We start from the raw sequence: 144179 nt of genomic DNA on the forward strand, positions 1-144179 counted from the left end.
TTGTTACAGTAGCTTCGGTTTTAGTGCAATAAAGAATGTTAATGTCATGAGATACTTTAGCAATGCTTTTATAAATTACACTAGTAGAAGTGGTGTATGGAGCAAACATAATAGAAGTTGCCACCATAATGTAGGGTATTCTGGGTGGTTGCTAGGTTGTTGCTATAGGATGTTTCTAGTGGTTGCTTACTGGCCCAAGTCAAAAGAGAACACCCTCATGCGAGCATCCCTATGCTCTATTTCGAAGGGATGAACTCTTGAAGTGAGTACTCCGAAGGGAGTATGGCATTTCTGTATGAATGTACCCTTCGCTGACATTCTTGTGGAAGGGTCCATTTTCTCACTTTCATTTGAAATGACCCTTCGAGTTGTGTCCCTGTCACACAGTGCCCTTCAACGGCACAAAACTGGCATTTAGAATTCATACCATTTTATTTTTAAATCCGTTTTATTGCAAATATTTAGTCAGGTTGCTTAGAAAAGTAATATCACACCCCATTCACTATTCCATAATCATAAAAATAATATTACAATTAAGAGCAGTCATTTGGCAAATTATTTATACACAATCTATTATTAAACCACTATGATATTATATTGCAATATGATATGATAATATGATAGGCCTAATAGTTTTGAAAAATGGGCTAGTTAGCTGTAGGAAGATGAAAAATATGACTATCCACTCTCACTGAGGATTTGCAAACATCTCACATCCAACCACTCAGTAAAAGATTACCTAGAGTCCTGTTTATCTTCTTTATGTAGTCGGAAGGTAAAATTCCCTCACCACAAATGTGTCAATTGTTTCCCTTATGTGATACATTTAGTTGACAGGGTTTATATTATATTACTGCTATGAGCTGTCGAGATAAGCACAATCTAAACAAAATACAAAAGAGGGTCGCAAACTGACTGAATGAGTGATGATTGTACATTTACCAGAACTGTTTCTCTTGGACTAAATCCCTTCAATTGGCTTCTTAATGATGCATAAAATCTGTTAATAGTTTATTCTCAGACTACTTTATTTCAGATACACTGATTTTCAAGGATCTTGGGTAGTGCTTGAGCAAATGAGTTTGTAATGTTGTGCATGGAAAATTAAATGTGGTAAATCAATAGAGGATCACAATGAGCCACAATGAGCCTCATCCAGGTTGGCAGCTGCTCTTTTAAAAAGCTTATTTGTTTCTTATTTGAAACTGAAAGGGTTTGTGAGCTCACAGCAGTGTCATTGTTTGGGGAATGGTGGTGTCAGGGGTCAAAAGGTTACATGGAGACAGTGCTGACCATGTTGTTGCTCAGTGCAAGGAGGTAATTGCGCTATTGATGGGTTTGAGACCTTTTTTTAGTCCATATGTGCTATTTTAGGTCAAAATAAATGCAGGTTGCATGCACGTTGGTGTATGAGCAGGCATGGGCAAACATAGTAACACTCAAACACATTCACACAAACACATGTTTTGTAGTCTTATCACACCCTGCCTTGACCTAGATTTGGTCACTGAGAACATAATCCACGTTGACAAGATGTAAGGCCCTAACACACTCACGACCAAGTGCTTCTTCCTTCTTTGCTCAGAGCCAAAACAAATTTCGAAACAGCTGAGTAATGGCATACTGTTTGCGAACATAATAAGGTGTCCAGCTCCTACAAAAATCCCCTGTATGCAGGCTGTAGCCCATGCTCGGGTGGAAGCACTCACAAGAAACGCTCAGTTCCCTGGAACTTCTCTTGTAGTGACTTGCAGTGGGACAAGGAGCTCTCTGCACCTTTAGAGCAGCTTCATGATCTCTCATGAATTGAGTTAGATTGTCACACAACTTAAAATAAAATACTTACAAATATTGTTTTCAATATATTATTGTGTTGTGGCTTAATTTAGCTGTAATGTGGTTTATTTCCATTGTGCTGCAGCAATTATTTCCATTGTGTCACAAAAGAAAGCCACTTCAGACAACCCGGCTGGCGATGAAGGCGATTTGGGGATGACAACGGGCTCAGTTTCGCCGTGTAAATCCCCGTGAACCACCCGCTTGCTTGCTTCCGTCCGAGCTCGGGATGAGTGCGGCTCACCTCGCGGCTAGCCGTCATTCTCCCTTGAGCCCCCAGAATTGGATGACGACATCGCTGCTGCTTCGGAGAGCATCACAGCGGCGTCTGATGCTGATGACTTGTCTGGGCTGCCACCTTTGGGTCTGCTCGACCAGTCTGAGGCTGCTGCGTGAATCTCCGCTATGCTTTCCCGGGCTGCCTCCTGGAAACTTCCCCCACCCTCACGGCTACTTGAGCGGTTCCTCGAGTCAGGGTGCCACTCATAGCCAAGCACGTGGTTCAGCAGCATCACCTCTGGCTGAATATAGTCGAGATGCGTGACGTTGACAAGACACACTTCTCAACATCCCCGTCTCCCAGCTTGGCCTCTTCGGCGACACCATCGACGACTTCACCCAGAAGTTTTCGGCGGTGAAGTAGCAGACAGAGGCGATAACCCACATCGTGCTACAGGCAGTCAGACGTTTACACCGGAGCTGGTACCAAGACCACTCCGTCCCCCGGTGGATGGCCAGGAGGAGAATCCTTGTTTCATTGTCCGCAACGCTTTCAGGCTGCGGTACCCACATTCTCAATAAAAGAGCAATTCCCTCACTCCCTGGGTCATCCAGCCGGTGCGCGCTATTCTCACGGCACACCAGCTCCAAATCTCGAAAGTCCCAGCTCCCCGGACGCATCTTCCTTCCGCGACTGCTCAGTCCCGGCAACCCAGCGCTGACGAGTTCCAAAGATGCCTTTCAAGGACCTCTTCCTCAGTCTCTAACCCTGAGGGAGGGAACGAGACGTTGTGTGCCACAGCACTAGACCTACCACTGTAAACGGACGTGCCTTATTCTTGGCTCCTCAGTGCAAAATCCTGACTGACAGACGCACGCCCGCTTCCCTTTATACCCGTATGTCCGGGGGCGGGGCATGCAAATTTTGTCTGCCAATTTCACATTGGCCTTTTCTCAAGTTCAGAGGTATGCGAAACTCCCAAGGAAGACCCCTTGTGCCACTTCATTCAACACAACGTCTCGTTCCCTCCCTCAGGGAATGGAGGTTACGACAGTAACCATGACATTTTCAGCTTTTATCTGCTTTGCAAATTTGGTTGTGTTGTGCACTTCTCACTACCTCCCTACCAAACTTTCTTTGAGATCTGGCTCAGATTTAGATAGCAAATATTTTTTTATTTCAGAATCAGTTAAGCAAGCAAATATGTTTGGAGCATTCCGTTGCAGTGGCTTATTGATTTCCTTTGAAGTTCTGAAAATCCTACAGTAGATGTTCCTTATCAAAGCATTTACAGCAGCCTATAAAAGACCTGCCACTAAATTCATATTTATATTCCAACACAGTATAAACTTTGTCAGGTTAAGAAGTTTTACTGCTTCAGGAATAAAGATAGAAACTTCTTAACACAACAGGCGTTTTTGAGATTATGGTGTTAAGTTGAATGATAAGACTTGTTTATTAGTATTTTTGCAGATGATTAAATTAAAGGCATAGGTCATGTTGCAGCCCCAAATAAAATAAAAAAAATATATGTTTTGCATTAAGAAAATGAAGTCTATTTTTCATACCATTAAGGAGTTTTGGATTGTGATTATTTTTATAGCAACTATGTACAGTACATGCATTTCCTCCTGATTCTCATTATTGTAATGCCAGAAGAAACTGTAGAGTGTTTATGCATGTTTTTTTAATTTTATTTACTTTTTTCCGTCATCTACTACAGCATACACTGCACATAAAATAGACCTTTTTCACAGACTGTGATGATGTGTTTCTGTGAAATTCCGCATATTTATTAGCGTAAATATAAAAAAACATTTGTATTATACATTTTTTAAATGTTGAGTGTAAATGTATAACATTATGCTTTCTGTTATATTACCCTGGAATTAGTTTTAAAAATTAAGTACCACAGCTGCGAGGGGGTTTCGATTACAGCTGCTGAGAGAGTGACAGTAAATTTGGCCACTGCTCTCTATTTTTTTTCCTCTTCTGGAAAGTCATTCAAACGTAATAGTGGATTTTTTTCCTTTGGTCTCGGAGCAAGTGAAAATAATATTTGCTGTATTCTCTCATTCACTCCCATTTACTAGTGTCGAAGTTTACCCTGCAAACGTTTTATTCCACATTCTAAAACCCAGAGTGAAAAAGGTCTATGCTCATAAAATGTATGTTGAAGCACACAGTACATGCAAACTGTATTTATTTAATTAAATCAGCAATTTAATGATTACATGGTTTAATAATCACACTAAGACCTAACACTATTTTAATTTGATTAATTGCCCATTTCAGTACAAAAGGAGAAACAACACATGCTCATAAGTGTGTGAGCATTTGAAAGCAACTGTCAAAACAGTGCGCGGGGATTGAATTGAGTCGGTGGTCAGTATCGTATCATTGTATTTTATGAAATACTTGGTAAAGAACCATTATTTTTTCATCACTAGTTGAAATGCACATTTTGTTAAGCCTGCCTACCTGCTAACCCAAACCCTAACCGTACAACTAACCATCAGTGAAGTGAAAATTACATTTTAGAGTGAAAATGCTGGAAACTCACCATTTTTATTTTTTGAGAACGCAATAACTACATAGATTTCACAGGACAAGAACCTGTGTCTCAGAGGTTGCTCACGTGACATGATATATGAACATTCGGAAGCAGCATTTCGTATGATCATGTTGGCTTAATTACAGTATGTGATGCATGAAAATAAGGTCACAATGCCAAAAAAGTTAACAGTACAAAATAAGCTATATTTTATGAATGCAAAATATAATTTCTCATTATATATTTATTTATATTTTAAATAAATATATAATGGTGTGGGTGTGGAGATATATATATATATATATATAAAATATAAATAAATATATAATGAGAAATTATATTTTGCATTCATAAAATATAGCTTATTTTGTACTGTTAACTTTTTTGGCATTGTGACCTTATTTTCATGCATCACATACTGTAATTAAGCCAACATGATCATACGAAATGCTGCTTCCAAATGTTCATATATCATGTCACGTGAGCAACCTCTGAGACACAGGTTCTTGTCCTGTGAAATCTATGTAGTTATTGCGTTCTCAAAAAATAAAAATGGTGAGTTTCCAGCATTTTATATATATATATATATATATATATATATATATATATATATATATATATATATATATATATATATATATATATTTATTTAGTGTTTTAGTGGGGTTTCTATTGTACAACTCATTTACATTACATTTCCATTGTGACTTTTCACTCTGAATGGAAACAAATAGATGAAAAGCAAATACTCCATTGAAGTGCTATTATTTCTTTCATCTTTCAATTGATGGTGTATGGGTTTCTGCCATCTGTTTGGTGAGCTTGTCCTTTCTTTCTTCTAAATGATTCTGTTTCTCTTGAACACCCTTTATTGTAATTGTCTACCTTTGCAGGCAACAGATCCCACAATCCAAAATAACTGTAACAGAAAAGGTAGAGTCCCCTGCCTTTAAATCAGGCATTGTTCGTGCTGTAAAGCATGAGACCTGCAGGAGACTGAGTGGCAGCATGTCTGGCAGATTTACAAGGGGCCTAGAGGGCTGTTTAAAGACGGATGTGTGTGGCCCTATACACTCTGGGTGTGAAGGAGTCCAGAGGTGGATAAAATCACAATGCTCATCCATATCGAGAAGGAGGGTGAAACACATAAAGGAAGACATAAACATTGCAGATGGCCTCTGGAACTTTGTCTCCATGGGCTGCAGACAGAATGAAGCTTTAATGAGTTATAACTCACTTCCTGAAAAACAAACTGACCTTCTGTGAAAATAGGAAAAATAAACTCAGAAAATAAATGTATGAAATATTAGCTTCCTTGTAGCAATGGTAAAATGAAACATTATTCTTGGCCGAAAATCTCCTAAAAGACCTTGAATTAGTTTGCCGTTTGCACAAATAAGTACAATAAATAATACAAAGATAAAACAGTTCATTCCAATTGTGGTTGGGTTTCCCCAAGAATGGCTCTGATACACTCACTACAAAGTTTTTCTTCGTTCTTCTCTCTGAGCTAGAAAGAAGTTAAAAACAGATGAAGAAAGATGTACTTTTGCAAACATTAAAACCAATGTGACATTAAAATGTATTATCAGTAATGACACATGCCTCATTCTATGAATAGAACCCACATGAGATCAGTATAAGAAGCTATTTTAACCACTTGGTGATGGTTTAAAGTAATATAAATGCAGTAGAAAATGTCATAAAAAATCTAAAGTTCTGACAAACTTGCTCCAAATTTGCTGCAAACTTGCCTCAAATTCCCCACTCATTATTTTCACTTGCAAATAAGCTTGTGATTCACCGCATATGTTTGCCAGAATTTTGAAGATCTTCACCTGCAGCAAACCTTTGGCGACAATGAAGAGTTTGCCGCAAAGCTCAGTGGCATGTGAAAATCACGTGTTGTGAATATGTGGCAAGTTTTCAGCAAGTTTGCCAGAACTCTCTATTTTTATAAGGAATATATTATTTGTCATGTTTCATTCTGCATTCATGGCATTTATGCTAATGCTAGCACACTATATGCAGCTTTAATATGCATTGGTTACCCCTTGTAATTGTATTGTTAAGACATTAGAGGGAAAAAAAATGCATGATATGGTTTTAGAAAATGTATGTGAACAATCTGTAGTTAAACGTAGTTAACTGCACTAGCTTGGCAACTGTGTACTCCAGTGTTAATGTTGACTGATCTCGACTGACTGAAGAAATCAACCAGAATTATTTTTTTTAATTTTTTTTATTTATTTTTTTTTGCATAATTGTGGCACCCATGAAGCAAATTCGCCACTCATTAATTTTCACATGCAAATGAGATTTGCGGCAAACTCTTTATTGTCGCCAAATATTTGCTGCAGGTTCACCACTACCAGTGAAGAGCTGCAAACTTCTGGCAAACATTAGCAGAGAATAGCAAGCTCATTTGCACGTGAAAATAATGAGTGTTGAATTTGCGTCAAGTTTGCAGCTATTTTGCAGCAACTCTAGATTTTTCTAGAGTAAGATGGTGCAGCCAGAACGAAGTTTTCCCCCTTAATAAAATTGAGAGTTCATGGCGAATTTGCGGCAAATTCACCACTGATAGTTTTTACATGCAAATAAGCTTTCTGCCGAACTTGCGGCAAATTGTCCATTGTTCCCAAAGGTTTGCCAGGGGTTCACCACTACCAGCAAAGAGCTGGAAACTTCTGGCAAACATTTGTAGCGAATCACAAGCTAATTTGTATATGGAAATAACGAGCTGCAAATTTGCGGCAAGTTTGTGGTTAGTTAAGATTTTTTGTAAGGGAGTTTGCACTGAAAAGCTGTTTCAAACCACTGCAACGAACTTAAAAACACTTATTTTTGGCCAGATTTTGTTAGAAAAGACATTAAACCAATTCTTTCTTCAGTTTTGCTAGAATTATATTGGGGTCTTTATGGTTTAAGAGAATCTTTACTAACGTTGTATGTTATTTCATGATGAGTATTGCCTGTAAGGTTTCTTTTTCTTTTTTTAAACCCACTTGAATATTTTGTGGTTGTCAAATGTTAGTGAAATATGTTCATATTTAATGTGATGTACTCCACCTGTGATTACTCTGCTAGAACACCTGTGTGAAATTGAAAATTGTTCAGAGAAAAGGTCCAGCAACCTGCATGTGTTTGTGGACATACTGTAGAGAGAGAGAAAATGCATGTAAATATATGTGAACTAAGTAAAGAGCATATGTATGCATGAATATGTGTGCATGAAAAAGAGAAGTCAGGGTAAACTGTAGTGCACAAGAAATTGTCAACATGAACTTTGAAAGGGTAATTTGTCTTGGGTGTGGAGATCTTTTTGTGTCACCAGGAAAGAATAACCCTTTTATAGTCGAACGAACAGGTAATTCACTGTGTGTTCAGCATTTCAAAAGCACAGTTGGAGGGCAAACATTTCTTCAATTCCTTGGTATTGAAGAAATCACTCTTGCAGCAACTTATGCACTAACTATCGCAACAAGTTCTCATTTTCCAGGACACACTGATAGGCGAGACGACCAACCCCCTCAGAACAATCATTCAACATTCAACAACATTCCAGTCTTCAGGAACAATCAAGGATCCCTAACTATAGAGGAAATAGTAGACAGAGACATGTATCTGCAAGTGTGTGTGTGTGTGTGTGTGTGTGTGTGTGCGCGTGCGTGTGTGTGTGCTCACTTGTTTGTGTGTGTGTATGTGTGTGTGTGTGTGTGTGTGTGTGTGTGTGTGTGTGTGTACAGTGGCCCACTTACGTACATGCTTAGTGAAACATAAATCTTAATATATGATGCCTAGATAGATTGTTTCCTTTTAGACATTAGACATGTCAAATTAATTTTGATGCACTCAACAGTATTTTTTCTGACTATAACAGAATAGTTACAATAGTGACAAGTGAGAACATATTTAAGATGCTTTTTGGTTTTCATTCACTTTCTTCAATGCATTTGGAAAATTATTAATCTATGCCACAAGGAAATAAATTAAAATTAGAAAGTTACAAACTACTTATTGGCATAAGTAGCAAATTTGGAAAAATGAGAATGTGGGACGGGGTGAATCATCCATACCTTTTGTTTTATATATAAAAATATAATGTCTGCAGGGACTGTCACAACTAGGGCTTTGTTACGAATAGCATACTATCATTATATTCTTACTAAAGTGTATATAATAGGCTTATTTCGAGAAGTATGCATATTTTATTTACGTACGCATGCAATACCTGGATAACCTCCTACAGTCATTTTCTCAAAATTCCTATATCTTTCATAACTCACATTCAGTGTCAGAAATGAACTTTTACAAAATGAGTTACATTTTTTTCAACCATTTTAAATGTAATCTTTTTTATCCGATTAAGTCAAATACATCAATTTAATGAATTAATTCATACAAATTCTCAAGATTAAGAATTTACTTCTTAACCTAAGAATTAAATTACAAGTCATTCATATTTTATGCCACAATGTGTATAAATATGACTACAAAAGTTAGTTATACAAATTAACAATTATAACAGATGCTACATATAATAATCAGAAGAATTAATTATGAGGGCCCTACATTTTGAATTTCGGGGAAAATGTTGTCATTTTGGGTGGCATTATTCTAGAGTCAGCTTCAGTTTCTGACATTGCTCATTATTTGACTTGCATTTAAAATGAATGGGATGATAACTGGAACCACTTGTTGAATTAAACATGAGGAGGTCATGTGACAATGATGTATCACAATACTGAAACATTTAACCTTGCATACTGTATAGTGTTTCAAATTCATATTGGCCTACTACACAGTATGCGGTATGCGGTATGCTATGCAATCTGAGCAAAGCATACTAAATAGGGACCTCTCATTGAAGATGTTCAAATAGGTGTGAATACAACTAAAGGGAGACATAGTGACTGAATGTTGCAAACAACACCCTTAGGGACACTTACAGTACACACACTTATAGGTGCAGAGTACTGTTTAACCATGGTATATGAATATAGCCTTTCATTCAAAACCATGGTATTTTACAAAGTGCCATACCATAATTACCATCTGATACCATCACTATGCTACTACAGTACTTTTTACATCATATGTGCAATGTAAATATGAAGTGTTCCAATTCAGTTTGGAGAAATGTTATGCAGTGGACAATGTGCATATTAGGCTTTTAACATGATAAAAATGCAGATGGAAAATCACCTATTTTGACATGCTTAAAGAAGTGTGTGTCCAAACTAATGGCAGATTTACTGTACTAGTGTGTCATTATTGTTGCATCTAATGCATCGTTATCTTTTTATCAGAACTAAACATTTTCAGGCTGCTTAGTAGTGATTCACTAAGGCTACCACTTTAATTCATTCACGAAGGCCCAAGTAATTTATACATGCCATTGTGCCCTCTAGCGGCTCAAGACTCCTATGCCAACCTATCCGTGGCATTCTATGAAAGTTAAAATATTATGAGTTTTACTGTGGTGTATATTAACAGATTAGATAACATTGATATAATCTGTTCATAGCATACACACTCACGTATGTTAAAGTTTGTAATAAATATGTAACCCTTTGTACCCTGTGCCCACAGCTCTTTAGTATTCCTAAATCTATTTGTTTAAATACTGTAACACAAAAAGTCAAAATTGCAAAAAAATAAATAAATTATATGGTTTAAGTAAAGTAATAGGGGGTTACGGTATGAAGAATTTACATGTTTCCATTCATAATTCGGATGCAAGATCCTATGGACACTCCCTTAAACACAGCTAAGCAAGTAAGATATATTATTATTGAATAAAATGAAAAACAAATTTTAAAATGCAAGGGTCACAACTGTCCCCTTGAGGAAGACACTTAAAACAAGTTTAAATTTAGGAAGCGCCTTGTACTTCAAAGAATAAAATTGAATTAATATGGAATATGTACAATAGCTATATTAACTGTACATTTGTATCTCCAGAGCCTTTTGCAAATTAGCTGCACGTAATGTGCAAAACAAATGAACAACTTAAAAAAATTATAATAATTAATATATTAACTAAAACGTTTAATTAGACTAAATACAACAAGAAATTGCAACGGTGATAAGAGGCAAGCAAGACGGATTATTCTCTCGCTCTCAGACCGTGAATTTATGAATCCTATTATGTCGAAGGCTTCTATTAATATTCATAAACCAAGCCTTCAACATTGGACGGCTTCCAATAACGTCAGCATTGCCTAATCAATATGAATAAGCAGATGCTTCGGCATAGGCAGGTTGCCAAGCAACGTCAATCTTATCTCATTAATATTCACGAGCTCTTCCGCTATCGGACGATTTCATGTGGGCGGTGTCTGTGGAAGGAAGAAGCGCTGTTATTTTCGAAGCGAGATGACAGAAACCAACGGCGCCGGTGTGTATGAGCCGCACATCTCTTCTCAGCACACACCAAAACCGATCTGGACAATCAGTGCATGTGCTAATAAAATATTGTAATACTCCCAAATACTTGATATACAACATTAATACTTATATAGAAAGAAACTTTAATGTCGGGCATTAATAGGCAAATAAACCATATGATGGAGACGGAAATCCACGTGCCGATTGGGTCGCCGACTATTAGAAAATTCCCGATATTCGTGGATGAACATAATGTGACGAAAGGTGCGATGAAACTGATTAAAGAGCTCAGACCGGGTTGGGACCCGAACCTGATCCAGACTAAGGTATGTGTGACTGTCTTTAGCTTGAGCTAATCCACCCACGGCGTGTTTAGGGCCTTTAAACACCTAATTGCTGCGCATTTTTTATTCCAGTCACTTAATGTCGCCTAGATTACGTTAAAGGGTTTGTGCTTAATGATGTCAGATAGCAGAATTATGACGACATGAGTGACGTTTGAAAACTAGCCTTGCTAACTTAACCATATTCTGGTGATTACACCCAGTAAGCCGCTCATAATCGTATCCCCTTGTTTGCTAAAACACTTTAAAGAAGCTATTTAGTTATTTAAATTTGGCATAAGTAGCATAGTGGTTGAAATTAGCCAGATAAAATAAGGTTTAAAATGATATGACTTGAGCTCATGGCTCCTGTCTACTGTAGGCAACGTCACTGGCCAGCTGGCAATGATGTCATAAGATGTAGATCATAATGAACTAATAAAGAAATAAATCTGCTAACCAGTTTAGTGTAATATTGTATATATCATTTTAAATTGTAAATAAAGTGTTACTATTTAAAGCAAAAATATAGAGCATTACAACATATCAAGCTAAAATTAATAATTGAGCAAACCAAATATTTGTGTGTGTATGTGTGTATATATATATATATATATATATATATATATATATATATATATTATATATATATATATATATATAAATACACACACATTTATTTATATAGTTTATATATACAAATATATATAAGTATATAAAGCCTATATATATATATATATATATATATATATATATATATATATATATATATATAGCCTATATTTAAATATACTGTATATTATAGTACCTCACCCTTAACATGCCATCATAACCTTAACTCTTTAAACACCCTAACATTTTTAATTAATTAAAATATACAGTATGAATTTTATATGTAATATACTGTAGATGTATGTCATTTTATTTTCATAAATAATTTGAAAATGTTTGGGTGTTAAGAGTTGTTATGATGGTGTGTACCATAACAACACAGTTGTGTTTGCATATCCCAGTTCAACCTCATGCTGACACTTTAATGAATCTATTTAAGTATGAAGAAATGAGTTGGCTTAGTGAGGTGCATACTTGCCATCATACTTGTCTGGGATTTGCATTAATATATACACACAACTGATTTAAATAAAACCAGAGACCTTTTGCTGCACATGTGGTGTCATTGCATTTTACTGCAGGTGATTGTTTATCTATTAATATTGTACTTTTATTTTTGTTGTTGTTGAAAATCCTTTATTCAGTGGCCCCTAGCGTTATTTGGACAATAAGCCACACTTAAAATTTTATGAATTCTGTTGCTTTAGAAAACAAAATATCAAACCATGTGGCATTAATTTAAAAGAAAGGGAGCCCAAACTCTTTTTCTATTGAAAAATGTCACAAAAGATGTTAGTTTTAAATTAGAAAACAATTGCAATATGGTTAATCTTCAATATTAATATATTTTTAAGTGCAATGTATCTTAAGTGTCCAATTAGTCTTTGGGGCCACTGTATGCACATAATTAAAGTAATGCCTGTTTTGCTTTGAACTGGCTCAATAATTTTCTTGTTTTGTCCTTGGCACAGGTCAGTTGTTTCTAATCGCCTGTGAAATAAGATAATTTTGTGTTTTATCTTGCAATTAGGGCAGCTCTCTTCTGGCATTCCGGTTTGAAACTAATTTATCTGATTAGATTTACTTAGGCTAATCCAAAACTAGGTTTGATACAAAATGCATCAGCCTGAACCATTAACATAATAACAGATGAATGTCTTGATGAGTTAATTGGAAAAAGAATGTTCTTTTTTCACTCATTTATTAATTTGTTACGCATTTTATCAGGGGTTCACTTCCCTACCTTAAAGGAATAGTTCACCCAAAAACGAAATTTCTCTGATCGTTTACACCCTCTCATGCAATCCCAAATGTGTACAACTTTCTTTCAGCTCTTTATGTCCATTCAATGCAAATCAACAGGATCCAAAACTTTGAAACTCAAAAGAGCACATTAAGGCAGCATAAAAGTAATCCATACGACTCCAGTGGTTTAATCCATATCTTCAGAAGCGATATGATGGGTGTGCTTGAGAAACAGATCAATATTTAAATGAATATTCTGGGTTCAATACAAGTTAAGCTCAATCGACACCATTTTTGATGTTTTAATGTTGATTACCAAAAAATATATATATTTTGACTCTTCCCTCTTTTGCTTAAAAAAAAAAGAAGCTAAAATCAAGGTTACAGTGAGGCACTTGCAATGGGAGTGAATGGGGCCCATTTCTGGAGGATTTAAAGGGAGATATAGTATTCATTAAATCACTTAAATGCATTCTTCTGTTAAAACTCATGTTTTATTTGAGCTGTAAAGCGGTTTAAATGGTTGTTTTTACAGTAATTTTAGGGTTTATTGACATTACATCGTCATGGTAACAAAGTTGTAAAATTGGCTATAACTTAACACAGAAAAGGTTAGTAAGTGATTTGATCACACTAAATTCATGTTTACACGCATATTGTTTACATCTTGTGGCTATACTTTTGAAACAGTGAGAATTTTAACATTCAAAAATTGGCCCCCCCATTCACTTCCATTTTAAATGCCTTACTGTCACCTCAATTTGAGTCAAAATAATCTTTTGTGGTAATCAACATTGTCACATATGCTGTCGATTGAGCTTAACTTGTGTTGTACCTGGAATGTTCCTTTAAGTCATTTTTTACTATAAATTCTCCTCCCTGCTCAGTAGGTGGTTATATGCACTAAGAATGTGAATTGTCAAAAACAGAAGAAGAAAGTTCTTGTCTCCATTCACTTGCATTGTATGGACCTAAAGAGCTGAGATATTCTTCTAAAAATCTTTGTGTTCTGCAGAAGAAAGTAAGTCACACTTTTGGGATCAAAGGAGTGTAAGTAAATGATGAGGGAATATTCATCTTTTAATGAAATATCCCTTTAATAACATTTAATTATAGTTAGATAGTGAGCCTTCCCCCCTGGGGCCCAAGTAATAATTTGTCCTGATGTAGGTACCTGGTCAGACTCGGTGAGTCACATGAACTGACCTGAATTGCACTGGGCTGACGTCCCCGGCCTCCGCCACACAAGTTCTATTTAGAGCACAATTCTAAACATTGTTTTATTGCACCGATTATCAGCCTCACATGCTGCATTGCTCGTATCTGTCTCTGTGTTATCAGTTGTATGGCTGGGCATGAAGGTTACTAAAGAACACTGTGTGTTATTATTGTTAATGTTTGTCTTATAGCAGAGACAGTGTGTCCTAGTGTCTGTCCATACCAGATGAAACTCGCAAAACCTGTGAAAAAAGAAAGAAAATGAGAAATTATATCTGCTTAAAGAAAATTAAGCCTTTTTTAGGACCCTTTTTTAGAAGTTTTTTTTTTGTGTGTGTTATTATGTTCATAACAACTAAGCAAATTTCTCATTTCAATAATGCAACAAATTCTTGTTCTTATTACTGTAAAGCAAAAAAAAAAAAGATATGACATTTAAATGGTAAAATATTTATACATCACGGTAGTAGATGTTGTACTGTCATTGTATTACAATAATATAAAAAAAATATATATATAAAAAAAAACTTTTCTAATTTTTAATGTCCAGAAGCTCAGTGAGTAAAGACGCTGATTACCTCCAGCCAGGTCTCCTAAGCAACCAAATTTGCCCGATTGCTAGGGATGGTAGAGTCACATGGGGTAACCTCCTCATGGTTACTATAATGTGGTTCTCGCCCTCAATGGGGCATGTGGTGAGTTGTGCGTAGATGCCACGTAGAATAGCGTGAAGCCTCCACATACGCTATGTCTCTGCAGTAACGCGCTCAACAACCACGTGATAAGATGTGTGGATTGACTGTCTCAGACACAGAGGTACCTGAGATTCCTCCTCCACCACCCAGATTGAGGCGAGTCACTACGGCACCACAAGGACTTAAGAGGGGGGACTTAGATCAAATTTGCATTTTATTCTTATGAATTTGAGGTGAAATATGACTCGCTATTTTGAAGCCTGGATTAATTATCTTAATCCTGCTCTAGCTCCACACAAGTGTTTACAGATAGCCAGAATATTTTTCATCAGTGAATTGTCCCCAAACATATTGTCCACAGCTGCTTTGGTACCATCATTTGAATGAAGCCAAAACACTCCAAATAAAGCTCCTCGGTTGGCATGTGGCATACTTCTGCCATTCATCACATTACAACAAGATGTGTGCCGGCGTTCCAGCCAATTAGGGGAGCGAGATGGTCATCATGTGACATAAAAAACACTTGACCAAGGCTCAACTGTAAACATTTACAATTCAGGCCATTTTCAACATTCTCAACAAATCCATCAAATAGGTCATGTGCTTCAGGAACCAAACTTTTTAGACCTGCCAATAAATCGGTAGTCATGGCTGTGATTAACAAAAGTGTTACCTTCCACTGGTGGCAGTCCCAAAAACTACTAACAGCCTTGGCAATGGATTATCAAATTTCTGTTTTCATTCATTTCTTTTGTGAATTTGGAGTAAATATTGTGTAAAAACTATCTTTGTTTAATTTCAGTGTATATACTGTATGTGCTGTACTTCCCATTTGCTATAATTAAATTGTATTAGCCTATATCACATATACTGTATGTGTATATATATATATATATATATATATATATATATATATATATATATATATATATAAATGGCCATCTGCCACCCTATTCTGTAGTTATCAGTATTGGCACTGGCCAATGGGAATCCAATATTGGTCAACCACTAATGGAGATTATTTGCCATCAGCAGTTATGTCTCAAACCATTTTACTGTTTGGATCATTTAACAGGCTCAAATTGTAGATGAGGAACCTGTTTACTAATGTGAAACTGTACCATAATCATTACACTCAAATTTATGCTGGTAGCTCAGCGAGTATTGACTACCTCCCCTGGAGTGTATATGTATATGATCGCTCATTTCTGTACTTCTTTGTGTTGAGGTCTGTGTGGATCTATCAAAATAAAGACAAAACTGTGCTTAACAGTCATAAACAGCACCTGACCAGAGTTGAATTCATCCTATTTATGTCTACCAGTGTGGTGCTGTTTGTATGTTAACCATTTCAGGAATCTCAGAAATGTATTGGTGGGCGGTGAGACCTTTGCAGTGGAGTGTTGAATATGTTGGCTTAAACATAAAGCATAACATCTAGCATTTATCTTAAAATATGCTCCCGCATTATTGGCATTCAACTGATTACAACTTATAAGAACTTATTATTTTAATCTTATAACCTATTTACTTTAGCAAATTATATTAGAAAACATATTAACAAGTAGACAAATTAGCTATTTAGACTATTATAAATTACTATTACTATTGTAAGCAATACAGCGTATTACAATTTTACCAATAGTGAATGCAGTAATGTAAATGGATTGTTCACCCAAAAATGAAAATGTGTATTGTGATGTGTTTGACTGAAAGTGAATAGTGGCCAGAACTATAATGTCCAAAAAGGACATAAAGGCAGCATAAAAGTGATCCATACGACTTCAGTGGATAAATCTATATCTCCAGAAGCGATATGATAGGTGTGGTTGAGAAATAGATACATATTTAAGTCTTTTTATTACAAATTTCACTTTCTCATTCTTCTTTTATTTTTGGCAATTCGCAAAAATAATTTTTTGGCTTCATGCATGTCGCAACCTACTGGGAAGGGAGGATCATTTATAGTAAAAAGGGATTTAAATATAGATCTGTTTCTCACCCACACCTATCATATGTCTTCAGAAGAAATTCATTTAACCAATGGATACATATGGGTTACTTTTATGCTGCCTTCTGTCCTTTTGGAGCTTCAAAGTTCTGGCCACCATTCACTTGCATTGTATGGAACTACAGAGATTTTCTTCCAAAAATGTTTGTGTTCTGCGGAAGATAGAAAGTCATACACATCTAGAATGGCATGAGTGTGTGTAAATGATGAGAGAATTTTCATTATTGGGTGAACTATCCCTTTGATGCAGGTTAACGTATTAAAGGTTGCAGAGGAAATAACGTTAGAATTGATAATGGCCATTTATTTTGGAAAGATCTTAAGGATGAACTTGACTTTCATCCTTCACGTCCTGGTCAAAAAGCCTTCTAAAACATATCTACTTCATTCTTTCATTCAGGTCCAGTGCCATTCTGGAATGGGATGCTCATTTTCACAATCCCATCAATTCCCTATTAATAAAATTGTGTTACATGGTTTTATTAATGGAGAATTGATTGGATTTTTAAGTTTCACTTGGAAATATGTTAGATTGCAGAAGTAAAATAGAGTGTGAATGCCATTTCATGCTGACTTTAATATTTATTTACAAATGCAATTTAAAAAAACAGAGCATTCATCATAACAGAGCAGAGAAATTGTTATCGCCATCTGTATGTTTGATTTTGTTTGATCTCTCCACCAGCTTTTCACAGATGGCACGACTAACAAACTGATGGGCTTTTATATGGAGGACTACCCCGAGGATGTGGTGCTAGTGAGAGTGTATGGCAACAAGACGGAGCTGATTGTGGACCGAGACAACGAACTTAAGAGTTTCCTGGTTCTGCACGCTAACGGTTGTGCGCCCAGACTTTACTGTACCTTCCAGAATGGCATCTGCTACGAGTTCATGCAGGGACACGCTCTCGATACTCAAGACGTCAGGGACCCTGTGTTACTCAGGTGGGTCCGTACGGTGCAGAGCACAAAATAGAAGGATCCAAATGAGTGTTCATTCTAAACATAGCACTTTTGGAGCGCCCTTTGACTCCAACATTTACAGTAGGTTAGAACCAATTGAGTACTTCACTGTTTTAGCTTAAAGACATAGTTTTGGGTTTGACCTTCTTCCAATCTTGTCCATGTTTTCTAGGACACTTGGTACATTTACATCTGCTGTTATAATTAAACAATAGCAGGTTTTTACGTAGTCTAGCTTATGGATGCTCGATACCTTTTTTTCTGTCCTGATCCGATTCCGAAACCTGAACTCTCAATAATGACCAAACCCCATCTGATACAGTGATTCAGTGTTGTTTTTTCTTAATTAGTTTATAATATCTATATCTCACTGTGTGGAACTGAATGGGGGTACTCTTTTATATGGAAAGAAAAACAACCTCTAATTACACAATATGATATTATGAAATGGGGAAAACAGAAAAAAGGATTACATAAAAAAATGTGTAGCCTATTAAGAATAACTTTGTTTTATTAGTCTACTGGATAATGCAGCAGTAATTCCAGTGAAAGTTGTCAGTAGAAAAGATGCCAGTTCTCTTTGCACATTTGTACAACTTGTGTCTGGACTTGAATGGTTTCAGACCTCTTTTTTTGTTCATTTTATTTGTCACAGAATGTCAGTCCATAATGTTTTTGGCACCCAGTCAACTTTCAAATTATTGTAATTTAATTAAAAAAATATATAAAATTATTATTATTGTTGTTATTATTATTATTACTACTAATAATAATAACAAAAGTAACCAAAGCAAAAATAATCTAAATTTTTTTATACACTAGTAAAGTATTTCAGTCACAATTTGTTTTGACACTCCAGGAAGATGATGACCTTACAGTGTCTGTGTGTGCACTAGTTTACCATAGTTTAGGCTGCATCCTAAAAAGAAAGCAGCTCACTTGCTGCCTAATCGGTTAATGCTTAACTGACAGCTGTTTTAAGTGAATGGAACTCTTAAGGATCTGGTCTCCGAACAGTTTGAAAAGCACCTTATTTTCATCCAGCCTCCACATCCAGCCTCCAAAGTCAACATTTTCCTGTTTTCGGATGCAGAGCGCTCAGATATTGTGAGCTGCTCTGAGAGCAAAAAATAGTAGTGCGTCTTCAGCCCGTGCATGCTAAACTCAGCAAAAAAAGAAACGTTCTTTCACTTTCAACTTCTTTTATTTTCAGCAAACTTACCATGTGTAAATATTTTTATGAACTTAAAAAGAATCATCAACTAAGACATAAACTGAACAAGTTTCACAGACATGTGACAGAAATTGAATAATGTGTCCCTGGGGGGTTAAAAATCAACAGTAACAGTCAGTATCTGGTGTGGCCACCAGCTGCATTAATTACTGCAGTGCATCTCCTCCTCATGGACTGCACCAGATTTGCCAGTTCTTGCTGTGAGATGTTACCCCACTCTTCCACCAAGGCACTTGCAAGTTCCAGGACATTCCTGGGGGCAATGGCCCTAGCCCTCACCCTCCGATCCAACAGGACCCAGACGTGGTCAATGGGATTGAGATCCGGGCTCTTCACTGGCCATGGCAGAACTCTGACATTCCTGTCTTGCAGGAATCACACACAGAACGATCAGTATAGCTGGTGGCATTGTAATGCTGGAGGGTCATGTCAGGATGTGACTGCAGGAAGGGTACCACATGAGGGAGGAGGACGTCTTCCCTGAAGCACACAGCGTTGAAATTGCCTGCAATGACAATAAGCTCAGTCCGATGATGCTGTGACACACCACACCACCCCAGACCATGACGGACCGTCCACAGGCCTCTGTGTAAAGTTCGTTCCTTTGATGATAACGCGAGTCTGCCCATCACCCCTGGTGAGACAAAACTGCGACTCCTCGGTGAAGAGCCAGTTTTGTCTGGTCCAGCGAAGGTGGGTTTGTGCCCATAGGCGACAATGTTGCCGGTGATGTCTTGTAAGGACCTGCCTTACAACAGGCTTACAAGCCCTCAGTCCAGCCTCTCTCAGCCTATTACGGACAGTCTGAGCACTGATGGAGGGATTGTGTGTTCCTGGTGTAACTCGGGAAGTTGTTTTTGCCATCCTGTACCTGTCCCGCAGGTGTGATATTCGGATGTACCAATCCTTTACAGGTGTTGTTACACATGGTCTGCCACTGTGAGGATGATCAGCTGTCCTTCCTGTCTCCCTGTAGCAATGTCTTAAGTGTCTCACATTACGGACATTGCAGTTTAATGCCCTGGCCACCTCATGCCTCCATGCAGCATGCCTAAGTCAGTAGAAAGGTCTTTTTATTGTCCAAAGTTTTTATAACTGTGACATTAATTAGCTACCGTCTGTAAGCTGTTATTGTCTTAACGACCGTTCCACATGTGCATGTTCATTAATTGTTTATGGTTCATTGAACAAGCATGGAAAACATTGTTTAAACCCTTTACAATAAAGATTTATAAAGTTATTTGGATTTTTACAAAAGCATCTTTAAAATACATTGTCCTAAAAAAGGGACGTTTCATTTTTGGTTGAGTTTATATGTGACAGAACAGAGCACAATGCACTTACTGAAGCAGGCTGCACATGCAGACTTATTATTTATTTAACGCAGCCTTTTGAAATTCACTAAGCTATCATATGTCTTCAAAACACTTTAACCTTTGTGCGACCTTCAGTACATTTTTGTCTTGATGTCAGCGGCATACATTTTGCCAAAGGTGTGTATTTTGGGGGGAATTTTGATATTTCAACCTCAGTGTAACAGGGTAAAAGGGAAAGGAGGAGGCGAGAACTGGACGAAGCATCAAAATAATGTTTAATGATGAATTAAAACACAAAGACAAAACATAAACACATGCAGGGCAGCTGCCCGTAACTCTCTCTCTCTTGAAGTGACGCCTCTGGTCGCCTTCATCCCTCTCGAGGGATTGATTAGCCTGATTAGGGGCCGGGTGTGCAGCATCACGACCAAGTCCCGCCCTCCTCCCTGCCACAATCCTCCCTCCTTTCCTTCAGGCTGGGGAGCCCCTGACAGACGTACACCCCCTCACCCCTTTCTGGGGGGCCGTGACAATAAGTAACATAACAACAACAAAAAAACGAGAGGAAAAAGCCAACACAGAGCAACAGCGGGAGAGAGGAGAGAGAAAGAAAAAAACGCACTCACCGGTTCTCCGATACTCCAGCTCCAGGCAGTCGGCCAGGTGGCATTATATAAACAAACTGGCAGGTTAAAATCCTGAAAATCAATGAATATTTGGTAGATATGATCAAGACTGATGTTGATTAAAAAAATGAACTAATTGAAAGTGGAAACTAATATTAATATATAATAATATTATGGCAGTTTTTTTACATTTTTGTCCTCTAGGGACCTCTGAGTAACTTTTTTTTTTATTGATGCACAAGGGTTAAATAAAATGCACAAGTCATATGGAATACTTTAATGGTTAGTTCAGGTGTGCCGTGGAAAATTATCAGATTCCACAAAATAATTTAGTTTAGTTTAAACTAAACATATTTAGTTTAATATGACAAAACCAAATATTCTACCCAAAATGTGTGTGCGCCATGTGTATTGAGACTCATTAGGGGATTGCATAATTTATCTCGTCACCTGTATTCAAAACAGTTGCCAGTGGAGTGTCGCTTGTGCCGCGCATGAGGAGAGCTATTTGAATGAGTTGCTCTCTATGTAGAGTGTTCCAAATCGCTCTCTTTTGAGGCATCATTTCAATGAGAATGCTGCCATAGAAGATCGCTGCCTATGTAGGCAGGAGACAGCGAGTAAGCTCACTACATTTTGGATCAGACCCATAGTCAAGAAACTTAAAGTCAAGCTTGGCTTCTATTTTAGAAACAAATCTTGTTTTAATTTTAGTGCTAAGAAGAAACTTGTGGAAGCTACTTTTCTGCCTGTAAATGATTATGGAGATATATTGTACATGTATGCTGCATCTTCCTTCTTGCATCAAGTTGATTCAGTTTACCATGCATCACTACGATTCATAACAAATTCCAAGTTCCTTACCCATCACTGCATTCTTTATGATTTAGTTGGTTGGACATCACTTAAAATTCGTAGACAACAGCACTGGTATATATATCTTTATTTATAAAGCTATACTTGGCAAACTTCCACTGTACCTTTGTAACCTCCTCTCTGTCTGCTCTGGTACCTATCAGCTACGCTCCTCAAAATGGTTGCTTTTTAACGTGCCACGAGTTGCAACCGAACTGGGAAGAACTGCTTTCTCTTATTTAGCACCTTGGGGATGGAATAATCTACAAAAAGAGCTAAAGTTAGAAACCCTTATATCCATAAATGAATTTAAAACTACTGTAAAGAGTGTTGTGATGGAGACATGTTTTTGTTTTTCTTAAGAGTCTCACTGTGTTTATTTTTATGAATTTTTTTATTTGTTTTTATTGTCTGCATACCAGAGCAAAATGGAAAAACATTGCCTTACCAGTAATCAAGCACTGAAACTTTGCCGTGTGAAAACTAGAATAATCTGGAATAATTTGTAACAGGTTAGCAGTCACATATACGTCCTCTTTAAAGCATGAACATCTTCAGAATGTCGATTATTTTTTACACCAGTGCTTCAAAAGCTAGATGCAGTGCAACGAATGAAATAGATCACAGGTGTCTCGAGATGCATTTATTAAAGGAATATTCTGGGTTCAATACAAGTTAAGCTCAATTAACAGCGTTTAAGGCATAATATTGATTACCACAAAAATGAATTGTGACTTACCCCTACTTTTCTTAAAAAAAAAAAAGCATAAATCTGGGTTACAGCGACTCACTTATAAAAAGTGAATGGCGGCCATTTTTTGAACATTAAAATACTCACTATAGCCACAAGACATAATCAATATGTGTGTTAACATGATTTTAGTGTGATAAAATAACTTATTAACCTTTTCTGTGCAAAGTTATATCCAATGTTACAACTTTGTTGCCGCAACGATGGAATGGCTTAAACCATATAAAGATTGTAAAGACAACGATTTACACGATTACGTCACAGCCCAAAAAATACAACCTACACAATGTGTGTTTTTATAAAATTGTCTGTAAAGTCTGCGTATATACCCTCAAACAATTGCCCCCGATATCTTCCATTGTAAGTGCATCACTGTATTCTCGATTTTTGCTTTTTTAAAGAATAGTACGGACAAGTCAAAATGTATTTTTGTGGAAATCAACATTACACCACAAATACTGTAGATTGAGCCTAACTTGTAATGAACTCGAAACATTCCTTTAATATTCAAGTTCTTTTTTTAACTTGACACAGTGTCTAAAAATGTGGCTTTCCTGTGCGAGACGCTGAAAAAAAAGTGAGATGTGGCGCAACATTCAAAGACGTCCATCCAGCATGATTACATAGAAATATAAACAGCACTGCATGCAAATTACAGCCACTAATTTGCCCAATATTGACCAGAACCCAGCCCAAAATCATTTGTCAAGGCCCAGATCAGGTTGAATGCTTTTATTACATGTGTAAAATAACTAAATAGTGATTTTGGTATTCAAATACAGGCACTTCAAATTTTGAATATCTATGCACATCCCTATTATGTACTAGCTTTTATATCAGTTGCATAATACTTCTCCTTTAAGGTCAAATACATTCAATTGTTATTTTATTATGCTATAGAATATATCGCTACAATCAACAAAACAGAATTAGCATTTAAATCTTTACTATAATAATGATACCATTGTATTATGTACTGTATATTTGATTTTAAGAATTTGTGAGTATGTACTTTAAATATTAAAGTGGAAACATTCCTCTTAAAGTCTAAAGCTAACTAAAAATGTAAAGTAAAGTGCAAGAGCACTTACACAGATGTGTTCATTCTCATTGTGAAGGTCACGTAATATTTGTGAACCATATCACAACTAAACCAGTGACCTTGGGATAATGTCCATTTTTCCACACAAACTGCTTTTTCCAGGCAGTGTTTTTAAAGCGATAGATCACACAAAATTGTAAATTCTGTCAGCATTTACTCACCCTCATGCTATTTCAAACCTGTATCACTTTCTTTCTTCAAAACAATGATGTGTTGTATTTGCTTAAAATAGTGCTGATGTTGTGATGTATTGATGTGTTGGATGTACACAAATGTATCAATTCATTCAAATTGATTTACTTAAAAATGTCACACGAATAGGCATTTTCAAATAAACGAATAGTTTCAAATAAACATTTATGTTGCTGTTTTACTTTATTTATTTGTCTCAAATGAAAGTAGGTACTCAGTCATATAATTATATTTTTTCAGTGTAGAAGACAAAATGTAGAATATTAGGGATTTACAGCCTCAGTCACCATTCACATTCAGTGTATGGAAAAAAAGATGCAATGAATGTGAATGGTGACTGAGTAAGAACGTCATACAGGAGGGTGAGTAAATGATGACAGAATTCATTTTTGGGTGACCTTTCCACAGTATAACGGCCTTCTTGGCTTGAAAATAGAACAAACATTTTTGACAAAAATATTATTTTCCATTCTATTGGTAGACTGATTGCCCGAGAAATGGCCCGCATACACTCCATCCATGCCCACAACGGCTGCATCCCCAAACCCAACCTGTGGATCAAAATGCGCAAGTACTTCTCGCTAGTGGCCACAGAGTTCACCGACCAGGCCTCCAACCTCAGGTAACCCTCTCAGAACACACACACAGAAAATAGTATACAACATAAGTTGACAAAGCATGAAAGCACTTTAGATAAGAAATGCTTCAAAGAAAGTCAAGCATATAGTTTCATGTGGCCAGGTTGTCGTGCAGAAAGCTTTGACATTACTCATGCTGTTTAATGTGGTTTAGCGGTGTTTGCCAGGACATAACTTAGTTCAATTCTCATCATTTACTCACTCTCATTCCATCCCAGATGTGAATGACTTTCTTTGTTCTGATGAACACAAAGAATGATTATGAGAAGAAAATCTCAGCTATGTTGGTCATCGCAATGCAAGTGAATGGTGGTCGGAACTTTGAATCTCCAAAAAAATTATATAAAAGCAGAAAAAAGTAATCCAAGCAACTTTGATCTGTTTCTCTCCCACACCTATCATATCACTTCTAAATACATTGATTCAACCACTGGAGGCGTATGGATTACTTTTATGATGCCATTATAGGATTTTTGGACCTTCAAAATTCTGATCACCATTCACTTACATTGGACCTTCAGAGTTGAGATATTCTTCTAATAATTTTAATTTGTGTTCTTCAGAAGAAAGAAAGTCAGACACATCTAGGATGGTATGAGGGTGAGTAAATAATGAAAGATTAAACATTTTTGGGTGAACTATCCCTTAAAGTTTTATTGGCATACTTTGATCAGTAAACGTTTGAATAAATTCAAAGGCGTATGTTCAAATTAAAGTGTATTTAACTAAATGTAACTTCAAAACTTCATAAAAAAACAATGCTGTACAAACATTGTGTAATTGTTAATATATTCAACTTTTTATTTAAAAACATTTTAGTATACAGGATATTAAAATTAGCATAAGTGCTGTATAAATATTGTTCATTAATGAATACCACCATATTTTTTGTTACCATTACATTTTGGATTTAAATGAACCAGCTTACTGTAATTAAAATCCTATGTGTAATACAAGTATCAATATTATTATGTAATATAATAATATATTAGGGCTAAATACAGTTGAAGTCAGAAGTTTACATACACTTATGCTGAAGTCATTAAAACACATTTTTTAACCACACAGATTTTATATTAGCAAACTATAGTTTATGCAAGTCGTTTAGGACATCATCTATGTGCATGATATGAGTAATTTTTCCAACAGTTGTTTACATAGAGATTGTTTCACTTTTAATATACTATATCACAATTACAATTGGTCAGAAGTTTACATACACTAAGGTAACTGTGCCTTTAAACAGCATGGAAAATTCCATAAAATTATGTCAAATCTTTAGACAAATAGCCAATTAGCTTCTGATAGGAGGTGTACTGAATTGGCGGTGTACCTGTGGGTGTATTTTAAGGCCTACATTCAAACTCTGTGTCTCTTTGCTTGGCATCATGGGAAAATCAAAAGAAATCAGCCAAGACCTCAGAAAAAAAAATTGTGGACCTCCATAAGTCCGGTTCATCCTTGGGAGCAAAGCCTACAAACCTGTCTCAGTTACACCAGTTCTGTCTGGAGGAATGGGCCAAAATTCCAGCAACTTATTGTGAGAAGCTTGTGGAAGGCTACCCAAAAAGTTTGACCCAAGTTAAACTATTTAAAAGCAATGCTGCCAAAAAATAACAAAGTGTTTGTAAACTTCTGACCTACTGGGAATGGGATGAAAGAAATAAAAGCTGAAATAATTCTCTCTACTATTATTCTTAAAATAAAGTAGTGATCCTAACTGGCCTATTACAGGGAATGTTTTCTAAGTTTAAATGTGAGGATGTATTTGGCTAAAGTGTTTGTAAACTGCTGACTTCAACTGTAGCTGAATAACAAAAAGTAGTCTGTTACTTTAAAAACTAATAGTTACGTTTTCATTCAAAATAGTCCTAATTTACTCACATTCATGTTGTTTCAAACCTGTTTGTCAGTATTTCTTTAATGAAACACAAAAAGGGATGTTAGGCAGAATTACATCCTGTCACCAGTTACTTATCTTTTTCCATGCAATGAAAGCAAATGGTGACTGAGACTAACATTCTGTTTCACAGAAGAAAGTAAGAAAGTCATACAGGTTTGAGGGTGAGTGAATAATGACATAATTTTTATTTTTGAGTGAACTATCCCTTTTTATACAGGACATGTACATTTTGAACATACTGTAGTTTTTGTTTTGTTTGAGAGCATTTGTCAAGATAACTTGCATTTACAATGAAATACTGATTTTAGTCTTTAAAAAATAGTTGTTCTATGAGTTTGTATGATGTATCCCTCTTTCAAATATTATACACCACACTTCATTGTCAAGGTTACAAAGCTGTTTACATTTACAAGCTGCCGAGTATTTGCATTCTGCCATTTATCACAAATACAGTTCATACACATGCAAAGTGATTTACACCGATCAGCCACAGAATTAAAACCACTTGCCTAATATTGTGTAGGTCCCCCTCTTGCCAACAACACAGCGCCAACCCGCATCTCAGAAAAGTATTCTGAGATGATATTCTTCTCACCACAATTGTACAGAGTGGTTATCTGAGTTACCGTAGACTTTGTCAGTTGAAATCAGTCTGGCCATTCTGTGTTGACCTCTCTCATCAACAAGGCATTTCCATCTACAGAACTAAAGCTCACTGGATGTTTTTTGTTTTTGGCACCATTCGGAGTAAATTCTTGAGACTGTTGTGTGTGAAAGTCCCAGGAGATCAGTAGTTACAGAAATACTCAAACCAGCCCGTCTGGCACCAGCAATCATCCAAGCGATCAGCTAATCATTTGTTAGCAGTGCTGTGCATAAAGTAATGCAGATACGGGTCAGAGGTTTCAGTTAATGTTCACATCAACCATCAGAATGGGGAAAATATGCTCTTAGTGATTTTGGACCGTTGCATGATTGTTGGTGCCAGATGGGCTCTTTTGAGTATTTCTGTAACTGCTGATCTTCTGGGATTTTCATATATTGGCGCTGTTTTGGCAGCACGTGGGGAACCTACACAAAATTAGGCAAGTGGTTTTAATACTGTGGCTGATCGGTGTGCGTCATGTGGCCGTGGCACTATCAGCAAATAAAACATAGTGTCACAAGGTCAGCGTGTAACAGGGTGATTTAAATCCAATGTGTTCTGTTACTCTATCCAAGTCATAAAAGTATGCAAAAAAGTATGCAACAAATCACTAATCTGTTCACGAGACTGCAGAGTTTAAAGTGAGCCACTTCAAGGTAAAAGATTCTAGTAATAGCACCTTAAGCGCATTACAAGGGGAGAGTGGTCACTCAAAAGGGCATTCTGATTGGTTGAGCTGACCCACATTATCAGCTGTCTTAATTTTCCTTTGTTAATCTCTCCTTTGTTAAATTAAAAGATTGACAAAGCATTTAGTTCAATAAGTTTTGTTGGAAAGTGTATTAAAGCATTTGGCTAGATGAACTATTAATCAAATCAAATAATTTCATTGAACTTGCTTGTGCAAAAATAATTGATGTTTGCAAGGGTGAGATCATTTTGTGTCGGTGAGATTTGAAGTAAAATATATTTGCCGATTTGATAATCTAATTTAAATCTTAGACTTGCGGGAAAATACTTTTTTCTTTCCTAGTACTCATTATTCATTATTATTATGTTTTAGCATTTTGCTTTAATGATGTTACAACATTTATTATTCTTGGTTAATTTACAAACATAGTATTGTTCATTGTTTGTTCATATTAATTCATAATGCATTGACTAATGTTCATTTACTTTAATTAGAGCTGTCTATCATTTACAATTTTGTTGTAATACAATTAATCACGTATATCAATATTGCTTTGCAAATAAAGGTTAATTAATATGCAACCCCAATTATGAAAAATGTTACTTGACAGTCATGACATTCTGTGAAAAGAACAGAATATCTGTTTGATATGCAATCTTATTATGCCAACGCTACCTGGAGCGTTTTCTTTGTTCTTAAACTTTTTGCAACAACATATCAAGGTTTATTAATGAATTGATGTAGTGATAAATATTTTGCTGTTATCAATTTTTGGTGTTATGAGTGTTGTCATAGAAACAAATAACTTCCCAAGTCTCAGTAGAGCCTCCGAGTTGCCATCTTGTGATTACAGTAATTTTGACACAACGTGAACACAACATAAACCAGGATTAATTTAATCCATGAATGAAAGTGTCCAATAACAGGGCAGTTACTGAGATTAAGCAAGTAGTATTAAGTTGGTAATGTGATTCTAACATGGCCCACCCCATGTAGGAAAAAAACAGCTTTTACTGAAATGATTGAACTCTTCATCTCACATGAGTGGTCAGAATTTCATACACGTTTCAATATTACTATTCATTACTTTAGAAGTAAAAGTTTTTAATTGAGGAAAATAGTGTGCCTTTAAATTTATTTATTATTATTTAAAATATTATTAATCTAAATATGTATATTTAGTTGGGACATTTGAGTGTTTACCACTATGTAACATCATAATTTATTCTAATAACTCCTATTAAGCTTTTGGGCACTGAAGACATTTAAGTTTAACAAGCGGTATTTTCATCCATTATACAGATCGTCACAGACTGCGACTAAAAATTATTTATTGCGACTTTAATTTAAAATCTAGTCAGTTATCTGAATACATCTTTAGAGAGCCAGTGTGTCTCGTGCCCCTTTTCACCCGTTCAACAACAAATCCAGCACGAGAGAGTCGTGACCAAATGACTCTTTTGAACCGGATCTTTTTGATGAATCACCAGAAAAGAACAGAGGTTTTGAACTCAGGAGCTCAGGTTAGCAGTTTGAATCAAATTCACTTTCTCAGCGAATCAGCCATCAGTGAACGCACAACTGTTAGTGCAGACATTTCAAAATAAGAGTCCCGTTCTTATTTCGAGCTTCTTTATAATTAAAAGTCCCGTATTGTGTACCACTTTTTTCATTATTGATTGGGATTGGAGTAGCACAATAAACTGCATTTCATTCAATTTTCACTCTTGTAGTCTCTGTGTCTGGGCCATCTGGTAACGGTAAAAGACTAAGGCAGTAACAAAAGCTTGATCTTATTTATATATATATATATATATTACATTCATTGATGCTCAAGAAGACAACACACTACTATATGCATACTTTATGTAATTATCTGTAATGTAGATTGTGAAGAGCAGTATTAATTAAATAAAACATATTTTATCTCTTATATTTGTATAAATTATGAAAAGGGTGTGAACATTTATGAATCAAAAGGGAATGCAAATTGATCTTCTCAATTATAAACTGTATACTGTTTATTAAACCTATGATTAATGGGTTATCAGCTGTCTTGCTTTTCTTGTTTCTGAACAGCAATCTAAATCGAGCAATTCTGTGATTTAGCGACTAAAAACAGCCATTTGGCCTCTTAATGTTTCAGTTTAGGAGCCAATGGCTCCTTAGTAATTATTATTTTTTGTCTGGAGCCCTGCTTCAGCTGCGCAATTGTATAGGGTTAGGCTGTACTTTATGCTTCATAATTCACCACACGTTTTCAATTACAGACAAGTCAGATCTGCAAGCAGGTCAATCTAGCACACGCTCTCTCTGCCTTCGCTGCCATGCACTTATCCAGGCAGTACATGGTTTGGCGTTGTCCTGCTGGAAAACTATCTTTTAATGTAATTCTCCGATCCCTAGGACATCACTGTCTTACAAACCATCATCAGATGTCTGTAATGGATGTCATGACATGGGCTCTGGAATACTTCAATAAACCTTTGTCATTCAAGAACACCATTTGCCGCTGCATCCACAGATGCAAGATAATGCTTTACAATGCAAAGCAGAATACATGCATCAACACTGTCCTGAAACGCCGCCAACTTCTCTGGACTCTGTCTCATCTGAGATGGAAAGCAGAACAGTGAAATTGTGTTTTGTGGTCCGACAAGTCCACATTTCATATAGTTGTTGGAAAAAACAGCCTTTGTTTTCTCTGGGCCAAATAGGAAAAGGACAATCCAAGCTGTTATCACCATCAGGTCCAAAAGCTAGTGTCAGTGCCTATGGCATGGGTAATCTGTGAGGCCACCATTAATGGAGAAATACATTACAGTATGCTTAAATGTTTGAAATTAGTTTTGTAGAAAAAAATATAATTGTGCCACCATATTAATATATTTCATTATAAAAATAAAATAAAAAAATAAAAATAAAAAAAGGTTTTTGAAATTGATGACTTGGACCAAATAATAAAGAAAAGGAGCCAATATGTGCCCCACATAGATGGGAACTCCTTCAATAATGTTTAAAATTCATCCTAGGGTGATACCTCAAGAAGTTGGTTGAGAAAATGTCAAGAATACATGTCTGCAAATTCTAGGCAAAGGATGACTACTTTGAAGATGCTAAAATATAACACAGATTTTATTTATTTTGGATTATTTTTTGTCACAGAATAATTACCATAGTTCCATTTATGATATTCCATAGTTTTAATGACTTTACTATTATTCTAAAATATGAAAAAATTATAATAAAGAATTAGTAAATGTTTCAAAACTTTTGACCGGTAGTGTATATGTTCAAATTGTGGAGCAACATCCAGATGTCTTTTTAAGGGACGCCCATGCATTTGCCAGCAGGACAATGCCATACCATATACTGGCTGGATTAGAGTGCAGGTGCTAGATTGTCCTGCCTGCTGTCCTGACCTTTCTTCAATTGAGAATGTGTGGTGCATTATTGAATGCAAAATACAGCAACATAGGCCATGTTTAATTGCACCGCTGAGGACATGCATAATGGATGAATGGGGGACAATTCTGCTTGCTAAACGTAACAAAATTGTCTTCAGTGCCCAAACGCTTAATATGTGTTATTAGAAGAAATGCTGATGTTACACAGTGTTAAACACTTGACTGTTCCAACTATTTTGAAGCATGTTGCAACCATCTGATTTGAAATGAGTTTGTATTTTTAAGAAAACAATAAAATTTACAAGGTAAAACATCAAATAATGTGTTGTTGTTGTAGTGCTTTCAATATAGCACATGGTGAATAGAATTTACAAATCACTACTTTTTTATTAGTAATTATCATACTGTCCCAACTTTTTCAGAATTAGGGTTGTATAAGAATCAAAGTAAATATAAAATATTTTTTTTATAATTCAGCCAATACAAAGACATTATTGTGAATTGATTAAATAATACAAAAAGTGGCTTTAGAAGTCGTATAGTCAATAAATATCTTATTTCCATATCATTGTATATAATCCACAGTCCATAGCAATCCATTTTACAATTGAATTCAGTCTGTTCGAGGAGCGTCTCAAATGTTGTCACGTCGCGTTTCACTGGTTTTCAGCATCTCGCTGTTCTGCGTCATGCAGCTGTCAGTTTGTTGTGTATAGCTGGAGTTGTGCTGACTGCCACCTGCTGACTGTGGCTAGCAAAAACATGACGGTGGAACGTCAAGTTTGAATTAAGTATGAATTTCTCTGTTGGTAGGAAAATTCCTTATTACGGAATAAGGGGGCATGATTAATTGCATTCATTTTTGATGCATTATTTATAATATAATTAATCACACTGAATTATCATGTAAAATCGACAGCCTTTTAATGTAAAAAAAATATTAAATGCATAAATTAACCCAGATTAATAAATGCTGTACGAGTAAAGTTCCTTGATAGTTTATAATTACTAATGAATACAATGTTAATATAAAAATTTTGTTTATTTATTTTGATATTTCCTTGTTGGCAAAGTCAAACTTTCCATAGCCTATTTTTGTGATCTTAATCTGTTGTCAAACAGAATGTGCTTGAATCTCACTGCTCTATTTTTACGTTTTCTCAGAATTCAACAGGAAGTGCCCAGTCAGGAAGTGCTGGAACAGGAAATTACATGGATGAAGGAGCACCTGTCACAGCTGGGCTCTCCTGTGGTGCTCTGCCACAACGACCTGCTCTGCAAAAACATAATTCACAATGATGAAGAAGGTGTTTTAAATTAAATTGTTTGCTACATCAGCACTGCTATTGACCCCATTTACTTTTATAATACGTTTATAAGTGATTTTTATTTTAAAAGGGGATTTTTTTTTTTTTTCATAATCTGTTATATGAATTTAAAAACTTTCTCCACTTCTGAAATGACGTTATTTTTCTACTGATGTAATCAAGTTCGCGTGGGTAAGGAAACATATTATTTACCAATAACATCATGGCTTATTACACAGCTTTCTGGAATTCTTGATTCTGATTGGTCAGTCGCTGCATTTAAATATTTTTGTATTCTGACCGTTAAAAGGTATAATTGATCCCAGGCAACCGATTACCATTTAGCTGAGCTTGTTTCACTTCATGGTCTCTTCTCACATAATAAAAACATTTAAACTCAGATCGATATTTTAAGTCCATTTATTTATTTATTTGGTGTAAGTAGCTGTGTAATAAGCAAGATAATGTACATGTGTCATATCCAGATCAGAACACATTTTTAAAAATGACTGGTAGACTATACATTAACAATCGCCATCAAATCTAAATGTCCAAAAGTCCCGCCCTACATTATTTTTTACTATTTTACTATTTTATTCTATACCTTTTCTTTTCTTTTTTTTTACTTGGAAATACGTCTTAAATGCATTGTGAATGGCAATTAATTTCTTATTTATTGTCTCACCCAAGGCATAAAGTTTAGGATTTGTTTTTCAGGTCATGTCCGGTTTATCGATTATGAATACTCAAGTTACAACTACCAAGCATTTGACATTGGCAATCATTTCAATGAGTTTGCAGGTAAGCAGAACTATAGTCAAAAATATCAACCTTAAAAACAAATATCCTCCATGTGATTTGTTTTGCATTACATTGTGTTTTGCTAACACTTCCTTTTTGTTTGTTCTTCAGGCATGAGTGAACCAGACTTTAACCTATATCCCAGTCGAGAGATGCAATTGGACTGGCTACACACTTACCTGCAGGCCTACAAACTATTTACTAAGAAAGGTGAGGAGGTGAGCCAGCGTGAACTCGAGACACTCTACGTGCAGGTCAACAAATTTGCACTGGTAAGTGACGCACGAATACAGGATCATGGGGGAGGAATCTTCCGAAAACATTTTCAGGTTATTTCCATTTCACCGTAAAAAGAAAACAATTTCTTGAAAGAAAACTGTTTGTGGACTATCAAGTTTTTTTTTATTGTGACATTATTTTCATGACAATTAAGCACATTTTCCACCCACATTCCTGTAATGCATCCATACATTTTCTGTACATTTTAAGTTTTGTAATAACAATTGTTTTTTGCAGATAATGGATAGCAACTATCAAAAAGCAACCATTGGCACTGATTAATAAATAAAACGATATATCGGTCTACCTCTATTAATTATTCACAATGGTGTTTCTCATTAGATTCTAATTACTGTAGTACAGTATTTGTTTTACAGTAAAACAATGTTTTTTTATTTAAATAAGCACAGTGTTATTATAGTTCATGAAAATGTACTATACATGAAAACTAACTAAAAACAATTTCGTTAACTAAAATAAAAATAAAATCTGAAATTATTGGAAAAAAACTGAAACTAAACTAAAATATTTTTTCATAACTCCAAAACTAACTAAAATGAAATAAAAATGATCTCAAATTCATTTTAGTTTTAGTTATACTAGGGTGAATATGGGCAAAGTGGGGACATTTTTTACATTTTACTTTTATTGACACTTTGAATTATGATCTAAATGACATGTAACCTAAGATTATTATACCTTTAAAGAAAGCTTAGGATGTATTCTACCTTTGCCAATAGCAAAAATAAAGAAATATTCAATATTGCGATGTGGAACCTTTGAAGACCATCTTTTGACCAGATTTTTTTAAGCAGTACTGGTAAAGTGAGACAGAGGAAAAATTATTATCAGAAAAATATCTACATCTATTTGGAATACATTTTTATATCTTCATATACATTTTCTCATCATAACATTAAGTAGCTTATACTTTTTTATAACCTTAACAAGTTGACCTCAAATTTCTGTCATTTTCTCTGCCATAATCAAGCTTGAAATCATGATTGCCAAGGAGACAGCTGATGTCAAGATTTATAGTAAAAAAGGACTTAAATATTGATCACACCCCCACCTATCATACCTCTACTAATTATTCACAATGGTCATTCTCATTAGATTGTAGTTACAGTAGTACAGTATTTTTACAGTATTACAGTAAAACTATCATGTAAAGCAATGTTTTTATATTTAAATCAGCATAGATTAAAACCGATATATCGGACTACCTCTACTAATTATTCACAATGGTGATTCTTATTAGATTCTAATTACTATAGTACATAATTGTTTACTGTATTATAGTAAAAAAAATCATGTAAAACATTGTTTTTTTTTTTATTTAAATCAGCATAGATTAAAACCGATATATCGGTCTACTGCTACTAATTATTCACAATGGTGATTCTGAGTAGATTCTAGTTACTGTAGTACAGTATTTTTTTAAGTATTATATTGAAAAAGTTCATGTAAATCTATGTTGTTGTTTTTTTTGTCTGCATAGATCAAAGGCAGTACAATAAATACTCACATGATGTATAAATACTTTATAATTCAAATAATATATTTTATTGCACATTGCAGATTTTTTTAATTGCAGTATTAAGTTTGTTAGGAAATGCGTTTCATTTTCATAAAAATAATGTCACATTACAAAAAATCTTGGTCTTAAAAATAGACTTCATTTTCTTTTTAACAAAATAAATGTCCTTATTTCTTTTGATGTTGGTGTGAAATGATACCCAGGCATGTTCTTGACAGAGTTCATAAGATTCACCTAAATATTTGACAGTACTGGATTAATAAAGTGAATTTATGGTTATATAGTTAAAGTAGTCTGATAGCAAGCTTTTTGCATAGTGATCGGTGTCTGTGATATGTTTGTGTGTTTTGAGTTCTTGTTCTTTTGCTTTGGCAGGCCTCACATTTCTTCTGGGGTTTCTGGGCCCTGATCCAAGCCAAGTACTCCTCCATCGAATTTGACTTCCTCGGGTAAGCAGCCTTCCAACACAACAAACCTTTCATCTCATAATTTTTAAGTCAAACTTCCAGGGTGTTAAAAGATATGAGTGTTAAAAGCAGATTAATAGCCAATTAGAGACAATAAACAGACAGGTTTTCATTCCAGAAGATGATGCTTTTGTAACTTACAGTAGCATAAAAAGTATATGACTTGGTATTTTATTTTTCCAATATATATCAAATCAGACCAATGCTAATTTAAAAAAATTATAATAATAATATTGGTCATTATTAATATGGTGGCCAATGTATCAAGCATATCGTGTGTCTATATTTTGAGTAATTTTGTAGTCGAGTACTCATAAAACATAAAAACAAAAACGAGTAATCGATTACTTGAAATATAGAAATTAAGCTAAAACTATAAACTTTTAACCTGTTTTATGACAAAATTGTCATAAAAAAAATTATAATCAAATTTAGATAAAAAAATGAAATACATTTCTTTTGTACACATAGAAATATACATTCCAAGTCTTCAACAACGTCAATCAACAACATCATACACCCACAGCATCAACCAATGCGTTGCAACAGCAACATCGAGATGAGAAAAGCAGTTTCGTCCTTGCCCACGGCAGGCAAAGACACAAAAGAAAATCAAATTGCAATATTCGAGTAGTGTTTTTACTAGTTAAATATTTAAAGTTGAATGAGAACTCAATTAATCGATTACTCATGCACATACCTAATATAATGTATACAGGATATACTGTATATATTACTGTATTTTAATTTTATATTTTTTATTTTGGCATGAAACTTACATTTTTCTTTTTTTTTTCGTGAGATTCACCCATGTACTGCATTGGTTTTTCTTCATGTATTGACTTTAAGAAATAATTATTTTGTGTTATTCTGTGACTCAGTTGGAGGTGACTGTCTTATATGAAGCTCTCCCACATACCACGCATGAAAAGTTGAAAGAGGTGAAAAGTAGAAATGTGATTCAGGCCAATTAATTTGCAGCCAGTCACCCTTTGTGACTTTGGCACAACCTAAAACAATCTCACAATTGTCATCTCTATTGATGTATATCTGTCGATCAATAAAACTTTTCATAAGTCGCTCTTGAGTTGGGTTTTGGAGGGGATGAGTAAAGGTTATGTCATCCGTAGGCTTAGGATATTTTAGTAGGCACCATGGTTCACTTTATTAAACTGGCTCAAGTAATGTATTCTGGAAACTTCCTACATTGCCAGTTTCCTAGCAACAGGTCGTGATTGCTCTCAGGCTGAACCTTTCAATAACAAATCACTGCCTGTGCAGTTCAGATCAAGAGTCCACCTTAAGTCTGTCCAAAAAACATGCATGCAGTTAGAAAAGAATTACAAAAAGGATTTTGCATGTCTACCAGAAAGATTTAGACAAATACCACAAATATTTAAAATCAAGTGGCAATAAATTGTCATTTCCTGGCCATTTTTTTATCTGGTAACTAAAATTGGATATTTATTTTTATTACATGGTTCTCTGGGATATTTTATCCTTATTGTTCAATCACAACATTCTGTGGTCAAATATTTGTTGGTATATTTAATACATTAAAATGGCACACACAGACTTCAACTAACATTATGAGTAATGATAAAAAAACAAACTGTAAATCAGAGTTTTGAATTGATTAATTGAAACAGACATTTAGAATTTATTAATGTAAATAAATTGAACTTGCTTTTTAACAAGGTCAATAAGCAGCTGTTTGGCATAATGTTATTGCCACATAAAAAATATTTTAACTTTTCTTTCGTATTTATCTATTTTTAAATCATGTATACATTAAGGTGCTATGGGGCCAGTCCATACATTTTTAAATACAAATTGCTTCAAAAGTGTAGCCACAAGACATCAATATTATACATGTTAACATGATTTTGGTATAAAGTCAATTCGCTTGCTAACTTTGTCTGTGTAAAATTATATACAATTTTACAACTTTGTTGCCATGACTCTCCTACTCGCGAGTCACATTACAAGGAACGAGTGTGAAAATATTAAATCTAATGATGCTGCCTTTTGGAAACTTAGTGACCAAATAAAAAGCACAATAAAGTAATTGGAATAGTGTTACACTATTAAATCATCAGCAAAACAATTGGGAATATATCATGATTGTTTTATTATGCAAAAAGAATGAGACCGCAGAAAAGGGTGGGATGATATATTAAACTCAAAACAATATTTCATATATATGTATTTATTAATGTTATAAGGATCAGTGGGATAATTTAAAGTCAGACAGTCATTCTCACACAATGGTCAGGGTGATAATTAAGAACCCCTTAATAAAGAAGTTCATTTCTGATACTGATGTCTACTAATTACATCCCATTCTAAATCTGATTCTGTTGTGTTCTTTTTGCTAGGTATGCCGTGCTACGTTTCAATCAGTACTTCAAGACCAAACCTGCTGTAATGGCCTTGGAGATCCCCTTGGAGATCCCACAAACAAGACCAGACTGAGGGGATGTGATGGGATCTGCTGGCCTCTCAGTTGATTGTTTGAACGTAGAATCAGAGGCCTTTTCTGCCAGGGGAGGGTATGGGGTACAGCAAGGGCAGGTACTGGGCCCTCTTACATTTGACTGGCAATATGTCTGCCAACTCTCAGTTCTACAAATTCTTTATTTGTTTCTCAAACACAAGAATCATTTTTTGGGAGTCCAATTTTAGTTGCTGAAGTTTCCCATCAAATTAGTGTGTTTTGATGTTACACTTTATTTATGAATTGTTTTAGGGCACTTCTTTGTACCAAAGTGGTCCTTGCGTTCTTGGCGCCGGGACTTCTGTGGAACTTCTTGCTATGGGTTTTGCAGTGTAAGAGCAGTTACAATCATTTGCAGAGTGGACTGTCATGAATGTGATGATTAGCAAGGCAATATGTTGATACTGCATGCTTTGGTTAGCACAAGATAGATACAGAAATCTGATTCTGGCCTGCTGTGGCTTCATAATGCACAGTCAAACTGATTTGGCCCACAAATGCTCAAAATTAATATTTATTTTAGAGCACTGTTAACAATAGTAAATTAGGGTAATGGCTAAAAATCTGGTTTGCTAATGCAAAGGTTTGGTTTAGAGCCAGTTAGGGGTCACTCGGGAACTAGACGGTTACTGAGGTAAATTCCTCCCCTATCCTGCACTATTACGCACTTGAGCAAGCTACTTAAACCACAATATGTGTCCCATAAGTCACTTTGGATAAAGTTGCTGCTAAATGACAAGTAACTAAGTAACCAGTGATGTAAATCTGGCTTTAAACTAGACATTCCCAAGAAGTCAGGACCATGAGATCCCTTGCTGTCTGCAGGACCATGTTTCTGCCTCTTTAGCTTTTATGGTTGTGAGAAGTTCTGTTGAATTTTCCATTCATCACAGGCTGTTGAATATTACCACCTGCTTTCACCCCCTCCTTTTCTGAATGTGTGTTTGCATTACCTGGCAGGATTTAAAACTGTGATTCAGGTCACCATGCGTGCAAATCTCAGTACTCATTTTTCTCTAAAGAATAGTTCAGCCAAAAATGATAATTGTGCCATTATTAATTCCAAACCCATATGACTTTTTCTTTCTTCTGTGGATTACAAAAGGCGAGTTTTTACCAAGTTTTTTTTTTGCCTTATAATGACTGGACTGTGAATTGTGACCTGTTTTTCAAGCTCGAAAAAAACATTCATCTGCGATGAACAGAACACAATTTATGTCATTATTCACTCTCAAATCAAATAATTAATGAAGTGATAACATCGATAACATTAAACCCTCTCATTGTGTCTGTTGACCAAACATGCAACATGTCAAATTTTTGTTCTACAGAAGAAAAAATTGGGTTTGGAGCGACATGAGGGTGAATCACAGAATTTTCATTTTGGGTGAACTATTCCTTCAGGCAAAAAACAAAAACAAGTTTATAGTATTTATAAATATCGATTGCGGCCTAGAGTTTAATAGTCATCTCATTTTAAAACATCTTGAATTTCATTTTGTAGCTTCAGTGCGGTCAATCTAGGATTTGTCCACTAATAGATAGGAGTCAATTTTACATTTCCAGGTATCGTCTTGTTTTTTCCTTTGTTGCAAATATTATGTTATTGCCAAACACAGATTTTTCCATTTCTGTTTGAATAAAACATTCCGGTAGAAACTTTTTCTTTCACCAAAGATGTTCACAAATGATTATTTTCATCTTAAAAACGGCAGGAATTACACCATTTAAATCACTCCTGCTGTTAAGTTGTACTGTATTTAGAGGACATACATTTGGGTGAATCTGTCATTAATATGTCTGGGTCATATATATATATAAAAATAATAATAATAATAATCTTTTGCTTAAAGAAAACGAAGCCTTTTTGCACTATTGCGATTTATTATTTTTTTATTATTTTTTAACAGTGTTTATGTTAACACTGTAACATAAATTCAACAATTCAGCACATTTTCCCTCAAATTCTTTGTACTGTAATGCAAAAACATCTCATTCTCTTTGCTGTAATTCAAAGAAAATATTTTATTGAATTTTATTTTATTGTAATGTATTTATTCATCATGGTAGTTTATGTTGTTCTGAATTTTGAATTTATGTTGATTTAAAAAAGAAAAAGTGCAAAAAATATTGTATTATAGTAATGAGAATCTAGCAAATATCACCATTTAGAATAATTAAAAAAATAATAATAATATTGTTCATAGCGTTTGAAATAAATCGTGCTTAATTGTCAAGAAAATAATCTTAATTGTCCTAAAATAAACATATATTTTACGTATTTGCCATTTTTCTTTAGATTTTGGGGTGAAATATGACCTAGATATGTTTTGGTGAGATTCACCTATTTAGAGTATATGTATAACTGAAACCACTATCTGTCTGGCAGCTTCCTGAACCCACAAGTGTCCTTTTAATGACTAGCCAGTTCAGTCGCTGCTCAATTATTACAGCAGTCATTTAAGAGCATCTTGAAACTGAAACTAGTCATTGCGTTTGAGCAGTTTGGGGCACATTGGTGTCTCTGGCTCTTTGTCAGGTGCAGGTTAATAATGAAACGGTTTGAGCTGCAGGCAACGACTGAAAGAAGGAGCCCCCTCCAAAAAAAACATTAATAATTTGTTAGCCAATATTTCTCTTATGTGTTTAAACTGTCTGATAGCACTGTCCTTTTGTTTTTTTTTACCTTATCTGACCTTGGATCCAAAAATAATTGATTTGCATTTTTTATACATAAGGAAATGTCCTCAATAAAAGGGGAAAATAAGAAATTATTTTTTGCTTAAGAATGGAATAATATTGTGACATTATTTTCATGACAATTAAGCATATTGTATCCCCAAATTCTCATTACTGTTTTATATATATATATATATATATATATATATATATATATATATATATATATATATATATATATATATATATATAGCACACACACACACACACACACACACCTTTAAATCTGCATAAATTAAATTCAGTAATCTACAACAAACAGTTTAATCACATATACTTAAAAATGTCCTTTTATAAAAAGTACTTGACAACTTAAATATCACATATTTGTCACATTAATGGCTGTAAAAATAATCCTTTTTTATTTATGCAAAATATAGTTTCTTATTTTTCTCTTTGGATTTTGAGGGGGGGATTGTAAAGTGGTGCTGCTTGTAAAAAAGAAAACAACTGGAAAATATTCATATGGTTTGCATCTTGCATGCAGAATGCTATGAATTTGAATGGCAGGTTTGTATAACAGGAGTGCAATGGCAAGATATCATTGTAGATGTACATATTTGAATGTTTCCACCAAAAAAGGCAAGACAACCACTTTGATTTGTAATATATGTAATAATTTATCAGTTACTTTCTCTGTTCAGATATGAAGGATTTGTAATGTGAACTGGGAAGTGTTTGCAAGCACCATTCTTGTTTCCTATACAGTTTAACTTTGTTGTACTGAGATTAATTATCATGTTTTCTCAGGAGAGAGCAGTTTCCATGTAAATATCAAGATCCAACATTTCTTCTTTCATTCATCTTGTATTCCCTTTGGAATAGAGGTTAATCATGTTTAACATCCTATAGATTTCGACGCACCACCACTGTATATTATCGTAAATATATTTTAGCTGTTGTCATCTCTTTGTTTTGAAATAACTTTGTAAATGTCCCTTTTCCAACCTCTCACTCGTAAAGATGTTTACAGGAAGCATTTGTTCTGGTGTTGCAAACATACAAAATAAGTCGACTTCACAGCTTGCGCTTTGCTTGTGATTTCTTTTCTTTAGTAGATGTACTGAAGATATGTACATAATCTTTCATTTATTGTACTGCATCTTTAATATGTTGGCTTTTATTTTGTATATTTAACTGAACTAGGTGGGTGGAGGGCTGTTATATTGACCTGGACCAGCAGGGGGCACTACTGTAGCGCAGTGATGCCTGTGGCCACTATGAGGAGGAAATACTTTGAAATTGTGCAAAAAATAAAATACTGTACAATGTTTTCATTTCTATTGAATTGTGGGGGAAAGTATTTAACAATTTTCCAAATTTTTCCATTAAAAAATGTTAGTTGAATTTGCTGTGCACGTTTGCCTTTGTCAACTCATTTGCTAATTAAAAATAGATTTGACATGTGAGAATAATAACAAAGATTAAATCTGTTTGCTTCAAATTCTGTATGAATAAAACAAAAAAAAATATTGGTTGTAGGGAGGTATTCGCAAAGTAAATTGTGTTTGTTAGTGTCTTCCATAACACTGTCACTTTAGTGTCCTCCTTGAATTTTTGCCTGTCTCCAGTGGATGTTGACCTTCATTCTGTCCCGGTGGCTTGGAAGGTGAACAGGAAGTCTACTGTTAGGATTTCCTGAATCGAACAAGCACACACATGCAGGCAAACATCCTTAGGGCCAAAGTACAGGGACCAGTTTTTCCGAAGTCTGTTATTAGAGTACATTATTACAGGGGTTTATGCAAAAATATATATAGCAAAATGAACTTTTAACCTCGCCAGAAACAAAAGCATGGCTAAATTTATGCTTGAGTTAACATTTTGTAAGCAACATTTTTTATTTAATAAATTACAGTATATAGGAGTTACTTAAAAGAGCATTAGTGCATGAAAAAACAAACAGTATTAAATACACTGATAAGCCACAACATTAAAACCACCTGCTTAATATTGTGTAGGTCCCCCTCTTGCCACCAAAACATTGCCAACACTCATCTCAGAATATTCTTCTCACTACAATTGTACAGAGCAGTCTGTGTTACCGTGGACTGTACGGTACCAACCACATACCGTAGGTCAGTTCAAATCAGTCTGGCCATTCTCTGTTGACCTCTCTCATCAACAAGGTGTTTCCATCCACAGAACTGCAGCTCACTGGATGTTTTTTGTTTTTGGCATCATTCGGAGTGAAGAGACTGTTGTGTGTGAAAGTCCCAGGAGATCAGCAGTTCCAGAAATACTCAAACCAGCCCACACCAACAATCATCCATGTGATTATCTAATCAGCCAATCATGTGACAGCAGTGTTGTTCATAAAAAAAGAGCTTCAGTTAATGTTCACATAAACCATCAAAATGGGAAAGAATGTGATCGGCCGTGGCATGCATTTACTCCGAATTGTGCCAAAAACATCAAGTGAGTGGCAGTTCTGCAGACGGAAACACCTTATTGATGAGAGAGGTCAACATAGAATGACCAGATGGTTTCAACTGACAACGTTTACAGTAACTCAGATAGCCTAACCGCTCTGTACAATTGTGGTGAGAAGAATATCATGTAGGCACTGTTTTGGTGGGACGAGGGGAACCTACACAATATTAGGCAGGTGGTTTTAATGCTGTGGCTGATCATTCTACCTGGAAAAAGCTTTTTAGGGAGGGGAGGGGGGGCTATTACATTTTTAATAGTGGTCTGTATGTGGTATTTTAATATATGAGAACTACTGATCAGTTAAACAATGTTTATGACTTATAAGTTATACCCACTGATCTATAACTGGATTGCTAAACGGCAACGTAGGTGAAGCTACCGGAAGTGATCTGGCGGCCATTTTACTATTCCCTACCGACAGAGGGCATCGGCGACCAACGGACGAAAACTCTGAAGATGACCCGATGTGCTGCCAAACAACATTCACTAAAGGATGTGGCAAAAGTGCCCACAGGTTGTAATTTATAAAGACCATGTACCTATTAAGCACAAATGAGTCGTTATATATATAATATATATAATATATATATATAGATAAGTGGTTATACCACCTTTTTACTGAACGCGGAAGTGTTCCACGATTCGCTAATTTTACATTTCCGGTCTCCAGTGTTTTCGCTTGCATCGGCGTATATTCTTAGCGGGTAATGTGATGTTTAAAGTATTACATCTGTAAACATTTTCAAAAAAACATGTGTTTTTAAAGTGTCTATACTTTTTAGTTTTTTTTTGACAGTGCCACACCGACTATTTAGATGACATGAAGCGATGGTCCGAGCTAGTTATGTTGATGTAATTAACTAATTTGAGTTGTTATGACAACCAACAACTGCACAAGTTGAGCCTGAAATTAATTTTACTCCAAACAACACTTAAATGGTTGTTGTTATCTGTCTGAATCGCTTGTTTCGGTAGTTTTTACATAGTGTCCGAGACTAGAAACAGAAAACCACAGAAACAGGATCATCATGGCCCAATGCTTGAAAATATCAAATAATAAACTTTAACTCTAAATGTAAACATACTTTTTATTATGCTTCAAAAAACAAACAAACCACAAAACGTACTAGGAAAAATGCAACATACAGGGAAATAAAAACATGTACACCTTTAAATTATACACTTTCGTAGACAAAAAAATAGTCTAAATCTATATTTTACAACAGTTGATTTGCAACAGTTGTCCAGATTATAAATCTCAAAATTTTCCCATATGGTTTTATTCTACAGATAAAAAAAACACTATATTTCTGTATCCATTTATATACATAATTTCCTATAACACATTTGTTTTATCATAACAGTCCATCCACTGGCAAAATTTCATTTAAAAAATCCTCTTTAAAATATAAATGTTCATAATTTTTAACAAAATGTTTACATTTCAGCTTAACTGTAAAATAGTAGTGGCCCAATGACATGGACCCCATCAAGAAAACGCAGCTGGAATGATAACTCAAAATCTCTTAAGCACAAATGCACTCTATATACAGTACACACACACTTAAAATACAAGTATACCAAAACTTAGAAGGAAAAAAATAAGGGGGTGGGGGGGGCATTATTATGTATCACAACTCCTTTCACAAAATGAATAGTAGAAATTATTTGCATATGTACATCGTGCAATATTCTACTTTGAAAATGTTTCTATTTTGAGTAGGCCTAATGAGTGGGTGGCCCGGGGCCAAAAAATTAGCAAAGCAAACAAAATTTGAAAACATAATGTAAATAAATCACAGCAAAATGGAAATAAGATAACACAACAAAATATATATTTTTTTAATCTGCAATTAATTTGTATTGTAGTTCTGGCCCATTGCTGGTGAACTCATGATTTCATTCAATTTTAATTATGCTGTTATGGCTTCTTTAAGTTGCGCTGTGGTTTATTTCTAGTTGTATTTTCAGCTTTATTTGCTTTGCTAATTTTCTTGCGTCGTGCACCCTTGGGCCACCATAAATGAGGGCCTGAAAAATATATACTTTCTAAAAAGTGCATTTTAAATGTGTATTCTGCACCAATTCAAAAGAACAAAACATTTGATTTTGACCTGGGGGAATATTTTAAGTGCAGTACCCAGATTCAAACAGCAGAGGGAGCCACCAAACTGAAGCACGACTGCAACAGCATAAATCTTCAGAAATAAAATCCAGATCAAATAAACTGCACAAGGAGATCAGGAATGTTCCTTCCCTTGTCCAGTTCCACTTGTTTTGTTTTGTATTTCTCTTTGTTTAGACCTGAAGCTTGGGAACGTACCTTGGCACAGTCTTATCAGGAACTTGTGCAGGAATAAAAAAAAAAAACATCAAAAGGTATGATAACATGATACAATATGAACGGTTGAGCTGTCTTTAGCTAAATTCAGAATCGTGTACTACTCTATCTGTTTTTGCTGGATCTTTATACGTTTTGTAACATGCGATTCCAAATTCAAACTTTTTTTTTTTTTGGACTGCTTATGGTTCAGAGCTCTCATGCACTGGGTTTTTAAAGGAACAGTTCACCCCAAAATAAAAATGTTATCATTATACACACGTCATGTTGTTTCAAACCCATGCGCTATTATTTTTTTCAGTGGAACACATTTACTTTCTTTTTGCAGACATAAGATAGGGACTGGCTTTGTCAAAAATAGCAACAACAACAAAAAACATAAAATCACAATAAATTCATAAATCAGCTGCAGCTTGCTGACTTGAACAACGTAAGAGTAAATAAGGACAGAATTTTCATTATTGATGAACTTATCCTTTAACGTATCCTATTATTGCCAATTCATTGACATAGATAATGGTTATTCATTGTATCCTTTGATGTGTGCATTTCAGATATGAAATTTGATTATGCGAATTCTGCAAAATGAATGTGCATACTAGCTCCACAGCAACTTCAAAAGACTGATGATAACATCGGAGATTGAAAAACAAGCCAGACTAAAGTCATTTTATTAGATCTATCCTGGATATCTGGCCCTAAAACAGTGAAATAGTATAAAAAAGAAAGAAAAAAGTAAAGATCTGACCTCTGTTTATCCATCTTAAAACTGCACATCACCACAAAAACACCTCTGCTGCCTCAATCACCAACCCTGGAGAACCGTCTAACCAACTGCCAGGTTTGAAACCACCTTGCAAGGACTCTCAACCAGATTGAAAAATTTGACCTATACCATTTTAGGACACAATCATGTTGCAGGAATTCCAAAAGTGCCTCTGATTTTCTTAAACTCATTGCCTCTTCTGATTTCTCTTCGGCTCCCTCTATGTTTCTGTCATTCTCCATCTCAGTCGGTGAGGACAACCAGCTCTCCCTCACTGCGTTCCCCCACGTCACTCTCATCCCCTTCACTGTAGGGTTGTTTGGGTCGCGTGTTGTCCCGAGTCTCGCCGCCTCGGCACTGCGGGGGCTCTAGAGCGCGGGGGAGGTAGTGCTCCAGCAGGGCGGGGTGTAAGGGCAGAGTCGCCATGGACATGGGTGTGGTGGGGTACGGTCCTTCACCAGACGGGTACGTTAGCTGCTGCTCTGATTGGCTGTGGGGATAAATGTGGAGTGTAAGGATTTGACGAAATGCTGAACAAGACAGCTAGCTGCTGGTAAGCATTTTGTAGAAGACTGTCATTATTTTGGGGTACTTTTACTAAATTGACCATCATTGTACTGTTGTCAAAAATACCGGTACCAAGTCGGTACTCAAACAAAAAATTATTTACGATACCGGAATTTCTGAAGGTACCGGGGTACCGAGTCTACCCAGTACCCACGCAGAGGCGGGAACTTTAGAACGCTCACAACAAGCAAAAGATTGCAGCAAGCAAAGCTGCTGCGGAGCCTCAACTGAATCTTGTCGAAATGAAAAGTGGGGAAAAGCCAGGTAATTTGAGGCTGATGAAAAGGGAAACATCATAGATAAGCAAAAACCTATTTGTAAACGGTGCTTTCACAATTTTCTGACGAAAGGAGGAAACACATCAAACTTAATAAAGCACATGAAAGACAGACACCCAGATTAATTCAAGCAAATAAAGCAGGCGAGTTTAAAAGCCTATTATCATTTGCATTAGGTCTGAAACGTTTGTCGACATTATCGACATCGTCGAAAATACAAAATTAATGAGAAAAATGTTCGTTGTCTAATAGTCGTTTGATCTCATTTAACGTAACATGAAATCACATTAAACTGTAACGATATCGCGTGAGCGCAGCAGTTCACGCCTGATGGAGGAAGAATTATACAGATCAGTCCAGATGCACTCTAAACTTTCACAGTTTATTTTATGTAGATCCCAAAGTATTAGGGAATGATTAAAAAAAAAAAAATTACATTCAGAAGCATGTACCGTTGTGAATTAAGCGGAAGCGGAGCTCTTTAAAGCAAACCTCCCAGCGTAACATCTTAAATGCAGTAAAATTGCTTTATTAAAGTTCAAATAATACAGAAGCAGGTCATGTTAATAACTATAAACTCAGAAACTGGCATTTCTCTGTGTGGTCGGTGCCTCTTCTATGAGTTGCGTGAATGTCCCGATCTAAGGGGGACTCTGCCTCGGGGAACTCATCCCTCGAGCGCGCACGCTAAATGCAGCTAAATTAGAACTTACTCGCAATTTATTTCATCATAATATATGTCACTGTGCATTTCTAATCATGAAGAAAATTGGCAATATGCAGCTTTATTAATAAGAGAGCAATTTTTGCACATTAGTTTGGAAATTGTTTTTTATTAATTCTATTGTATCAGAATCAGAATGTATGCTTGTTTATTTAGGTTTTTTTTTTAGTACTTGGTAAAAACTTAAATTAAAAGTTGCAAAAGTTGAAGCAAATCTTATAGAAGTGCGCAAAAATACTTTAAGCATACATTGTTCAGTTTTGTTATAATTAAAAATAATATATTTAAATTAAAGTGTTGCTCAATGGCATATATTTGTTCATAGTTCTGCTGCTAATGTTTTGTAGACTTTGTTAATAAAAGAGTGTTGTTTAGTAACCTGTTTTTGCTTTGGTACCGAAAATGGTATCGAGTACCGTGAAATTTCACTGGTATTGGTACCGACTACTGAAATTTTGGTACCGTGAAAACACTACATCATTGTTAAGTTTTGGTATTGCTGGAAATAGCCTTTCATTGGGTATTGACGGATTTAAGAATAGAAAGTTGACAAAAGTTCCAAATAAGGCAAAAAAATAAAAAATAAAAATAGGTGCTCAAATTACTTTGGGTTCACTTGAGCTGACAGTTTGGACTAACGTGTGAAGAATCAAAATAGTTTCACCAAATGGCAAGTGCAGGTGCACGTTGCAGTTGAAAAATACAAGAATCAAATGAAGACAATGTGGCAATGTACACTGTGGTTAAATTAGTAATTCCGTTCTATACACTGAGTTTAGTTACTTACGGGAGTGACAACCACTAATTACAAAAAAATTTGCTTTAAAAGGGTCATGACATTAGAAATTAATATTTTCCTATAAGAGGTAATTTTACTATAAAAACATACTGTATGTTTCAGAACTCAAAACTTCCTCCTCACTATGAAAGGAGAATTTTATAAAACCAGGCTGCCAAAACTAATCGTTTTCTACTTCTGCCACATTATGATGTCACACTGTGGTAAACATTTGCATCTGAGCACCTCACGTTTCTCACCTCCTTATAAACTGTTTGCTACATGGCCGGGTGTGATTATTAAACCCCCAAAAGCAGTGACCCAGAGCATGCCTGATATTCATCATAAGGTGTTTTCAGCGGATGAGTGTTCAGCATTAATTAACTGTGCATTTAAACATTCCTTTTCATGACAATACACATTTTTTTTTTATTTAATTTATAATTAAATTTTTATAACTGGATTCAGATTCCATTCGTGTTTTGCATCATGGAAATAATAGTGTCCTACATGTGATAACGGTGGTATAAGCAGACTCTTATCATTGAATTAATGAAAACAATTGCAGTCTGACCATTGTCGTTTTCTAAGGTTTACAACTCAAATGTTTTTGTAGTTCCTGAAAGTTCCTGACCATAGATTCCAGTACATAAAATCATTCAGATATGGGTCAGGAGCTTCAGTTAATGTTCACATCAACCATCAGCATGGGGAAAAAAGTTTGATCTCAATGATATGGACTGTGGCATGATTGTTGGTGCCAGATGGGCTGGTTTAAGTATTTCTGTAACTGCTGAACTCCTGGGATTTTCACGCACAACAGTTTCTAGATTATACTCAGAATGTTGCCAAAAACAGAAAACATCCAGTGAGTGGCAGTTCTGTGGACGGAAATGCCTTGTGTGATTGGCCAGACTGGTTTGAACTGAAAAAGGTAATTCCGATAACCCCTCTGTACAATTGTGGTGAGAAGAACAGCATCATAGAATACTATTCTGAGATGCGGGTTGGTGCTGTTTTGGTGGTACGAGGGGGACCTACACAAAATTAGGCAGGTGGTTTTAATGTTGTGGCTGATCAGTGTATTTCCTTGCACCTTGAATACACTTACTGTAAGTGAACTTAATTTTTAATTTAAAACAATTTTTAAACATATTTTTCCAAGGTAATTTTTTTTTTTCAAAATTTCTGAGTCACGTGTAGAGTATGAACGGAAAATCATGAACTCATTAATTCTGAATGCAATACACACATTCTTGCAAGGGTCCTAAAACCCCCACACACTGTTACTCTCCCCACACCCCCCTCCTTAGACGAGAAAGGAATGTGAGATTTTCTTAGACACACACGTTCCTTTCATTTAAAACCCAGAAATGGCTTAATTTTAAGGAAATATATTTTATTCCCGTATGCTTGGGTATTTCTGCTGTTATATCAAACTAGTTAAGATTGTTTAGTTGTGTAGTTAAACTTTGAGGGCTTATATAAAGAATCTAAGAGTATATATTCACTTTTAAGTGTACCAAATACAAGTTTCTTGGTATCAAATTAAACCTTACGACTCGCCCTAGCTGAATATATATATAAGGTTACATTAAAATGTATTCTGCTATGTTTTACCATCTTTTGAGTGATTCCAACCACATCTGGACCCTGTCATAAATTAGGCAAATGACTAGCCTTGACAAGACAAAGGGAACCATCTTGTGCCAAAACTGAGGAGCCTCATTGGGTCATTCCTCCCAAAGGAAGCATGACCTTCCTACCTTAAAAGTCAGGATCTGGTGTGGAATCACTCTCTCTTTGTCCTCTCTTGTCCTCTTGCTTTCTTACTTTCTCTTCTGAACCTCTTCAAGTTTTCTTCAACTTCTCTTCAAACTCTCGTCAGTCATGTCTTTTGTTTTATTTGCCGTTTATCTCAATCTTTTTCTTGTCTTCGGACAAAGCTCAACACTCTACGTTTTTGGAGCAGTCCGATATCTTCCGGGTGAAAGGACTCTCTCTCAGTTTCAACCATTACTCCTAAGATGCTTTGAACTTCCCGCGAGCGATCCACGCTCGGGGAGCACCAACAGAAATCCTCCCGCTCACGGCCGCAACGAGGACATTCACGCACACACGCAGTCTTGTTCAGCGACACAAAGGTCCATTTTGCAAGTATTATTCCATCTAAATTCAAATGCGTTAGAGTGTGTAATTCCCTTGCTGGCTCTTAAGGTTTAACTGTTGTAACAAGTTTGCTATAATTTTCCTTACTGTTTTACTTTGTTTGCTCTATGTTAAATGTTTGTTGTTAAATGTGTTCTATGTTTGTTTAAGTGTAGTGATATATCCTAGTTCCTTGTATTAAACCCAATTATACGCTTGATTGTCTGTGTTTGTTGGTCATAAAGCAAAGCCTCTTTAATGTGCGATCTAAAGCTACGAGCTGACATTATCAAAGTAAGTTAACGTGCTTTGATTAAGTAAGCTTATACTAAGAATAAACCTTCTGGAGAATTGATCAAGAGTGTCGAGCAAAGTGGTTTGCTGGACGAGCTGATTGGTTGCGGTACGGGTTAATTCCATTAAGGTGTTCTGAAAATTAATACAGCCTGTCTGCATATGATGTATATTCCTAATTAATTATAATTCGTTGTGTTTAATTATATATATATATATATATATATATATCTGAAGCAGACTTTTGGGCTATATAACCCCTGTTTTGGGGCAATTTAGAATGTATTGGTATCTAGTTCAAACAGTATGATTAATCATTGATTACAATCATTAATATTAATTGTACATTCCCCAAACCTGAACCAAGAAACCCTACACACGAATATCACGAATATCACAAATATCTTGGGGTTACTTCAATTGACAAAATGTGTCTTTTCATATAAATGTCAAAACACAATCATGAGGATACTCTCGGTTTATGGTTTTCCTTTCACATAACAGCAGAATGGCTACCTGCATGTTGGTTATACCAGCTGACCTTTATTTGTTTTAGAATTTTTTTAATTGCTTATTTTTAAAATAAGTAATAATGCAAGATTATTCCTAATTACTTGTGCCAACATTTCTATTTTCAAGAATTTCAGCTTTCTTTTTAAGAAATATAGCTCTTTTATTGTCCCGTCTCTAGACGGTCACACCACTTAGACATTTACAAAAAATATTAAAATGTCTTAGAACTCAAATTGAAAACATGTTCATAATAGTAGAGGTGTATTTAAGTAATTGTTTTGTGCAAATTGCATTTTAATGTGCAGTGTATGTGGTCTGTATGAACTACAATGTGCCATGCTGTTTACGCATACACACACAAAAATAAAATCACTTGCATGAAGAGCAGTGGTTCTTGGCCAGGGGCACAGGGCGAAATAGGTGACCTCATCAAACTTCCAAAGGGGCCGCAAGATGGGATTTTTATGATTTTAATCTTATTTAATTTAAAATGCTAAAATCCACCTTTAAAAAAAAAAAAAATCAGACCTACCAGATATAAACTGGGTCATAAAATGTATTATTTATTATTTTAATCTATTAATACTCCTATTTTCTGGGACAAGGAGGCCTTCCAAATATTGTATTGGAAAATGTCTTCAAAAAATATTTTTGCCTATTTTTAAGATTTCAGCATTTCAATTTCATAACAAAATTATATAATAATTCTATTTTTTATTATATATAATTATAATAATACAACTTTAAATAAATAAAATATATCCAAGTTTTATTCATTTTAGTTTTGTTAAATTATGCATTTCAATTATACAAAAATGCCTGAATCTTAAAAATAGGTTAAAATATTTTGTTTAGTGTTGGAGTCAATAAGGTTGAGAACCACTAATGTAGAGGACATGTGCAGTGTGTCCGCAAGCATCACCTTGGAGGGTATGGCACTCTCTGTTCCTGTCGCCGACTCTTCATCATTGCCTTGTACTCTCCCACCCGCAGTCTTCTTCCCTCTACGATACAGGTGCGCTTCGGCCGCGGTTTGTACTTGTAGTCGGGGTAACGCTCCAGGTGCTGGCGGCTGAGTCTGGCCTGTTCTTCATAGTACGGCTGTTTCTCCTGATTGGACATGGACTTCCAGCGGGATCCTGAAGGGGGTGACAAAGGCATGAGAGAGATTTGAAAAATGAGGACAGGCTGAGGTCTGAAAGGGTAAATGTGAATCTGTAGTTTGAATGTTAAACTACTGTAAAGTTACCATTTTAACAACAAATGTCTGCCTTTGATAAAACAATATAGTCCCACCACATACTCGCACCATTGGTTTGAGCTAATATTGATGTGTCCAGCTGGACGAGAGCAATACAAATAGCACTTTAACTGTGCCAAAGAGACACAGTGTTTACAGTTTTTGAGGAAATCAACCAATGAATGGCCACTTATAATTGTCTCTGCATAATACGCTAGATAGAAATAAGTATTAACATTGAAAAAGTTCCACATTTCAGCTTTAAAGGTGGGCAATATAAAAAATAAATAAATAAAAAAATCATATATATATATATATATATATATATAGAAATATATAACAATTATATGATAAAATGAATCTTTGACTTAGTATTTACCTTGAATTAAAAAAAAAAAAAGAGATAAAAGCAGTGGGGATTTTGATTATTCCTTAACTTGAATCTTTTGATTCGATTAACAAATTAACAAAAAAAAAAACTCAGATTCATTCAGTAATTTAAACTAAACAGTGAAGAAATTGTGATTAAACTGGTAAAATAGTAACACCCTAATTCATATAACATATTGACAAACAGCAGCACTAAATATTTACATACAGTGGGTACGGAAAGTATTCAGACCCCCTTAAATTTTTCACTCTTTGTTATATTGCAGCCATTTGCTAAAATCATTTAAGTTCATTTTTTTTCCTCATTGTACACACAGCACCCCATATTGACAGAAAAACACAGAATTGTTGACATTTTTGCACATTTATTAAAAAAGAAAAACTGAAATATCACATGGTCCTAAGTATTCAGACCCTTTGTTCAGTATTTAGTAGAAGCACCCTTTTGATCTAATACAGCCATGAGTCTTTTTGGAAAGATGCAACAAGTTTTTCACATCTGGATTTGGGTATCCTCTGCCATTCCTCCTTGCAGATCCTCTCCAGTTCTGTCAGGTTGGATGGTAAACGTTGGTGGACAGCCATTTTCAGGTCTCTCCAGAGATGCTCAATTGGGTTTAAGTCAGGGCTCTGGCTGGGCCATTCAAGAACAGTCACGGAGTTGTTGTGAAGCCACTCCTTCGTTATTTTAGCGGTGTGCTTAGGGTCATTGTCTTGTTGGAAGGTGAACCTTCGGCCCAGTCTGAGGTCCAGAGCACTCTGGAGAAGGTTTTCGTCCAGGATATCCCTGTACTTGGCCGCATTCATCTTTCCCTCGTTTGCAACCAGTCGTCCTGTCCCTGCAGCTGAAAAACACCCCCACAGCATGATGCTGCCACCACCATGCTTCACTGTTGAGACTGTATTGGACAGGTGATGAGCAGTGCCTGGTTTTCTCCACACATACCGCTTAGAATTAAGGCCAAAAAGTTCTATCTTGGTCTCATCAGACCAGAGAATCTTATTTATCACCATCTTGGAGTCCTTCAGGTGTTTTTTAGTAAACACCATGCAGGCTTTCATGTGTCTTGCACTGAGGAGAGGCTTCCGTCGGGCCACTCTGCCATAAAGCCGGGGCTTTTTCAACTGGTGGATGGCTGCAGTGATGGTTGACTTACTACAACTTTCTCCTATCTCCTGACTGCATCTCTGGAGCTCAGCCACATTGATCTTTGGGCTCTTCTCCCCCGATAGCTCAGTTTGGCCAGAGGGCCAGCTCTATTCTGTCGCTGAGCTCTTCAGGCAGTTCCTTTGACCTCATGATTCTCATTTGCTCTGACATGCACTGTGAGCTGTAAGGTCTTATATAGACAGGTGTGTGGCTTTCCTAATCAAGTCCAATCAGTATAATCAAACACAGCTGGACTCAATTGAAGGTGTAGAACCATCTCAAGGATGATCAGAAGAAATGGACAGTACCTGAGTTAAATATGAGTGTCACAGCAAAGGGTCTGAATACTTAGGACCATGTGATATTTCAGTTTTTCTTTTTTAATAAATGTGCAAAAATGTCAACAATTCTGTGTTTTTCTGTCAATATGGGGTGCTGTGTGTACAATAATGAGGAAAAAAAATGAACTTAAATGATTTTAGCAAATTGTTGCAATATAACAAAGAGTGAAAAATTTAAGGGGGTCTGAATACTTTCCGTACCCACTGTAAAATAGACACAAAAAAGTACATTTATGCATTTTAAGCAGCTTACAGTGCATTTAAGGTATACATTTTTAGCAGTTTGTGTTTCCTTAGAATCAAACCCGTAATCTTGCCATTGCTAGCTCATTGGTCAACCAGTTGAGCAACACCAACCCCATAAAATGACACACAGGCACTTTTCATAGGAAATGCATCTGCAAATCATTTTTGAACAGATTCAATTTCATTTACATGAACTGTCCAATTCATCTGATTCACCAAAATGAATAGAACATCCCAACGCTACCTGAGAGAGAAGACAGTTTAGGAGAGTGTGTTGGATTAGTGCCTCAGCTCGCTTGACTTAAAATCTGCATTCGCAATATAATGTGCCATATAAAACAACAATGAAATGTTTTGTTGCACTACACCACCACTTATTGGAAAAAGCTAATTGTATCTGAAAAAGGATCTATACACCATTTTGAACAGCTGAGATACTGTCACACTACTGAAAAATGTAGTCAACTTAGTAGCATTGTTACTTTAATTAATGTCTCACCAACACTGAGAGTAAGGTATACGGAGCAGGTTTTGCTGTAGAGATTTCCACAATATTTGGAGTCACTGACTGTTTAAATTTCACTACAAACAGGAAGTGAGAGATAATTCAGAGTGAAAGTATAACACAGTACAAAGAGAAAAACAATCATTGACCTGCACAGTACATTGACCTAATTGTTCGGAATGTTTGACATTTCAAGAATTCTCACTCCTGTCAGAGTGTGCGCTGCAGAAAACGATGGTGGGAACTGAGAAGACACAAAGCTTAATCACGCAGGTGTTTGTGTCACCACAATGGAATGGAATGCAAACGTTTTGTACAAGGAAAGAACTGAGGAAGACAAAGTTTAAAGCAAGGAATGGGGGGGGTATAAAGTGTTTGTCTAAAATGCTGAAAACAAAACAAAAATGCAAAACAGAACAAAACAAAAACGTTTGGGATTTGAAACCAGGTCCCCTTGCACGCAAAATGAAAACTGTACTTAAAGTCTTGCATGTCTTGAACAACTACTAAGAACTACTTGGTCACATCTTTTCTTGCCAATAGGGCACCAAGTGTGCCAGCACTGCTTTAAAAAAATAGGTGCTTGACATTCTAGCTTGGTTGACTGTAGGATTAGCTGTGATCGCCACAAATCCACCGTTTCATACCCAACATTAAAGAACAGCTGATATCAAGAGAAAGAGAGAGGGGTTAAAATAAAAATAAAAAGTTCTTCCTCAGGGTAAGAAACAGCATGAGGACAATGTTGTCTGAACAGGTGCTTCAGATTCTTACAGTTAACACAAAGAATACATAAAGAGGGAGGGTTGTAGACACTGCGTGAGTGTACATTTGATTGTAAATTGTGTTGACCGAAACTATGCTGAAAATATTTGACAGCAAGTTCTTTCTTTGACAAGAAGAAAACAATACATTTTAAATGGCCATGAATGAATAAAAATATGCATTTTTTAACATTAATAAATAAATATGTAATGGGGGAATCATGAACTTTTTTTGGGACTATTAGGGAGGATCTTGTCTGTTACAGTCGATGGTTTTAATTTTATTAACGTTCTAATCATGAAATCTACGGCAGTTATGAAGATAAGCGGATTCAATTCCAAAATTCTCTTCAACAAATTAAGGCAAGAGTACACAGTACTTCATTTTTGCATTTTAAATATACTCTTTTGGCCATGACCCTGTAAGGACCTTTCAAATGCATCCACACTGTAACTGTTTGTGCTGTCTTAGGACAGTACGGCAGGCACATGCACAGAAAACGCACACAGACGTAGACTGTCTGCATGTCTAGAAATATTGGGCTGAATGGGACAATTCACCAGAAAATGTCAAATTTTATTGGCTGAAACTTTAGACAGGAGACTATGACTGACTAATAGTAACTATATTCAAACTGTGTAGCGAACAAAAAAAAACTTGATTACAAAAGCACCCCCTTTCTCTCTCACCAAGGATCTTGCTGATACTGGAGTTGTGCATGTCGGGGAATGCCTGCAGAATTCGTCGCCTCTCGTCTTTGGCCCACACCATGAAGGCATTCATGGGGCGTTTGATGTGACCAGAGGAAGGAGTCCGGGTTTCACCATAGCTTCCCGCTCCAGAAATGGCCATTTGCCCGGCTAAGAACAACAAGATTAAAAACAAAACATTTAAGGAACATAACACTTTATGCATGATTAAATGCCCCAACTGCAACTAACAGGTAAGTGATATGTGATTTATTGCACAACAAATATTTTTCTTTTTTTTTTCTTTTTTTTTCTTTGAAGTCAGCAATATAATGTATTTGATTTGAGCATTCCACTAAGCCAGAAACCACTAACAATTTCTAAAAGTACAGTATTTTTAACAAACTATAGATAAAAAAAAAATAGCAGACACATACCCTCAGAATCGCTGCTAAGATGATCCTCATTCGTACGTGAGGACTGTCCGTCATCTGTCCGTTCTCGAGACACCTCCTTATAATAAATCAATAGAAAGCCTATGTAAGACATATGTATTAACCTCCATCATACTTGCTTTCAAGGAGGTCTATAATACATAGATCCCAGATGGTGTTACATAAACTACCACTAGGGGCTGACTGTAACATGCTTACCAACACTTGTGTTCAACTGGGACTTAATTGTCTGCAATTAGTTTGTAAGATTAGAACTGTTGCTACAGAAGTCAATGTTACAAAAGTATCTCGTCCACACCTACACTGGAAAATGCAAAAGGCCTTGGGGACATTTTCAATCATCAACTATAATTAAAAAATTCAAAACATAACAAAGGTATACACTTCCCCCTCGCAGCTACCTATGCATCGTTTCCAGTCTACCTGCATAATCAAGAGTGCGGTTCTGAAAGTGTCTAGCTATAAAAACAGGTTTGAGTGGAATGCTTAAAAAACTCACGGACAACAAAGGCGAAATCACTGTCATATCTCCCTGTGGTTAAACTGAACTCAAAGGAGCAACAAAGTTGCTGTCGAACAGGTGCCTAAGAAGACTTGAGGCCATACCACAATTGCTGCGTACACACAATGGAACAAAAACAGTTGCGGTGTGATTCCAAGAGCAGCTGTTCTTGCCTAAAAGGGGAATGTGCCCCTTGTTTAACTGATAACATGAACGACTGTAAGCCAATATCCATCGCAGACCCTAACACCCCCTTCTCCCTTAACTCAGTGGGTGTTCTGAAAGAGAGGCGTTTCAAGTATACGGCGTCAATGGAGTCTTGCCCTGATTCTTCGACCTTGAAGCATGACCGATGGTGACAAACAACGGGCCCCAGGTGTTGCAGAGAAATCTTGAAGCACTGGGGTGTGGAGTATGTGAGAGTGTGTTTAATGTGCGTTGAGGGGGGAATTCGCTAAGAATAAACTGCACCCACTGAAAGCCGCATTTATTGGCACATGCTGTTTTTGCGACCAATTCACTGAAGGAATTATGCAAACCAGACAACAGTGCAACCTGCCTCAACTGCGACTGGTTGAATATATATATTGTTTGTCTTGATTTGTGAATTCACAAACAATTGAACTTTTTGGCTTTAATATAAAATAAAAGCCAACTGTTTATTAGTTTTTATAATATTACACTTTCTATTGTTATGTCTTTTATCATGTAGATAAAACTATACATCTGCCTTTTTATATTTCATGAATGAGGTCCCCTACAAGGGAATTATTATATTTGGAGGTCTTTGGCATAATAAAGTTTGAAAATCTTCGGTTTAGGGCATTTGCCCGACTCACCATCCTGGCGTTGTTGTCCCTCTCTCGCCCCGTCGGGCCTTGTCCTCCACGCAACAGCTGCTGGGCATCATGAATGGCTTGTGTGACAACGTCACCCTCTCCCAAGAAGCCTGGAGAACGATAGAGAGAAAGGAAACTTTAGAGAAGGTCAAGGGAGATAAATTTACACCTCTCTGTCTTATGAGTCACAAATAAAGCACTTGGCTCCGTGACAAGTATATGATGTCCAGGACGAGTCGTCGATCTTCAGTCCAAAGGCTTAAGACAAACAGTCACGTCCAAGGTGCTGACGCATTCTCAGGGGCTTTAAAGCGAAGGGGGTAAACAGGTTTTCTGAACTGCTGACAACTGCCATTAATACTTGGGATATAGGCATGTTGGCAGCGGGACCCTAAGAAGAGTCCATTTTTCTGAATGTAAGCCAAACTCTCAAGGACTTCCTTCACAAACAAGAACATGAGACCACAATAGGTTCCACTGTGGAAGAAATGTTCAGAAAGAGGTGGATTTCCAGCCTGGTCACTTTGGTTGTTGAACAGAAGGGAACAGAAAAATATCAATGCTGATGACTCAAGTCTAAATCTACTAAACAACTCTACAGTTAATCTTGCAGGGGTGCATGGTCAATTCTAACAAAACCACAAAAAAAAGTCAAATCTCTTAAAGCATAAGGCATTATTTCAACTTTTAAAGCGCAATGTTATGTTGAAGATTGGATGTGTTGCTGTGGAATCACATACTCAGGCTGAGGGTAGATCGAGGTGGGCTGTGGGCCAGAACTCTGGGCCGATACCCTGCCTGCAGGTGTGCCGTGGCAAGTTCCAGTGCCTGGGGACTTGGTGTCTTGGGTTTAGCCGTGAGGTTGAGTGGCTGACTGGTGTCCTGGAGGACAAAGACATTGTGATGTTAATAAAGAAAGACACCAAAATGAAATACTTTTGATGAACTGCAGAGCAGTGCTAAAAGAAAGGAGATTTCACAGTACCTGGCGAAAGACTGTACCACTGGACCTTTTGAGGGGGTTGGAATGAGGATTCGAGAGCAACTGCATGGGATATTCCACTAAAAATGAACAACAACTTAGAGTTATGCTGAGAAGTCCCAACCTAAAAAAAAAAAAGTTCTCACTGAATATCCGGTTACACTAAGGAATACATGGAATTTGGAAGAAAAATGGTTTGAGAGCTCCATTTTATGTTAACTTAAAAGAAACTGTTGTATGTACACCTTGAAAATTGCTTGTACAACAAATCGTTCAGCATGAAATTTTGTGAGTGTTAAGGAACAATAAAGTAATTTGCAAGTACGAAAAAGTAAAAATAATATTGATAGTAATAGTATCGAGAAACGACAAGGAATAATGGAGCGGAGAAAAAGGGTCAAGAAATGATGCAAGCCAAACTCAAATTTTCATCGCTCGCATGAGCACCATAGCTAAAAATGTCTGCTAGGCCATAGCACCAACCTTTACAAAACTTAAAAGACTTCAAAGAAAAAAGATATAAATCTCTGTTATTTATTCCAGTGGCCATCAGTCAATATGGTTGGTACATCAATTGATGTTAAAATACAAGGCATAAAGCATTGCAAATGCGTGTTTATTATTTGAGAACATCTCTAATTCGCCAGTCGGATAAACTCTTTGAGCTCAAATTCGCTTGTGTCCTTGGCCCTCTTCTCCAGGTTTCTGAACAAAGACAGCTTGATTGTGTTAAGGATGCTGTTAGTTGACTAGCTCATACACTTGTTCCATTGTTCTCTGTTCTTTCCGCCTACCCTTCATCTTCGAAACGAATGGAGTGTGTATACAGGCATCAAAGATGTTTGTTAACAGTACAGATGTCAATGCAAAGAAACCGCTCTGGATCTTACTATATCAATACGCACTCTAGATTAATGGTCAACCCTGAGTCTTTAGAAGCTGTTATTCAGTGTATGTCTCTGAGGAAATCTCTCTACACTGCCCTTTTGATGAGTCTCCTTTAGAAGTTTTAGTAAGTGGACCAATGAAGTGCACAAACCATCAGGACATCAAATCATAGAATAACTTCTTATACAGTAGAACAGACCTTCAGATGAACATAATGTACATTAAGGAGAAGAAAAATGTCTTTCTGAGGACAGTTAACACAATCAATGTTACAAAAGTACTTATTTGATTAGTGTCCAACAAATAGTGTAGAATCTTATGTATTCCTTCATTTTACGTTCTATTGAAAACAAAATGTATCCACTCTTTTAAAGTCTCTAATGAATGGGTAGTTCACCCAAAAATGAAAATTATCTCATCATTTACTCTCTTTCATGCCATCCCATTTGTGTATAATTTTTTAAGAACATAAATGAAGCTTTTTTTTAGAAGAATATTTCAGCTCAATGCAAGTGAATGGAGGTCAGATCTTTGAAGCACATAAAAGGCAGTACAAAAGTAATCCGTAAGACTCCATTGGTTAAATTAATGTCTTCAGAAGTGATATGATAGGTGTGGGTGAGAAACAGCTCAATATTTAAGCCCTTTTTTTTTTACCATAAATCTCCTTTGACCAGGCCCTACCATTAGGTAGCACGAAGAATGAGAGTTGCAAAAAAAACTCAAGAAGAAGAATGTGCAAGTGAAAGTGGAGGTTTGTTGCAAACAGGACTTAAATATTGATCTGTTTCTCTCCCACACCTATCATATTAATTCTGAAGACAATGATTTAACCAATGGAGTCATATGGATTACTTTAATGCTGCCTTTATATGCTTTTTGGAAAAACTCTGGCCACCATTCACTTGTATTAAATGGACCTAAAGAGCCGAGCTATTCTTCTAAAAATCTTAATTTGTGTTCTGCTGAAGAAAGAAATTCATACACATCTGGGATGGCACGAGGGTGAGTACACAATGAGAGAATTTTCATTATTTGATTAACTATTTCTTTAAAATGGAAGGACACCTGACTATGTCACACATTTGCTTACAAGCTGCGAACAAAATTTATGCGAAATATCAGAATCTTGACAAAACAATTAGCAAATTAATCAATGTTTCCACCCCATGTGTTCAAGAAAGCACAATAGTCACTTCTGGGAAAATTGGTGCAAAATAGAAATAGAAGTTGTAGCAACTGTGGCTCTTTTATTAAACATGATAATACTTGCGGTTTAGAGCGCACAGACAAAATGCTCTGAAAAACTTCATATTTGCAATTTTGCGACCAGAGAAACATTTGCGATGTAATACGATGACATTAGTCCATTGGTTAGTTCTATTTGTTCAGTCACATTACTTTTTGAAAGCACATCTAGAAATTAATTCGGTATATGTGCTTCCATCATAGTTTAGGCGCATGTCTTATTATTTAATAAATTATCCACCTCATGCATACAAATCTTTTTATGCACATTCTGGAAATGTTATTTGCATCTTGGTGCTTTGTCCTAAAATGTGCATTAAAATGGGTGGATGGAAACACAGGTAATGACCATGTTAACTTCTTTATGCAAAAGATCATATTTCTTTGCTTCCATTGAAGCACACAAATGCAATCATTAAACCACAAGGACAAACCAAATACTAAAAAATTATAAAAATCTATGTATATTTTTCCACGTTTTACTCAAATTATGCTGTCAATACAATTAATAATAAAAGTAGCTGCATTTACAGCATAATAGAAGCATTGGACTTTTGCACCAGAGTGTACATTTCTGGAAGAGCAAGTTTTTGTTTCCTTTGCACAGAACACCACATTAACTCTTGCAGTTAGGCTTTGCAACAAGCCAATTATTAACTAAAAACACAAAACTCAGCTGATAAGATTGAATAGCAAGACACAGGAGCAAACAAGGTTTTTAATGGACCAACAAAGGATAATATTTGAAGTCAATTATTTAGAGATTTTTGACAGATGCAATTTGATCCATTTGAAGATAACTGATTGCTGAATCTTATGTCTTAACAGACTTATATTATAAAGGCTGACTGTTGCTCAATGTGGCAATACATATAATCTTTTATACTGTTATCAGGATATGCAAAGTCACTCCATTATTCAAGGTGAAGAAAGTCCTTTGAGGTGTTTGGCTCACCTGGTTTGCAGGGGATGGGCTGCAGAGGTAAACCCATCTGGGCCTCAGAGGTGACCGGCAGGGGTTGGGCATTGGGATGAAAGGCAGGGATCATTACATATGGCATGTTTACCTGCTGAGTAAATGGTCAGAGTTAGAGAAGTCAGCTTATTTGTTGTATTTTCATCTCTGGCATAACCATGCCAGTATTATTTTATTTATTTCACGAAACACAAAAGGAGAGTTAGGGAGAATTTCTGAGGTTCTGTTTTTTGTAAGACAAAAGTAGATGCTGATTGATACTGGCAAGCTCCAAAAAAATAAAAAATAAAACACCATGAAAGTAGTTCAAACTTAAATTACATTACTCACTCATAATCACACCCTCTGCTTTTGTGTTTCGTAGAAAATTGAAAATAGTATTGGTTTGGAATGGCAGTAGGGTGAGTCGATGATGACCAGCCTGATTTTATGAACATTATGTGACTGTGGCAAAAGTTTTGCAAAACAAAATGACCTGCCTTATTAAACATGCCAGTTAAGCTGTAGTTTCCCAGTGAATGTCCAGCGGGGGGGGCGCCAAAAGCGAGAGGAATTTTTCCGTCATCAGACATGATTTTTAAGGTAAATATTAAATGCCGTGCAGCAGGAAACTGATAAAGTGCGTACTCCAGGTAGGGAAGGAGGTATTGCCCCAAGTGAAGGAGTTCAAGTACTTCAGGGTCTTGTTCACGAGTGAGGGGACAGTGGAGCGGGAGGTTGGCCGGAGAATCGGGGCAGCGGGGGTGGTATTGCATGCGTTCTATCGCAATGTTGTCACGAAAAGAGAGCTAAGGCAAAGCTCTCGATCTACCGGTCAATTCGTTTCTACCCTCACCTTTGGTCTTGAAGGCTAGGTCATGACCAAAAGAACTAGGTCGCAAGTACAAGCTGCCGAAATGGGTTTCCTCAGAAGGGTGGCGGGCTTCTCCCTTAGAGATAGGGTGAGGAGCTAAGTCATCCGAAGTAGAGCCGCTGCTCCTTTGCGTAGAAAGGAGCCAGTTGAGGTGGTTTGGGCATCTGGTAAGGATGCACCCTGGGCGTCTCTCTAGGAAGGTGCTTCAGACACGTCCAGCTGGGAGGAGGCCTCGGGGAAGACCCAGGACTAGGGGGAGAGATTACAAATCCACACTGGCCTGGGTATGCCTTGGGGTCCCCCAGTCAGAGCTGGTTAATGTGGCTCGGGATAGGAAAGTTTGGGGCCCCCTGCTGGAGCTGCTGCCCCCGCGACCCGACTTCGGATAAGCGGTTGTAGAAGATGGAGAGATTACATGCCATTTTTTATGAGTAAATCATACCTCTCTCACCCAAAACGTTAACCTAAACCTAACCAATACTGATCTAAAATCAAATGGATGTAAACAAAACAGGCATCCTTACCTTTAACCAACACCTAAAACTAACTGATAGTGTCCAAAAACAAAATGCAAAATAAAAAGCACAGGTTCTGAAGCAACCACATAATTTTGTGATGCCTCTATGACACTTTCGTCTTACGTGTTTGGCTGGTCTCGAACAGTGTACTTCTGAGACCAAAGTCCAACACTCTGTGAGGTAAGCTACTGTGGAATAATTGTGTAAATGTAGGTGGATCTGTCATATAAGTATTAAAATGCAAAGTTTTTGAAATGATGTGTTATAATATAAGTATTTCAATATCATAACATAGCAGAGTGTGAGTAATAGAGTGAAAAATAAGCATGAATAAAGTCATAATCAGCTATCGTAGTGGTGATTTTTAAATTTTGCTGTAACACCTCTAATTTTCATTTAACCAGGAAATGGCAGCGACACTCTGAAAGTCAGTAATGGCAATAGTAATGTTCATTCTGTGAGAGAAGGTTGATGACAGAGATTTCATGTCTTTGATTTCAATTCAGTAAACCAAATTTGAAATAGCAGAGAGTTTTTCTATCATCTCACCTGAATTTGCTGCTGCAGTAAGTTGATTTTATGTTGCTGTTGTATCAGCTGCTGTTGTTGTTTTGCAATCTAAAACAAAGAATATTAATTTAACCAAACCAATCCAATCCACGTATGGGGCATTATGACAAAGTGTAACTTCTGTTTACCCATTACTCTATTCTAACACCCATGGACCCATTTCAAACACAGTGATGACACATTTCCACCTTAATTTAGCATGGTAAATCTGTTTTTTATTATTATTATAGTACATTATTAAATATTGTTAAATTTTTCCAATATTTTCTTCTAATTTCACCCCTCCAATAGTTCCTTCTCCTCTCAATCCATTCACTAGTCATTTCTCCACACCTGTTCTTGCTGTTGTCTGGCCAGCTCCATCTGTTGCTGCTGTTTCTCCAGCAGAAGTGCAGCCATGTTCCTCTGCTCAGAGTGAGCTCCCAGCAGCTGCTCTCTCAGACCGGAGAGCTGGTTGATCATCAACAACAACTGAAGCTCCTTTTCTGCCAGACTCTCTGATGATCCTTGAAACACACACAAAAATGTAGGATTGTTGACAACCATGAGAATGAGAACATGAACCAATCAAGAGGGCGTGCAATAGAGAGCTTTATCAAACACACACATGGTCGCACCAAATCCTGTCAAAGAGCAGTGTAAGAAGTTTAAATTCACCTTTAAGATTGACACTGCCCTGAAGACCTTTCCCCCAGAACTTTTCTTTCCAGTCTGTATTCAGAAGCTTTTCAATAGTGGGCATCACTGAAAAAAATCATACAGAATTGTTTTTATATAATTCAAGAGCAAGGCAAAAATTACTACCGGAAATTATTATTTTTTTTATATATAAAAATAATAATATTATAATATAATATAACATCATATAAATATACTAATATTTTGTATAATAGTATTGTGTATTAATTGTATAATATTGTTATTTAATGTGATTATACAAAATGTTATTATATAAAATGTTTTTCATTATTTATATAATTTAAAAATAATGAATGAAAATGATGTGTACACACACACACACATATATATATATGTGTGTGTGTGTGTATATATAAAATTTTGTTTTGGTTCCCATTCCCATATATACACACATATACTGTATATATATATATATGTGCATATATATATATATATATATGGGAATGGGAACCAAAACAAAATTCTTGTTTGAATGAAAAGTATGCTGATATCTTACAACTTAATTGAAAAAAACAAAAAAAAATAAAAATAAAGAGAGAGATATGAATCCTTTAAATTCAAGATACAAGTTGAAAACATTTTGCAAAAAATAAATAAATAAAACTGCTTCTTTTCTCCTGAAGTCTGTTATGAAGACTACTGGAATTACTGTTAATTTAGTGGCTACATTATCCAGTATACTAGTTAATAATAGAAATGTTCTTAATAAGCTATATATTTCAATTGAAATAATGTGTAGTTAGAGGTTTGTGTTTCTTTACATATTAAAGAGTACACCCAATTAGTTCCACACAATAATTTAAAGGTATTCTAAACTGACTATGCAAAAAACAACACTGGTATCGGATCTGGATCGGTATTGGCCGATACTGAGATTTACGATATCGGAAGAGAAAAAGTGGTATCGGTGTATCTGTAATATCAGCTATATTAAAACAATGTCAGATTCATTCTTCTTGCAGAACATCAACAGTGTACATTTTAGAGTTACAATTTTAGGACATATCTATTTCAAAAATGAATCTCTATAGCCTTTTTCAGCAGTCAAAATGGGCAAACTCTGCATGTCTGTTGCAATAAATCCATTCCTAAAGAAAATAGTGAAATTCATGGGAAAGATGCAGTATCCAGTGAAACAGGAGTGAAAGTGAGAACAGTATTGTGTTAGTGGATACATTTGAGAAAGAAAATAATATTTTATGGTCAAATTTGACTCATATATGTACAAAAAACTATTTAAAGGTGCAGAACATCCAGAAAGTGTGAAGGAGAAAGGTCACAACTGTTTTTTCCCATTACGGGTCAAAATTACAATACCAAACACTATACAGTATTTATTGCACATTCTCTAACAGTGCTTCAAAAATTTCCCTAAGACAATAGAAGAGTTAATTTAAATATTAAGAATTAAATATAGTTTAAATTAATTTAAATAATAACAACGAAATAATGTTTTTTAGAATATATATATTTTTTTTTAAATCTTAAAATCTACAGGATACACTATTTAAAAAAAGATTAATGCACTTGAAATAAAGCAATACAAATATACTGTTGAAAGTAAAGGAAATATATTTGGACACTTTTTGGTTGCCAAACATTAGTGGAACATGTCCATGGTTAATGTGATGAAATAATTTCATACATCCACTGTATCACCTTGATAGCAGCTGCTTACAAGTAATTGCAAAAATGACTAAGAAAGTGAAGTTAGTTCAGAGAAAAGCTCTAGCATCATTTGTTTGCGGATGCCACTTGGTTTAATGTTGTAGCATCTTATACACTCATACGTTTGAAGTGTTACGTCCAGAGACGTATTCAAATGGTTGGTTTTAAATGTGTTTTCTTTTTTTTTTTAAGAGGTTTACTACTACAGTTAGGTTTGTTTGTTTGTTATTTTGGCCTTGCCCTCTCCTGAAGCCATTGCTTCCCTTTTCTTGTTTGCTAATAATACCGTGTCCTTATTTCTGTAAATATAATGAAGACCTTAACAGTAATTTGTTTGATTGTGGTGCTGTGGCAGGGCTCAGACTAATGCTCTTTAAACTTGTAGTCTTTGTTGCGTCCATTTATACCCCAAGACTTATTTTGGGACATAACAACTGGGGGCTCATCCATTCGATTAAAATATTTTGTGAAACATAGTAGTTCGTTTCTTTGTTTGAAAACCTGATTTTGTTTTTTGGTAGTCATAGGTATGGCATTTGATTTGGTCAAGTTTACATAGTCTCCAACAGTGGAAGAGTTTGACAGGAGTAGGAAAAAGGATCTGATTGTGATTGCAGAGTTTTTTAATATTCCTGTCAACAAGGAGGCAAGGAAACAACTTATCAAAGATGATTGTACCAAAATCTTGTTTTTTCTTTGCAGGTTTTTTGCCAGCAGATTCTAATGGGGGTGGGGAAGTTGAGTCGGCAGAATCAATTTCTGTTTCAAACAAAATAGGAGAGTCAAATTTTGATCCTTTGACAACACTTCGTCTAAAAGACTTAGATCTAGAACTTAAGAAACAGGAGCATGAAACTCAGCTGTTAAAATTGAGAGCTCTGGAAATTGAGGCGGATCGAGATATTAGGCTTCGAAAGTTAGACCTCGAAGTCCAGGCATTTAATAGTAGGCCGGTTCCAATGCCTAGGTCTCGTCCTCCCTCTACCAGTGTTCTTGCACCGGTAGAAATTGTTTTTGATGTGGGGAGGTATGTAAAATTGGTCCCACCCTTTCGTGAATGTGAAGTGGATGCATACTTTGTTGCGTTTGAGTGTATTGCCACAAGATTGAACTGGCCAAAGGATTTGTGATCTCTTTTGGTGCAGAGCAATATTGCTGGCAAAGCTCAAGAGGCGTGTGCGGCGTTGTCAGTTGAGAGCTCGTTAGATTATGACACTGTAAAGTCTGCAGTGCTCCGTGCATACAAATTGGTCCCTGAAGCGTATAGGCAAAAGTTTAGGTTCTGTTCAAAGTTGCCTAACCAAACTTATACAGAGTTCGCGAGAGTAAAACGGGTACTGTTTGATAAGTGGTGCTTCGCAAGTAGGGTTACAACTTATGAAGCACTTCAGGAACTTATATTACTGGAGGACATAAAAAGTTGTATTCCCGAAGGTGTCGTAGTTCATTTGAATGAACAAAAAGTAAACTTGCTGAGGCGGCAGTTTTGGCTGACGAGTATGTGCTTACACACAGAACTGTCTTCCCTTCTGTACGTTCTGTTAAAACTTCCTCAGAAGAGAAGACGGCTAAGAATTTGTCAATGGCTAACCCTGTTAAATCTATTTCGCAAGGATCGAAGAGAAACAAGGATAAGCGGGTATGTTTTTACTGTCTTGATCCAGGGCATTTAATTTCAAATTGTAAAGCCTGGAAACAAAAAAAATCTGCTGTTAAGTCTAAGAATGTAGCGTTTATTAATGCCATTTCTGAGAGCAATGCCGTAAGTCTACAATCTGGTCCGAGTACTTTTACTCCATTTGTAATGAGAAGCTTGGTAGCTCTCTTTGAGGACTCTGACTTTAAGTCAATCTTAATGCTTAGAGATACTGGGGCAGCGCAGTCTCTAATTTTGGACAGTGCCCTTCCGTTCTCTACCGGCTCGTATACTGGTGCTAACATACTACTCCGTGGGATTGAATTGGGTTGTATCTCAGTTCCGCTGCATAGAATTCATCTCAAATCTGAGCTTGTTTCAGGTCTTGTGAACATTGGCGTTCGTTCGCAACTGCCTGTTGAAGGGGTAAGCATGATTTTAGGAAATGATTTAGCAGGTGGCAAAGTCTTTCCTTCTACAATTGTGTCTGAAGAACTTGATTGGTCTGCTCAAAATGATTTCGTCATGCAGTTTTCTTCTACTTTCCCAGCGTGTGCCGTAACCCGTGCCCAATCACAGAAATTTGAAAATGTGATTGATCTTTCTGACTGCATTCTGTTTTCTCCACAGACTGTAAAGAGTGAACTTTACATTAATCCAGTATCGTCAGAATTAAATGGCATGAGCAGTAAAGGTAAACTCCCTTTAAAAGTCAATAGAATACAGTTAGCTGCTGCACAACGTTCCGATTTGTTGCTTGCTACATGTATTAGTGGTACTGTAGACAAGGCCCTAATTCCTCAAATGCCAGTGGGTTATTTTTGGGATGATGAGGTTCTTATGCGGTGGTGGAGACCACGTGGCGCAGATGCAGAATTTTTAACTGTGTTCCAAATTGTATTACCTGATGCTTACCGGAATCAGATTTTGAAATTGGCTCACGAACATGTGTGTTCAGGACACTTGGGTGTTACGAAGACATATCATCGAATTACCAGACACTTTTTTTGGCCTGGAATAAAAAAACGCTGTGTCTAGGTTTGTACGATCATGTCACGTCTGTCAGTTAGGTGGAAAGCCTAATCAAATAATTCCACTCGCTCCACTACAGCCCATTCCAGTTTTTGGAGAACCATTTGAGAGGCTCATTATTGACTGTGTAGGCCCATTACCTAAAGCTAAAACTGGTCACCAATACCTGTTAACGATTATGTGTGCAAGTAGTCGGTTCCCTGAAGCTGTTCCTCTACGAACTATTCAAGCTAAAACGATAGCCCGTGAACTTATTAAGTTCTGTTCAGTTTTTGGCTTACCGAAAATCATTCAAAGTGTCCAGGGTTCCAATTTCACCTCTAATCTGTTCAAGGAGGTAACGAAAGAGTTGGGTGTAGAGCATCAGTTCTCCACTGCGTATCATCCAGAATCACAAGGAGCTCTGGAAAGGTTCCATCAAACCCTGAAGTCTCTTTTGCGTACATACTGCACTGAGACTGGTAAAGGTTGGGTGGAAGGTTTGCCATTTCTAATGTTTGCGGTGAGAGGAACCGTTCAAGAATCGTTAGGATTTAGCCCCGCTGAGCTGGTTTTTGGTCATTCAGTTTGCGGCCCGCTAAAACTCCTAAGTGAGCAGTTCCTAGCTAAGGAACCCCCTCGTAAGTCTGTGTTAGACTATGTGAGCACTTTGCGAGAGCATCTATACAAAGCGTGGAAGTTAGCTAGAATTCATCTTGTTGAAGCCCAATCCAAAATGAAGCTTCGCTATGACAGGGGTAGTCTTCAGCGTAGTTTTCAGCTTGGTGATAAGGTCTTGGTACTTCTTCCTGTCTCTGGTTCACCCATGCAGGCAAGGTTTTCTGGACCTTATGAGATCGAAAAAAAGCTGAACGATACAAATTATGCAGTTTCTACTCCTGATCGTAAGCGTAAATCTCGTGTGTGTCACATCAACATGCTTAAGGCTTACATTAGTAGAGACAGTGTTAAGCCTCAAATTGATCCTGTTGACACTCTTCCTCTTGCAGTTAACAGTGCTGTTAACTTGTCTTATGTGTACTCTGCTGAGTTAGATGGTCTTTTGAGTAAGGATGCCATTTCTTCATGTGGTACGTTGTCCAACACTGCCACCTTGTCTAACTTGGAGTCACATCTTTCTTATTTGCCTGAAGTTCAGTGTGATTGTGTGGTCAAATTAATTAAAGAATATCATATGCTGTTTAATGATGTACCATCACAAACTACTTTGGTCACTCATGACATTGATGTTGGTGAGTGCAAGCCTATCAAACAGCATCCATACCGTGTAAATCCCCACAAGCGCCAGGTTATGAAAATCGAGGCAGAGTACTTGTTGAGTCACGGCTTTGCAGCATCAAGTCAGAGTCCATGGAGCTCACCGTGCTTGCTTGTACCTAAACCTGATGGCTCGTGGCGATTTTGTACTGATTTCCGTAAGGTGAATGCGGTAACGAAGCCTGATTCCTTTCCTCTTCCCCGAATTGAGGACTGTGTTGACCGGGTAGGATCAGCTAGTTTTGTTACTAAATTAGATCTGTTAAAAGGATACTGGCAAGTTCCTTTGACACCACGTGCCTCAGAAATCTCAGCATTTGTGACCCCCGATTGTTTCCTTCAGTATACGTCCATGGCTTTTGGCATGAGAAATGCACCTGCAACATTCCAGCGGTTGATGTTGAAGGTACTATCAGGTGTGTCAAACTGTGAAGTCTATTTAGATTTACTCTGCAACTTGGGAGGAACATATGCAAACACTTGAGTTGGTGTTTAAGCGATTGCTGGAAGCTCATCTTACCTTAAACTTAGCCAAGTGTGAATTTGCTAAGGCAAGAGTGACCTACCTTGGCAAACTAGTTGGTCAGGGCCAGGTGAGGCCTGTGCAAGCTAAGGTAGAGGCTATTGTGGAGTTTCCAAAGCCAAGTAATAAGCGGGAGCTATGCCGTTTTCTGGGAATGTCTGGATATTACCGTGGTTTTTGTAAGAACTTTGCTAATGTTGTAACACCCTTAACTGATCTTCTTAAAGCGGAACGAAAATTTGTGTTGGATACAGCATGTGAAACTGCATTAAATTATGCTAAAGATCTGTTATGTTATGCTCCTGTGTTGTCTGCTCCAAATTTTGACATGCCTTTTGAGCTACAGGTGGATGCTAGTGGGGTTGGTGCTGGAGCAGTGCTGCTGCAAGAAGACAAGGCGGGAATTAAACACCCAGTATGCTACTTCTCGAAGAAGTTCACAAAGTGTCAAAAAAATTATAGTACCATCGAAAAAGAGGCCCTAGCCTTGTTGTTGGCACTGAGAAATTTTGAGGTCTACCTGTGTAACGGTAATATGGCTCCTATTATTGTATATACTGACCACAACCCTCTAGTTTTCCTGTCCCGTATGGCAAACTCAAACCAGAGACTAATGAGATGGTCACTGATTCTGCAAGAGTTTGTGCTTGATAGAAGGTATAAAAAAGGAGTGGATAATGTAGTAGCAGATGCCTTGTCAAGAGCCCATAGTGATGACTAACGCACTTATTGGAAAAAGGTGTGAATGTTTTTTTTTTTTTACAAACTAGGATTTAGTTTGGGCAAGTTTATAGTTTGTAATTGCGGGTGGGGGTGTTACGTCCAGAGACGTATTCAAATGGTTGGTTTTAAATGTGTTTTCTTTAATGTGTTTTTGTGTGCTTTTTCCTGTGTTTCTTCCTCCGTTTTCCCTTTGGCTCCTCCTACTCCATCTAAGGTAGCTGATTGTCTTCAGCTGTGCTTGCTTACCAGCCCAGGCAGTAGTAGCATAAAAGCAGAGAAGAAACAGCCCAGAGGGAGAGAAATGTTGCCACAAGAGCTTTCTCCAGAGCACTGTCTTTGTCCTGCCTAGCGTTGTTGTAACAGATTATAAATTAGTTGTGAACACGATAACTGCCTAATCTGATCTACTTTGGGTATTGTATCCCTATCTTTGTTTGACTGTTGTAAGTGTCTAACCGGTATAACATGTTTATTTGGAAGCTGTAGGCATTTTTGTGGCATTTTTGTAGCATTTTTGTTGTACTCCGTTTTTTCCTGTTTTGAGGCCAGGAAGGGAGCTAGATTAATATTGTGTTATTTATTTTCTGTTCTTTGTAGGGTGATAAGAGGTTTACTACTACAGTTAGGTTTGTTTGTTTGTTATTTTGGCCTTGCCCTCTCCTGAAGCCATTGCTTCCCTTTTCTTGTTTGCTAATAATACCTTGTCCTTATTTCTGTAAATATAATAAAGACCTTAACAGTAATTTGTTTGATTGTGGTGCTGTGGCAGGGCTCAGACTAATGCTCTTTAAACTTGTAGTCTGTGTTGCGTCCATTTATACCCCAAGACTTATTTTGGGACGTAACAGAAGTGTGGCTTCAGATTCAAAATACTTTTGGGGCTACTGTATACAGTATAAAAGCACTTTTACAAATCTAATGATAAAGATGCAGAATGACACAACAGACACACAAATAGAGAAGAAAATACTTTCATCTAAACGAGGAAGGCGGTTCTAAAGACCTTGAGCTATAAAGCCCAGTTATACTGAAAGAGAAACTAGACAATCCAAGGGAAGTGGTGAAAACAAAAGAAAAGGCTTTTGAGAAAACACTTCAAGACTTGTAGTAACTCCACTGAGCATTTCACAAGGGCTATGAAATGTTTCAAACAAACGAAATCAGTGAAAAGCTTTATAGAACTTGAAACAAAGAATAAGAAAATTGGATCTTTTCAATACAGATCGCATTAATAGCCATCGCCTCCTACTTGAGTCTACAACACCTCATTGCATGAGCTTTCATCAAATTTAAAGCTCAAATCCTCTTTGGCTTTAAAACAGCAGCCTTGGAACCTTTTTTGTAAAACTGTGCAGGCCATGAACCAAATACAGATAGCAGTTCATGGGGATCTTGTGTTTGTAAAGGAACTGTCACACTTACCGTCACTGACGTTGGGTTTGCAGTCAATGTTTTTGTGGGCTCTTTTGCCTCCATCTTGGCTGGTAGGTGTGTGTGACCGAGGTTGATCTTTACTGGGAGATCTTACCTGAGGAACACAAAAACTAGAGTTTCAAAGTCATGCTCACTAGACACATGACATCATCGGTTTTATGGCAAACTAATGCTCTTGTTGCCAAACAAATAATTCTTAATCAGTATTTATCTTTTTTTATGTGTTCAATATTTGTCATTGATGTTTTCACTTTTTCATCCTTAAAAGAATATATATTTACTTGATATTATAACTAGTTTTTGGAGAATGCTTCTTAATTCAACCTCATTAGCAATTTTTTTGTTTTTTGTTTAAAGAATAAACAGTAGTTTATTATGTTAGATTCATGCTTAAAAGAAGAAAAAGGGTCATTCTGTCAACTCAACCAGAGGTCCCTGGCTGAAAAAAATGTACAGGATAAAGAAACTTAAATGACATGGATTAATCTTTACGATTTGTAGACGGGTCAAAATTATCATTTTCGCCTAAACAAATAAACCTCATAGGACGGAGCCCAACATGTCAACACAATGGAAATAATTAAACATTTCTGTGAGTCCAGTGGGACAATCACATATACTATAAACTATACCCATTTATGCACAGAAATGTAAAATATCAACTGTTCCGAATGTCTGTATAAATTAGGGGAATCCCAGAGTTTTATGCAAGAGGAAAGTCCCCTCTACTGCATCGCAATTTTTTCATTACTCTAGAGAGTTTATAGAGTTATAGAGTAAAGAGTAAACCCCATACAATGCATGTAATCCGGAACGCTGTTTTCTCGCAATAAGCCTCTTTCTGGTGTCCATGTAAATGTAGTCATTGTTTTATGTGAATAATAAATAGGTCGATTTCTAGTTTCAACATTATTTGTACTTCAGACCCTTGATTTGTTGGACAAAAAAAAATAAATACATACATAACAAGACACACATTTTGTTTAACCATTGGAAACGTCTAAAATTGAACAATTTTTTAATGGAGCCACTTTTAGGACTCCATAACTCTGGGATGTAATCATATAGGGCCTTACAAATGAAGATAAAAAATAGAAAGTTAGGTTTGCTCTAAACCAGAATCTAAAAGCAAAACAAGATATCTTTAATACTTCTGGAGTTAAAAAATAAAAATAAAAAACTCCCAAAAACTTTTTTTTAACTCCATTGACATGCTGTATAAATGGAACAAGGGGTGCTGAATTCAACTTATTTTAGTAATAGACCTACCTATCTCAGTGTAAAATTAAACTAATAACATTGCCACTGTTCTAATGTTATTTTATGCCCATCTCTACAAATTAATTTGTTACTTAGTAAATATTGAACCATGGCATTTAATATTTTGGCTTTCATCATCACTTTATTTGTATATTTCATAAAAAGTATGAAACAAAAATCTATAATTTCAGTAAGTTTCTGAAATGTGACTAATTTGACAAGGAATCACCAAAAAGAAATTTGCTAATGTAGTAAGAAAAATTCACAGAATTCCTAAGAAAAGTCTAAATATTCAAATGCAATTTTGCTTTTTAAGTTAATTTATCTTGTTTAAGGTTGATTGGATAATATTACTGGAAAACAAGATAAATATACTGAAATGTTACTGTGAAATGGGGTGAATACAATCTATAATTTTCATGATTATTACACAAATATGAGATGTTACTGTATATCCTGAGAAACCTTTTGAAATACAATGAGTTCATTATACAAAAAAAAATAGAATAAAAAATGTTGAGAACTCTAAGACATTGTCACAATAAAAAATTTCCTCAATTATAAAGAAACTATACATATCAAAAAACTCGTACATTTTTTTTTTTTTAAATTCATAAACAAAGTTGCAGAGAGATTTGGCCATACCAAAGGAGATTGGGAGTTGGGTGCTGACTTCTCAGGGTCATCTCTCTCCGAGGACAGGCGAGCTGACCAATCACAAATTGGAGAAGACTGCTGGGATTCCCTGTTGATGGCTCTACCTCCCAGTTCGTCATCTTCAAGCTTGATACCGACACCCACCATGGTCACATTGCCCTTGGCATAGGGATACAGAGCAGGTGGACTGGGCTCACACATTCTACAAAACCAAAGAAAGTCAGCGATTCAGAAAATTCAAGTCAACATGAAATCAAAATCAAACATTTTTTTTTATAAATTCTTCAACGCCAGAATTCAACATGCTTTGGCAAATAGAAGTCGAACTGCATTTCTGAAAAGGGTATTCCACTCTTGTACGGCTACTGTCTGGGTGTAAATAGAGACCCAGGAAAACAGCTGACTGCTTTGCATAAGGAACAGAAGGGTTTTTGTGGGGTCCAGACAGGCCACCCTATTCAAACTCTTTCACCAAAGCCACTTCTTCAAAGTCTCCTGGTCTCCGGAGTTGGCCAATGTGGGGAGGATATATGCATGTTTTTATGTGTGTGTGTGTGTGTGTGTGTGTGTGTGTGTGTGTGTGTGTGTGTGTGTGTGTGTGTGTGTGTTAGAGTTGCTCGAATCTGTCAACACACTGGCAGAAAACAGATGCAAAACTAGTGAGGCCATCAAGTATCTCGCGGTCTCAAGTAGCATGCCAAACCCTTCTGCAATGAAGGACAACATGGAGAAGAAAGATGGATGGAAAGAAAATAAAGAGAAGGCGATTTCAAAATTAGCCAAGGTCTATTATAAAGTTGGGGGAGGGAAATTATTCTGATATTTTACCTCACGATACTCTCTCGATATTCTAACACCAAGAATCATTATTTTTGACTATTTTCGAATGACTATTTCTTTAAAAAAAAAAAAAGAGAGAGAGAGAGAGAGAGAGAGAGAGAGAGAGATTTCCCACCAATCAGAGCAAGTTTTTGAGAAGAAATAACATTCAGCAGCTTTCGGTCAACAACCACTCAATTATATTAGTTGTAAATGTAAACTTAGAATAGATAATTGTTTTTTAAGTTTTTTTTTCCTTTGCTCAATGATTAAGTAAAACAGAAAGTGCGGCACTTGTTGCGAAGCCAATCAAGATAAAAACAAGTGAGTAAATTATCACAATAAAGACTATCGCCGTTTTAAAATCAAACACTACTGAAAAAAGAATCGCAAAATTAATCAAATTGCAACCCAGATTTTATATTGTATAAAATACTAAATGTGAATAAAAATGTATAATATAAATCGAACATAGTTAGGATAGCAAATTAAATAAGCTTATCAACAGTAAAAAATAAAGAGAAAACACTTTCCATATCTTTTGCTATTGATCTCAAAATTAGGTAGATACCAACATGGAAAGGTTACGTGATGTGCCCCCAACCATCAAAAACAAGACTGTTGATTGAATGCATTAATTTAGTGTGACTATTTATATTTAAAAAAATACACGTTCAAACAAATTAACAACAAATCATTCTCCCTGAACCATACGTAATGAAACAATAAACAGTACATATTTTCCTACTATCGGACAATTTAAGCTTGAAGTACATGTAACTTTGTGTTTTTGTGAGACGCATCAGCAGGGGGCAGTCAGCATGCCTCAACATACCTCACAAGCTGCGCAGCCACAGAATGAGAGCTAGGACATGTTTTTAACAGTTGGAGAAACGAATCGGTTACCTAACGTAACCTCGGTTCTCTCTAGATGAGGGAACGAGTATTGCGTAAGCTAGCTTACGCTACGGGAAAGATTAATCTTTTCTGAGATATTGAAGCCAAAAAATTATCCTTAATTTTGTATCATTTGTCAACGCAGTGCAGCAACTGCAGACCTTGAGCGGGCTAGCTAGCGAGCTCATTGGTTGCTCTGCGGCAACTGCTGCAGCCTATAGATCGAACTTGGGCGTAACTCGCGCCCAATGAGAGGCGTCCCGCGCTACTGCATCAAAGCCCGCCAAAATGGGCGTGGCTAGAGTGCATATAAGCGTAGTTCGTAGGCTGGAACCCTGGTTTTCATTGAATGAAGCTGAAAGTCGCCGTGGCGCGAAGCACGGCCGGCTACGCAATACTCGCTCCCTCATCTAGAGAGAACCGAGGTTACGCTAGGTAACCGATTCGTTCTCTTACGAGAGGTTCTCTCAGATATGCGTAAGCTAGCTTACGCTACGGAACCCATTGTCAACGCCGCGCGCCAAGCATCCACTGCATGAGCCCCGGGGTGGGGGACACGGGGAGCCCTTGTGAGTGGGGAAATAATATTTGGCCGGCAAGAGTGCGGGCCAGTGTGTGTGTAATACATAAGCACATAGTGGGAAGGGAACGACAGAGCGGCGGTGCCGGTCTGTGTGGAATGAGTCCCATCAGTGCAGCTCACCAGGGGAGCTGTAGCGTATTAAACCGCTAGTAGTTTTGCCTGCAGGGCGGGCACTTCCAGATTGTAAAATCTGACAAAGGTGGAGGGGGAATCCCAACCCGCTGCCACACATATGTTGTGAATGGAAATCCCGCTGGACCATGCCCACGATGAGGCCATGCCTCTAGTGGAGTGAGCCCTAATGCCCAACGGGCATGGCAGGTCTTTTGACGCGTATGCGGCAGCAATAGCGTCCACTATCCATCTAGACAGTGTCTGTTTCGAGGCGGCGAGACCTTTGGTGCGCCCTCAGAAAGAAACGAAAAGCTGCTCAGAGCGTCTGAAAGAGGCGGAGCGCGCAGTATACAATTTCAGTGCTCTGACTGGGCAAAGGAGATTGGCGTCGCGTTCGCTATCGGATGCTGGCAGCGCCGATAGGAAAATGACCTGTGCTCTGAAAGGAGTACCGATCACCTTGGGAACATAGCCGTGTCTAGGCTTTAAAATGACCTTGGAGTCACTTGGTCCAAACTCAAGACACGCAGCGCTGACAGACAGCGCGTGAAGGTCTCCCACACGTTTGACTGATGACAGGGCAGTCAAAAAAACGGTTTTGAGTGAAAGGTATTTCAAATCCACGGATTGAAGCGGTTCGAAAGGGGGGGCTTTTATAGTTTCGAGAACTATAGAAAGATCCCAGATAGGAACCGATGGGGGGCGCGGGGGGTTCATTCTTCTAGCTCCCTTGAGGAAGCGGATGACCAGCTGTTTTTTTCCCAGTGACTGACCGTACAGGGGTTCAGCGAACGCAGCGACGGCCGCCACATACACTTTGAGCGTGGATGAGGATCTGCCCTTATCCAGCAGCTCTTGTAAAAAGCCGAGCAGCGACGACACCCCACATGTCCGTGGGTCCAGGTCTCTGTCGGTGCACTATTTTGAAAACACAGACCATTTTGACGCATAGAGTCTTCTCGTGGAAGGGGCTCTAGCGTGTATGATGGTGTTTATTACCCCTTCTGGCAGAGCGACGGTAGTCGCTGATCACCCACGCGTGCAGCGCCCAGCTCTGGGTGGGGATGCCAGATCGCGCCGCGATCTTGAGAGAGGAGATCTGCTCTCACTGGAATGGGCCACGGCGCTGTCAGTGACAGCTGCGTAAGCTCCGGGAACCATGTCTGATTCTCCCAACGCTGGGCTATAAGGAGCACCGAGTGACGCGCTTCCTGATCCTCTGCATTACCTGTGGCAATAGCGAGACGGGAGGGAAGGCGTAAAGCGGGCGGTTGGGCCAGTCCTGGGCCAGCTGCCCTCACTTTCGAGAAAAATATTGGGCAGTGAGAGTTCTCTTCTGACGCAAAGAGGTATATCTCTGCTCTGCCGAATATGCGCCATAACTTCTGGACTGTTTGAGCGTGCAGGACCATTCCCCTGGAGGAATATTGTCTCTGGACAGTCTGTCTGGGCTGTCGCTCAGGTGGCCTGGCACGCAGCGCCGCCTCAGCGAGCGCAGGTGGCACTGGGACCAACTCAGTATGCGCTTGGCCAGATGGAAGAGGTTCCTGGATCTGACACCGCCCTGACGGTTTAGGTAGGATACCACAGATCTGTTGTCCGAACGACCAGGACGCGGTGACCCTGAATGACCGGAGAAAGCGCACGCGCCGCACTCGACCGCTATCATTTCCAGACAATTTATGTGAAGGAGCTTTTCCTGAACTGACCATAGGCCAAAAACCGAGAGCCCTCACAGACCGCGCTCCAACCCGTGTTGGACGCTGTCTGTCGAGATGACTTTTCGGGCGAGATACAGCTCCCATCGCCACTCCCCGCTGATACCATTCGCCACTGTCCAGGGCTGCAGAGCTGAAATACAGGTCTGAGTCACCTTGATCGGCTGGCGCCTGTGGCCCAAGCCCGGCGAGACGCTGGTGTTTAGCCAATGCTGAAGCGGGCGATGCGCAGTAAACCCAGCTGAAGTACTGCTGCGGCTGAGGCCATGTAACCTAGCATTCTCTGAAATTTTTTCAGAGGCGTGAGGCTGTTCATCTGAAAGGACGCAGCTAGTCGCTGAACACGGCGCCGCTGTGTAGATAAGCGAGCCGCCATTGCCACGGAGTCTAGTTCTATTCCAAGGAAGGAAATTGCCTGACTGGGCTGTAGTGAGCTCTTGGTCCAATTGACTGCAAGACCCAAACTGTTCAGATGGCTGAGGAGAACTGTTCTGTGAGACAGAAGCTCCGTGATGTGACTGTGCCATAATCAGCCAGTCGCCCAAATAGTTCAGAATTCGCAAGCCCTGACTCGCAGGGGTGCGAGCGCCACATCCATGCACTTCGTGGAAAGTACGGGTGCTAAAGACAGGCCGAACGGAAGGACGGTGTATTGATAAACCTGGCCGCCGGGCTAATCTCAAGAATGGCCTGTGACGGGATTTATCTGAATCTGAAAGTAGGCATCTTTCAGATCGAGAGAGATAAACCAGTCCCCTGGCGCGTATGCGCGAGGAGTTTCCTGATTGTAAGCATTTTGAACGGTCTTTTGCAAGCACCTTGTTCAAACCCCTGAGATCTAATATTGGTCTGAGGCCGCCGCCTTTCTTAGGAACAAGAAAATAACGGCTGTAAAACCCCGACTCAGCTCAGCTGAAGGCAGCACTTTCTATGGCCCTTTTGCACAGAAGGTTTGTTATTTCTGAACGAAGCATGCAGGCTGCTTCCGTGTTCACAATAGTTTCGAGTCGCGCTTTGAATCGGGAGGGCGGCGATCGAACTGTAGCAAATAGCCCTGTTTTATTGTGCTTAACACCCATTTGGATATCCCTGGGATAGCTTCCCACGCTTTGAAGCGTAACGCTAGAGGGTGAATGGCCAAATCGCTCTGATTGCCGCGACACAGCCGCTGAACAGAATGTGTGAGCCGCTTACTGTGCTTATGCATGACTGCTCGCAGACAGCAGGGACAGGCTGTTCAGTGAGTGACTTCCGATTGAGGTGAATGGGGAAAGAGTCACATCTGTTAAGTGATGCGCGAGCATAGTCACGGGCACGGGACTTACATACAGAGAAGTGTTTGCTGGCTGTGTGACAGAGCGGGCAGAGAATGGGCGCGCGCACGTATTCGTGAGCGCGTTTATTGACTCCAACACTCGAGCGGGTTGTGTCCGCTTTATGTGAGTGGGCTCTGATCGGGACATGGGAAGTGTAATGCTTGTGTGTAGAGGTGAACACTGGATTGTGGGCACATTTTCTACACATAAGGCATGTTTGCTCTTTACAAGATTTCTTTGGGTCGCCGTGAAAACAGCGTTTGAGTGCAGGCAAGCGGGCAGTATCACCGGCTTGTTGGCTGCTGAATCCACCACTGTAGTAGCCTGAAAGAGGGGACTGACAGGGGCTAAGCTTTGACGGTGGTCCGCCGCGGCGGACTGAGCCGTCGTTTTTTCAACAAGGCTAGGAGGACTTCGGTTGCTCAGGTTTCAGCGCAACCTTAGACCGAGGCCCACGGGGGGGCGGCGGTCTGCAGCGGCTGTCTGAGCGCGATCGAGGGCGGCCGCCCTGTCGACGCTGAGAAGTCTGACTTTGTTGAGCTGGGCGCTGTGAAGAGGCTCGTGCAGGAGGCTGGTCACGTGGGCGGCCTGCAGAGGAGCTAGCGTGACGCAGCAGGAAGAGGTTCATGGCTTGGGTGGCTTTCTGGACTTCTGAAAAGCGGTCAACAATGCCACTCACCGCGGAGCCGAAGAGACCGGTCGGAGAGAGCGGTGCGTTGAGGAACGAGGAGCGCTCTGCTTCTCCCATGTCTGCTAGCGTTAGCCACAGATGTCTCTCGGTCACAGTCAGCGAGGCCATGCACTTCCCTAGAGCTTGGGCTGCAGCTTTGGTGGCGCGAAGAGCGAGGTCCGTCGCGCTTCTTAGATCTGTAACAGCCTCTGGGTGCCTGCCTTTCTCATCCCACTCCCGAAGAAGGTCCGCTTGGAGGATCTGTAAGATGGCCATGGAGTGCAGAGCAGATGCGGCTTGGCCGGCGGCGGAATAGGCGTGGCAAACATAGGCGGAAGTCGCTCTGCAGGCCTTAGACGGGAGCACTGGCTTAGACCGCCATCTCGCGGAGGGCGGGCAAAGGTGTGCTGCTACCGAATCCTCGACCGGGGGGATGGAGGAGTAGCCCTTGAGTGCGGAGTTCCGGCAGGAAGGGAGCGGCCCGGGCCACGGGTGTTGCGCGGCGACGGCTCTGAAGAAACCAGAGCCCGAGGCGGTCAACAGCCTGTGTGAGGAGGCGTGTTAGTTCCCCTTCGACTCCGGCGCGGGTCCTGCTGGATTCCTGGGCCGAGGAGGAGGCGTGGGAGCCTGACCACTCCTCGCTGTCCGAAGCCATGATGGAACAGCCCATATCCTCCGCCTCGTCCTCCGAGATGGCAGCAGTGCGGCCGCTGGGCGGCAACTGCGCGTCCCGGGGGGGCGGGGAGGGTGAGAGCGATGCTCGAGGGAGAGGCTCCGGCGAGGCAGTCGCTTCTATCACCGGTTCTGGCAGCCTTTGGGAGCCAGAACCTGCGCGGCGGAACGGAAGGCGGCGCGGCGGCTTCGGTTCTGAGCGCTTCGAGTCGAGCCCACAGGGTCTGCAGTTGCTGCACTGCGTTGACAAATGATACAAAATTAAGGATAATTTTTTGGCTTCAATATCTCAGAAAAGATTAATCTTTCCCGTAGCGTAAGCTAGCTTACGCAATACGAGAGAACCTCTCGTAAGAGAACCAAAACAGAATACATCTAGATACATAAAAGCATTTTTTATATTGAATTACCATTGTTATGAGGCCTTACTCAGCAAATACTGAGATATGCAATTAACTGTGATTAATTAGATTAATTACATTTTATGTAATTTTGTAATCAACTGACAGCCTTTTAAATAGTATGACACAGACTCTTTAATACAGATTCACTTTCAAAAACATTGTTAGTGTCAACAGACAATGTATTTTGTGCAGTGAATTATAAGCTGTTGAGAGCATGAAACAGTTAACCTGTTGATACGCACCCCCTATTTGAGCACAAGCCATGAAAATGACATACCTGAACTTAAATGGTTGTATTTACTGGACCCTTTGGAGTATGGACACAGTTGTAGTATCTTTTGAAAGAAGACACTTGGCTTTATTTCCCAAGTTTCCGAATTAATATATGTTGTTATTTTTTAAAGTTAGAGAAGCTGAAGTTTTTAGTAAATGGAAATATTTTATGCTGAACATGTTTTTATAAATCTAAAAAAGCATACTTAAAGTGCCAAGACAACCCAGAAATATAACGTTCTCAAAGCCACAAGTCTAAAAAAGTTATGTTTCAAATTTGAAGGTGATCTAACAAAAAATGAGTTTCCTGAAAGATTTTTTCTCTGTAAAATCGCTGAAAGCATACAGAGTAAAATGAAGGCTCCGCCTTTCAAGATGACACAAAATCTGCCTGCACTGCTTGGCTATTATGAATAAAACTACAAAACACATTTAAAAAAAAAAAAAAAAAAAAAAAGACTTGAGACAGGCTCGTTTTGTTTATGAGACTCTTATATACACAAGATCATACACAGTTTTACAACATGAATGCTGCTCAGATTGCATTGACGAAAGAAAATTCTTTCAGGCGAGATCTCATGTAAACAATGGAGAATATATCAATATTTCTCAGATTGATCACTTTTATGGACAAAAAGTGCTATTGGATGTTTTACAATGAATGCTTGTCATGGACAATTGGACAAATAACTAAATTGTTGTTTCTGGAGCATTGCAATCTTGAAACAGAGATCGGATATCAATGTTGAACCCTTAGACCTTTGTAAAGATATAATGTGTTAATATTCATTACCATTTATACACGGTAAATTATATATTAAATGTAAGCAGAGTGACGTTACTACCGCGTGCAGGGGGGATTGCATATCAACAGGTTAATTGTGATATTATTACCTAGTTTAATTTCAAGTTTAGTTTTTTTTACGATTAATGATGGGTAACCATGTAGTCCAGTGTAAAATCTGGGACCGGAAGTCAAACCAGTTGTGAACCACTGCGCTAGTCTATCAAAAACTCTTTGCCTCCTTTGCTCTTCACAACAAAAGAAAACTAGACAACTTAAAGAAAACAAACACAATGGAAAATGTATCTCTTTCTCCCTCTATGTGTGTGTCTGTGTGTTTATATACTGTATATAATGCCTACTGTTACGGAGAATGAACAAAGGAAGTTTAAACAATGACCATGACATGGACAAAAGCAATAGGCTGCAGGAAACCCAGCAGGGTAACAATAAAAACGGAATGTGCCGATGCTCCATAGCAGAGTAAAAGAAAAAAAAGTACACTTACTGGGCCCATTCCAGTTCCTCCAGTACTTTTTTTTATACAAAAGCAGCCTGTACGTTTACATAAAGGCATGAGGAAAAGGTCTAACTCTTGGCTCAAACGTCGTTTTCTGTTAAGCTGAGCAACAGAATTGTACTTGCTTGCATTGTTTGGAAAAAGAAAACAGAATTCAAGAGTACAGGGAAGTCATTCTGTTCTTGTCTGCAGGAAAATGGCCAAGCCGTGGTAGGTTTGGGTGAAGGGCTTAGGTTTTGTTCATAATATTTGAACTGTATCAACACTGAAGCAAATAAAATCTTATACTAACTAAATTTGCTGGATTAGGATTTGGTCGCTCAACCATGGAGGTGACACAAACTGAAATTCAAGCAAGGTGGTTTGGATTTGGGATGGTTCATGATGGTCGACTAGTCGCAAATCTTACTAATCAACTAGACAGGTGTTGGGCTAGTTTTAGTTTTGGTATTTTTAGTAGTGGTACTTTAATTAGCATGCTAACAGAATGCTCCGCTTTAGAGGTTAGCATTTGCGCAATAAGCAATTGTGTATTTATATTCACCCCCCATTAAAACACCACTGTTAAAGCATTTCATTTCAGACGGACGTGTTTGGCCGTTGCATTATGTATCATGCCATTTCTGAGCTTCCCACCACGAGAGTGGTGTGTGGTTTAAGACTGTGTGTGTTTATGAGCACTCTAAGTAGGCTACAGTCTTTTGACCTCTAGCCCATCCGGATGTGCACTATGACTGCTTTGCGACACTGTACATATGATGACATTTAGCGTCACGTGCACTCTGCGTGAGATGTACCAGCACACAAAAAATATAGCATACTATTGCATTTATTATACAGGACAAAAGACAGATTAGTTGACTAGTCGCTCTGGCAACCAAGAAAATAGTACATTTAAAAAAATATGTCGTTTTGCACATCAGTAATTTAGTGTGGTCTAACGTTTCCTTTTTATCAGTATACTAATTGAACGGCAAATGTTGTTAAGGTCTTCCCGAAACAAATTTATCAACCCGGGGCAAGACCCCCCCCCTCCTTTCCCAGGGAAGCAAGTATATTCTAGAAAGATCCCTCTATCTTAGCGACCATCATAGGTCCATTATAAATAAACATTTGTGAGGAATCTCTGCTATTAAGTTCCTATTGTGACGTGGCTAAAGATATTTCTGTTCCCAGCAGATGAGGAGCGCTGATCCACAAACCAGGTGCAGGAAGTGAGAACTTGTCAGTTCATTCCAAGTGCACTTGTAGTTCTGGACATATTCTGGCTATTTGCTCGGGGGGCTTTGACTGTCAAAAAACAGCAAACCCTGAACTCTAAATGGATTTGTGAAGATTAATGCTGAAGCTAAGCTTCTCCATGCTCATCCAACACATGCGTTCAAGAATGCTATGTCGTAAAACAACAGTTGGTTGGGTAAATCCTTAACCAGCAAAGCTGAGTAAGGAGATCTTTCAAGAATTTGCAGAATTCTTATGTACTACTGTGTTATCCAACATCATTTTAAATTCCCTGATATTTTCATGTTTTCCATGACTGTGGAATCCAGTAAAAGAAGCAATGCTAACTTGACTGCCTTTTTCAGTAGTGTTATAGTAGCTCTTAGCAGTAGTACTTTTTCCAACAAGTAGTTGTGTAGCGGGACATAATGTTAAATTGTTATTTTTTGTTGTATTGTCTTGAATGCGCATATTTACAACCGAGCCAACTGAGGCAATAATAAAATCGGGTTGCCATCTCAAATTGGGTATTGGAAACCCAGATTCATTGTATACATTTTTTTCATTCAGATGGTTCAATTAAATTAATGATTAAAAAGTCAGAGTCCATTCAGAGTCCCTGCAATGCATTTGAGAGTCCCTGCACTTGAATTGTGACCAGAAGTTTGAATCTCCCAAATCACATAAAGCCATCATAAAAATAAGCTATAAGACTCCAGTGGTTAAATCCATATCTTCAGATGCGATGTGATAGATGTGGGTGAGAAACGGACAAATATTTAAGTCCTTTTTTTTTTTTTAATCTCCACATTTGACCAGTTCCAACCAGTAGGTGGCGACATGCACAAATAATGCAATCGCCAAAAACCAAAAGAAGAATGTAAAAGTGAAAGTGGATGATAATTTGTTTCTCACCCACATCTAAAATGATCACTTCAGAAGATATGGATTTAATCACTGGAGTCGTATGGGTTACTTTTATGCTGGCTTTGTGATAATTGGAGATTCAAAGTTCTGGCCACCACTCTGTCGCATTGTGAGGACCTACAGAGCTGAGATGTTCTTCTAAAGATCTTTATGTTCTGCAGAAGAAAGGAAGTCATACACATCTGGGGTGGCATGAGAGTGAGTAAATGATGAAAGAATTTACATTTTGGGGTAAACTATCCCTTTAAGTAAATTTCTTGTGTGCGACAATGAACAAGGAGGAAATACAGACATTTTGAATTTGTTGAGCGGAAAACCAAAAACTTTTAGAAAGTAACTTAAAAGTAAAGTTATTAGTACTGGTAATGTGAATACATTTGGATGAAGTAATCTGATTAAATAATAGATAAGTAATTTATAGTTTGTTGTGGATTATTATTTTGAGTAATTTACCAAACACTGATAAAAACATAAAATAATACTTTTCTAAAATGATGCAATATTATTAGTGTGCACTATTATAAAGATTCACTTTTAAACTAAAACAATCAAAACTCACAACAATAAAACATTCACCCATCAGCTTTGTCTCTCTTTTATAAGACACCTGAGCTTGTTTGTTCTTCACAAGTTCTAACAGTTCTGTGGGCCATAATAGAGAGACCTTCTTTGCCAAAGAACTAATGGAAAATTTGTTTATAAAAGACATCAAAATGTGACGTTTAAATAAAGTAATTTGCACTCTTTGTATGCTAGAATTTAAATACTACAGAAGTTCAGTGTGAAATATCTCCAACATAGTTTTTACATAACTATGAAAAGTTATGACTTACAGGTACACCTGGTTGGTAATCACTGTATTAGACAGACAAACAAGCATCAAGTGTTCGCAAGTATTGCGTGCAACTGAACAAATAAAATGCAAAAAAGAAAGACTGATTTCTGAATAGCATTTTAAAGTACAAAAGACAAAAACTCATTTCATATTGTCTATTCCTAGTTCATGAAGACAAAAGACAGTACTGATGGTATTGTTGTTAATACCCTTTAATCTTGGCTTAGGGCAAAATGTGCATGTGTCATATCTCAGCAATTGTGATAACAATTATTACTGTGAGTTCTTGTGTTATCAAATGCAAAACAAGCCAACAGTACAACAGATGATAACAAACACAGTCTTTTCTAGGGAGAAGTCGCCTATAGGTTGCTCTTACCTGTCGTTCAGAAGTGGACCCATAAGATACTGAAAACACTGACTTTTGTGGTCTTAGATAACATCAGCCTGGAGGTTCTTTGCTTTTGAGCTAAAACACCTCTGAAATCAAACACTTCCCACGGTCACGGGCGCATGAGACAAAAGCACAAGTTGCCTTGCAAGTTGTAACGTGTCGAGTTGGCCTTGCATTCTGTCCCGCGCACCTCTGATGCAAATACGAGTTTTCTTTCTAGTCTCTAACTCTTCCATATGATAGTATTGAAGTGGCAAATTTCCACATTGTGACAAGTCAAGCTTCCAAACACTGTCAAAAAGCAAAAACAAAACTTTCAGGAGTGCCAAAAACAAGCCTGTGCGTGCACAGATGTTACGGTCCAAAATCTAGGCAATGGTTAAACGAAAAGAACACAGTCTAAACTTGTAGTAGAAGCCTCTTTTTTTCTATTTTTAACAACCACAAACAGCATTTTCCAATTAGGCACTTTGTAATTAGACATTTTAAAAACACCTGTCTCGTAAACCAGCACCTGACATTGGAGTAGGTTCACTCGCTGAAGGTAGGTTCCCCTCAAGAAAGGTGAACAATTTTGGATCTTCGGCTGAAAGCAAAAACGTTTAGAAGCTTAGAGCCCATGAGCATGCGATGCAAAGTCAAATCAGCTGTTGGAACCCAGCAACAAGGACTTCCAAACCCACCTGCCAGTAATTGCACTCTTAAAACGCTACGGCCTTGACCTACACAGGCCGCCTACAAACCTCAAGAGCATCTGGCCGGTTCTCATCATCTCCGGGTAGTATTGTGGAATCCGCTGCACTTGCCAGTGTGGGAGACTTGGGAAGCAACTCATGTTGTTATATGGACAACAGTGGACACCCCCTTTGTAAAAATGGCCAGTGACCTCCCAGGAATGGAGGAGTCTCTCTCTCTCTCTCTTTCTGTTTTGGCTGGCATCTCTCTATGCCGGATGCAACAAGCTGTGGTCACAAATGTATGCCCTATAGTGAAGGTAAACAGTATCATTTGCATGCCGCTTGCCTAGTTGTAACTTTCCGCAGAGTATTTTGAACAGATATGAATTTGATAACATTGTAAGAGAGAAATAGGTAATGGGTATCCAGGAATAAATCTAAAACACATGAAAATCTGGCTGCATGTACGCACAACTTTTTGATAACGTTTTGATTGGGCTGCCGATGAAATTGACTTTTGGTTGCACAAGAAAAAAACGCTGCAAACCGAAAAAGATAAATATCTACAAATGTAAACAAAGATTTGATAAGTTCAAACATAGATGGCAAACAAAACTGTTTTCACTAGACGGTTTCGCTTTAAAAAAATAAAATAATTATTTTAATTTTGATGTTCTCTCACACCTTTAATTATATAGGATGTATGTTATGCAATGCATTTAACAAACATTTCCGTGCAAGCTTAACAACCTATAAAAAAATAAAAAAAACACCTTAAAACTACTTGCTCACTAATTAAAGAAAACAAATCCATTGAATAGGAGCATTTGTTTTGGCCATATACGTCATTCCGAGGCATAAATATTACGATCCTTATCAGATCGAGTAATTTGAACTGTTGCATTATTAAAATTAGTTTTTAACAAATTAAACACTATAGTATGTATGAGAGTCTAAAAACAACTGTCGATGCCGTTTTCCGGCTCGGCTTTTGTAGACTATAGTCAAAACAACTTGCCCCAGAGATACAATACCGGCACTAACACGACAGACAAGGAAATTATTTTTTTTTATAAAGTTTATAAAGTTCTATTGATGGCTGAGGTTTGCGTAGTAACAGCTCTTCTTTGATGGACTTTCCTTATTGGCACCAGGGACAGCCCCTGATATTCCCCACATAAAACTCACTGGTCTTTGGTGTTTTGAATGCAGGAAAGAAAAAAAACACAATGCAAATCAACAGGGTTTGCACATAGAAAACACAAGCACACAGACGCGAGGATTCACGACCAAAGATGTGCCATTGTTTTAAACCATACACATGTGTTTGATTTGAATAAAGACATGGGTAAAGTTAGCAATTCACAACACTTTGAAATCTTCCTGGAATTTAGGAAAACAACGGATAACTATCATTTACATAAAAAAGGGATCAAAAGTCTGATCCATTTATGAAAATGCTTACATTTTGCATGTTTTCCTTTTTTTATTTCAACACAAATTATATCATCAGCAGAAACAAATTATATGAAAAGTTAAAAGAAAAATAACGTGAATTTCTTGCTATTTGGTATGTGCCCCTTTTGCTTTAATGACAGCATGCACACGAGCAGGCATGGACTCCACATGTTTGTGGAAAACCTGATGATCCAAGTTATCCAAGATGATTTGAAAATGTTCCAAGTAAAATATTGGATCCATTCCAAAACATTCCTTCTATGGCAGCATCCTAGCTGAAATCAAGCCTCATTAAATACCAATATGGAACGTTCTTCATAAACAGCAACATTCAGATTGTGCTCCTCATGCGCAGTGCACAAGAGGCTTGATTCACAACTGATTTCAATCCAGTGACGCAAGAGGAACGACGCGATACTACAATGAGCATAAATGTACATAGTACACACACATTTGGGCTAAAATAGTCAGCTTTCGATCATTTAAATAAAATAATTATTTATACTTTTTACTATCGGATGGATTCTAAGTATATTTATAAACATAATTTATCTTGCTTCGTCTGCCATCTTGAATTTGTTTTACCACTGAGCTCATCACGGGGCATTCTGGCATTGCCAAGCAGGGAAAGGATACTTACGATGTTACTTTAGAATTTGGCAAGAATTAGATATTTAAGGAGGCAGCATGATTAAGATACCTACCTTTTAAAACAGCCTTGGCACTGGGAGTGTGCCTATAATACCTTGAATTGCAGCCTCCAGAGGCAGCTCACTAGGTTTTGGAAATCAACCTTCAAATGATTTATATATATAGTTGTCTCCACATATTAAGCTGGGATGGTCTAATTTGTTTTAACATAAAAAAAAAAGTCAGACTGATGAATTCGGCGACAGTAGGTCAAAAGTTCTGCTGCTGAAATCGGTCTGTGCTTACCGAAATTGATATCACTGCCCCCAGTGGCCGAAGCTGGAAGTGTTGTTGAGTCCGGATGGAATCTCCACAGAGTGACACCAAATGCAAGTTGAATTTTTTTTATTGCAAATAATGTAGTCAACTGAGCGTGTCTTTCGGTCTTAAGAGTGCAGTTCAGTTTTTACTAGTGTTAATCACCATTGTAAATTCCGGCAAACAGCTAACCTGTTTCATAGCAGGGTTTATTTTGAGTAACTGATCGCAAACAGATCCTGAACCAATCGGCTGTTGAGGTGAAGGATCTTCATAGTCACTCCCCCTGTATTTCTCTCTCCAAATAAAAGTGTGCTTCACAGAGAATGAATAAATACACTGTCTGTATGTGTGTATATATATATATATATATATATATATATATATATAATGTTTAAAAAGTAGACACCTAAAGATGCACTACATGTAACTTTGTGCTCTCTAGCATCATCTGTTTTTGAAATTTAAAATTGCAAGCAATTTGCAGAAGAACACTTTACATCAGTCATGTTTTGGCACTGCTCTTCTGGCAGATGAATCTGATTTGAGCTTACCTGAACATCGCCTTTGTGTTATCATGAGCCAGAGTCAAATGTGCTATTTTTATGTTGATATTATTATGTTAAATTATTAAAGATTTCTAAATGAAAAATTACTTTGTTGAAGATAAACAACACTCTGGTTTACATATTTTGAATGAATGAACTTTACACGTATAGCGCTTTTCTGAAAGATTGGCTATTTTTAAAAATACATTTCTGTCAAAAGACAAACTATGGCTAAAAAGAAATTAACCCTGGTACAGCCTCAGTTTATGAAGCTAACTGTAATAACACTAAACTAAAAACATAAAACGACAATTCAATAATGATGGGGATAAAATAGACTTCATTTAACATGAAAATAATACGTTTATATATGTTATATATAATAATGACAAGAAGTCAGTTTCAGAAGTCATGCATTTAGTAAACATGCATAGTAACTTCACAGCGCAACGTAGATATATCGCGATCGGTAAACACGCGGGTAATGTTCGATTCATTAAAGTATGAACACCCTAATAGACAACATACCGTCTCCAAGCATTATAGCAGGTAAACAACTACACCAAACGGATAGCAGATAAACAATCCATCCAGACTGCAGCACTGAACAGCGTCCTCGGCTGGCACACGAGAGAGCCGTTCCCTCTTTCCTGTGTGTGTGGACATGACGTAATGACGCAAGGAGGAATGCCAAAAGCCAGAGATTTCATCCCAAATCCGACCCAACAGCTCAAAATACAAATAATTTTTTATACGTGTAATGTAACAAGTCAGTTTCAGCAGTCATACATTTATGCGCAGTAACTTCACAGCAAGGACATTCAGGGTAAGGACATTGTTTTGAACACTGGTTGTTTATGTACTTAATCAATAATGGCAATCTTTTCATTTTTAAGCAAAAAAATCTTACATAGAGCAGCTTTAATATGTGATAAAATCCTGAAAAAAAATGTTTTAATTTGATTTTGAACCCTACATTATTCATGTGCATTCAGACTTTTGTACCCCACTGTATTTCACAAAAACCGGCACAATAAGTCAAAACATACGTCACTGGCTACCAAAATATATCCCCCTCTACAAAAGCAGCTGAAAAGATCAGAAATTTGGGCTCATGTTCTTTTAAGACTTTCTAAATAAGACGTATAATGGTATGATGGTACGACTATGCTGTCGACACAAAAGAGGGTGAAAGCAGAAAGAAAGGAGAGTGGGCCGCGCAGTTTTTTTCTTCCTTGTGCTTTTGAGAAACGCAGGTTAAAAAGCAGCCTCTTTCATTGTAGCTTTCTGGGCCTAAAACAGTCTGGTTATTGTGGCGCCAAGTGAAAGGCTAGTGTGGCATTTATCTGAGAGACAAGAGGAGGGGGCAATGAAAAGAGGCACAGCACAAAACGCACTTCGAATAAAGAAATATAACAAGAGAGAGGGAATAAAAGATGTTAGTGAAGGGCCCCCTTTGCAAAAAAAAAAAAAAAAAAACTGCACAAAAACCCCCACCACCCCCTTCAGGCAAAGAAAACAAAGGCGATAGACATTAAAATGTGCTATTTTCTAAGCCTGGCACACTTTTATGACCAATCTCGATTCAGATGGACCATTTTCATTTTGTTATATAAGCTTTACAATGTGTGTCCAGGCAGTAATTTGTGTGTGTGTGTGTGTGTGTGTGTGTGTGTGTGTGTGTGTGTGTGTGTGTGTGTGTGTCTGTTGCATTAGACATTGTTATCCGAAGGTCCAGATCATAACATCAGAGACTTTAGAAGGTCTTGCTAGCACATCCTTGAACCGCCAAGTCCTTCAATGAGTAGGGATCTTTGAAACGAGTTAGGGGTCTTTGAGAAGAGGCTGTTTCTATGTGGGGTTGTCATGGAAACCAGACCAGGCCGTATTGTGCTATGATGAAGACAACAGGTAATTTTAAGCAACTGCAGGTCCAAGTATTGAGGCCAAAGTGAAGATCCGCTGGGAAACAGCAGGCATGGAGAAAAAAAAAACAAAAACGAATTGATGCTCTAAACCCATTTCAAAAATGCAACCAAAAGACTAAGGAACATTCAGAGAAACCCTGATGTGAAACAGGTGCTCCATGTAGAAAGACATTTAAAGGTGTAGTTCACTCAAAAATGTATATAGTCATCATTATGTTTGTATTTTCTTCTGTTTTACTAGAACATGTTTTACTGAAGGTCAAAGTAGCCACATAATGCAAATGAATATGGACAGTGGCTTTCAAGATCCACAAATGATCAAAAATAAGCCCAAAAGTAGTCCATATGACTTATGAGCTATTATACTTGAGATATACAGTATATATATATATATATATATATATATATATACACACACACACACACACACACACACACAACACTTAGTTCCGGTCCTCGAATCTGATTGGACGAGAGACATTCCATGAGTACTGAAGACTCAGTAAATCATCACTCGGACACTTTACTGCATGTATCACACCGCTTGTGTTTATGATGTTCTAAACTAAAGTGTAAGAGCAGTGCACATGTGTTAAGAGCTAGATGTGTCTCTTTACATTTATTTTTGTGACATTACAGATTTTAGGTGGTAGCAAAAGACCTTTTTTGTGTGTAATATAAGCCAGTTAGGTGACGTGATGTGAAGTCAGTCAGCGTCAGTCAGTGTTTCTATTCATAAGCAGAGCACTACGTGATCGCTCGGTTTATGACTACACTTGGGCTGCTCTATTATGGCAAAAATCATAATCACGATTATTTTTGTCAATATTGAGATCACGATTATTAACACAATTACTCTTTGACTTAGAAAACATCATGCATTTATTGAACATTTAAAAAAATTAAACATCTTTTTAACAGTGGATTTCCCTGACTTTGAAATGTAAACTGCACTGGGTAAGGGAGGAGGCTATTATCATATGATCATTATTTTAAGTTACGTATGGTAGTCAAATAAAGGAAAGCCTCAATCGCCACCATTAACATCAGGGGTGCTCAAACTCCTATGGAATGAGGTATACTTTTCATCATGTTATTGCAGCAAGATCTACCATCATCACAATACCAAAATTTCAGTAGTCGGTGAAATTTTACGTTTTTTAATACCAGCTTCAAATCCACAACAAAAAAATAACACTAATTATGGAAGACATACTTAAGTATTTATTCAAGATTAGTAAACAGTCAGTAATAAAATAACAATTAAAAAATTGTTAACAGCTATAAAAGTTTTTAACATCAGTAGGCTATCAAGTATTCAAGTAAACATTCCGAATGGAATGCAACATAAATCTACTACTGGTCTTCACTGTATGATTATCATATATTAATACATTTTAAAGCTACTAAAGTTACCCAGTCAAGAGCAGTGAGTGTTTTCTCGATTCTTGTTATGGATGTTTAATTATTATAATGGTACACTAGACAACAGCAGGTTTATTAGCTTACAAGTCTGACATTTTAATAAAAATCCACTTTTTACGTTCACTTTAGTTTACATGAATACCTCAAGATACCATTCAGGCATGCATTAGCATGAGCATTTTCGAATCATACACGCATTTTGAGCATACACATACAAACAAAGATCCCCCATTTAGCCTTAACAGACTGTAGGGGCAAGTGCTGTTAGCGAGCACCTATGAAGGCCAGAACGGTACACGAGGGGGTGGGTGGCCAGTGGCGATGTTTTACACACTGCACCAGGTACTCATTTTAGGCTGAGTCGACCTAGGGGAGGCCCAGGACCGATTCAGATAATAGTCGCTGGTGTTGGCCGGGAATCCAACTCGGGTCGCCAGGTTCGTAGCGCAGCGCACTAACCGCTACACTACCGCTCCACACTAAGAATATGTAAGTTCACAAATATAGCTGGATATTTTTCCATTATAGACATTTTAATTAGTCTGCTTGTTCGGTCGAGTAAGTAAACTCTCTTTCACATGCCCCTTTCAAAATCCACTTGTCCCGGACAAGCAGACAAGCGTTGCTTGAATGTTGATGTTGAACCCTGATTAAATAATGTATTCAGCATTCTCAGATAACATTTATTTCTTCTGCAGTACAGCTCCTAAAGTAAATTTACATTGTTTTAAAGGAGTTTTAAATATTATTTTGAAAAACAAGCCAAAAAAGTCTGATCAAATACATATTGTGTTCCAGTGTATAATGGGCTAAGACTACACTCTCTCACCTTTATGTTCACTTCGATCCATCGTTAAATCATAAAAGCATCTGAGCGTCCCCGCGCCAGAGTGTGCATCAGCCAGGAGAAGATTCAGTCTCTTCCCTGGTCACTCCACGCAACTCATAGAAAAGGCATTGAACGCAGAGAAAAATGCCAGTTTCTGAGTTTATTTTCATAACCCAAGTCTTTATTAATTGAACTTTAATTAAGGTTGTTTAAAAGATATAATGCCGGGTGTTTCATTGCAAAAAGGAATGCAGCACAATCATTTTATCTCGATTATCTTGTTTTCATAATCATCGGAAGCCAAAATCGTAACTGAAAATAACATTTGACTAATCGGCCAGCCTTAGATTACTCTACTAAAGTTAGGAATTAGCTTTAAATGGCTTTAAACTAACAACTTCAACATCACAGCTGAGAGACAAAACAGACTGATTAATTACACAAACTCAAGGAGCCTACCACTTACCGGAGTTTCCACATTGGAGAGGACATACTGTTCAAAATGGCAGAGGACATTGTGGTTTCTATGGTGAATGACTCTGCAAATGCACTGGCTACCGCAAAATAGGGAGGAATACCCCTGACTGGATGGCTATTTTTCCACAGAGAAATAGGATGCATTTGACCAAAATTGCATTATCTTCATATAGCTGACTAATTCGGATGGCAATTATTTGACATGGGGACGTGAGGCATTTACAGGTGGTAGTCAGTGATTTTATTGCCGTCCGAATCCGAAATGTCTGTGTTTTTCCCCCCACCTCCCTTGAGAAAATTCCCAGCCAAATTACCAGCTGTTTTTTTTGACAAACACAAATTTTGTGTGGTAATTTAATTACCATCCGAATCCAAATCTCTGAGAATCCTTTTTGACTAAAAAGATGCCGAGTTAATGTCGATCTTATTTAAAAGGTTTAATTTCCACCTCCACTTTTAAACACTGACAGATAAGCAGTGTTTTGCAGCACGGTTCCCTCATGCTTTCAAAAGTTTTCTTTGCCAATGATGAATATATTCTTCTCGAGTCATGTTTTGTATTTGTTTTTATTTTACCTGCATGAAATTTATATATTTAGCTGATGCTTGTCCACCAAGTACTATAAAGGGTCCCTCTGGTACATTCAGGGGAAGGGTCTGATAGGTGGAACCAGTTCTGCCCTACAGCCCAGTTTAGAAGCACTTCTTTGAACTCCCAGGGTGTTTTTACAGAATTCGAGGTGGAAAGATTCAATTGAACTTATTTCCCAGGATTCATAATTTAGTTTATATTTGGGTCCCATGATTTCAATGTCATATAGAAGGATGGGTTTGATGACACTGTCAAATATTTTCAACCACAGTTTGATCAAGGGGGGTCCAATTTGAATAATATTTTCTTACAATGTAAAATGCCCTACGAATATTGTCTGTTAGGTCCTTTACAGCAATGTCAAATTGTCCAGAAGCTGAGATTGTCAGACCCAATAACTGTAACTGGTAACATGGCTAAGAATTTCTCCCCCAAATGTAAAAACATATTCTTTGTCTTTAAAACTATTTTTCTTTTGAAAAATTATTACTTTAGACTTTCACATAATCCCTCTTCAGTAGGTGAGAGCAGCAGTATGTCATCTGCGTATAGAAGACGTTTGATTTCTCTGTCCTCAAGATTGAGTCCATGGCTAGAAGAGTTTTGAAGCATTGTGGCCAATTCATTTATGTAACTATTAAATAAAGTTGGGCTTAGGCTGCAGCCTTGATGAACTCCCTTATTCTGACTGAAATATTCAGTTATTTTATTGTTTATTTTAATGCAGCATTTGTTGTCTTTGTACATGTCCTTAATTAAATCATAAACCTTTCCTCCTATTCCACTCCGAATCATTTTTAGAAAGAGTCTGTTATGCCAAACTGAATCAAAGGCTTTCTTTAAATCAATGAAGAAGCCAAATATTTGTCCTTGTTTTGTTTGGTGGACATGTGTGCCGTGTGTAGATGTGATCAGTTGTTCTCCATTTTGGCATGAATCCAATTTGACAGTTGTTTCAAGTCTTTTGTTCTTGGAGATAGTGGACTAATCGTCATTCATTATACAGCAGAATAGTTTGCCATGGTTGCTGCTCACTGAAATGCCCCTGTAGATGTTTGGGTTAAATGTGTCACCTTGTTTGAAGACTGGGGTGATTTGATTGTCTTTCCAGTTCTCAGGAAAGTGTCCTGATTTTAAGAGCAAATTAAATCATTTAAAAATGGCCTCATACAGTTTTGGGCTGCCATGTTTCAACATCTCATTGAAAATGCCATCTGGGCCAGAAGATTTTATATTTTTGAGGGATTTGTTTTTTTCACAGAGTTCCTTTAGTGATATGGGGTGTCCAAATGATTTAATTGAGCCTTTATTGTGTATTCTAGTTGATGTAGTTGGCAGGTCATATTTGTTTGGGTGGGGTTTAGTTCACTTTGTGCATTAAGGTTTCCAAAATGTTCTGTCCAGATGTTTGGATCACAGATGGGAATTTATTCTTCTTTTTTGGACTTATTTAAATTGTTCCATAATTCCCAGAATACATTTTGATCAACTGGTTCCTCAATCTTGTTGAGCTTCGTTGTCATATGTTCAGCTCTTTTCCTTTTTAGCAGAGACTTTTTAAGAGTTTGTTGATAGGTGGCACATGTTGCTTAGTTTGAGGGGTCTCTGTTTTTTATTTGATAACAATCATAGTTCTTTCTTGACATTTAACATTCTTAACTTTTTAAGAATTAATTAACTTTTTTTTACTATTGTTCATTTAGATTTTTTCAATGATTTGCTGGCAATTGTGAAAAAGATTTGATTTAATTGTTTTGTTGCCATATTGATGCTTTTCTCATCTTCTCCAAATCATGTTCTCAACCAGAGTGCTGTGGAGAACAGCTTCATACTGGGCTGGACTATCTTTTCTCCAGAAGAATCTAGTTTCGAACTACAGTTTAGACTTTTGATCTGAAGATGGTAGAAGACTAGCTGACTTCAGACTAATGACAATGTCCAACAGCGGTCTGAGAAAGGTAGCTGTGGCATCACTGTGAAGTAATTTATCTTGTTTTGGTCTAGATCTACTGTGCTGCTGCCTAGATAAGAGCAGTAGGTAAATCGGCCCACAGAATCACTTTTTGTTCTGTTCTTAACTATTTAGAGACCCAGGCTTTTACAGAGCTGCAGAATTTGCTTTCCATTTTTGTTTATTGTGTCACCTTAGCTCAGACTTGGTTTAGTAGGTAACGTTTGTTTAGATGTCTATTTGTATTATTAATAGGGCTGTCAATCGATTAAAATTTGTAATCAAATTAATTACATGGTGTCCCTATTAATTAAGTGTGATAAATCGCATATACAAATATTTACTGAGAAAGCCCCTCGTATAACAATAATTCAATATACAATGATGAAATAATTATCTTTAAATATTTAAATAATGAGATTTATTATGGGGGCTTGTTTAAGGATTTAACACCTGCGTCAGATATGCTTGAGTAGCGTCTCGGGTGCGTTGCGTCATAAATATAAAAATATTAGGTCACTGTGTCAAGTTAAATATAGTTTAATACAAATCTTGAGATCCCTTAGTTCGCATTTGCGCTCCTTCAAGTGTTTTGAACGCAAGAATGTAACGCATGTTTGTGTTGTTCTGCCTACTGAAGTGTTTTCTTCACTGTATAAACTGCGTGTTGCTCATACAGCTGAAGTTTCACTTACTGCCCTCTGGAGTAAGCTTGCATTTCTCAGGAATCTTCCTTATTACGGTCCGGAGGCATTGCGATTAATTGCGTGTTTTTTTTTTTAACATGTTATTTTTTGTGAAATTAAATCGCACTGAATTAACGTTTTAAATCGACACCCCTAATTATTTTATCACCAAATTAGGGCTGCACAATTAATCAAAATAAAATCGAAACCGCGACATGACCTTGTGCGATTATTAAATTGCAAAGGGCTGCGATTTAAATAAATAAATAGTCTGCTCCCTTCTAAGATTATTTGCGCTGCTCAGTCGAGTCTATATTAAATTAGCGCATTGTTACAGTGTTTTCAGAGCGGTTCTGTCCTCCACAACTCACTCTCATGCTTAGAGTAACAGAAGTGCTCTGAGTTCGGTTTGCTTACGCGCGTTAAATGCTTTATTTACACTAAACTTGCGCGTCCTGCGTTAAGCGTTATTTTTATTATTATCTGTGGTAGCGGCATCTCAGTCTCCGCAAGGCACAGGTATCATAATAATATCGCAGAATAAAAGATGGGGTACAATTCAAACATCTTTATTAAATGATTGTTGAGCAAACAGCATTAACGGTAGCACCTGTAGAGTCCAGAAACATCTCTTCATTCTCCTATCATTGTTTACCTCACGAGAGAGTGTGTCACCCTTATTACACTCCCCGCGGAAACAAGTGAAAGCGGAACTAATATTACCAACATCCAACAAAATGAAAAGGAAGGAACATATGTATAATACATTTATATGAAATCGAGTTACTATAATATAATGCATTGCTAAATTAAATATATAAAAAAACATGAATACAAATTATTAAATTAAATAGTGACAAACTAACCAAAAATGTCACTTTAAATTGAATTACACCAATGGGTTATCAGTTCAACTTCAGTTGGACATTAAGCCTCATTCTTTAGTACCATCTTATATACAGTAAAGAATAGTTTGTATAAGCCTACTAGTTTTTAAGGCCTAGAATAAAGCGTAACAATTATATTTTGTGTATACTGAATTATTCAATCAACCAACATTATTTTTGACAGCAAAAACTAGGCAACAACTATGGTTTTACCAACAGGGAAATTTAGTTAACAGTGACATTGAGCAGAAAGCTTACATGTAACCAGTTTTGATAGAGCTGCTGATAAAAAGTTAAATGATCAGCATCGATTGATGAGATGAAAAGAAAATTGGAGATCGGTGTCAGATGTTAAAATCACACAGGTAAGTATCCTCATCTGTACAAATTAGTTCCTTTTTCATTTTAATCTAAATATGTGTTCTCCCCTTTTTAACAGGCTGAATGTAATGGAAAAGTTGCCCTTTAACCCAAACAATAAATCCTCCTGAATCTCATCCATTTTTAATGTGTGGGTGTTTCACTGATGGTATCCGTAATTCTCTGTAATTTGAATGAGTGTAAGTTTGACTATAATGGACTCCATGTCTCAAGTAATATTATGATATCTGAACTATATACAATATTTACAAAATCAAGGTTCCCTGAATGTTGTAGTTTGTGATTTTTAGTGATGACAATTTTTACCAGAAATAAGAATGTATGATTCCTGACCCAATCATGTAATGTAATACACTGAACTAAATGAAGTACCTTAGAATATCAACTGCATAACAAAAAGAGAAGATATAGTAAAATAAATAATAATGAATACGCTTAAATTAAGCTCTTGCTAATCAACTAATAGTTTTTCACAGAAGCGATCTGGCCGAGGTCGCTTGTGTCTGCAATACCTCTTCCTGTCACAACAGCAGCATAACTGTCTGCCGGCATGCTGTCTCACCCTTTCCTCAGAGTCAGGGGTTGTGTTCTCAGAGCATATCAGTGTTACATCCTTGATTGTTTTAGCAAATATTCTCATGCCCTCTTGATGAATTTGGAGACAGTCATATAGATGCTCATGAGTGATGCGTTGATGATTCTCTCTCTCACTCACTCACTCACTCACTCACACATTGGTGCGGCTATCCTTATTGAGAACTTTCCATAGACATAATCACTTTTATACTGTACGAACTATAGATTCTATCCCCTAACCCTAATAGTATGATTATCTGCGGCCGAATCACAGCTGTGCTGATGTAGGGCCATATCACACTCTTGCTCATGTGATATTGCTTAAATATATTATACACACACACATGCTCAGTGACAACTTTATTAGGAACACCTGTACACCAAATTCATGCAATTACATAATCAGCCAATCCTGTGGATGCAGTTCAACGCATTCAATCATGCAGATTTTGTAGAACCTGATGTGGTCTTCTACTGTTGTAGCCCATCCAGCTCATGGTTCAACATGTTGCTCATTCTGAGATTTATTCTGCTCACTACAATTGTACGGAGTGGTTATCTGATTTACCATAGACTTTGTCAGCTCGAACCAGTCTGGCCATTCTCTGTTGACTTATCTCATCAACAAGGTGTTTCGTCCGCAGAACTGCCGCTCACTAGATGTTTTTTGTTTTTGGCTCAATTCTGAGTAAACTCTTGAGACTGTTGTGCCTGACAATCCCAGGACATCAGCAGTTGCAGAAATACTCAAACCAGCCCGTCATGGCACCAACAATCAAAATCACTGAGATCACATTTTTCACATTCTGATGGTTGATGTGAACATTGACTGAAGCTCCTGATCCATTTCTGCATGATTTTATGCACTGCTGCCACATGATTGGCTGATTAGATAAACTGCATGAATAAGTAGGTGAACAGGTGTTCCTAATAATGTGCTCAGTTAGTGTATAGTGTATAATATATATATATATATATATATATATATATATATATATATATATATATATATATATAATTTTAATAAATAAACTAAACTAGAGTATAATAGCTCAAGTCATTTGGTCTGGTATTCTCAGATGGAACTGATATCCAGGCTTCATCACTTAACATGAGGAACCAGACAGGAAAAGATGATGAAACTTTCAACTTTCAGGACATCCTGAGACCCAGCGCCTCCCTCCACCCCACCCAACCGGCCACTTTAACGGTGCGGGACTGAGCACGTGGGCTTCGGCTGTCAAAAACAGGATACACACTCACCACACGGCTGAGAACAACAGTTAATAGAGCAACAAGGGTAGGAAAAGTAAGCATGATAGTGGAAGAGAAGAAGGATATGATGGAATTCTAGAAAAGGAATTGCAGGGATTTTGTGAGAGAAAATTTAAGGATAATTACTGTAAGCAGGAAGTGGAGTTCAACCTCCTGGATTTGGGCAATGTTTCAAGGAGACCAACTTTGCTCATGATTGTGCCAAGTTTCAGAGAACTTTTCTCTGCTGTTGATTTAGGAAGAAAAAAAGTAGGAACTTATCAGCTGGGCTTCATAATACATTACAGTTCAGCTAAAATAAAAATTCTGTCATTATTTACCCACCCTAATGCAATTTCAAATCTGTATGCCATTTATGTTCCCACAGAACACAAAAGAAGATTTTTTTGACAAATTTTCACACACCTCAGTTCCATACATTGACAGTCCATAGACACCACTTCTGTCAAGCTTACCAAAAACACCATAAAAGTCATCCATATGACTTTACAATAGCTTTGAATGAGGGAATTGACTGACATTTAAGTCATTATTCACTAGGGATGGGCATCCTAAGGAATTTAATAATATAGTTCAGATTTCTCTTAATGATTCTGGTTCCTCAACAGTTCCTTATAGCAATTTTTAGATAAATATTTGAAAATAACAAATGCATATATATATATATATATATATATATATATATATATATATATATCTCTCACACACACACACACACACACACACACACACACACACACACACACACACACACACACACATATATTTTATTCATTGATTTGTATAAATATACTAGGGCTGTCAATCGATTAAAATATTTAAATCGAATTAATTACACGGTGTCCTGATTAATTAATCATGATAAATCGCATAAAATATTTGCTGAGAAAGCCCCTCATATAACAATAACTCAATATATAATGATTATACATATTTATATCAATATATAATTATACATAGTTATCTTTAAATAAAAATAAAAGATAGATAGATAGATAGATAGATAGATAGATAGATAGATAGATAGATAGATAGATAGATAGATAGATAGATAGATAGATAGATAGATAGATAGATAGATAGATAGATAGATAGATAGATAGATAGATAGATAGATAGATAGATAGATAGATAGATAGATAGATAGATAGATAGATAGATAGATAGATAAAATGCTTTACATTCCTGTAGCAGAAGAGTTAATCATTGATAAGACAAAGTGGATTTAGAATACGATGTATTGTTTACTACCATATTATTGATAATAAGTCAATCATTGTCATACAGTTCACAGCAATCCATTACACAAGTGAATTTGTCAATCAGTTGGAGATTTATTATAAGGGCTAATTTAAGGGCCCGTCAATGTACACCTACATCAGACGTCTCTGTTTAGGTCACTGTGTCAAGTTAAATATTGTTTAATACTCAATATTAAAACACATCTTGATATCCCGTAGATCGCATTGGTGTTCCTTCGAGTGTTTTGAACGCAAGAACGTAACGCATGTTTGTGTTGTTATGCCTACTGAAGTGTTTTCTTCACTGTATAAACTGCACATTGCTCATACAGCTGAAATGTAACTTACTGCCCTCTGGAGTAAACAGGTGGTACTACAAGCTTGCATTTCTCAGGAATCTTATTATGGTCCGTGGGCATGCGATTAATTGCGTAAATTTTTTTAACGTGTTATTTTTTGTAAAATTAAAATCGCACTGAATGCGTTAAATTGACAGCCCTAAAATATACCTTTAATTACTACAAAACTCATACTGTGAATCATCTAGTAATTACTAAGGAATAATAAGGAATATTCCAGGTTTAATACAAGTTAAGCTCAATTGACAGCATTTGTGGCATAATGTTGATTACCACAAAAAAAAAAATATTTGACTCGTCCCTCCTTTTCTTAAAAAAAAAAAAAATAGCAAAAATGTATAATACAGTGAGGCACTTATAAAGGAAGTTATTCGGGGAATTTTTGGGAGAGTTTAAATGTAGACTTAAAATTTTATAAGAGCACTTACGTTAATTGTAAGTGTAATAACTTGTGTAATTTGAGCTGTGAAGTTGTTCAAATCAGCGTTTTTACAATACGCTACTACGTCACAATGGCAACAAAGTTGTAAAATTGAATATAACTTCACACAGTCACACTTTTGTCACAATAAAACCATGTTAACATGCATATTGTTTACATCTTGAGTTATATATTTACCAACTGGTTGGACTGACATCACGGTGAAATCAGAAATAGTATGTGCTTACTGCAATTCGAAACACTGCCCCAAGTGGCCAAAGCATTAAGTGTTGTAGGGCGTATGGGCACGTGTAGGCTCCATTTTCCAGGTGAAAAATGTCCATGGAGGGGTGCCAAAAGTGAGCTGTGAAGCTAATTGTTTTCGGTTTGTAATACATGTTTGTAATACAGAGAACTCATGAAGCAGCGATTAAAAAGTGTCTTTGCTAACAAATGTCGAGCTTGCTTTTTAAAAGCCACATTAATATGCAATATCTCACTTTCTGATAAGATCTCACAGATGCTCCTCAAAGTTCTTACACAAATAGAGGCGAGAAGACACACACACACACACATCCACACAGATGTACACCCACACATATACACATGCCTACACACACACACACACACACACACACACACACACCATTACTCCATAGCCCAGCTCAATTTTGCTGCGATGGTTCAAAATCACAATTTAGTCAAGTTTAACCTCAAGCTATCAGTGTATTTAGTGAAGTTTCAGTGTTACTTTTCTCATTTGAGAGATATTCAATAAATTGTTCTTATAACTGAGTTCCATGTGCACATATATATATATTAGACAATTTAGACAATATTTTTAAAGATGTTCCCCATCACCAAACTCGTTTTACAAGTTTCCATGGAAAAGATCGCACAGAAAATTATTTTCCTTACATTTTAGCTTTAGTTTTAAAATTCAAAACAAAACTGCAAAAATTGCAGTTTTGGTTTGAATTTCGAGAAGTGATATTTGTAACTCTCATATGCAAGTTGACAACAAATTGATGACCTGTTGACGAAGACACTGCGTGCTTTCACTACATTAAATCATTTGCTTTTCCTGTAAGTTCTAAATGATACATTTGAGTAATTCTATGTTACTGTTAGGAATGACTCAATCGGGGGGGGGGGCATTAGCGTAAAGTGGTTATAACGGCCCTAAACAATGTCTGTCTAGGAATGAAGTAATAGTAGCAATGGTACAATTTCACAAGTTATTAACAATTCCAAAAGTGTTTTTATCAAAAGGTTTAATTTGTACCTATTTTTAATCAAACAAAAACACAAAAAAAAATTTTGGTCACCATGCGAACCTCAAAATAACTGTCATTCAAAGTGCAATCTGGGAGCAGCTTGTTTGTGTGTGAATTAATATATAACTGCGCTGTTTTCTCAGTGGAGGCCAGTGCAGTTCATGCAAATAACTGCAGGATTCTTTCCTGGTTACATTCATTATGTGTGAAAGCACCTTTACAAACTTAAAAATGACAGTTGTGAATTATTCAACTGTGAGAGAGAACACATACAGTAATGGAATATTCAGCATGATATTTGTGTTTTTCACGAGACAAAACAAACAAATAAAGCCCACACAAATCCATTACCAATTTTCACTAACGTCATCCAGATAAATGTAAATTATTAAACACAACTATTACATTCAGTGTGTCTGTATATATTTACTTGACTGAATTTATTTCTCATTATGTTAAATTTTGAACTGAAAACTTAAAACAAAAATAAATTGTGAATATGTATAAATGTACGCATTTACAAAACTTGCATTTGGTTTATTTATTTATATTAGTTGGACTGGATAGACAAGGAAAGGCAGCCAACACGAGCTGTGAGAGCAGTAAACTAGACTACTGGCTACTTTGAAGAAGCTCAAAAATACGATAGTTTTGAATTATTAACAATTTCGATTTTTAACAAAAAAAAATGTATCTTTGCATTTCGATAAAAGGCTTTTGAAGGCTTTACTGCGGTTCTAAAAGGTGGAAAATATATAGAATGAGAAAGTGTGTTTAAACTTCAGTCTGGTGGTGCATATACAGATTTATTAAATATATTGGCAGATTAATGCAGGAATTAAAACTTTAACCAAAACAAAAAGAGAAGAAATGTACTGATGCAACCTGACAATAAAAACTAAAGATTTGGCGTTACATTATTTCTAAACTACCAAAGCCAAATACATACACACACACACACATATATATATATATATGTGTATGTATGTATGTATGTATGTATATATATATATATAAAAAGACCTATAATATATCAAATAAATATGTTGTCTGGAATTTGCCAGAAAAGAGTCCTGACTTTTCTTCTTGATTCTAGAACCTACAATCCAGAGGCATGAGAACCTTGCTATTATTTTTAAAATACTTTTATAAGTTCATATATGATTGATTTACCTTTTTGTCTCCATTTAATTTCCATTTCATTCATCATAATTCTTCCCCCAATTAAAGAAAATTACACATTCTGGGTATTAAATCCGCCCTACAATTTGCTCCTAAAACTTTTGTGTAAAGCCCTTTGTTCAAACTCACACCCGAACCAACACATTCAGTCCAAATCAAAGTCATGTTCAAGCCTGCAAACCTTTCACCTTTTGCCCATCACACTTAAATAAACCTGACAACAACAACAAAAAAAAATCAAATACTTAATAAATTCTAAAGCCCAGCAAATGCAAAAGGAATTAAACCTGTTTGGCAGTTACACATGGGAACTCAAAGAGATGAGTTATTGTTCAACACTCTAGTGCAGACTTCAGATTTACAGCTTTAAGTTTGAAAAGCATCACAATATATAAAAAGACTAAGCAGTAATATATACAACAAATAAGATGTATAAATAAATGTATAAATAGGTAAAATAAGTAGAGGGATTTTGGTAAAAGCCAAATGCACTCTTTTCCCCAAAAGTATATAAGAATACTAATACTAAATATTAAGAATACTGTTAGTTTTAAAAAATATTGCTTGTTATGCAAATATATTACCATGCTAGAAAAGCACAAAAAAATGTAAAAGCACAATGCAAGATTAAAACAATGCTGCTTAACACTAAACACACAACGTAAATTGGCTCGACAAAAAGCAAGTCTTACCTAAAGTAGATGTGTAGACCGTTATGATGAAAGACAGAAGTTATGCTAGTTTTGTTGGGTGACTGTCAAGATTGTCTGTGCTGAAACTTTTCTCTATTCTAATGTTTTAATGGAGGCTTGTCTAATTTCCGCTGTGGGTCTGGGCTCATTTCATCTCATGGTGGAGAGAGAGGGTAGGTGGAACAGGTATGTTTTTGGGAACATGTAGGCGAAGTCTAAATGGCATTTTCCAGTTGACACTCCTCTCACGTGCGGAAATCGCTTTTACCATTTAGGACAAGATAAAGCGCCGATAAGTATTATTTATAAGTTTGGCTACATTCTCAAGTGTTAAATGTGTAAACAAGTCTTACATGTTGTTGCAGACCTCAGTTTGAATGCCAAGTTTTTGCCAATGTTTTTACAAACAGAAAACAAATGTTTGTAAATAGAAAGCAAATAATTTCAGACAAGTCTGAAAATGTGCTTTGTTCTCAAGTGTTAAACATTTAAGAACATAAAAAAAACATTGTTATGTTCTCCAAAAAAAACCTAAACAGATAAACAAAAAGACCAAAGATGTTTATCAAGTAAAACTTGCACAATGCTCTTGTATAACTTTTTACTATTTTAACTCTTTACAAACAATAATCAAAAGGTGTTTTAGAAGGTTTAAGAAGTTCGTAAACAAATAAGATAACAAGCTTTTAGGGATTATTTATAAAAGTTACCCAACATTAAACATTTAAGATACATCAACAAACACATTTACAAGATTTTGCACTGCATATTACTGTTTACAAACAATAATCAAAAGGTGTTTTAGAAGTTTTTAGATCTTTACAAAAATAAAAATAAATACACTTTACAGACAAATATTCATTCCATATGTTCGTTTGACATTGCCTCAGATACAACCTCAGATACAAGCAGCAAAACAGAAAGTACTCAGTGAGGTGTGCTCAAATCACAAAGATGATTTGATGGACAGCAGCAATGATCAAACACATTTATCTCAGTGAGCTTCTCTGGCCTACTATGTTTGATTTCATTGATGTTGTGGCAAGCCCTGAAAAACTCACTTAACAACCTATTGTTCACTCACTCTCATCAAACCTCAGCTCAATAGGACACATGCAACAATGCAGTCCCGAACAGAGGAGGTCAGAGTTTGAATAACAGAAAGAATAGACATTTGTTCACTCGCCTGCCCTAGCTAAACTCTCTACCTATGGGAAATAATGTCACGAGGTTGTGCGTCCATCAAACACCGAGCTGTAGAGCTTATCTGCACATTTGGCAAACTTTTCTATTCTATGATTTATTCTCCAGAACTTGAGAGCTTGACAACTCATATTTGAACCTGGCTTTTCTACAAAGACATTAAGCTCAGCACTGACAAATGCAGTATTGTAAGATGACAGGTTACAATGAAAACTGCAAAACGATGACCCTTTCTATACAAATTCCAAGTGCAAGCTATTTCTTTGAAAAAGAAGAAGCCAATGGACTTGAAATCTACTAAACAATATGTTTTCAGTAGGTCTGCTATTCAAAATCATGTAACAGAAAAATCAGCCTTGAATGAATGAATGTTACATTTATATAGCACTTTTCTGACACTACACTCAAAGTGCAGTGAACAGGGGACTCTCCTCAAACACCACCAGTGTGCAGCATCCACCTGGATGATGTGACGGCAGCCATAGTGCGCCAGTACCCTCACCACACACCAGCTATTGGTGAAGAGGAGAGAAGAGAGTTATAGAGCCAATTAATAAGCCCATGATTGAGACGAGCCAATGGGGGAATTTGGCCAGGACACTGGGGATATACCCCTACTCTTTATGAGAAGTGCCCTGGAAGTCAGGACCTCGGTTTAACATCTCATCTGCCTTTTTACAGTACAGTGTCCCCATCACTATGCTGGGGAATTAGGACTCACACGGACTGCAGGAATTAGGGAGGCCTTGCTGGCCTCCCTAATTCCTCTTCCATTACTGTCAGAAACAAAAAGCGTTAGACTGATTTATCAGCTGATATTCGGCCATTTACTGTGTTCAGCAGATAAACTTGTTCACTTGGCCGATTAACAGAAGTGTTTGTTCCCCTTTGAGTCCATTCCAAAATACTGAAAGCAGGTAAAAAAAAAAAAATATATACATATATATATATATATATATATATATACATATATATATATATATATATATTTTCAAGTAAAAATTGTGTAAAAAAAAAAAAAGAGCTACGATTAACGTACAAAAGTGAGTGATATTTATAGGTGTTAAGGGTCTTTCACATGACTCACGTTAGCGAGTCTACAAATTAAATCTACAAATTAGAAAACAAATGTCATTACCCAATTAGCGCTCTTGCCACCTGTGACCTCATACAGCATACCTACGTGACTGCTCTAGATATCGGTACAGGTCAGGGCCATAACCACCATACATTAGCTGTTAAGGGGGGCAATATTCAATATTCAAATAGTGATTTATCAATGTTGGTTTTTCAACATCAGATTATTTTTTTATCCCCTTTTCTCCCAGTTTGTAATGCCCAATTCCCACTACTTAGTTGGTCATCGTGATGATGTGGTTACTCACCTCAATCCAGGTGGTGGAGGACAAATCTCAGTTGCCTCCGTTTCTGAGACTGTCAATCTGCACATCTTATCACATGGCTTGTTGTGCATGACACCGCAGAAACTCCACATGTGGAGACTCATGCTACTCTCCGCGATCCACGCACAACTTACAACATGCCCCATTAAGAGCGAGAACCATTAATTGTGACCACAAGGAGGTTACCCCATGTGACTCTACCTTCCCTAGCAACCTAGCCAATTTGGTTGCTTAGGAGACCTGGCTGGAGTTACTCAGCACACCCTGGATTCAAACTCGTGACTCCAGGGGTGGTAGAGTCAATACTCGCTGAGCTATCCAGGCCCCTCAACTGTAGATTCTTAAACATTAAAGGAATATTCAAGGTTCAACACAAGTTAAGCTCAATTGATTGCATTTGTAGTATAATACTGATTGCAACAAACATGATTTTAGTGTGGAAAAAAAAATCACTTACTAACCTTTTGTTAGGGTTACCTTGTCTGGTTTTACCGTTGCCCCTTTGGTTTCCATTTTTGTCCCTTTTGTTTTCCGTAGTTTTCACTTTTGTCCCTTGTTTAGCTCCACTGTCTCACTAGTCTATTGTTTAAAAGAACTACACTTCCCAGTATCCACCTGTCATCATCACTGCCATTTTGTTCATTGTGCTCACCTGTGTATCATTTGTAATCATCCTGTCCTTGTGTATTTATATCCTGGGTTTTGGTTCAGTCCTTGTCTTTCGTTGAACGTTGTTAGCCCGGTGTGTTTTCCCTGCCCATATTCTCAGTGTTGTGTTTATTTCCCCATTGAGGGTTTTCCTAACACCTTTTCTGTGTAAAGTTATAGCCAAATTTACAACTTTGTTGCCATGACAAAGTAATGTCAACAAACCCTAAAATGACTGTACAAATTACAATTTCAACAACTTTTAACAGAAGAGTGAATGCAAGTGCTTTTATAAAATTATAAGCTTCACATTTCTGCCTTTAAACCCTCCCAAAATTGGCCCCATTCACTTTCATTGTAAGTGTCTCAAGGTAATGTTGATTTTTGCTACGAGTCAATTTATTTTTGTGGTAATCAACATTATGCCACAAATGCTGTCGACTGAGCTTAACTTGTATTGAACCCAGAGCATTCCTCTAACATTTACTACCTCCCGGTCTTAAATATTTTGTTCCATCCTTGGTATCGTCCATTGGCAATCCCAAATTGACCACTAAAAAAGAGCAACTAAAGTTCATACAAAACTTTGCAAAGACAAGATGTATAGACTCACTGACAGCTTGAGAGATCATTCATTGGTTTCCCTTCTCCAAACAGGTTGATTTTGATCTCTCGAACGGTGTTTTAAGAACCCAAACACACAAAGAAGGACAAGAATGGAGGTGAAATGGAGTTGGATGTAAAGAAGATTAAAAGGCTGAGCATAAACACAAGAAATAAGGAAAAAGCAAAAGGTCGGAGAGTCTCTCCTGACAGGCAGCTTTGTGCACAGTAAGCCACTATGAAGCCAAACACTTGCAGCCACTTCGCCAACTTCCCTTTGATATGCCCGGCCAAAAAAGAGGTGCACAGTTCAGGTTCATGGGAGTTATTGGCGGGATACAAGCATATACACTCCCTACACTGACAACCACATAGACAGGACAATAAGATGTCTACTTTTTACAACCTTATTATTAAAGTTGAACACCTATACACACGATTGCGCCAAGCAGTTGGTTTGCCCTGAGGATCCCTGCTTTCTGGTTATTCCAGAAGGCTGATTTTGTTCAACAGAGGGATCAGCAGAGTTAATCTCACACAGAGAAATTTGTCAAACCTGTCAGTTGCCTGAATAGCAAGTGTCCACATTTGAAAAACGTGTTCAAACTCAGTAAACACACAGTAAAGGACAATGAAATTAAACACAAATGGCTGCAATGAATGCAAATCTTAATATCTAAGCCATCTTTCACTTTTAAAGTGAGATATAGATGTCTTTAATTTGGTCTAAAAGGCTCTAAAATTAGTGTCTTTACATTAGAGGGAGTTTTTGATATTTTTAAAACATTTTGGAAAGTACTTGGTGATTTTTACATGCAATTTTATGCATTAAACATTCCTTGTCATATCAGGTTTATCTTGCAGTACTCAGCACACTTTCGTAATTGGACGAGAACTGTCAAAACAAGCAAGGAAAGAAAAGCATCAATGCAAATACATTTAATTATGTCCTCGAAAATTTGCCAGTGTGAGCCCACCTCCAGATCATGAGTAAGAAATATTTTTATTTGAATAGTTTGAATAGGAAAAGCATGTCAAAGTTCATGTCAAATCCCCCAGGAACTTTTCCGAAATAAAATAAGACAACAATAAACTCCTTAAAATTATAGTGAAATATTTCAACGCCTTTCAAGGACTCAGCACATTCATTTCAACTCATTTTAATAACAACATAAGTGCGCGCGTTGAAAGCTGCTTGTCATCATTTCCTACCAGCCATATGCGCACACATGCTGCCTTAACAACACACGTCACAGAACAGTCTCGTGAAGAAAAACTAATTGTTTTGATGCAGAAGATATTACTCAAATGGAGTTTGTTTTACTCCTAGGGTTTATAAAACCGAGGAATTTTGCTTACAAGGGGTTTCCCGATGCGTAAAAGGCACGCCAAGGTGTACATGTAAAATGACCGTGGATAAATACACCGCTTTTAACATTCTGCAATTATAATGCCATTCTGTTATATAGCTCTCTTCAAACAGACACAAACACTTCCATTGTGCCAAAGCTCCGTGCGTAAAGTTTCAAACAAAGCACCACCTGAGCACTTACCAACTCCTAAACTCTGCGCTTCTCCAAACTTTATTCCTTCGCTCCTTCCGTCGTCGTTTGGCACCACTGAAGCGAAACACCGCATGCAAAATGTGGTTTTCCCTAATGTCAATGAATAATGAGCATCTGTCTCTCAATGGCATACAGCAGAACTTGAGACTTTAATCGCACAGCTGATGAACTGTATGCGCTCCTGATCCAGCCTCCCTTCGCTCCAGAATGACTTTCTGCTGGTGTTCAGTTTCCAACATTCTCAGTCCCGCTGCTTGTCATTCACCTCCCTCTTAAAGGGAAAGCTCGTCTATTTCTCTGGGTTTCCCATGGCAGAAGGAAAAATGCTGAGACTCCTTGGAAAGGGAGATGCCTCATCTGTTGTTGTTTGAAGTTCAGCATTAAAGATGGCTGACTTATTTTATCCTTTAGTTTACATTGCTTTATTGCACACAGTTAGGGAAAAAATGATTTAAAGATTTTTTTTTTTTATGTTTTAGAAAATAATCACAACTACAGGCACTTTTATACGTTTCTTTATGCATGCCTGATGAAGGTTGTGTGACCGAAACGCTGCAAATAAATTCTTGATTGTGTTCTACAAGCTATATGGTAGAGTGTGGGATTTCTTTATTTTTTATTTTTTTTGTCTTGATAATACTTTTCCTAAAAGTTAGGATTAGAATTAGAATTTCTGTCCGCTCCTCACACAAAGCTAGTGTATGACTTTAGAAGACTTGGAATATAGCATATATGGAGGGTTTTTTGAGCTTGACAGCCCATAATCCTTTCAGTTTCACTGTATTGAAAAGAAAAGAAAAGAATGTGGAGCCTTGATCCCGCCACAGAATATAAAAATACAAATAAAAATGGTATTTCTGACTTTACATCTCAGAATTCTAAATTTATTTCTTGCATTTCTAACAAATAAAGTCACAATTGCAAGATTTCAACTCACAATTGTGACTTTATATCCCACAATTGCAACTTAATTTCTTGGAATTGCAACTTTACAGTATATCTCGCTATTGTGATATTTCGTTTATTGGAATTGTGAGTTCATATCTCAATATTGATTGTTTATATCTCGCAGTTGTGACTTTATTTCTTGCAATTACAAGAAAAACTGTGACGATTGTGATGATATATAAAGCCACAATAGTGAGTCATAAAGACACAATTCCAAGGAACAAAGTTGCAGTTGCAAGATTTAAACTCACATTTGCGACTTGCTTTCTAGGAATTGCAACTTTATATTTAGCAATTGTAAATTTTTATCTTGCAAGAAAATGTTTTGTGATTGTGAGACATAAAGTTACAACAGCAAGATAGAAAATTCACAATTACAAGAAATACATTTTCACTTACAAGATTTAAACTCAATCGCAACTTTATATCCTGCAATTGCAACTTTTTGTCTTGGAATCGCAACTTTATATCTCACAATTACAAGTTTTATTACAGTGATTGAATAATTACTGGTTTATTCATATATTTTATCATTCTTAAAAAAAAAAAAAAAAGAAACATGCTCATGTGTTATGACAAAACAATTGAACAGTAAGGCATATCCTCGCTTGCCAAACACTCTAAAACCTGACATCCAGTACTTCAACAATTTGAGAGAACCGTCAATTAAGAATTTTGCAACAGCAGCGTCATTGTATTAAACTTTCCGCTAACGAGGGGCTCAACCACAGTCCCCGAACCCTTTCACCCCGCGTGTTGTTTTGCACGGGGGCCCCGTCAGCCAATCTGAAACATCTAGTTGAAGCATGTCTTTCAAAGTCTTCCAGACCTGTGTTTTTACATCTTTTTCTCTCTACCTTTCCCCCCAACACACATACAGCTAGCCACAGCCACGCAGGGGTGAAAGCTCAAAGCCAATGTGCCATTTCTAATCCCCTCTGTTCCTGCCTTTGTGTAGTGGCCCAGCAGGAAGTAGGAGCTGGGCAGACAACAATTAACAAAAGAGCTGTGAAGAATACAATTAGCCATCAATAGGAAACCACAGGCCTTTGTGCTTGTTTCCATGGAGATACTTGACTACCACTATTCCAGGATTACAGAACCGTACCCTGCCTCTCCACAACACCACCACTTCTTCACAGTTTTTCCTTTAGCGCTCTCCATCTCTTCCTTTCTTCCTCTGTCTTTTATATCCACCTCTCCTTTCTTGCCCATCCACTCTCTTTCTTTATTTCCGTGTCACTCTCTTGTCACTAAGTAACTCTGGCGGCTTTATACTCAGCTCGCACCTTTGTTCTGCTCTGAGCTTTTCAGGTCTTCTACCTTTGTGTCCCCTGCTGGGATGAGGTGAAGGTGGCAACTTTTTTCTTCAATACATGCTCCCATTTTCTTCATTTGTTCAAAGGATTATAAAGACTGTGGCTTTGTAAGGGTTGAGAAAGACCTGCATTGAAATATAACGCCCCAGTGTTCTAACCGTTCATGAAAAATAAGTCTTTATTGCTCATCTGTGCACTGTACATTTCAGCATGGACCCGGCAACCATTGTCCTGCAGTCCATAAATGCATAAAACATAAATGTAAAGATTCACATTACATTCCTGAATACAGGTGAAATTCGAAAAATTAGAATATCGTGCAAAAGTTCATTAATTTCAGTAATTCAACTTAAAAGGTGAAACTAATATATTATATAGACTCATTACAAGCAAAGTAAGATATTTCAAACCTTTATTTGATATAATTTTGATGATTATGGCTTACAGCTTATGAAAACCCCAAATTCAGAATCTCAGAAAATTAGAATATTGTGAAAAGGTTCAGTATTGTAGGCTCAAAGTGTCACACTCTAATCAGCTAAACACCTGCAAAGGGTTCCTGAGCCTTTAAATGGTCTCTCAGTCTGGTTCAGTTGAATTCACAATCATGGGGAAGACTGCTGACCTGACAGTTGTGCAGAAAACCATCATTGACACCCTCCACAAGGAGGGAAAGCCTCAAAAGGTAATTGCAAAAGAAGTTGGATGTTCTCAAAGTGCTGTATCAAAGCACATTAATAGAAAGTTAAGTGGAAGGGAAAAGTGTGGAAGAAAAAGGTGCACAAGCAGCAGGGATGACCGTAGCCTGGAGAGGATTGTCAGGAAAAGGCCATTCAAATGTGTGGGGAGCTTCACAAGGAGTGGACTGAGGCTGGAGTTACTGCATCAAGAGCCACCACACACAGACGGGTCCTGGACATGGGCTTCAAATGTCAAACGTCTTACCTGGGCTAAAGAAAAAAAGAACTGGTCTGTTGCTCAGTGGTCCAAAGTCCTCTTTTCTGATGAGAGCAAATTTTGCATCTCATTTGGAAACCAAGGTCCCAGAGTCTGGAGGAAGAATGGAGAGGCACACAATCCAAGATGCTTGAAGTCCAGTGTGAAGTTTCCACAGTCTGTGTTGGTTTGGGGAGCCATGTCATCGGCTGGTGTTGGTCCACTGTGCTTTATTAAGTCCAGAGTCAACGCAGCTGTCTACCGGGACATTTTAGAGCACTTCATGCTTCCTTCAGCAGACAAGCTTTATGGAGATGCTGACTTCATTTTCCAGCAGGACTTGGCACCTGCCCACACTGCCAAAAGTACCAAAACCTGGTTCAATGACCATGGTATTACTGTGCTTGATTGGCCAGCAAACTCGCCTGACCTGAACCCCATAGAGAATCTATGGGGCATTGCCAAGAGAAAGATGAGACATGAGACCAAACAATGCAAAAGAGCTGAAGGCCGCTATTGAAGCATCTTGGTCTTCCATAACACCTCAGCAGTGCCACAGGCTGATAGCATCCATGCCACGCCGCATCGAGGCAGTAATTAATGCAAAAGGGGCCCAAACCAAGTACTGAGTACATATGCATGATTATACTTTTCAGAGGGCCGACATTTCTGTATTTAAAATCCTTTTTTTTTATTGATTTCATGTAATATTCTAATTTTCTGAGATTCTGAATTTGGGGTTTTCATAAGCTGTAAGCCATAATCATCAAAATTATATCAAATAAAGGCTTGAAATATCTTACTTTGCTTGTAATGAGTCTATATAATATATTAGTTTCACCTTTTAAGTTGAATTACTGAAATTAATAAACTTTTGCACGATATTCAAATTTTTCGAGTTTCAGCTGTATTTTCTCTTTAATATTTAATATGTTAACCTCACTCTCACTCTTATTTCGTAAAAAAGAAATAAGGGTGTGAATCATAAAACACAAGCAATTTCTGTGTCAAACGTAAAAATATTCAAATTTGAGCCTGACAGTTTTTCTTAAGAATGGTTTTATGAACAATTTGCACAGAAATGTGTTCAGCTTGTGTTTCGTGAATAAGGCCCTTAAAGTTTAAAGACATCCAAACAGTATTGCTTCAACATAATTTTTTACATCCTAATGTTTATGTAACTTTTATGGCGCATTAACATATTGTTGAAATTACTGTAATATGCGTTAACTACTTTTAACTGTTTAGTCTGCTGCCATTTTGGTTCTTTTTACATGACATCACAACTGTCAAGTCGGAGCTTTCATTGAATTCTTTGTTTTCTTGCAATTATGAGTTCTACGAAGACGTAAACGTTATTACAAATTGAAATCTCCTAATTACGGTAATTCCAACATGACGTGAAAGCCCCATAGCTAAGGCCAAAACATACTCTACAAGAATAAGAACACTAATGCCTTTAGCTACTTGAGCTCGATTGTGGGCATTGTTGTGTTCCAGAACATGTCAGAACACAATTCATAGTGACACATGTCATTTCGTACTCTACAAAAGTACAGTACATATATATACAGATGCTTCTAGCTTCAAAATCTCGATTTTGTGTGTTTTTGCATTCCAAAACCTGTTAGACAACAATTCATAACACAAAGAAAATACACGTTGCAGTTTTAACATTACAACAAGTGATGCTATAGCGAGATTAGTGTGAACTGTCCACTTCAACTGTGAGTTTTCTTTTTCAAGCCAACTACTATCATGGCGGAGTAACAGATTAAAGAGAATATTGCTGATCAAGTAAGGAAAAGTCAATATACAGTATTTATAGCATCTAACTCGAATAATGACATAACACATTCGACACAGACTTTGAAGGTAACTCTATCGCCCCCTTGAGTACTGGAGATTTGTTACAGTCACAGCAAGAACACACATTAAGCATGTTCATTCGGATATCGCTTTGGCAATGAGTAGGCCAAGCGCTTGCATCTGCGAATGCAAGCTAGTTTCTTGCCTTGGCTGCATAGTTGGAACATAGTAAGGGTACCATTATCATGACAAGCCTTTGTGCATCGAGATATTCAAACCAAAGAACTCTACATCTTGCAGGCATTTCTGCAGAAATGGTCGAACCCATGGCATTTACAAATGCAAAGGTCTCCATAGAATGAAGATATTAATCCCATGTTTTGGAATACAACCAAAGGTTCTTTGGACCCCTTGTCTTCATTAAAATATTTCCTGCTTGTCAGGCCCATAAGAGTCACTCTGTTTTATCTGTGCTACACACTATGCCAATTAGGCGATCATTGTGACTAATAAGAATACTCTCACATTGTGGTTGCAAAAATTGGCAAACCTTTTAAAAAGAACTTTGGGAGCGGATATGCTTGTGCTCTGCCTTCCTGTTTGCTTGAGCGTTGCTGTGCTGTTGTACCCCCGCCTCCCCTATTAAAGATCTTTATCAGCACATGCAAATGCATCTCATTAAAAGCATTATTAATGAATGTGATTCATTTAATTGGTTTCCCTTTTGCAGGCTGTCACAGTGAGTCATTTGTACTCTTATATTAACAAAATATAGATATTTCGAGATATAAACATGTTTTTTAAGTGTTATTTTCACTTGTTTTCAATATGTAGGAATGATAACACTAAACTTATCAGGGTAAAATGCTGATTTTAGCTTGTAGTCCCTCCCTGCAGGTGGAAAAAATACTCACTCGCACAGTAGATCAGTGGTTTAATAAGGCAAACATCAGGAACATTTAGAACACACACTAAATTGCGTCAAAATAGCATCTGAAATCTTTTTTAATGGAATAGCTAACACACAACATGTGCTTTTTTTATCAGCATCAAGGTTTTAAGTTGAAATTTGCATGAATGTTTAAGGGGAAGTGTATTTTTTAGGTGCCCTAAAAGGATTTTTCACCCATAAATGAAAATTCTGAGATGATTGAATCATCCTCATGTTGTTAAAAACCCGTTCTTCAATGGAACACAAAATGAGATGTTGATTGAAACAGTATATAAGTATGTAAACACACACATATCATATATATAGTGAAGATTTATTGTACCATATTAAAAACTAATATTTGAATAAAACCATCAATATATATATATATCAATATATATTTGAGTAAATAAATAAATCATGAAATGTGTGAATGAATGAATAAATAAATAACATGTAAAATAAATTTTCCTATGGACGTTGATTAATTCATTGACATATACAGTATATGTATATACAGAACTTATTTCTTTATTGACACATTTATTTATTGATTTTGTATTTATTTAATGACACACTTCATTTATTAAAAAATATTTTGACATATATGTAGACACTTTAAATTAAAGGTTTATTTATTAATATGGCACACCGAGTGCTCCATTAAGTGATTAATGAACTTTGACATACTGATCAACTACGCGACCAAACCAGTTGTGCCTGTTTAATGTGGCGGCAGTGTGGAATTGTGGGAAAATGATATAACCCACCTTGAAATGATCACTTTCCTTTGCAACAGCTATTTACGCTGAAGCGCCAACCAAAACGGCATGTTTGTCTATGTATGCATTTCACAACAACCAATGTGTCCTTTTAAAAAAAAAAAAAAACTGCAAAATAAGTTGCTGAGGAAATAATACTGAGCCAGATAGTCATCCAAACCACATGGGTGGTAACAGGGGCTGACACAGAACAGAATCTATGACAGATTTCTGCCCAAAAAACATGTGTGATAAGGTCAAGCACATTATTTCTGAGAATATCGAAAGGCTGCAACCCGTTCCCATTTCTTTCCGTCCATCTCAAGCAACAAGCATGCTTTTGTGATTTTTTGTGGGAAAAGCTCACTGCAAAACATTTCTTTATGACCGCAAATGCTCTGCGAAATCGCAAGAATTGGGTCTGGACAGCCTAATTGAGGTAAAAGCAATGGCAAAATAGAGGGTGTTTTGACAACCAAAAGGTTTGAGTGGCAAGTTGGGCCTCGTTTATTTTAGACCAATTCAAAGCTTTTTGTGCTACTTGGCTTCCATAGAATACCTCTCGCCTGAACAAAATGTGTTGTGAGGCTCCAAACAAGTATATCTGATGATCCTTACTGGCTTACAGGCATTTTAACAGTGCCAGGATTCTCTTTATATGGGCAAAGGGCATCATCCTTGCTTGGATCATATCTGCCTGTTTGGATATCACGTTGTTGAATGAAAGCAAAGCACAGAATTACCTACAGCTATGCTGGAGCCAGGGGTGTTGCTACCATTGGATAAGTTAAGGGGCTAGTTTCTTCATCTGTCTGGGGGGCGTTGGTCCCGTCGTTGGGGTTAAATGCTGTGGGGGTGGCGGTTTGGCTTGGGTTTTCACCGTCGGTCCGGGTGTACCTATTAAAGACCCCCAGCAATGGCACTGGCTGAAGCACTAAAGCAAAAAAAAAACAATAATAGTATATTACAAAATAAGTATATATGTAAGAAAGGAACAACATCAAGGTGAATAAAAAGTAAAGAATTTTCTTTTTAGGTGGACTCCTCCTTTAAGATATAATCCAAACAGCATAGATTGGAGCAAGACCATGATGGCCACCAAGCTCACCAAACTGCAAAACACACACACACACACACACACACACACACACACACACACACACACACACACACACACACACAAACACACACACATGCAATGCATGTCAAATTGGTATTGCATTCAGTTCTGCCAATAGATTGCAGCTCTGGCTTTTTCCAATTCGCCATGGTTAACCCAGGTGACAAGGCACAAGTTATACCCCCCCCTCTTTCTACTTTCAGATGGCTGTCTGGTCCAAAACCACCCACATTTCTACTTTCACGACTGTGCAAAAAAAAAAACAAACAGCAGCAAGAATAAAGGGCCCGCTCACGGCAGGGGCTGGAGGGAATATTGGCAGTGCCGCACACAAAGGCGGCCCTGAAAATAGCCCCCTAGTACAATGAAACCTGCCACTCTGTCTATGAGATAATGTCTAATTGAAAACAGTGCAGCCATTGTGCCGCTGTCACCGGCCTATTGTCCAAAGCCCCCTCCACCCCCCCACCCCACCCCCTCTGCACACACTTTTTTTTCCATTGACGAGGCACGATTGTTCCCTACCATTGTGGCACCCGCACCCCTCACTCTCTCTCTGTATTGTTATAATTTCATTACTCGTTTGTTTTTTGTTCCACATCTCCTTTTGCTCCCCTGCAGGTCTTTTGTTCAGTACATTTAGGCACTTCATATTGAATTGCCAACACAGGGTGTGTGTGTGTGTGTGTGTGTGTGTGTGTGTGTGTGTGTGCAAGCGTATGTGCTTGCAAAAGTCTACCTCACTTAAAAAATCTACCATGAAAGGTGGAAAATTACAGATAAGTAAACGTAAGAAGTTTGAATTATTTGTACAGTAACAGAAAGAGCAACAAGAAATTTTATGTAAATAGTGAGCACATTATACTTTTTGAATGGTACACAATAGGGCCGTTTCTGATCATTCTGGCACCCTAGACGAGATTGCGTGGCGGTGGCCTCCTCTTTGGTGCCCAACCCAGCTGGCGGTGCCCTAGGCGGCCACCTAGTTTGCTATGCCTAGAAACATACCTGCACTGCATTGCAGAGACAACTGTAAATAATTCAATAGTTGGATGGTTTCCTTGAAAACTGTTAACACTGTGTCACTGTGGTGCAATACAAATATTTCCGAAATGCAGGATGGCAAGGGAAGAGTCATATATATTCAATACGAAAGCGATTCTGATTGGACGATTCAGAAATATTCATCAGTACAGAGCTACGTGATTAGTCTGAGAAACCTATAATCCGACCCTAAAAGCTGAATTACACTTTATGTTCCAGATTGGATCAAGCCACCTGGACATCGACTGTGTGTGTGATCATGATTTTAATATGATTATTCAAGTGTTTTATCTACTATTAATGTTTGAACTGTAATACAATTTTCATGTGGCTGATATGGCTGACACGAGTTCAATAAAATACATACTTTTTTTACTATATTCTCTAGCCTCATTTACTACAATATAGAGGTCTGCACGGGCCTTAAAATTAAACCTTAAAGCCCATGGTGCAGGTTTTTTTGGCAATTTTCTAGTTGGTAATAAACATTTAAACAGTTATCCACTGTATCTGATGTTGTAGGGTACTACAAAAAAGAAATATAATACGGAAAAGTAGGTGATATGTTAGCTTTTAGCTACAGCTTAGCGATTATTCTTATTTCTCCCACAATGCATTCCATGACGTCACATGAGGTACTCGCTGACTGTTGGACGACAGAAGAAAGCCCGCGGCCCGCCTTACAATTGAGGGAGAGTGAGACGAGGAGTAGCTAACTAGTGAAAGAGTGACAGTGACAGATTTATAAGTAGATAGATAGATAGATAGATAGATAGATAGATAGATAGATAGATAGATAGATAGATAGATAGATAGATAGATAGATAGAATAGCATAGATAGTGAGAGATAGCATAGCATAACAGATAGCTTAGAGATAGATAAAGAGTAGATCATAAATAACGTTAGTCAAAATGGTTTATTACTGTGTTTGTGGCGGGTGCAAGAACTCCAGCAAAACTGGACATAGGGTCCATTCCTTCCCCAGGGACAAAGGGATCTTCCGAAGCTGGGTGCAGTTTGTGAAGATTAGGCGGGCAGATTTTTCAGCTAGCTCTGTCACCGCCTACTCGAGAATATGCAGCGCGCATTTCAAAGAGGAGGTTTACCACTCAGGGGATGCTAAAATGGTCTCACTTGGATTAAAGAGTGAGAGGAGTGCTAAATTACTTCCTACCGCCGTGCCGTCTGTGAACGCAAACCTCTCTGCTTGCCCCGTCCCGAGGTCGAGAGACACCGTCTGCCGCAAGCGAGAAATTGCCACGGTAAGCATCATCATGCTAACGTTAATGTTTACAAGCTGCGTGTTAGCTAGCTCTGTGTGTATTTTGTATACCGTGTTCCCTTTGACACAGCCTCCACTAACTTACAAGCACGATCACTCTGACATTAGAAGAGCATATTTCGTGATTCACGAATAAAAATTAGAATAATAACAAAATTGCCCTGAAGTAAAAGTCCATATCATCATGAAAGCTTTATGGCTGTGCCATAGGTTATTGTTTCCACTGGGAAACTAACGTTAGTTGTAGCACACACGTCCCATTTTATTGATGGACTTATGAAATGACTGGGAATATTTACTTATCTTCTTAGAATTTCAAAGATGATAAGTAAATAATTCTCAGTACTTCCAAGTTGAAAATAAATGATTAAATGTTTCCATGTACTCCTGCAATGTGCTTGTACACCCAATGTGCTTGCGAATCACTGTTCTAAGTATTCATAGTATACCCACCTCTTATTTCACCACTACACCCATTTGCATTTTGCTGACCCTTTTTCATATTTGTTTTCGCAAGATGTTGACAGACGCCTCACAGCAGGAGACTGTGGACAGTGTAGACACTGTGGAGAGTGTCGATACTGGGGATCAGCCCTTGCCCTCCTCCACTTCTGACGCTGGGACACAGTGTTCTTTGAAGCCCCCCCCGATGGTCTCACGGTAAAACTTGGGTATTTTAAGGGGTAGTTATTAGATATAGTCTCTAAAACTTTGCCAGTATCTATGCAATCAGAACATTTCCATACACATTGATTAAATTAATACATAGCCTACACCAAAAAACATACCAGTTTAGATTTGCCATGATTGTCTCATGTTTGGGTATGTTTACTGCCTCTCCACAGTGTGCAGGTTAACCTGAAGCCCAAGATGGTCAGCGTGGGCACACAGACATCATTCGGCACACAAACCTCCACTCCCCTTGCTAGTCCTGAACAGACAGATGAAGATGATGATAATGCCTCTGTCATCAGTGACTTATCGTGGGTGCCCGAAGAGCCGATGCATGAGGAGGACTTGTTTGATGAGCAGCCACCTTACACGTGTGACCCCCATCACAAGTGAGATAGTTTAAAACCAACATAGACCATTTTGAATGCTCATTTTTGTGTACTGTAGCTTTGGTAGTTTGAATGCCCCCCCCCCAACAACAATTTTTTTGTTCTTGTAGTGGCATTGACAAATTCATTGTTTGCCAAGAGGAGCTGATGGGCCTTTTTGTCATCTGTCCGGCCTGTTGTGAGAGGTCAGATAGTAGCATCGTGCAGCAGGAAGGAACTTTTCTTAAGATCAAGCAGGTACGGTTTTGTTTACGCAGCAGGCCATCTGATTAGAAAATCAGAAAATCTAATTACAATCTGATAGCTCTGACTGTCTTGCCAGTTAATTTAATTTACAATGTATGTACCAGGCTGGCTTTAGTCTATTGGTTTGTGATGGCATCATATTTGAGTGTTATACTGTATTGGTCATGTGTGTTTCATTGAAAACATGAAACCTTTGACCAGTAATGTACAGTACCTAATCTATATTGAATCTTGATATACTGTTGATTACACTTTTTTTTTCTTCTTCTTTTTTTTTTTTTTACATATCTAGGTCTGTGCATCATGTGGCTACCACCGTTTCTGGCAAAACCAGCCAATGCTCCACAGGAACATGCCGACCTGCAACCTCCTGTTAAGTGGGGCCATTCATTTCACTGGATGTTTGGCCACCCAGACATTAAGAATGTTGAGTCTGTTTGGCCTGCAGTGCATCAGTGCGAGCAGTTACTTTCGCCATCAGCGCCGCTACACCATCCCTGTAATCGTTCAGGCCTGGCAAAACGATCAAGCTGAAGAATTTTAGTGACCTACGGGCAATGGATGGCGGGCTAGTTCTTGCTGGTGACTGCAGGTAAACCAGTGTGAGAGCTCATAGACCAGTTGCACATTTTGATTTTTTTATTTGTTATCATGTAGGGTGGCTTTAGTTGGCATTTGCAGATGACATGGTGGATTGTCTTTACAGACCTTGGTTATTAAAAACTTGAAACCTAATTCAAATTTGTAATTAATTCCAGGTCAGATTCTCCTGGGCACTGCGCTGAAGTATGGATCCTACTCTGTGATCGAGGACAGAGTGAACAAGGTGGTGGATGTTCAGCTTGTTCAGGTAAACCTGATGTTATTAGACAAAGAAATGAACTCTGCAATTTAGTAAACTGATTGTATATTAATATAACATATTTCCACTAGTACAACGATGCTTAGAGCTTTGTGTATTGCCTAACTAGAGTACAGTGTATCGTAATGCTTGGACCAGCAACGCGTCGGTTCATTCACGCCTCCTTCAACAACACCAGCATTTTACACTTACACTGTTATGTCATGTTGCAGAGCTCAGAGGTCCCCAACAGCTCATGGTGTGAGCTTAAGGGCTCAAGCGCAGTGTTGGCCTGCTGAGGGGAAAGGACCTGCATTTAGCAACGCTGATCACGGACCGTCATCGCCAGGTATTTACAATAAAAATGCAGTATAGAATGTAAACATCTGAATTGCACTGAAGCTGGATGTTTGTGGTTTGCTGATACACGGAGGGCCACACAGGTCAATCATCCACAAAAGTTTGTTTATTTCTCCTTAGGTTGCCAAATGGGTGAGAGAGGAGCTGAGCCCTGAAGGGACACGGCATTATTTTGATGTGTGTCACATTGCCAAAAATATGTATCCATTGTTGGAACCTTGAAGCAGTTTTTGTTAGTGCATATCAATTAATACCATTTGTTCTAAAACAGGTCTGGGGAAGGCATTGGATGCAGCTTCAAAAGAGTGTGACCAACTACAGTTGTGGAGGCCTGCTATAGTGAATCACCTCTATTGGACTGCAGCCTCAACCCCAGATGGCAACCCAGCAGTCATGGAGGCTAAATGGAAAAGTTTAGTCAACCACATCCAGGACATCCATGACCATGACACCCCTGCTTTCTCCAGTTGTGCCCATGGCCCTCTAGATGGGGATCAGCACAACAAAGAGTGGCTGGACTCATGTACAGTACACACAGCATGTGGCATTATGTACGCTCTACAGTTTTGTTGTATTTGCTGTCTGAGTGCTTTGACATGTGACCTATGATGATTAAATTATTTTTTCATTCCCTGGCAATCTCATAACATTCTGTTTACTGTTTATGTTTGCAATAATTCATATGCAGGACTATTTCATGTGTTTCTGTTAAAAAAAGAATTTTTGTCTGAATCTATCTTGTCTATTTATACGTTTTCCATCTGTGTGTCTGTCTGCCTCCCTGTCTTGGTCTTTGCAGGCTCATTGGCAGCAGTAAAGTTGGAGAACATAATCACGAGGACTGCCTTACTGAAAGATGTTCGACAGCTGTCTCCACAGCATCAGACATTCTCCCTTGAGGCTTACCACTCCCTCATCTTGCACTTCGCACCCAAGCACACAGGGTTTTCATACGTTGGGATGTATAGCAGGTCAGTGCTATCCAAGGAATAATACAGCCAATTATTATGCCTTTTATAGTAATAATAGTACCTATTATCATGCCTATTGTAGTAAAAAAAAAATCTCAAATGTGTTATTTTAGGCTTCTCTTAGCGGCGCTGCATTACAATCACAATGCCAACCGCGAGACAGCACGGAAAAGTGATGGGACGGAGAAGTACTGCGTGCGGTATCCGCGCTTCAGAAAAGGTGCCCATGTGGTGCGTCCCATCAAAGAGGCAGCCTCATACGGTAAGCAGTGTCATGAGACATCTGTGATCAGTGGCAATGATCTTTATTCAGTATTATTATTATTATATCTGCAGGTTATGCAACATCATTGATGAAGGCCCTTCAGGAAAGCTACACCCATTCACCTGCAGCTCTTCAAGAGGTTAGCGCTAATTTGTCCTCCGATGCACCCGCCCCCATCGCTAAATCCTTCCAACAAGTTCCTAAGGAGGAGGCTGTCAGCCTCTTCCTAGCCCGGCAGTCACGCTACAAGAGAACCTAAATTCACATTATTATTATTATTTTTTTCCACAGACAAGTCCAATGATTTAGTTGTAAGTATTTATTTTAGTTGTTATTTATCTTCTTTCCTTCTGTCCCTGTCATCTCATTTGGTGGTGGTTTCCTGTATTCTGCATGTTTTGTGTGTTGTTGCTTTGGTTTTACTTTGCACTAAATCATTACTTTTTTTCGTCTTTGTAAGTGGCATTAATTGTCGCTGTACCCCATTCAAGGGGTCCTGCATGCTGCATGTCTGCTCCTCTGTCTGTTATTTGCATGAAATTTGTTTTATGTAATTCAAAATAATTTACCAATCATTTTACCTGTGCCTTGTCAACCTCTGTGTGCGGTGTTGTCTGGGTTCACTGTTTGTCAGCTTGATATGCTTTTGCATGTATCACTGCATATGCATTCATGAAAGAGTGTGTGTGAGTGTGAGTGACTGTGTGTGAGTGACTGTGTGTGAGTGAGTGAGTGAGTGTGAGTGAGTGAGTGCGAGAACCATCAGTTGACCCTCAGGTAAGACCACACTTTTGCAGGCAAAAGAAACTATGTGCAAAGGTTTCAGGTCTAGCCCTTCATCAGTGGGCTTTTTTTATATAGATTTGTTTACTTGCAACCTGTGTCTTTGTTCAGTAATCCTTGTCCTTGTTCAGTAAATGTTTAGTAACCCTTACAAACAATGCCAATAAACTGTTTTTTCTTATTAAAATTCATGTGTTCTGTGTACTTTATAACATTTTAAGGGCAATTGGGCGATCACAACAGAATAAACAATTATTTTTATTCATTCTCATCCAAACGAGGCCATTGAAAGCCCTGATAGGTTTGGTCACCACTTTGGAAGTTTTGTCTAATGGTTGAAACCACACAAGAGGGTAGAGGCTTCCTTATACTCCTCCCTAAAACTCCATAAGCCCAGCGTATAGCCTGCCTGTACGCAGTGTACGGTATTGCCTAGGAATAAGTAGGAAAGATTCTTAAGTTTTAAACTCTGTAAGTAGGTTGGAAACGTCATTTGAAGCCTGTCTCTTATGCATGTTTGTGCATGCAACACATCTCCTGTCACCTATTGCTGTTGTTCAAAGGACTCAGTGTAAAAACATTGGTAAAGTAAACATAAACCATGAACATACTTGTGCGTGCTGGCTTGAAGGGGACCATGATCCTGTCTGAAGTGTGAATATGCTATTTGTAGCACAAACGGATTCAGGCAGCATGCCTCAAATCCAGGATGCTGCGTTAGGCACGTTACATCTGCTGGCCGCGGGGTGAGATCCTCGACCAGCGACCAAAACGCGCTCACCTCCCTACAACACAAGCTCTCCACCACAGTTTCCATGGGACGACACCTGCCAAACACAGCGACACAGACGCTTACTACTCACTCACTCCCTCTCCCGGTAAGCCTGATGGTGTCAATGACAATTAGTCACGACGAAAACTAGTTGGCACTATCAACAATAATCACACTGACGACGCCTACTCGGCGTCGGCTACGGCGAAACAACATTTTCACCGGAGAAAGAGGTAAAAGCTTAGAAATAAAGCATAAAAGTTATTGTATGCACTGCTGTTCATAGACTACTAGCTCCAGCTGTCATTGCTGCGTTTCTAAATGATAGCAACTCACCAGGACACTACACCAACTCTCCATTCATTCTCCTCTGACCATGCATTTATTTGTCTTTGACGGCCATCTGCTCTCGGTATTTCCTCATTCAGCCCTCTCACGTCTAAACGGTTCGAAATTGTATGGCTGTGGGCCATCATAAATGTTAACTGTGGGTCTTGCCACCTCTTCCTCATCCCAGTTAGACGCCATAGTAGTCAGTGCTAGTCTGCTAGAATTAGTTAAAGTAGCTGAGAACGGCTGAGGCTACATTCCACCGCGTCTACCTCATGTGACGTCATCGCCGAATCGCGTAAAAAATAACCGCTTCTAACCAAAAACTACAAAAACTGGACTTTAACACCATTTTGGAGACATTTCTAACTTTATATACATATCTTGACTGCTTTATCTACCCATTAATCGACAGTGGTGTTTAACCTGCACCATGGGCTTTAACCCGACCCATACCCGAGACCTTGTGGCCCTACCCGGCCTGAACAACACTCTCAGATTTTAAGCTCAAATCCGACCCAAACCCAAAATTGCTCAGTATCTAATTTCTTATTCTAGCAAGTACTGAAGCAATAGTCTATATTTATGTAAGCATATAGGCAACATTCGTAACAGCACTGAAACAATAAACATATGCAGTTTTAACAAGGCATGGCAGCCCTTATTAGACTAGAGCAGAAGGGGGAAAAAGCATTGCCCTACCGTTTATTTGCTGAAATTTCACCTGGTGCAGAACAATCTGGAATAATATGAAACAATGCAACAGTCCCTTCTATGCAGCCTGAACTTGTTTAGAATGTTAAATCTTTGTGACAACTGCGCTAAAAACAAGATGAAGGGCAAAGAATGAAACAAAGTGCAGGTGTCTCAACGTGCGCTTTATGACATTTTATTTTTAACTTGACATGGTATTTAAAATATGCCGGTTCTGAACGAGACGCTGAAGAAAAAGCGAAACATGGTGCAAATGTCAAAGAGATTCATCCAGCATGTGTTTAAACAATAGGAAAACAGAACAGACACGCGCAAAAACACATTCAGTGTGAATGGCCCCTAACTCGTCCGTTCGCAGCACCTTTCAGCGAGTGACAGCGCGAGTGCGAAACAAGTTCGGTAATCCTGTTTATATTTTCATTAATTACAAACCCGAAAAACTGACCTGGACCTGGCCAGAAACCCGTCGGGTGTATGGGTACTGTCGGGCCCTGGTGGGGTTGCAGACCTCTACCATGTCTATGCAATGCACACAATAACACAGTAAACTAAAAACATAAAACGAGGATTAAAAAATGATGGGGATGAAATATACTTTATAAAACGTAAAAATAGCATTTTTAAATATGCAATATAACAATTAAAGAAGTCCATTTCAGAAGTCATACAAACAGTATTGAACATAACTTTACCAGACAACGTAGATACATCGCGATCGGTTAACACACGAGTAATGTTAGATTCATAAAAGCATGACAAGCATTATAAGCTTCAACAACCCTACCAGAAAACATATCCAAACATAATAGCAGGTACACAACTTTGCCAAATGTATAACAGATAAACATACATTTAGACTGCAATGATGCTGTCCTGAACTGTGTGAGTGTTACTGAAGTGAGTTGAACAGTACAGTTTGTTTCTCCAGCCAGAACATGAGACAGCTGGTACTTCTTTCCTGTGTGTGCGGACATGACATAATGATCCAAAGATGAACGTCATAAGCCAGCGATTACGTGCCAAATTGAAGCCGACAGTTAAAAATACGAATATTTTTTTATAGGCTAACCGTAGTGAATAAGGTTAAGGTGAGGACATGGTTTTGAACACTGATTTCAAGGCTTATTTACAACAGAAGAACGAATGTCACGCGAGAGTTCGACCATTTCAAACAGCATCAGAGCCCTAGACAGAAGCACCGACTTAAGGTTAAAAACATTTATCAATATTGATCAAATTATCAATTGATTTGCTTCCAAAAACTTTCATTGATCGACTGGAGTTGTTTGGATTACTTTTATGCTGCCTAAATGTGACTTTTGGACCGTCAAAATGCTGGCACCCGTTATTTACATTATAAGCACCTGACAAAGCTCTATCTTCTTCTAAAAATTAATTTAGGACATGTGGACGGAATTAACATTTTTAAATGTATCTGGATTTATGTAGGTGTAGGCAAATTATACCCAATGCTGTTTTGACCGCGAACAAAAACAAAACATGTTCGACACAAGAGCACTGTGACTGCTTTGTGATACATTTTTAAGAACAGTTAATAGTAGGCATATGTGCCAATAATGCACAGATGAGGACTGTCCGCATGTCGAGAAAATCTGGGCCGTACGCGAACAATTCGCGTAGACCGCTGATGACGAAATTTGCGTCAGGCATACTGTGCGTGTACCGATAAGCAACACAGACAACCGATGTATACTTTGTCCTTAACCCTACCCCTAAACCTTACCATAACCAACCAGGTGGGAAGGGTTGTGTGGCGCCATGCGAGGGTCGGACATGGTAACGACGGTCTCTGCGCACTGATCATTTTCAGTACTTTTTGTGTCATAAAGTATTGAGATTCTACACACCCTGTTCAATAACTGTTCTATGAAGACAATATGCCAAAGAAATCAAAATCCTCAAGCTCTGGAGACATTAAAAGGTACTCAGTTTGGACGGTGCAGCGGGAGAGATTCAGCGTCAACTGTCAGGCATGTCGTAGCTGACTTGGAGGATCTTGCTGTAATACGTCATTCGATCACTTCCATGGAAACGAAATTCACTGAGTTGGTTACAAGAATGTTGGACATCAAGAACCAGATCAATTATCTGGAGTCTTCAGAGAGGGAATTAGCTGCTAACCCGCTAGCGACGAAGACAGATTTGTAATGCGTTTGGGAAAAATTGGAAGATTTAGAGAATCATAGCTGGCGAAACAACGTCCGAATTGTTGAAATTCATGAGGACGAAGAAGGCAGAGATATGGTGAAATTCCTAGCTCTTCCCAAGTCTGCTCGACAAAACAGGCCAAAAGATGGAAATCGAGCTAGCTCTCAGAGTTCCGGCTTGGAGATCCGTTGAGGGAGACAGCCCCGATCAATTCTGGCCAAATTTTTGAGATCATCTGATAAAGATCCTGTGTTACGCGAGACAAGGATTAAAGGAATGCTTTCTTGGAAGAACCACAGCATTTTCTTTTTCACAGACTTTGCGAATTAGACGAGAGAAACGTGATCGATTCAAGGAATGCAAGAAACTCTTACATCAACAGAAGGCAGCTTTGCACAGATGTTCCCGGCCAAATTGAGAATAGATACTAAGGATGACTTCAAAATATTTACATGCCCACAGCAAGCAATTTCCTTCAAAAAGTCAATGGAATGAATAAGTTATTATGTGATACTGTCTATACAGCCAAGTGGATCTGACTCACTGAACATTCACTTGTTCGTCCAGTGAACTGAGCACCTTCTTTGTTCCTTCAGAACAGTTTGTGGATGAATCTGCACGTTGCTTTTGTTCTGTGGAATATTTCTTGCAAAACATTGGAGTGATTTGGGCATTTTTTTTGCACTCATGAAACAGCCGAGTGGACCTGATTCACTGAACATTCACTTGACTGTTCGAGGAAATTGGGCACCTTTTTTGTTTCTTTTTGTGCTGATTCCGCCTAGTGGCTGGAGCTTGTTTTGTGGAATAACACACCATCGGGACAGTTGTGTAAGAATTTACACGCCTATTGGCTGGAATTTCTTTGTAGATTATTTTCTGTTGTGAAATTCTGTCTCACAAAATTTGTATAGAAGCACCGGACTTGAGCAATCCAATGGCAAAGTTGTCGCAGGGGTTCTGGTAGGTGTACATGGACTGTTTGAGTTTAGAGGTATGGCGCTTTTGTGCGTGGGGTTAATGCACATGTTTTTCTTTTTTCTGTTTGTTTGGTTCTGGGGGAAGTTCAGGGTTTGATTGCACTTAAGGCGGTTCTTAAAGGTTGGATCATAAAATATGCCTCATTCATCAAAAAGTCTAAAGCATGAGAACTCGTGGAGCTGGAAGGGAATATTAAAAGTGCAGAGGCAGAGCTGAAGCACTGAATGTTGTCTGATGGCCTCAGAGAATTGACCCAATTGAAATACAGATATAGTACTATTTTGTCACGAAAGGTAGAGTTTTGGCTATTCAGGGCAAGACAGTCATACTTTGAGTCGGGGGACAAAGCAGGGAAGCTTTTGGCTAGATATATAAAGCAGAGAGGGTATATATTCTACCATTCCCTCAGTGAAATCTGTTGGTGGTGAAATTTTTACCTCGGCCATTGATATTAATAATGCTTATATAGAATTCCATCTTGATCTTTATAGTTCCACATCTTTGTCTACTGATGACTGAGCAAAATGATAACTGATAACTTTGTGGAACCATTAGAACTCCCTAAACTGATGACTGAGCAAAATAATTCTCTTGATTCTGAGATAAACTTGGAGGAGCTTGGTGAGTTAATTAAAGCCTTGCCTATGGGCAAGGCTCCATAGCCAGATGGCTTAGCCGCTGAATTTTTTAGACCTTATGCTACAGAATTGGCTCCACTTTTGCTAGTTTATTCAGAATCATTAAAGAGTGAAAAGCTTCCTCCAACCACGACACAAGCCCAGATCAGTCTGATACTTAAAAAGGACAAAGATCAAAGCGAGTGTAATTTCCCTGATCCAGCTAGACGTTAAAATATTGTTAAAAAACTTCTGGCTAACCGATTAAGTAAAGTTATGACATCTCTTATACATATAGATCAGGTGGGATTTATTCAGGGCCACAGCTTTTCTGATAACATTAGGCATTTCATCAATATCATGTTGTCAGTGGCAAATGATCAGACGCCAGTCACAGGCTCCGTATCTCACAAAACAAAAGACAACAGTGAACATGACAGAATAAAAGAAACTACAAAAGGACTACAAAAACCAAAACAGGAAACAGGAACTAAACTAATCTTCAAAATAACAGTACAAAACCAAAAGACAACAGTGAACGTGACAGAATCCCCCCTCAAAAGGACCGGATTCCAGACGGTTCTAAGAAACAAGAAAATAGAAAAAATAAACAAATTTTCAAGGAGAGAGGGGCTAGAAAAGGGGGAAAACAGACAGACAAAAGGGGGCACAAGGGGCACAGGGACAGTCCAAGGAGGCACAAGGGGCAATCAGGCAGTCCATAGGGGCATAATGGGCAATTAGGCAGTCCACAGGGGCACAGGGGGCAATTAGGCAGTCCACAGGGGCACAAAGGGCGGGCAGGCAGACCAGGGAGGCCGAAAAGGCGGGCAGGCAGTCTATGGGGGTGTGAGGTGAGGCCAGGGTCAGGTGGCCTGGGGGGCATCCATCGGGTAGGGACAGGTTTAGGAGGTCAGGGAGGTGGTCACAAGGTAAGGACCGGTATAGGGGGCCTGGGAGGAGGAGTGGCCACTGGAGAAGTTGGCAGAGCCAAGGAGGACTTCTGAGGCGGAGCAGTCGAAGACTTGGGTGGCGGCGCTGTGGAAGGCGTAGGCGGTGAAGGCACGGAAGGCGGAGCTGAGGGAGCCACTGGATGCGGAGCCGAGGGAGGCTCAGGAGGTGGAGCCGAGGGAGGTTCAGGAGGCGGAGCCGAGAGAGGCTCAGGAGACTCCGGAGGCAGAGCCATGGTTGGCAGAGCTGTGGGAGGCTCAGGGGGTTGAGCCGAGGGAGACTCAGGAGGCAGAACTGAGGGAGGCTCAGGAGGCAGGGCCGAGGGAGGCGGAACCATGGAAAACTCTGGAGGCGCAGGGGGCGGAGCCATGAGAGGCTCAAGAGGCAGAGCAGAGGGAGGCTCAGGAGGCGAAGCCGAGGAAGGTGGCGCCATAGGAGGCTCTAGAGGCGGAGCCCTGGAGGCGGCGCCGTAGGATTCTTTAGAGGAAGGCTCTGGGGGTGGAGCCGTAGGAGGCTCAGGAGGCAGAGCCGTAGGAGGCTCGGGAGGCAGAGCCGTAGGAGGCTTTAGAGTCTCTGGGAGCAGAGCCGTAAGAGGCTCGGGAGGCGGAGCCGTAGGAGGCTCTGGAATCTCTGGGTGAAGAGCCGTAGGAGGCTTGGGAGGCGGAGCCATGAGAGGCTTGGGAGGCGAAGCCGTAGGAGGTTCGGGAGTTTCTGGGAGAAGAGCCGTAGGAGGCTCGGGAGGCGGAGCCGTAGGAGGCTTTAGAGTCTCTGGGAGCAGAGCCGTAAGAGGCTCGGGAGGCGGAGCCGTAGGAGGCCCTGGAATCTCTGGGTGAAGAGCCGTAGGAGGCTCGGGAGGCGGAGCCGTGAGAGGCTTGGGAGGCGGAGCCATAGGAGGCTCGGGAGGCGGAGCCATAGGAGGCTTTAGAGTCTCTGGGAGCAGAGCCATAAGAGGCTCGGGAGGCGGAGCTGTAGGAGGCTCTGGAATCTCTGGGTGAAGAGCCGTAGGAGGCTCGGGAGGCAGAGCCGTAGGAGGTTTGGGAGTTTCTGGGAGAAGAGCCGTAGGAGGCTCGGGAGGCGGAGCTGTAGGAGGCTCGGGAGGCTCAGGATGCTCGGGAGGCGGAGCCCTAGGAGACTTGAGAGGCTCGAGAGGCGGAGCCCTGGAAGGCTCTGGAGGCTCGAGAGGAGGAGCCCTGGAAGATTTGAGAGGCGGAGCCCTGGGAGGCTCGAGAGACCTGAGAGGCGGAGCCCCGGGAGGCTCGAGAGACCTGAGAGGCGGAGCCCTGGGAGGCTCGAGAGGAGGAGCCCTGGGAGACTCGGGAGGAGGAGCCCTGGGAGGCTCGAGAGACCTGAGAGGCGGAGCCCTGGAAGGCTCTGGAGGCTCGAGAGGAGGAGCCCTGGAAGACTCGAGAGGCGGAGCCCTGGGAGGCTCGAGAGGCGCGGCTCTGGAAGGCTTGAGAGGCGGAGCCCTGGGAGGCTCGAGAGGAGGAGCCCTGGGAGGCTCGGGAGACTTGAGAGGCGGAGCCCTGGGAGGCTCGAGAGGAGGAGCCCTGGAAGACTCGAGGGACTTGAGAGGCGGAGCCCTGGGAGGCTCAGGAGGCGAAGCCCTAGAAGGCTCGAGGGGCGCTGGCTCTGGGATGGTCATGGCTACTGGCGCTGGCTCAGGGACGGTCATGGCTACTGGCGCTGGCTCAGGGACGGTCATGGCTACTGGCGCTGGCTCAGGGACGGTCGAGGCTACAGGCGCTGGCTCAGGGACGGTCGAGGCTACAGGCGCTGGCTCAGGGACGGTCGAGGCTACAGGCGCTGGCTCAGGGACGGTCGAGGCTACAGGCGCTGGCTCAGGGACGGTCGAGGCTACAGGCGCTGGCTCAGGGACGGTCGAGGCTACAGGCGCTGGCTCGCTGACCGGGGCTGACGAGGGCTCAGGCTCGCTGACCGTGGCTGACGAGGGCGCAAGCTCGCTCACCGTGGCTGACGAGGGCGCAGGCTCACTCACAGTGACCGGCGTGGGCTCTGGCTCGCAGACCGAGGCAGGCATGTCTTCTCCTCCTCCTCCTCCTCCTCCGGGCAGACGAAGTGGACCATACAGGCTCATTGACGGCGACAGGCATGGGGGTTGGCTCGCTGACAGGTGGGGCAGGCATGATGGGAAGAGCCATGGGCGAGTGGAAGGTCACCACTGTGGCAGGTGAGGTTGGGTCCTCCTCTGCCACGCCCACAGTGAGTGGCGAGCTGCTGACCAGCAAAGTCTCTTCCACAAAATCGCGGAGCTTCCAGCCGCGCGTCGCCGGTGGCAACAGCTCCTTGAGCGAATCGGTCAAATTAGCCCGGAAGAACACCACCAGGGAGGAGTCTGGGAAGTCGGTAGCCCACGCTAGGACCAGGAAGTCTCTAATGTGGTCCTCCACCGGGCGGCTTCCTTGCCTCAGGTTCAGGAGGCGGCAGCTTGCCTGAAGAACCGCTGGATCCATTGTGGTCGTTCGTTCTGTAACGCTTGTGTGGAAGGAGGAGAAGGCAGACGGGAGGTGTGGATCCAGTCGCGGCTTTATTAATGAACAAATAATAACTGTACAAACACGGGAAAAATAAAAGGTCCACAATGGGAAAAGGAAACTAAAACAAGGGGAGACCTCGAGCGAACAAGATTCAGGAGCAGAAAACATGAACAAACAGCAACATTCAAACAACGATCAACCAGGACTGAACAAAGAACCAGGGTTTAAATACAAGAGGAACAAACAAGGGAATGAGGGACACCTGGGGGAAGCAATCAGGGAAGGAGAAGCAATCAGGGGAACACCAATCATAAAAAGAAACTACAGAGGACTACAAAGACCAAACAGGAAACAGGAACTAAACTAAACTTCAAAATGACAGCACAAAACAAAAGACAACAGTGAACATGACAGAATAAAAGAAACTACAAAAACCAAAACAGGAACTAAACTAAACTTCAACATAAAAACACAAAACAAAAGACAACAGTGAACATGACAGAATAAAAGAAACTACAAAAGGACTACAAAAAACCAAAACAGGAAACAGGAACTAAACTAAACTTCAAAATAACAGTACAAAACCAAAAGACAACAGTGAACGTGACAAACCATTAGCAGCCATTAGGATTTTCCAGGGGTGATTGTGGTAGTTATGGCACAAAAGTTTTTGCTTTACGCAGATTATATTTTATTATTCGTCTCCGACCCCACTACATATATGCCTTGCCTCCACAGAATTATGAATTCCTTTTCTAAGTTCCTTTTCTCAGGATACAGAGTGACAGCATACTCATGATACCCAATATCGGCTTTTTATTTGGGCATTTTATTCCCAGCAAATTTGTATGATTTAGTTAGAGTTAATTTTGACCCCTAAATAAAAAAAGTTTTCAAGTGATGTGGGCGGGTGGGCTTCATTACATTTATCTATGATTGGGAAGGTTAATGTTACTAAAATGAATTGAATTCCAATTAACTACCTGTTACAATCACTCCCTGTAGATGTCCCCCTCTCTTATTTCAAGCAATTTGACAGCATAGCGAAGTCCTTCATTTTGAATGGAAAGCGTCCTAGATTACATTTTAACAGTGGCGGGCCATGCATTTAAAGTCTATTCCTCCCGTGTGATTCACGCCATTAAGAAAACACAGTTTCACAATGAATAAGACACCCTATTTATTTGGGCATCATATATTATGTTGCAGATAACCAGTAATACCAATTGACATTTTAAAAACACATCCACACACGAAAGCCAGAACTTCAAACAACACTTAATACTCAAGCCTAGAGTCATTTTAACTCTAGCATGACTGTTTTGTGAAATGAACTTCTCCCGAACAAACATTCAAAAATCATAATTTTTCATATGAATCTACCAAGGAGGTCTATAATACCTTGAAAAATCTATCTAATAATATTTGTGATATAAATGTTGCTTGCAATACATTTCGTTTTGTCATTGTACACGGTTATGCTGCATTTCATTCAAGTAGGATGTGGGATATTCCTACTTGATATTTCCAACAATAAATGCATTCTATTCCCCGATATTCAGAACTGCAATGCTCCAGTTAGCTTAGCAGATGTTTGACTCTCATTATAGATGTCTCTTAGCAACCCAATTTATAAACAATGCAGCAGCTCTAGCATTTGTGCTACAGGTGTACGATTATCATTATTTTTATAACTGGCCATGTTTTATACACCTATTTCTGCAGGTGTTTGTTAAACAAGCTTTAATATTGTGTAATGTGGAAACAAACAATTTTATCTATATGACACATTTATTTAAATGTTGCCTCAAGCATATTGCTGAACCCTAAGTCTACTTTCTGCTGGTCAGAGTGGATTGTGAGGGGGGTTTCTACACTCGGTGACATATATGAGAGTGGTTTTGAGATCTTTTGAAAATCTCAGTTCCCCTTCTGTCGCTCTCTCCATGTTGTGTCAGAGAAGAGACACTAGGGGTCTCTCTTGAGCGCCGATATATACCTCTGATCTATGAAAAAAGGCCAATGAGAAGTTGGCAGCCGGTATTTGCATATCCCGCCCCCGGACATACGGGTATTTAAGCGGGGCAAATACGGGAGTTCATTCAGAAAATTTCTTCGGAGCCGATGGTTGTGTCTGCAATTGCTGCGAGTTACACACCAGTTCCTGGATTCCTCTGCTGCATGCTGTTGGATCTTACGGCGCATAACAGCGGCTTTCTCCTGTTTGCATGGCTGTGCATTGCTGCCCCTGGGCGCTTCGACAGCCCAGAATAAAGAACTCTCACAAGTTTTTTCCTAAAAGAGTGATTTTATTTAAGAGTAATTTCCTCTAAAAGAGCAAAACACAGCGGCGTTGAACGTCCTTTTTAAGGACGCGTCTTTATAAAGATGCCTTTCCGCCCCTGTGTTGTTCCTGGATGCGGTAGAGTGCTCTCCGCTTCAGACGGCCACAGGCGTTGTCTCGTGTGTCTTGGTAGCAATCACACCGAGGCTGCGTTTGTGGATGATTCATGTTCTCACTGCGAGAACATGACCATGACATCGTTGCGGTCGCGGCTCGCTTACAACCGTAAGCAAGCCACTCCAGCCGCCCCCCGCATTGCTCCTTCTTCCCACGGGATTGAGGACGATGCGGTTGGCGATGGAGGCTATTTGGGGATGGATAATCTGAATGACTCTTCCCCTGCCATCCTATGTTTCCAAAATATGCAGCCCAACCTGTGGACTCAGGAAAATGAACTTCCTTGGGGAACTTGTTTGATCAAGAGAAGACTGAGCAGCGAGGTGGTCGGGGGGAGTTTTTGGAAAATCTTTTTTTTTTTTTTTTTTAAATATGTTTAATTAAGTAATTCAGCTTTAAGTAGCCTACTATAAAATTATAAAAAGTAAGAAATAGTCGATAAAAACTATGTATTGAACCTTTTATCATATTGCTGTTGCTGCTGTATGTACAATTGTTTTATCCAATATTACACTAAGTACTGTATGTTGTCTGTATATTGAATGCTTGAAAAATGACAGAAGTATCACATTGTTGTCTGGCTTGTTTAGTGCCAACAATGTGTGATCTCCTTCTTGTTATCTCTTTTGCTTTCCTATAGCTGTTGAAAAGAATCTACAGAAAAGTGTGTTGCAAACTATACCCATTCACCAGCAGTCTCTTGATACCCTCTATCAAGACTGATCATCTGATGATGCTGATGCAAAGAAACATCCGGAGCTTGTTTGTTATTCCTTTGCACAAAGTCCAGCCTGATTTGGGCTCTTTTTGGGAACTCTCAGGGTCTGGATCTTTGCCCAACGTTGCCACGTCCATTTCTGCCAAAGTGATTCACAATGAAAAATGCTGCGAATGTTTCCTTGGGTACAAAAGAGAAACAAAAGCCCTTATCAGAGCTGCATATTATTGTATGTGTTAAAAGAAAAATGGAGGTATTATGTATTACGACCAGACTGTTAAAACAAGATAAGCAACATGTTCACGGGTCACTGCCTGTGCGCGCTCAGAGAATGCTTTGGTGGAGTGTCACCTTTGTATAAACATTGTTTGGAGACCTTGTGCTTTCATTTTTGCATCTATAGTGGGAAATGTATTTGTCAACCCAGTGCTAAAGTCACCATAAACAAAATATAGGGGCCACTATGCTAGTTGTAAAGTGTAGAAGTTGTCACAAGGGCTATATCTCAGTAACTTTAAGGTTTGGAGGCAAAACAGCTGCAGTCACACGACACTTAGCCCTCCATTCACTTCCATTCAAACGCATTTGAATGTGGGAAACCGGAAATGCACGCTCATTACACTAGGTACCAAAGTTCAAGCTTGGTGAACTTTGACCTGCAAATTCATATTATCAATAGAAGATCGAAACGTCACACAGTGAACTTTTGACTCCATATCTCAAAGTTGCATGTTTTTATTGTTGAAGGAAAGTGTGTAGTTGAAATATTTTAACATTTTAAATATTACATTTGTTACTTTTGAATTACAAATGATTAAAAACAGAATACATTGAGTGTGACATCATTTCCTGTTCATTGCAGTGTCCTAAATATATTTTTGTATGCTGAAAGGCTATGTGACCGCTGCATGCTTTCAATTACAATATTGTCACATTTTTGTAATAGCTGTTGTATAAACACAATAAAAGCACACTGGCATGCATTAATGAAGGCAAGGCTAATCTATGAAGGTATACTTTAAGTGAAAGGTTCTCAGGACAAGGGTAATTTTCATACATTTCAGGTCAGGGCAGGTTGTAGCAAGAGACAGTTTTGCTTTTTTTAGTTTTATGAAATGTTTTGTACTTCATAATTGTATCACCATTTAATGTGTTGCTGAAAGGCCATTATACAGCATATAAAGGCAATTTAATTGTGATAACAAGTTTCCATTGTGATAACTTACCACAAACAGTGCCTGCTATTGGGGCATGTTGTCACAAAAGTTCAACATGTATATTAATGGTATATTTTTCCCTGGGCAATAAAAGTGGAAATGTTCATAGATTTTTCTGTAGCCAAAACTTATTCACTGAAGTAAAAAGTGTGACAACTAGCCCCAGTCTCTAAACGGCTCAGAATATAGATCCAGCAAATCATTGAGCATGTTTACATGTAGAGAAATATGCGCATTATTATCAGTTTATTTAAAAAAAATATATACAAGAATTTTCATTTACATGAGGTTTGATATAATCTGATTATTCTCTGCTTTTGGCAAATCGTAAACAGGTATGCCCACAATAGTTGCGCACTTTGGATAAGCTACTAAGAATAGCACTGTTTTCATGCAATGCAAAATCGGGGTAATGGGCAAAAAGTGCGTGAATGTTGTATGTCTGTTTACATTTTGTAGTCAAAAGCAGAGAATAAAAGATAATACGCAAATGTAAACATGCATTTATTATCCGCCCCTGCCTATTCCCTTCAAAGACATAACCCTCCACAGTGAGAGCTATGGAAGGCTGAAAAGTGTGGGGTACAAATATAAAGTTTTATAAAGAAATTACCTTTTTGGTCCTGGGTAGCTCAGCGAGTAAAGATGCTAACTACCACCCCTGGAGTTCGCAAGTTCGAATCGCAGGGCATGCTGAGTGACTCCAGCTAGGTCTACTAAGCAATCAAATTGTCCCAGTTGCTAGGGAGGGTAAAGTCACATGGAGGGCTGAAAACTGTGGTCATGGTCACTATAATGTGGTTCGTTCTTGGTGGTGCGTATGGTGAGTTGTGCGTGAATGCCACGGTGGATGGCGTGAAGCCTCCACACAAGCTATGTCTCTGCGGTAATGCCCTCAACAAGCCACATAATAAGATGTATGGGTTGACGGTCTCAGACGCAGAGGCAACTGAGATTCGTCCTTCATCACCCGGATTGAGGTGAGTTACTACGCCACCATGAGGACATAGAGTGGATTGGGAATTGGGCATTCCAAATTGGGGAGAAAAGAAAAAAAAGAAAATAAATTAACTTTTAAGTCATTTTTATTGGAAATTCAGTTTAAAGCGATCTTGCAGCATGGCTACTATGATTCTTGCACACTTTGGAGTCTGATTTATCCTATTATGAATGCATGGACAGATGGTGAATGCCAGAAATATAAATTTTAGGGCGAATCAGTAGTGTGTAAACTTTTCACACCTGTGACACTGTTAGGCATACCTCGTCTTGTTTCACCGTTGCCCCTTTGTTTACCATTTTTGTCACTTTTGTAATTCCGTAGTTTTCACTTTTGTCCCTTTTGTAGCTCCACAGTCTCCCTGTTAGCGTTCATGTTCTCATTCATTGTTTTCACCTGCCCTCGTTTATTTGCCATTGGTTTCTGTTTATCCCCTTGTTATCCTGTTTGAGTTCTGTTTGTTCATTGGCCCCTTTGTCCTATGTCCATGTTTTTAAACCCTGTCTGTTTGTTCAGTCGCTGTCTATCGTTGAATGTTGTTAGCCTGGTATGTGTTCTCTGCCCGTTTTCTCAGTCTTGTGTTTATTTCCCCATTGAGGGTTGTTCTTTGTGTTTATTCATTTATCTGTTCCAATAAAGTAAGCTTGCATTTAGACCCGCTCTCCTCGTCTGCCTTCGCTGCCTCCGTTCGTAACAGACACATTGATGGGCCTCTAATTACTATTCTTTTGTCCATTGACTAATCCTCCTATCTGTCTGCCAAATATCACAACACCAACACTTACAAAAATTCACTGCAAAAAAAAAGAGTTCACTGCAAATTTTCTTCAAACTTACCGCAAATTTGCCACAGATAGTTTTCATATGAAAATGAGCTTTGCTGCAAACTGTCCATTGTTGCCAGAGGTTCACCACTACAGGTGAAGGGCTGCAAACTTCTGGCAAACATTTGTGGCAAATCACAAGCTCATTTGCTCATTGGCAAGTTTGTGGCTAGTTTTTTTGTCAGGGAATCTTTGCTGTAGCAATGTCTTTCTTTAATAAACAAAAGTATATAAAAAATTTTTCATGATTTTACGTGGACTATTTTCACACATTCCCTCATAAAATACAATAAAAGAGGATAACAGATTCATACTATGGCCAAGGATAGCATGCTAGCATTAGCGCTATAAATGCAGGATGTAAACATTACAAATTACAAATGATCTATTGCAAAAACCTTACTTTGAATTATCATTGAGTTGTTTTAACAGATTCTTTTATTGATCTCATTTGAATTCCATTCACAGAATGAGGCAGAAATCATCTAGTTTACGGATGTAACCTCCATTCCCTGATGGAGGGAACGAGACGTTGCGTCAAAGAAGCAACACTGGGGTCTCTCTTGAGTGCCGAATATACCTCTGATCTATGAAAAAGGCCAATGAGAAGTTGGCAGACAGAGTTTGCATGTCCCTCCCCCGGAGATACGGGTATAAAGGCGGGGAAATGCGTCTGTTTCATTCAGGATTTGTCTGAGGAGCCGGAAATGGCTCAGCGAAGTGGCCAGGAGGACACAATGTCTCATTCCCTCCATCACTTTCCCGCGTTCCCTCCACCACTCGCATAGAGTCAACGGCTGGGGCCCTTACACACATCGGGGAAGGGGGTCTTACCCAGTTTCCTATTCTTACAGGGGGAAAAGGCCTGGGAGCCTTCCGGGTCCTCGAGGGGGTCTGTGAGACGGGGGGCGTGCGCTTCCTGT

The 144179-nt window shown here is 38.2% G+C and overlaps 3 protein-coding genes across 7 annotated transcripts; 2 read left to right on the forward strand and 1 right to left on the reverse strand.

The window, feature by feature from the left end:
- The first annotated feature begins 11001 nt into the window (after positions 1 to 11001).
- On the forward strand, positions 11002 to 41165 carry LOC127632813 (ethanolamine kinase 1-like). Its single transcript, XM_052111598.1, has 8 exons — positions 11002 to 11329; positions 17793 to 18052; positions 24628 to 24768; positions 32596 to 32738; positions 33456 to 33539; positions 33651 to 33811; positions 35734 to 35807; positions 38204 to 41165. The coding sequence occupies exons 1-8, from the start codon at positions 11150 to 11152 to the stop codon at positions 38298 to 38300; spliced, it is 1140 nt and encodes a 379-aa protein (XP_051967558.1). The 5' UTR covers positions 11002 to 11149; the 3' UTR covers positions 38301 to 41165.
- Positions 41166 to 44599: 3434 nt separating this feature from the next.
- On the reverse strand, positions 44600 to 113553 carry LOC127633008 (transcription factor SOX-13-like). 5 transcript variants are annotated; one of them, XM_052111865.1, is made up of 14 exons: positions 113317 to 113553; positions 75938 to 76151; positions 74021 to 74126; positions 65718 to 65804; positions 65394 to 65566; positions 65040 to 65108; positions 63099 to 63213; positions 60011 to 60087; positions 59766 to 59907; positions 59026 to 59135; positions 57667 to 57742; positions 57230 to 57400; positions 52826 to 53042; positions 44600 to 47091 (listed from the first exon to the last, which is right to left on the reverse strand). In XM_052111865.1, the coding sequence occupies exons 2-14, from the start codon at positions 76148 to 76150 to the stop codon at positions 46845 to 46847; spliced, it is 1803 nt and encodes a 600-aa protein (XP_051967825.1). In that variant the 5' UTR covers position 76151; positions 113317 to 113553; the 3' UTR covers positions 44600 to 46844. The 5 variants fall into 5 exon arrangements, with proteins under 5 accessions (XP_051967825.1, XP_051967826.1, XP_051967823.1 ...); XM_052111866.1 differs by lacking the exon at positions 113317 to 113553 and adding an exon at positions 107907 to 108043; XM_052111863.1 differs by lacking the exon at positions 113317 to 113553 and adding an exon at positions 88840 to 88890 and having other exon boundaries at positions 63099 to 63210.
- Positions 113554 to 123264: 9711 nt separating this feature from the next.
- Positions 123265 to 128158, forward strand: LOC127632966 (uncharacterized). The gene is made up of 10 exons (XM_052111816.1): positions 123265 to 123460; positions 123998 to 124140; positions 124326 to 124541; positions 124652 to 124778; positions 125080 to 125379; positions 125546 to 125637; positions 125862 to 126959; positions 127073 to 127221; positions 127296 to 127363; positions 127516 to 128158. Exons 1-5 carry the CDS (start codon positions 123323 to 123325, stop codon positions 125329 to 125331), a joined length of 876 nt encoding a protein of 291 aa, XP_051967776.1. The 5' UTR covers positions 123265 to 123322; the 3' UTR covers positions 125332 to 125379; positions 125546 to 125637; positions 125862 to 126959; positions 127073 to 127221; positions 127296 to 127363; positions 127516 to 128158.
- Positions 128159 to 144179: the final 16021 nt, after the last annotated feature.

The sequence above is a fragment of the Xyrauchen texanus genome, chromosome 39 (assembly GCF_025860055.1).
Source record: "Xyrauchen texanus isolate HMW12.3.18 chromosome 39, RBS_HiC_50CHRs, whole genome shotgun sequence".
Classification (NCBI taxonomy): domain Eukaryota; kingdom Metazoa; phylum Chordata; class Actinopteri; order Cypriniformes; family Catostomidae; genus Xyrauchen; species Xyrauchen texanus.

Coding starts and splice junctions, on each gene's coding strand:
- LOC127632813 (XM_052111598.1), top strand. CDS start 11,150: ATGTCGGGCATTAATAGGCAAATAAACCATATGATGGAGACGGAAATC. Junction 18,053..24,627: donor AGGGACCCTGTGTTACTCAG/GTGGGTCCGTAC, acceptor TTCTATTGGTAG/ACTGATTGCCCGAGAAATGG. Junction 32,739..33,455: donor AATTCACAATGATGAAGAAG/GTGTTTTAAATT, acceptor TTTGTTTTTCAG/GTCATGTCCGGTTTATCGAT.
- LOC127633008 (XM_052111862.1), bottom strand. CDS start 88,868: ATGATGAGAACCGGCCAGATGCTCTTGAG. Junction 65,109..65,393: donor CCAGACAACAGCAAGAACAG/GTGTGGAGAAAT, acceptor TCTTTGTTTTAG/ATTGCAAAACAACAACAGCA. Junction 53,043..57,229: donor CAGTATCAGCAAGATCCTTG/GTGAGAGAGAAA, acceptor CACCCCCTTCAG/GATCCCGCTGGAAGTCCATG.
- LOC127632966 (XM_052111816.1), top strand. CDS start 123,323: ATGGTCTCACTTGGATTAAAGAGTGAGAGGAGTGCTAAATTACTTCCT. Junction 124,542..124,651: donor ACGTGTGACCCCCATCACAA/GTGAGATAGTTT, acceptor TTGTTCTTGTAG/TGGCATTGACAAATTCATTG. Junction 124,779..125,079: donor CTTTTCTTAAGATCAAGCAG/GTACGGTTTTGT, acceptor TTACATATCTAG/GTCTGTGCATCATGTGGCTA.